This window comes from Tauraco erythrolophus, chromosome 3 (genome assembly GCF_009769465.1).
Source record: "Tauraco erythrolophus isolate bTauEry1 chromosome 3, bTauEry1.pri, whole genome shotgun sequence".
Lineage (NCBI taxonomy): Eukaryota > Metazoa > Chordata > Aves > Musophagiformes > Musophagidae > Tauraco > Tauraco erythrolophus.
This window is the reverse complement of record NC_141467.1, coordinates 96,892,773-97,036,951: the sequence shown is the minus strand read 5'-3', so window position 1 is coordinate 97,036,951 and position 144,179 is coordinate 96,892,773. Positions and strand designations below refer to the sequence as shown.

The 144,179-nt window shown below is 43.5% G+C and overlaps 2 protein-coding genes across 4 annotated transcripts; one reads left to right on the top strand and one right to left on the bottom strand.

Moving 5' to 3' along the window:
* The first annotated feature begins 56,461 nt into the window (after positions 1–56,461).
* Positions 56,462–83,558, top strand: NDRG1 (N-myc downstream regulated 1). 3 transcript variants are annotated; one of them, XM_009979677.2, is made up of 15 exons: positions 56,462–56,524; positions 59,254–59,289; positions 67,771–67,876; positions 69,632–69,752; positions 71,721–71,783; positions 73,760–73,820; positions 74,279–74,365; positions 75,939–75,995; positions 76,949–77,052; positions 77,436–77,492; positions 78,477–78,528; positions 79,301–79,348; positions 81,123–81,158; positions 82,505–82,556; positions 83,293–83,558. In XM_009979677.2, exons 1-15 carry the CDS (start codon positions 56,462–56,464, stop codon positions 83,556–83,558), a joined length of 1,209 nt encoding a protein of 402 aa, XP_009977979.1. The 3 variants fall into 3 exon arrangements, with proteins under 3 accessions (XP_009977979.1, XP_086465697.1, XP_086465698.1); XM_086609571.1 differs by lacking the exons at positions 56,462–56,524; positions 59,254–59,289 and adding an exon at positions 65,130–65,174; XM_086609572.1 differs by lacking the exons at positions 56,462–56,524; positions 59,254–59,289 and having other exon boundaries at positions 74,279–74,379; positions 75,890–75,995.
* A 12,659-nt stretch (positions 83,559–96,217) lies between these two features.
* On the bottom strand, positions 96,218–123,386 carry CCN4 (cellular communication network factor 4). The gene is made up of 5 exons (XM_086609338.1): positions 123,309–123,386; positions 103,544–103,823; positions 99,036–99,293; positions 97,052–97,245; positions 96,218–96,517 (listed from the first exon to the last, which is right to left on the bottom strand). Exons 1-5 carry the CDS (start codon positions 123,384–123,386, stop codon positions 96,218–96,220), a joined length of 1,110 nt encoding a protein of 369 aa, XP_086465464.1.
* Positions 123,387–144,179: the final 20,793 nt, after the last annotated feature.

The window sequence follows — 144,179 nt, the reverse complement described above, 5'->3', positions numbered from 1 at the left end:
CATAATCTTGGCCCAGGATATGAGATTTGTTCATTTTGATGGAGGATGGGAAAGACTTGAGGACCACCAACATGCGAGTGCTTTTACAACGTAGAGCATCTACTGACAAAACTCCATGTGCGCAGTCCTATTTTTACAACGTGTATTTTGCACGGACCCAGACATTTACTAACAAACCACAGCTGCCTTTTTAGACTGACAGTTACTGGTCTGCGGCTCTGGAGAGTCTTTGTTAGGATCTCTGCATTTAAAAATGAAGCAGCCTCAGACCTTTTTCTCCTCTTGGGGAGGAATTGTGGTGAAACTGTGTTGAAAATGCACATTAGCAGGGAGGCCTGCTGGCGTGTTGCCTGTAAATGGAACTATTTTTTTCCAGACTTAGCAGGATCTGCTTTTCTGCTGTGTGCGTGCATTTGTATAGGCGTGTGCAATGTGATCACAATATACATTCAAGATAAGAAACCAAGCCACTGATGTCCAAATGATTAGCTTTGACTGGTTAATAAGTACCTACATGACAAACAGCAAAGTCTGATGAAAAGGACTGTTATATATGAAAAAAATCAAACCAAACAATAAGTACAGGATGAGAATGATAAGGTGCCGAAATGACCTGTAACACTTTCTGCTTCAGCTTCCCAAGTAAAATTAGGCAGCTCGTGTGCTGGGTGGTCAGACCCGGGAGAGCAGGAATTTCCATCAAACTGCATGGAAACAGTGATGGGTTGAGCTGGGAGCACTTCTGTTTTTTTCACGCTGACCCGGCATTTCAGTTCTAAAATCTTCTTTCCAATTACTAGGAACGCTGTTAAATTTCAGGGCATTGGGCTGCAATTTTCCATCTTGGTTCCATGCCTTAAATGAGTCTCAACCTTGAGGTCTGAATCTTAAGATTTTTATTTGTTTTTCTTGTGGTTTTAGGTTCATTTTGAGTTTCTTGTAGAAGTCTTCAGCCAAAATAATTCTCAAAAGGCCTCGAAATGGGAAGGAAGGAAAAGAACAGAAAGAGAACAGGGAAGAATCGGCCCGCCACACACAGGAAGGGAAGAGACCATCAAAAACAAAAATAAGAAAGGTGACCACAGTAGAGCGAAAGACTTACTACAAGAGGAGGCTAAGAACAAAAAATGGAGTGTGATGAGACAGAGGAACTCCTCCATCCTCCAGTTCTGCTGGAGTGAAAGGGAAGATGAGGCTCATAAGAGCAGAAATGGCCTGTCCTATTTCTTTTAAACAAATCAACATGCAGTTGCAACATTCCCTTACAGCAAAGATTGCATTAACATTAGGAAATAAAGCTAATCTACTTAATTTGGAAGGCAAAAGAATGTGTGTCCAGGGCCTACAGCGAGAAGGAGAATGTGGGAATAATAAAACCTCTGTTGTCTGCTCCAGCATGGATGTGTAAGATGATCTTGAGAAAGCCATCTGCAAAAAAAAGAAAACCATAACCAAAAAATTTCAGTATCTCAAAGGAGGGCTGTGAGGCCTTATGGTTGCCAGTTTTCAGTTACTACCATGTTAAACTCTCTAGGATAGCTTAAAGAATCACTTTCTCACATTTGTTCAATACATTTTTTTGCTTAGAGTGCTTTGAAAGCTGCCTGATCCTATGGCCCTCACACTGCAGCAGCTGTAGGATGCTGATTTATATCAGAGGATTGCTTTTGTAAGGGCCGTGGTCTCCTGGTATCTCTGGAGAAGATCTGAAAAGCTGAAGTGGACTCCCTGAAACTCTTACATGGTACCTTTCTTGTACCAGTAAAGCACCCAGTCCTGACCCAGAAAATCTTGCCAGCATGTGGAAACCGCTGATTATTCTGCAGGAATGAAAACTTCTGCAGCAATGCAGGAGACTCTTTTGTTGGCCTGCGTGGCTTCTGACAGTGACCATGGGCCTGAGGCACTTCACAAGCCCCCTTTTCCCTGACTATAAGGGCATCTAGCAAGCAGCTCTACCCAGACCAGAAGGACACAAAGAGGCAGGCTGACCTATTCAGGTCTTCTACAGGTGTCCTTCAGACTTCCCAGCTGCCCAGCAAACCCTGTCCCCAAACAGCACTCCAGCTTGGCCAGGTCACAGGTGCATCATCTTGCAACATGCAAGGTGCTTCATCTTCAGTCATGGTAGACTGCATGTGGGGACATCCTGGGGCAGCCTTGGGATGACACCTGCACCCAGACCTGGTGTTAAGGCACCAGTGATGTAAAAGAACTTCTCAGACGCCCTCTGCATAGGATTTTGCCTCTCCTTCCTCAGAAGACCAGTTTAGTTAAAGCTATTCTGGGATGGCTGCCTATCCCTTCCCTGCCCCATCAGGGCAGAGCCCAACCCTTTCTTGGAAAGGCATCACTGGTGATGAGATTTCCAGCTGAAAGTGGGATTCGTTCCCTTTGTTTAGGAACAGAAACAAAACATGCTTCGTTGCACCTCATGAATTCTTTCAACAGAAGCATCTTCAGTTACACGTCTCTGTAGCTGGACACATGTGTCTGTTACCAGAGTAAGGGAGAAAAGAATTTCCACCCATGTGAAAGCGTAGTTCTCCCTTTTATCCTGATCTCATTGTTAAGCAAATGAGCTGCCTTTAAAAGTACTGCGACATTTCTTTGTGCCTCCAAAAAGGGCTACTTTCACCCTCTTCTCTGTTTACACTTTAAGAAGCAACCTTATTTTTACGGGCTCTGTTAATTAAGGGCGATAATCTTAATTTCAGTTAGTAAAATTGCTTTGTGTGTATGTGGGTGTGTGAAAATAACACAGTATCTTATTTCAAACCTCATGGGTTTTCAGCAATTATACCTTTAACAGAAAATCTCAAAAGTCAACAGCCTTACAACGTCTAACTCCTGGGAACCAGAGTAAGGGGAAATTAAACATCCACCTTTGACATTAATGGTGTAAAAATATGCGTGTAGATAACTGCCATTATGTGCATAATTCCCTCCTGCTGAAATACATATCTCCAAAGGCTCACCTCGCCCAGACGAGGTGAAGCCAGATCCCACAGCCCCTGCTTGCTTGTATCAGCCTGCATGGGAGTATGGCAGGTGGGGAGGAGAACGGGCTGTGCCAGGGCTGTGCCCGGGCAGACCTTCCCAGGTGCAAAGCAGCACGTCCCAGGGGAGGAAAGCTTCACCCACTTCTTAATATGCCTTTCTTCTTCTTGGTTGTTCCCTAATCATCCTGCCCTTCTTCAGCTCCTCGTTCCTTTTTTATTTTTCCTTGATCAAGGATATGCAAATGCTGCTCTGAGTCAGGGCTGCTGCAATAGGAGTTTCCTCTCTTCGGCAACAGCACTGTGTGTGTATCTCTGCTTTACGTGATTGTCTGCACGTCCCTTGGCAGACAGCAAGTATGTCTCCCAAACCACGGCTCACATGTCTAATCACTTCCACTCCAAACTCTTGAGGCTGAGTAAGGGACAATATAATAACCAGTTTCTTGCAGGCAACTGGGCAATGGTCCAGCCAAAAAATTCAGTGAATCTACTGGCTGATATCTAACTCATCTGAAGTTCAGGTCCACAAATAATCTTCTACAGTCGCTTGGCAGAGGTAAGATTCAGAGACACCTGATATTCTCCGGCTTTGCAGGAGATCCTGCCCCAAAATTTAGAGGGAGCAGTTCTGAGAGGGTTGGTTAGGTGGAAGGAAAGGGGATCTGCCCACTTTCAGAGACAGAGGGCTTGTATTTGCAAAACAGACTACCATCACTTGAAATTCAAAATTTGTTGGCAGCAGATAACGTTGCATTCAGGTTGGCAGAGACTTGGAATTCTTCCAGTCCTGAATTGCTGTTTGTAGATGTTTACACAGAGCCTAATAAAATGGGATCTGGTCTCAATTAAGGCCAGTTGTAGTGCACAAGGTAAATAGCATGGGTAAATGGCAGCAAACAGACCTTTTCAGGAGAGTCGCTAAAATGAAACAGTAGTGTGTAGACAAGGTGGACATTGGGACAAAGACTGGTCCCACAATCCTGTCCTTACCCAGTTGGAGGATCACCAAACAGACACGGAAGAGAACTAAAATGAACTGAAAGAGAATCTTTCCTTCCTTCCCCACTCCTCTTTTTCTGGTTTCAGAAGGTTTCAGGTCCATCAGAAGGCTTTAGCAGACATTTGTCTAAATTTGGCACATTGCCTCCAGAAAGAGGGTATTTGAGCAGGTAGTGCAGAAGTGAGCCCAGTGATACACTTTCACATTTTAAGTCTCCTCAGTATTTTAAATTTCCCATTCACTGCCGACCAGGCATATACTTAAAGCAGGGCAGGTGATTCAGGTATGACAGGGTATGTGCCCTGACATCATTTGTGACTTTTAGAGCCACCCATTGCTGAGTGTTTCTAAGGAGAGAGTGTGGGGCATGACACACTCTTCAAGTAGATCAGCAATTTTTCTTTACAGTGCACATAATGAAGCTTCCTCATATTATCCACTACATCAAGTATTACTCTGTCAAACATTATAGTGCGCTCTAGGCTGCACCTCTCAACTAACCTTGAAAGAGAAACTCATCCATCTCATGTGATAAGAGTCCTTAGTGTAATGCCTTTTCATATAAATAACGATTTTGGCCATTTTATAATCTTTCTATTCAGAAGAGGCTCAGTATCATAGAAATCATAGAATCCCTTCCAACCCTAACCATTCTATGATTCTATGATTGAGGGTGTTACTCTTTGATTATCTGCTTGCTTATCCCTTTTCTTGGTTTCCTCATTTAAAAGTTTTTGCTTCTTTAGGAGTGAATCTTGTGACTTTTGCCCAAATAAAGAGAAACAGTCATGCCATAATTCTGCTCTGTTGGTAGTGAGGGGATGGAGGAGGAAAGATTAGGAAAGGAGAATATTTTTTATTTCACTTAGGCCACATACTACAATGGTTTGTGATACTCGTTTACAGGCAGCACTGGCCAGTTTGCTGCTATGTATGAGACATTAGATGCAGACTCTATCCACTCTTACTCAGCGCGTTACCCTGGCAGAGGTGAGAAGAGACAGGAATTGGAAAGTCCTGTTGGGATAAATGTGAGGAACAAGCAAAACTATAATAAAACTCTGTGGGAGTTGTCTATATAGTTGTCCCTATACAGAGGGACCTTGACAGACTGGAGAGGTGGGCCTGTAGGAACCTCACAAAGTTCAACAAGGCCAAGTGCAAGGTCTTGCACATGGGCTGGGGCAATCCCAAGCACAAATATCAGCTGGGTGGAGAATGGATTGAGAGCAGCATGGAGAAAAAGGATTTCGGAGTACTGGTCGATGAGAACCTCAACATGAGCCAGCAATGTGCGCTTGCAGCCCAGAAAGCCAACCGTGTCCTGGGCTGCATCAAAAGAAGCGTGGCCAGCAGATTGAGGGAGGTGGTTCTGCCTCTCTACTCTGTTCTCATGAGACCCCACTGGGAATACTGCGATCAGCCATGGGGCCTCCGACATGAGAAGGACATGGAGCTGTTGGAGCAAGTCCAGAGGAGGGCCACGAATATGATCCGAGGGCTGGAGCACCTCTCCTATGAAGACAGGCTGAGAGAGTTGGGATTGTTCAGCCTGTAGAAGAGAAGGCTCTGGGGAGATCTTATAGCAGTCTTCCAGTACCTAAAGGGGCCTACAAGAAAGCTGCAGAGGGGCTTTTTACAAGGTCCCATAGTGACAGGACAAGGGGTAATGGCTTTAAACTGAAAGAGTGTATGTTTCAATTATATATAAGGAATAAATTTTTCCCTCTGAGGGAAACTCCCTTTCTCTGCAAAGTGAGAAGTTTCTCTCTTCTCACCACCAGGAGTTGGTGCTCCTGTTACATGATGAAGAGTGCAGGTAGGCATCTCCAAGGGGTTTTCAAACCAAGCAGGGAAAACCTAGCATTCAGGCTTAGGCAGCTTTGGAGAACAGACAGGCTGGACTGTTGGCAGGGATTTAATCTCAGACCAGCACCCCAATTTAGACATTCCTTAGCTACTATAACCACCTATTAAGATACCGTTGACCAGTTTACCTCACTACCTTCTTAAAAGAAATCTGTTTTTTGAAACACCTAGTTACAAGGGTGTGTAGTGACAGGACAACGGGCAATGGCTTTAAATTGAAAGAGGGTAGATTTAGATTAGATCCAAGGAAGAATTTTTTTTATGTTGAGGGTGGTGAAGCACTGGATCAGGTTACCCAGAGAAGTTGTGGATGGCCCATCCCTGGAAGTGTTCAAGGCCAGGTTGGATGTAGTGGTGTATCACTGGTGTAGTGGAAGGTATCCCTGCCTGTGACAGAAGGATTGGAACTAGATGATCTTGAAGGTCACTTCCAACCCAAACAGTTCTATAGTTCACCAGGTAGCCCAACACACAACACAAGGCCTTGGGCTAGAGGAACAGTAGGCTGGAAGGGCTACTTGCTCCAACTTCTTCTCTTAAATGGAGGCAAATAGACCCATGTGTAACTAGTGAGCTTGCTGTTGGTACCCAGACAGGGACACTGCAGGTGCAGGCTGGCAGGATAGGATGGATGTGGGTTAGTGGAGAAGTCAACTGATTCACTAGTCATCTACCAGCAAAAGAGGATGAAATAAGTCCAAAGATTCAGCAAAAGATAATTGAAAACTAGTTGTAAAAGCCTGATGCTGCTTCTCTGCACTGGGTAGAGGATGACTATCTGTGGAAGTCATTTTGTTTAAGGAATTACTGAACATCACAGTCAAGGAGGTTACTTTTATAAGACTTATCTTAAAGCATTCTTTAATGATGGAAGCTGGCACGTCTTTTGAGATGGAGCAGAGAGTACAGGTGAACTTGATCTGAGTTACAAACAGTCTTGCTGGAAGAAGAACCAACATTGGTTCGTGGTAGCACATACAGATGTGGGTCTGTGCATGCATCTCGCTCAAGCACCCTGCCTCAGGCAGCCTTGGTTTGCTGTTCTGGCAGAGATGTCTGTTGTTGAACAGATGTTGTCTTGTAAGCTCCCTTAAGCAGCTCCATTTTCCAATCAGAATTGTAACTGGAATTATGTACAGAAGATAATTGCAGTGTTTATAAAAGGGGAGTCTAAAAAACTGGCCTTGCAGCTCAGCGAATTGAGGTCATCCGTCAAGCTGCTGCCCTCCCCTCCTGCTTGTTTCAAAAAAGCCGGATGACTTTATTAGAGTCAGCTGCTGAATAGATACCGTTGGCATTACAAGCCAGGAAAGACAGCTAGGATACTCTTTTGTCACTAACTTATTTTTTGACCAGAGAACAAACCAATGCTTGCTGTATCGTCAAACAGGTAACAGTCTGTTGTGTAATTATAGCAAATTATTATAATAGTTATTATAATAATTTATAGCTATTTGTCCCTTAAGCCAGCTCCTTCGTCCTGTTTTTCACTGTCTGCTCTGTGACTGTCTTGTTGAGATCATAAGCATTTTGGGCAGGGACTGTCTGTGTCATATGCAGCGCTGGTCACCCTACTCATGCCTAAAGAGTGAGGTTCTGCTTTTGGTAATGATATCGTATCACTGAAATGAGCTATTGGTAAGAGAAGAAAAAATTCTAGCATCTGGAACAGTATATAATAACTGTAAGGAATCACAATATTATTTTAATTGTAAAGAATCACAATGCTATTTTCCCTGCCCTTGCTTTCAAGACCTGTGAGAACATATAAATACATCAGGACTGGATTGTCTATGCAGTTGTCTAATGAGACATTGACAATTAGTTTAGGCCTCAGCTTGTTAAACATGATGGCCCTGCTAGTCAGCAGGTGTAAATCAATATAAAATAGCTGTTGAAAATCTGACCCATAGATTAAAGAGAGCTATATCTGAAGCCAAGAAATAATCTTTGGGTATAGCACTGCCTGAAAAAAATAAATATGTAGTCTGGATTAAATCTTCAGTCTGCAATGTTAATATAATTATAACTTCAGAAAAAGAAAGCATCAGCCTTGTTAAATAAACATCTCCGTGGCAGAGAGAACAGAACTTTTAAATAAAACAAAATAAATCTGTGAGCCAAACAAAAATCTCTTAAAAGGCAATCCAGAGTACTTTTCTCCAAACAGCTTAGAAGTTTCTCCGCATTTCCCCTTTTCTTCCATGTTCTATTAATAACAGGGAAATGATTGTCTAATACCAATATCAGCGCATGGCAGATAGATGTGATGTTACACTTTAGACATGCTTGTGGTTTGGCTAAGATCCACTGTTTTTGTGAGAGCTTCAGCTCCGTGCCTTCTAGTGTATAGGCTTGATTGCAAAATGTCTGAAGATGCAAAAGTTTGTGTATAAAATTCAATGTTAAGCTCTAAAAGGGGCACCATAGACCCTTGGAAAACGGGCCATGGAACTAAAATGTGCAAGCGGAGACTTTCCTTCAGTCTCAGCTGTTCAAAGATCCTGCAGTGGCAAAAATTGCGTCCACCTAAAGTTCACTGCAGAAATCAGATCCATGCCAACACAGAATGACAGCAATGCTTCCCGTTCAAGAAATAGATTTTGTTGTTGAACACTATACAGTGCAAGTTACACATGGATATATTTATGTGTAGTTATTTATGTGTATTTATTTACATGCATGTATAATATACAAACACGCACACATAGAATAGATATATATATAATTGTAAGGAACAAAATGTATACTTTGAGAAACGATGTCTTCATCATTTTGGTACATTTTCAATTTCTATTAACTGTAATTTCAATGTAAATACTTTTGACACTTTTGACCTCATAAGCAGTCAGACCAATTGAGGTTAAAACAGCTGGTCTTTGCTGCTCACTTCACACAAGCTGAGTAAATGATGATACTGGTAAAAGGGTAAGTGGTATTCCAAAATACTGGAAAGCCAGCGGGATGGTGGATGAGTTGTGAAAGCCCAACACTCCCAGCAGAAGCAGGTGGACTGGCAGGTGAGCAGGAGTCTGTCAAGATAGATCTCTACAGCTTTGTGTGTGTTCATGGAATATTTGGGTTGATGCTATACAACTCTGTGTATCCCACTGCGACACAGATGTAAGGGATGAACATCCTTAAAATCCTTGTTAAACCCTCTAAGATCTACAGGTAACATGAGGAATCTTTTTCTCCTAAGGTCAGAAGGAGCTGGGACTGGGATTTCACCCATGCCTGTTGCTGTTGCTACAGACAGCAAGCATTTAAACTATTCAAACAGAGTCAAAAATGTGAAGTAAGAGAGATAACAAAAACTGTTGAAAAAAGGAGGCTGTGTTTGTGATGTACAGTAAATTTGGAAGCACCAGGTGTTTCAGTTCTGCGGTGATTCCAGCAGTTTCAAAGCTGGCAAGGCTTCCCCTTGGTCAGCATGGTGGTCGTCTCTCAGCTCAACAGAGGAGACAAAGCAAGAACCTGCCCTGCCGTGTCTGCCCCAGGGCCAGGGCTGGGGCAGGCTGGCTGTCCTTGCAGGGCTGGTTTCCTTCCCCTGTGGTGTCCTGGGGAGCAAAATGACTTTAGGGAAGGGAGAAAGAAGGTCAGTCCTCCTGCTTGAAACAGAAGAGAAACCTTCCCTCCCCATGCATGTGGTCAGCCAAGCTAACTTCTAGAGATGTTGGCCAACTTCCGTTTCCTGAATCAGTGAGGCTGTTGTGGTGGCCATCACTGAATGAAGCTCTGCGCTTCATTCCGTTTCCCTCCCTTGGGGGATGCTTCAGTGCGATGTTGTGTTGTGGGAAACCCCTCGGAGTGCATATGGCTCTGCAAGCCAGCCCTATGAGATGAGGGGTGGCTCAGCAGCAGGCAAGAAGCAAGAAATCAGAAAAGAATCAGTCCCAGGCTAGCCAACCATGGTCAGAGAGAAAGCCCTTTCCTCTGCTCACAGCCTGTCAAAGCCTCCTTTTGCTGGCCTAAAGAGGCCTGGGAATTATAGATCCATGGCCGGGGGATTTGCTGCCCTCCACAAGAACCCTGGACACAATAAAAGCAGCCTCCTTGCCAGAGCAGCCAAGGCAATTGAGAAGGGCGAAGGAAGCTCTTAAACATTTGCTTTCTGGATTTTGACTGCCAGATCTCTCGGGAGAGTTTGGACTCCTCACAAAAATGCTTGACGGGAAGAAGCTCCCTAGAAAGGGATTGTTCTGTTTTGTTTTGAAATTGAAGGCCTCCAGTTGACTTGGGACACTGCCACCGGCCACCTAAAGAAAGCTTGAAGCCTTCCTACACGGGGTGGGGTAAAGTCCTACTGCGGGTGGACAAAAGGCCTTCAGAGGCATGACTTTCCCTGGGACATAATCTTCTTGCCACACTATATTTTGTGGTTAAACTTAAACTGGGTGGTTTAGTGCTTTTAATGACAAAATTTTACTGAGGTTTCTCTTTCCTCTCTCATCTCTCTGTGGTTTTACTCCATGTTAACACGAGGTTTTCCCTGGAAATCACTCTCTATGGGTTCTACGTGCCTGCTATCACTCTTTTTTTTTTGTCCAATGACTCCTTTGGGAAAAAAAAAAGTATAAACAATCCAAAAAGGAAATGAAAAACTACTCAGGGATAGGAGACCTCCTTACTGGCTTGAGCATCTCACTTTCTCTCACATTCTCTGTTACTCCCTGAACCTTGCATTTTAGGCAGTACATCCTTAAGAAGAGGAGAGAGACTGTTTTTCTCCCATTCTTCATTTCCCCTGGTCCCAGCTGTAATGTCCCCTCCCATGAGTATGCTCTCCCCATCAGGAACACTGGAGTCCTCTCAGGCTAGAGGAGCAGCGATGCCCACCAGTCCCTCTGCACACACGCTGACGTGGGGATGTTGGGCAAAACGTGGGCTTGTACACATCCAGCTTGGTGCTGAGGGCTCGTGGCTGTGGTGGTCACAGCGGGGGGCTCAGGAGTGCTGGTGTAGGAGCAGTGTGCTGGGATGGCTCCAGTGCATGCTGCCTGCTGTAGACACTTTCAGCGCAGCAATCTGTGGGTTTGAAGGTAATTTCATGGAAATTCTGAGCTCCAAAGTATCAAAGTTACGTAGTGGCTATTTTGTGGATGTCTCCTTGTGTTTATCACCCAATTTCTGTCTAAATTCTCTTTTGGGGAGCTAAGTGCTATTTTGGAATATTGCTGCTAGATTGTCTTTGCCTCAGTTTCCTTAAGTATATAATGGAGGTTACAATATTTTCCACCCTCATGAGTTTATTGAGGTGATGTATATGTTTAAGTCACTCAGCTTAAAATGAGGTGAAAAGAATCTTCTACGCACTTGTGATAAATAACCAGCACCCTGGTTGTTTTGGTGGTTTACTAAAAGATATTTCTGATTGAAACCCTACAGTCTGGAGCAGCATCTGTAGGAGTCTGCAGATGTATTTTGTATGAAGCGCAGTAAACCAGAACAGGTACAGTGCTGAGACTGCTAAAGCTATGGTCTAAATGCCAGTTTCTTCAAAGACATCTTCATTAAAGACCAAATCTGTGACAATGTGTGAGATTGCAATATGCTATGATGAAAATTTCCCCTCTCTATGGAAGGAATACGGTTGATTTGATTTATTAACCCAGAGAAACAGACTAAACAAAGACTCCATTGTCTACTGTTTGCAACTCCTACAACTCCCAAGGCCACAGCATGAATTGTCCTTAAATTTGACTAGCGCTACAAAATGCAAACACAGAAACAGGCAGAAAAGTGTACGCAGAGCTTGCCCTTTTTTTTGCTTAGTGAGGTGGCAATGGGAAACCACCTGTAAGATGCACCCCAGCAATTCGGCTTCAGTGTAGGGCTGGGAGCTTGACCTCTCCAGGTCATGGTGTATGAACTGTGCCCATGTCCTATTTAATTGATGTTTGGCTTACCACTCTGTTAAGCAGCAGATTTGGAAAGTCTCCAGCTGGTGTGGAGGAAAGAACGGAGACTATTTGCCCCTATTCGTTCCTCCACTGCTGTGCAGAAGAAGGTAGGATTTGGCTCTCTGTTGGGATTTTAATCATCACTCTTCAAAATTAGTACAGAGCATTTATGATTTTCTTCCTGCCTGTCACATGTTAAGTGACATTAGGACTGAACTGTGAATGCAGTGAGCAGTGGTGAACTGCTCCGCTTGCAGCCCTGGAGTCAGAAACTAACTCATTTCTTGTTCAGCAATGCTAACCCATAGTGCACACACTGGTGACAAATTTTTAAATAATATGTCAATGAAAGGATTTGGTTCGCTCCATGATAAGCACATCCTCTATTTCAATTATGTCTTTTTTTTTCTTTTTTTTTCTGCAGTATGTCAAAGAGAGATTAGCTTTATATTCTTTAACTACAGAAAAAATTGGACTAGTGAGTCAGACTAGTTCTGGTTATCACTGTTTCAGTTTTAGATAACAAATACTGTGGTTGTAACCAGCACATGTAAAGAAATGTATTGACCAGTGATGATTCACATACAGAATCAAGCTGCTCATGGACAGCTTGTGAATGGAAGGAAACGCTAAGTTTGTTTAACATATTAGTGTGCAGATGTTATCTTTATTTACAGATAGACAAGCTGAAACTCATAAAGACTGAATTGCTTGCCGAGAAAAGACAGAAAAAGGCAATGGTAGGTCTGGGGAAAGACTCTGGATCTGCTGTCTCCAAATCATCAGCTCTACCAAACAACAGCACCTCCCTTTCATTCCCCTTTAATTCATTATTCACTGTTAAGTGTTTGGAAACAGCTCAGCAACAAGCACATTACACTAAAAGATATCTCATTGGCATCTTTTTGGCCATGAAGGACGTGACTTGAAATTCCTTTTTTGGCACTGAGAGAGCCTGTATACGGTAAAGAGTAGCTGTGTCTGGTCTTCATGAGTGATTAAAGGCGAACAATTGATTTATTATTTTTGCTACAGGTCTTGCTGGCAATCATGCAAGATGTGAATTGCCTAGTTGTTTTTGCCTCCATAAATGTAGTGTTTTCAGCATGATAAATATCTTTATTCACGTACTTATCTCTTGAGGACCTCTTCCTCTGCCTTAGCTCTGTTATGCTAAACCATCACCTCTCTTTTCAACCTTGTATTTCACAGGGGAAAGTTTCAGACTCTCTTTTCATCATAAAAGAGAGAAGAGGAAAAAAGCCTTTGATTGTTTTCCATCTGTATAGATCTTCACACCACTGAAAAAACCCACCTGTTGGACTGTGTCATTAACCATTTCCTTTATGCTAGTAAAGACTGTACCTCCTACTTCTTGGTATTTGACTTTAGCATTGTATGTTTGGACCTTCTCAGGCCAGCTCCTGTAAGTCATGGTCTCAGCTGTGTGTGTCCATCTGATCCTGGCTGTTTCTCTGGGTACACCAGGTGCCTTCAATGGGGACACTGCAGCCATCCAGTGCGTAAATGCAGAAGTGCTTCCCCAGCAGGAGCTAGAGGTCATCTTCATTGGGGTCTTTAAACTCATCCAAGTGAGGAGAGGAAGGCTTCACATGGCTTCAGGCAGCCTGAATGCTGCTAAGGGTTCAAACAGCTCACGTCTTACAAGCTTCTGCTTTTATGTCTGGTTTATTTGTGTCCATCTTACACACAAACACTGAACAAACTGCATCTGCCCACGAGACCTTATTGGTTGTGCCTTTGCTTACACAGCAGTCTTGCTATGTGTATTTTGAGCATTTATTCAGTCTAAGTATTGTTTTCCATCTGTTCTGAAATCACTGTCCATGAGTCCAATTCCTCTCAGCCCTTCCAAAGTCCAGTTATCAAACCCACTTTGCCAGCACAGAAAACATGTCCCTGTGTTGCCCACTGGTGTCAGCTGCTCAGATTCTGCATGTGTAAAAGATCTCTAGCGATGCGCTCCCAGATACACAGATAAATGACATGCACCCTCAAATAATGCCAATGGACGAAGTCCAAAGGTTTCCTTCTTTTTCACCCTCCTTCTGCCCCCATGCTCAAAGCCCTTACTCCAACTTCAATGACCTTGCCAAAGCCTTTCCTGCATTTCTACTGTCGCTCAGCTCATGCTTACCTTCTTTTTCTCCCTGTCCCACCCTTTGCCTTCCAACACCAGAGTCTCACTGCTCTAGGGCCCTTCTGGGAAGCTCCATCTTGTAGGACACTGGCCAGTACTATGTTATGTCAGCATTGTTTTCAGGTTGCCATCAAACCTGCCTTCCTTCTGTACCTGGGCTTCTTCACCTAGCTGAGCTTCTTCACCTAGGTTTCATCCTTGGCAACTGCAGACAATATTTTATGCTATAGTTGGTGGCAAAGGGCATGGATGTTCCCTTGCTGGAGCAAATCAGGAGTAACTAAATCTGGTGTGTTGCTGTCCAAGTGCAAAAAAAAAAAAAACAGGCCTGTGCACAAAATACTGCAGAGCATGAAAGTTTAGTGTGCTGTGCCACTGTGAAAACCATGACCTGTGCTCCTCATGTGACAGCGTTGCTAAATGAGCTTTGAAAAGAGAACATTTTTCTAGTGGCCTTTTCAAGAATGTGAGTGGCAAAACAGCGACAGTAATCAGCAATGTTAATTGCAGTCACACATCAGTTGTCTTTGGTGTTTACCAACTTTCCATATAAAAGCTGAGGTCAAGTTAGCTAATCATTCATGGCGTCTAGCAGGAATTGTACCTTATGTTTTAAAGCTGTTCAAAGCAAAGAGGCTAGAGTGAAAATTTTTAATTGATTTAAAGATCTTCATAGCTGACCTCCAACCAAAGTGATTCAAATAACTGGCTGATGTGCTGTCTGGTGAATTAGGCTCGGTTCTGCATTACACCGATTGATATGTGGAGTACCTCTGAGGAACTGATCTGCTTTTTTCCAAAACGTTGGTTTCAGTGAAATGGTGTTACTACATATTTAAAACCATCCACTATGTCTGTTGCTAAAAATCATGGGACTGTGAGTCAGTCGTCTTGGATGATTTAAGGTTCTGTCACTGATTCACTGAAAATGAATGTCCATACTGCACCCAGCATGAACCGAACGAAAGCTCAGACACAAAAACCAAGCTAACCAAAGGGCCAGAGGGTTTGTCACTGGCTAATTAGGGTAAATTATAAGGCTATATTTTTATAAAGCTGTTTTATAAGGTTATAGTGTTTCCACTTACCATACGTCCTCGTTCAGAATGGACTAGTTCCTTTATAATCCTTTGCCCAAGGATATTTAACCGTACAATGGGTGAATAATATATTTTCCCAACTGAGAAATGCACAGGCATGGTAAAGGATTTTGAAAGTAGTATTTTAGTCATTGCATCACAGTGAGGTTATTTCTTCAAGTTAAGGAATATGATTTTAACAGGTAAATGGGGGAAATTAGTCACGAGATATCTGCTTATAGGCCAAATATAGAATGGACTAAAAAACAAACAAACAACAATAATTTGTATTTAACTATATGAGCTGGTACAAGACTCTGTAGTGAAGACAAATGATTCAGCTTTGTCAGTAAATTATACTTTTTCCAGCCTCATTAATGACCCAGACTATTTAATGCCACCTTCTGCAGACAAAGGTAACCTTGTCCCAGATTTATCATCTAGTCATTAACAGTCATTGAAGGCTGGAGAACCTCTACCCCCTTGGACACTTCCAGGAGCTCAGCACCAAACCTGGCTGCTGCCCCTGCAGAGGGGAGAGCTTTAGCTCAGACCACCATTGCTGCTGGGTCTCCCTTCATGGTCTGCTCTGGCTCCTGCTTGCCATCCATCTCTCAAATGCTTGGTGCTGCCTCCTGGCACACCACAGCCTAGGGCAGGATGGGCTCTGCCCACCCAGGGCAGGGTGGGGAGCAGTGGGCAGCTGTAACAGCAGCAGCACGGAGGCAGCTCTGCGAAGCGGTGGGCAGCGAACTGGTGCCATGGAGCTCCTTCGACTGCCCCTGCAGCTCCTCTGTGTCTGGGGCATGTGGTTCTGGCTTTCTGCAGCCAATTCATTATTATTACTTTTTTTTTTTAATGCACTGGTGCATGACTTAGCCTCATACACCCAGCAAAATGAAATCCCTAGGATTTGCCTCACTTTAATCTCCATGTAACTTGCCCTTAGGTAAGTGTTTGGTTGGTCCCCTCCGTACCTCATCATGCAACATCACGGTTACAAGTCTTCACAGATGGAGAACAGGGGCAGAATTTCCGTCATAGTTTGTAGAACTGACTCTTGCAAGGACCCAAATAAGGACAACCTTTCTCATTCCTTCAGGAGTTCTTGACACATGTTGTATCTTTGCTTGCTCCTGTGGTGATAACTACCTGTGACTGTGCTCTCATCTTTTACATACATCCTGTGCAGACCACCGTGATCAATAGAGCATGTAGTCCCCATCATAGAGGAGCAGGGGGGTCTCTGGTAGAGGTTCTTTATATTCGGTCCCAAATGCAAAGGGAACCACCTTTGAGTTTGGCTGGGATCCAGGGCAGGTTGGAAGGACTGGCTTCAAGACAAAGTGCCAGGCAACCAAAGGGGTACAGCTCAAACTTCACGTGCTTTCTTACTCAGTATTGTGATAAGAGCCTTCCTTACGTGTTCACGTTCGACCTTCACTGATTGCCATTGCCACTCTCGAGTTCTCCCGAGACCACGTGCATGTTGCTGTTGATACCACTGCAGCGCTGATAGAGGGCTGGTTATTTACAGCCTCTGTGCTCACCTGCTATTTCGCAAGCGTCAGGCACTGAACAACTTCCGTGGCCAGGCTGATTCAGGAAGCAAAACATTGCTGCTACATGCATCTATTTGTGTCTGTGTTAGCTACAGCCTTGAGTCAACTCTGCCTCTCTGATCTTCATTTCCCTGTATCTTATTTTTAATGCATTTTTCTCCTCCTGTCCTGCCCTCTCCCTCCCAAACCTCTGTTTCTTCATTTCCAGAGAAAAGCAATCACTCGCATCTTGAATTAAAAAGATACATTTCTAATTCCAGTATAGTCACCTTGCTCATTGCCAAAAGTCATTATGCAAATCATGGAGACGTTGGAGCTTCAGAGGGAAAACCAAAACACAATTTTGATGTTACAGGAATCCTTTGTCACAGGAAGGGGAAGGAAACCTACAGTGCTACCAGCTCTTCAGACTGGTAGAGAAAATGACATGAACGTTCATCTCTGTTCTCAGATATTCCCTCAGGAATGCTCTGAAGAGCAAATTATACAGGACAGTGCCATGCAATTGTCCCTTGTGTTCACACTGGGCTTGGAAATGGACTCAAAATTGCAATGGAAGAGGAGCTGGGGGCTCTTTATGCCTTGTGGTTCCCCTTCTTGAATCATTTTGGCCACAAAGATACAAAAGGCTTTGTTTTGCTCAAAAGAGGCAGGGGAAGTTTCTGAAAATGGCAAGTTTAAGCCAACTGTGCTAGTTTTAGTACCCAGTGCACCACTGTGCAGACTCCAAGAACAACACATGTGTGTGTTTAAATGGGAACTGGAAAATGCTCTGTCAACTGACTAGGAGCTGGGAAGTTTAGGGATCAGTCTCCTAAGTGAGTGTAATGGCATGAGAGTGCTTAGGAGACAATTCAGATCAACACGCAGAGCAAAGCTCTCTGGAAGAGAGGCTTGCCCTGGGCATATGATCTGTAAAGTAGATCTCAACTGAAACAGATCTCTTTGTGAAGTTGGTTTGGACAACACAAGCAGGAAAGGATCTCTCTTAGGTTTTGGTTCTCCTGGAGACACTCCCTCACAGGCAGAGGAAAGGTTGATAGGGACCCAAATAGAGATGTCCATCTAGTTAGATATCCGCCTGGGATGCAGTTGTATCAGTAGTTACCCCTTCCAGCTGGTTGTCACTGCTAATCTACTGGATTGACACTTGTTCAACAGGTTTATTTTACTCTTGGAAAACCAGCTGGATTACTTTCATTGTTCAGCTACTTGGTCTGAGCTGATTTTCATCAGCAGCTGAATGAAGAGTGCTCCCATAAATCGCTCTGCCTGTAGGGTGATTGTCAGTCACTAATAGCCGGGATATCAAGGGAAAGAAGGTGGAGACAGCAGGGTCCAGCAAGAAGAGCTCAAAAAGATATAAAACTACCAGCCAAAGCCTAGAAACCCTATATCCCCTCATTTCAATCAACTGCTATGGCTCCCTAGAACCTGGTGCCCCAAGCTGTGAACTGTGTGCCCTGATAGCTACCACAGTGAGGGAAGAGTAAGAAGGACACTCGAATTTCAGCTTGGGACACAGTGGAAAGAAAGATGGGATACGCAGTCAGAAACTGTCTTCTACAGTTTCATAACTCTTGCACAATTCTTGCTTGCACCAGCAGCACTGATATATCATGAATAAAGGCAGGCATCTTTTATACGGGAACACCTTTTGTGAAGCACATACCCTGCCTGTCTGGAAAGCACCCTAAAAGAAGTGACCAGGCAATTCTGCATGGGCTACCGCTCCAGTCATCTTCAAGCTGGGTGACAATACAGCCAAGAGCAGAAAGAAGATGCCTCAGTCCAGCAGCCCATACAAAGCAGTCATCTGGCTCTCAGAAGACTCTTCGTCCCCAGCAGATAGTGATAGCTCCATTTCTCTTCTGCTTCAGGCATATGAATCCAGAGCAGCACAGCAGTTCAGCAGACCCATGCATCTCATGTTTCTCTTTGGGTAGGCAGTCCTTGTTCTGCACATTCACACCATTTTTATGCACTGTTTAGGGAATCTGTCTCTGGATTTCATTGTGAGGACGTGTATGTAAGGCCTAGGGCTTGGCATTCCTGAAGGCAGGCCAATGTCTGGCCATAGGTCCCCTGAGAGTGGTTTGTTTTGCTGCAGGGTCACTTCTCACTTCATGATGAAACATGCTTTTGCTGCCTTGTGTTCAACAATGGAGTTTTTAGACACTGGTCCTACCACGGAGCATCATGTTTTTAACGGGGAAAACAAGGGGATTCAACTGAAAGTAGAGCATGTCTCAGCAGGTGATTGCAGTCAGTTACTTTCCACAACATTTCTGCTGTGAATAGAGCCGTCCTTGTCCCTGTGCAGCTGAAATATCAGAGAGGCTAATGAGCCACGCTGGGCCTTCCCTTACATGTAGACACTCCTGCCCACCACCTTTCCCATCATCAGGGAAGACTGACTCCTTCACAGACAGCCCACCAGAAGGGAGGTCAATCTCTTCCCAGCACGGCAGAATGAAGGAACCTGCTCCTTATCCTCTTCATAGCAGCAGAGTATGTGCATATCAAAAAGACATAAACTAAGCTGGTAGAAACTGTTTTTCACAATTTCCTAACTCTCCCAAGCAATTCAGCTGGCTTGCAGCCATCATCACATTAGTGATGTCACTGGATTGCTACAGGAGCAGAACAAGACCAACGTCTCCTTCCATCTGCTGTCTACCTCAGGAATGGGCTTGGCTCCCTTGCGTTGCATGGAGCAGTGACTCTCTCAGTGGAAGGAAAGCAACAAGACCACTGATCCACCTGATTGCCACTAGTATCCCCCACTTGTCTTTACACCTACAAAGGCTGAGTCCTCTGGGCCACAGCACTACTTACCTACTCAGTAGCTACACCACCAGCTAAGGTATTTATGGGAAAGGGTATTTTTAAACCCTCTGTCAGCTGCTCCTCATTCCCAGGCTAACATGTTGACAATTAAAGAGTCTTGAAGCAAAGCTAACAAAAACATGTGTTCTGCATATGTATCTAGCAAATAAGTTAAAAAAAAATCTAGTCTGTTCCGTCTTCTCCCCTGTGCCTTTGGAAATCTGCCTCTGATTTCCATTAATTTTCTCAAAAACATTTGGAAATCAGAAGGTCAGTTCTCTGAGGTTTGGTGATCACTTGGTTTGAGTAACCTGAGGAGCTAACGTCCGATCTGTAGACCTTGCTAACCTAGCACATAAGGAAGGCCCTTATGAGGTTAACTCTCAAATTTGTGCTTAGATGCTTTCCATAATTTTGAATGTATGCTTGAATGGAAATTTTAGGCTGTTCTTACAAGGCCATGCACCTCAAAGGTGTGTACACACCAAGCCCACACTACCTGTCTGCTCTTGCTTGAGTTTTAGAGAACCTTCTTCCTCACATCCCTCTTAGACAACCTTCTATGGCTGACAGCAGATGGACAAGCTGATTTGATAGGCTTCATTTTCTGCCCTTAAAATGCTACAGTTTCACCGAAAAGAAGCCCAGGTAGCAGACAACCAGCCGTGTCACCCCATGGGGCTGTATTTACACCAGTAAACACTTACCCACTCTGGCAAGTGATCCTTGGCTCCATTCACAAGGTCCACCAGGGTGGTGATATTATAATATGAAGCCAAGGGCACATTCCCAGGGGAAAGCACAAGAGCCTGTGTGTTTGGAGACAGCAGGGATGATGATAAAGGTTCGGTTTCACCTCCATTGCCAGTGAGGAAGTCTATCTGGGGAGGGGTCACTCACACCATGTCGGGGTTTTGTCTTGGGCATAGCTGACTATATCGGTCCATAGCTGACCCTGGGAGAGAAGAAGTGTTTTTGTAGTGTGGGCAGTGAGAGGTTCATTGCCTCAGTTTCTTTCCTGGACGGTTTTTATTTAACAGGACAGACATAATCCCAGAGCACAGGTGGGAGATCAAACCATGCAGAGCCTGTTCTACAGTCCTCTCTCTCAGGAACAGAGAAGACACAGTCTCTGGTTTTGAAAGTGGCTTCTTGCTTAAAGTGATCATCTCTCATGGTTTTATGCAGAAACCAAGCACAAAGAATGGGGCTTTTAGGCTACAAAAAAAGCCCGCCCTGCATGTTGAAGATGACTTTCACCAAAAGCTTTTTCTTTCCTCTCTCTTCTGCAGCTGGTTGACAGAAGGCCTTAGAGATTAGCTGCGTTCCTGTGAGCTATTTATACTGAAATATTTTGTGTTGAAAGATGTAAGCCCTTTGTTTCCTTTGTATGTACACAGTGATCCCTGAGGGCAGGCAAATCCTGCTTTGTTTTGGATCAGATACATCGTGAATTACTGTTGTAAAATGGCCCCGAGTGCACTTTTATGAGTCAGTCTCACCTTTACGCTTTCACATGTCACCAGGCACTCTCGGATGTCTGTGCAGCTTTCCAATTCCAGATTACCCTAGTTAAAACAAGTCTAATCCCCACTTGGGACGATGCTTCCAAAACATTATCTCCTAAACGATATTTCTTGATAATTTTTCCAGGCAGAGAAAGCATTTAGCTTTGAATAGCTGAACAAAATAAGAAAACCCTTCAGTAACATGGTTGGCTAATTTGGCTGACTGATCCGTTGGATTAGGCAATCCTCATATGGAATGTAACCCTCATATCCTAAAATAAAATGCATGAGGCCGTACAGTATTCTCTGTTTCTGTGAATGGACTATGCTTCCACACATCCGAGGTGAGCAGATCTAAAAAGGAAACATGGAGATGAGAATGGTACAAAAACCCAGGCAGGGTTAGATTTCCCTTAGACGTCCCTCCCCTTCCCCTCTGACCGCAGCAGAATAGCTCGTCTGCTGGAGCGTGTGCTCAGGCTTGAGTGAGAAGAGCAGGCTCAGAGATGCAACCTCACAGAGAGACCCCCACGCAAGTGCCAAGGTGGGGTTTTTCTCGATGTCTCTGCATTGTGGAGAGCACCTGTACAGACAGGGATCTGTACAACCAGCCAGCTCCATACCAAGCCAGCTTGATGGGACTGGAGACCCTCTGACCAAAACTCCCACGGGCTTTCCAGCCTCACAAGCGAGCACTTTGTCATATGGAAAAAGACTCCATACCTCTGGATTTATTACTGGGTTTGGAAGAGAAGTCAGCTGGCAATACAACATGGCCTTTCTTGTCTCCAATCCAGAATATTTCTCATCCTCTCCCCAGCTCTGCAGTGAATCTGACAAGACCAGAGTTGATGGGCACAAACAGAAAGATAGGAGAATTCAGCTGAGCATCAGGAAACACTTTTTTACTGTGAAGGTGACTGAGCACTGGCACAGGCTGCCCAGGGAGGTTGTGGAGTCTTCCTCCTTAAAGATATAAAAAAACCCCACCCTAGACATTGCCCTGGGCAACTAGCTGTAGGTGGCTCTGCTTGAGCAGGGTGGTTGGACTAGATGACCTCCAGAGATCCCTTCCAGCCTCCACCATTATCTGTGATTCTGTGAATCCACTGGAAAGGTCCCTTCCCCTGATGCCTCCTGCATGCTGTGTGGTAGAAGGGAAGGTCAACATCAGCAGCAGCCCTCTGTTACAGTCTCTGACAGGGAAACAGTTTTATGTGACCCAGTATGAGTCATTGGACTTGCAGATCACTGGCCAAATTCTTCCTTTTGTTACACCCATCTAGTCCTGTGGGCTTCAGTGAGTGGGAGGGTGATGGAACCAGTCCAGATACATTTTATTAAGCAAAAATGCATTTTGGTCCAAGCTGTTTCAAAAGTGCTCAATAAACAAAGGACACTTGAATAAGATGCCCTGAAAAGGTCACTCAAACCTCATCCCTTTGAGAAGAGAATTAATTTAAACAAGACTTGATTAAGGAAAAATACCATCCTAAAGGGGATTTTGCTTTTTCTTGGACAGTATAGGTGGCCATCAGTTGCTGAGTCCTTCCTTGGTTGCACAATACAGTGACATAAACACAAAATGTTGCTACATACTGGGCACTATTTACACTGCTAATTCCCCTGAAATGAAATTTTATACTAAGTGCGTCCACACTTCACTGGAACTCTGTTTTCAAGAATTTAAATGTGAAGACCTTTCTCTTCACCTTAGGTTTGGTTTGAGGATTTTATCTTCCCTTACTTGTAAATTATCAGTACCACACTCATTAGGCATGCTGCAACCTTAAAAGGCTTCTTCAGATCAACTGAACATTTTTCCAATTTTTTATGATATCCTTTGGAGAACCTATGATGATTATTTTCTGAATTGAGACAGCAATTCAGACCAAACGCCTCCATCCCTCCCAAATCAAAATCCTAACCAAAGAAAAAACCTGCCAGTAAATGAAGTTTCGTTATATGGTCTTTATGAAACTTTTCTAAGTTATGAAGAAGGACAGCAGATGAATCTAGTCTGCAGTGTAGTTTTATTCTGCTCTGTGAAGCAGGTGCTGTAGGAAGAAATGTCACTATTGTTACAAATGTTGCTGAAAATTAACAAAAGTTGATTCTAACCAATAGGTTTGTCATGATTGATTCTTTTTACACTAAACTATTCTAGGGTATTGCTGATTTTTTTAAACAAAACATATTTATGGAGAATAAAACAAAATATATTTATTACTGGTGATTTTTATTTTACTAAGTGGAATGTTCACACTCACTAGATTTCTGATTTCTATTACCAAAGGGAAATCCTCCAATTTTAAAGATAATAAAAAACAGAGCTGTCTTTATACAGAACCTAGACAACAACTCCACATATTTTCTCTGTTTCTTCCTACCTCATAGACTGCGTAGTCTCCTCAGTCTAACAGCCCTGATTGCTGGGATTGTGCCTGACATTGAACATCCAACAGAGACCTTTTGTTGTGAACGGCATGGTTATGACAAATGGCAGATTGTTAAAACAGGAGCTGTGTTATCAAAAGTCTACCAAGAGAGTGCCAAAACCTCTGGCTCCTAGTGCAGAATTCAAATGTGGAATAGCCATCATCTAGATTGGAGAAAGAGTTAACTCATAAACACTGGCCAAATAAAAAACTTAGGAAGAAAGAGGAACACAGAGGTGTGTGACTGGAACCAGCAAGTGTGTCATCAAGTGTGTTCTTGTTTACTTGCTTTTGCTAGAAAAAATCCTTTAAAGAGGGAACATTTAAAAGTTGACCGCAGTGAGGTGAGCCCTGATGACTTACGGAGGGTGAGTGTCCTATCTGCCTTTAAGGAGGCAGAAGCAAAAAAGAGGAACAAATCCAAGGAACTCAGCTGAACGTGGAAAGCTACTGGAACAAATTCTGAAATAGCCTGCAAGCACTTAGAAGATAATACAGTGCTAAGAAATGGCCAGCACAGTTTTGTCAAGAATAAAGCATGTTAAGGGAATTTAGTTTCTTCTCTGACATGGTAACTCATTGTTCAGGGTTCACATGGCAAGGTTTTGGTAGCGGGGCGGCTGCAGGAGTGGCTTCTATGAGAAGATGTCAGAAGCTGCCCCCGTGTCAGACAGAGCCAGGACCAGCCGTCTCCAAGACAGACCTGCTGCTGGCCAAAGCTGAGCCCATCATTGACAGTGGTAGCACCTTTGTGATAACACATTTAAGAAAGGGGAAAAACTGAGTGCTGCACAACAGGAGTCAGGAGAGAGGAGGGAGAATGTGTGAGAGAAACAACTCGGCAGACACCAAGGTCAGTGAAGAAGGAGGGGGAGGAGGTGCTCTAGACATCAGAGCAGAGATTCCCCTGTAGCACATGGTGAAGACCACGGTGACGCAGGCTGTTCCCCTGCAGCCCATGGAGGTCCATGGTAGAGCAGAGCTCCATCTGCAGCTTATGGAGAGCCCCACACTGGAGCAAGTGGATGTGCCCTGAAGGAAACTGTAGCCCGTGAAGAGCCCATGTTGGAGCTGGCTCCTGGTAGAAGCTGTGGCTCATGGAGAGGAGCCCACATAGACCAGGTTTTCTGGCAGGACCTGTGGCCTATGGAGGACCTATGCTGGAGCAGTCCATTCCTGAAGGACTGGAGCCCATGGAAAGAGCCCACGCTAGAGCAGTTCATGAAGGACTGTGTCCCGTGGATAGAACCCTCACTGGAGCAGGGGAAGAGCGTAAGGAGGAAGGAGTGGCAGAAACAACCTGTGATGAACTGACCACAACCCTTTTTCCCCTGCACTGCCCGAGGGGGAGGAGGTAGAGTCAGGAGTAAAGTTGATCCTGGGGAGAAAGAAGGATGGGAGAAGGTGTTTTTAGTTTTGCTTTTATTTCTCACTGTCCTACTCTGTTACTAATTGGCAATAAATTAATCTTTCCTAAGTCGAGTCTGTTTTGCCCATGAGGGTGAGTGATCTCCCTGTTCTTATCTCAACTCACAAGCTTTTCATCTTATTTTCTCCCCCTGCCCTGATAAGAAGGGGGAGTGAAAGAGGAGCTTGATGGGCACCTGGTGGCCAGCCAGGGTCAATCCACCACATCCATCCAGCAGATGACAGAGAAGCAACTGACATAACATCTATTTGTAATAAAACTTTGGGTAAGACTTCACTATAACATTCTCACAGGGAAAGTAGGGAAAACTACTATAAAGTAACCACAAAATTCAGTGGTATGACTCAGAGTCAGGGGAATAATTGCTACCCAACAGGGATGGCACATCAAATAATGCCTTTCATTTTGTGATTTATATCACTGTAAAATAGAATTCCAATTTACATGAGCAACTGTCACCGACCTGTGCAGGCAGGTTCAACTCTTAAAATGATCTCATTAAACAGAAGAAATGGCCTAAATTAATTAAACTATTAAAAACGTGGAAATGAGAAATCACAGATCAAATAGGAAAAGAAGAGATGCTCACAAGGCAGCAATAGCACAGAATAGGATCTACGAACTGAGTATGAAAAAATACGATACACCGGTAACTAAGCAAATGTCACCCTGGGACATATATCATAGAATTGCAGAATGGTTTGGATTGGAAAGGACCTCAAAGATCATCTAGTTCCAACCCCCCTGCCATGGGCAGGGGCACCTTCCTCTAGATAAGCTTGCTCAAAGCCCCATATTAGCAGGACTGTTGTAAGTTAAACACAGGAGTTAAACTGCCATTCATTTAGCCCCCCTTGAGTATATAGAGAGACCCTTCAGCACCTCTCGCTTCCAGATTTCAGTGCCAGCTTTGGATATTGCACGTTAAAAAAGATGTAAAGAAAACAGATACACTTCAGTGAAGAACTGTGAACCTGGAAAGCACTTTAGGAAACAAGATTAGTGAGGAAATGTTTTTTAAAAAAGTTGTTTTTTCTTTTCAAAAGACGAAAAGGGGAAGACAACCAGTAGAAATGCCACAGAAACACACAGAGAAGTAAAGCCCTGAAACGGCTAGTCTTCCTTGACCTTCAAGGTTCCTTCCAACCCAAACCATTCTATGGTTCTATGTTTCCTGTACATGGAAATGTTATCAAGAGCGTTACATATAGAAGAAAATTTTGCCTCCAAATGCTCTCAGACTATGATAAGAAAGAACTAACAGGAAAAAAAAAAAACACAACAACTGAAAAGAATGTCTTAAAGTAATGCATTTTAGAAGACATTACCTAGAGAATCCCTAAGCACTGTTGCTAGAGGTTAAAAAAAACTTGATAAGGGATAGTTACGTTTACTTGATACTTTTTCCAAAGAGGCAGACAGATTCCCATTTCAAGTCCCCTTCAACTTTAATTTTCTGTAATTTCATATGAAAATACACATTCTGTTCTTTCCACTAGAAGCAGCTTGGCAGCCTTCTCACTTTAAGGGTAAAAAAAAAAAAAAAAAAGTAATATTTGGAAAATGCTGTGAATTTCTTTCCAACTCTGGTTTCCTGTCAATAGAGCAAAGCCTTGATTCTTACTCAAAGCCCTGAGGCTAGTAGCCTGTATTTTCAAATGTATACAGTAAGTCAGTACTTCCAGTAGTATTTTCATCGAGTATCTTTTTTTAATCCCTTTTTATGCAGCAGTGCAGTGCTTTAGGTACGTGTTTTTTGAAGTTTTGTGCTGTTTTATTGGTGACAAATACAAGAAACTGCCTGAACTTCACTAATCCTCTTTCTATAGGAAGCTGGCTCAAAAACTTTCTTCTAGTCTCTTGCAGGGTGACATCCTCTGTTTTCCAGACAGTCTGTGCCTCCCTCCTCCATGTGCTCCTATGACTTTTATGCTGTTTTTTTTCTCCAAATATTTACATCATCAGTAGATTGAGCACAAAGCAATAAACAGAAAAGGGCATTGTTCAGTTTCCAGAGTCGCTCGGTTTGTGTCTACTTTGTACTTTGAGCAATATATGCTCATCTTGAGCACAAAGCCCTCATCATCTTGGCTACCTTGTTCCTCAGCAGTTTCCTAGACTTAAAACCATCTCAAATGCAGCTAAACCTTCTCAAAAACAGCAGCTATCCTTTGCATTTCTCTCTTAAGTGAGAAACAGTCTGAAAAACAAGAAGTTGACTTTTATGTCAGCTACCAGATACACACATCTCTCTTTATATTTTTTGTTTCTTCTTGCTAACATGTCCCTCCCTCTCATGATGAGGAAAACAGGGATCTTTCCTATCCAAAATAAAATTGTACCTGATACGAAGTTTAGTTTTTCCTCCTAACTGTAAGCACCTCAAATCTTTGTTCAATCATTCTGGCTAGGATAGATATGTCATTCCATTTCCACTTTTATAAGCAAACCACCTATATTAAGGAACTGATTTAAGTTTAAATATTTAAAGAGAAACACATAAAAATGACAACAATGAATCATTATTATTATTTAACTCTGGGAAGGACTTCGAGTGTCACATCAACGAATGTTTATCAGAAAAAAAGGTGTTTTAAACTAGTGGCTAATCCTAACCTTAAATATTTACCCCATCTGCAGACTCAGTATCACACCTCTGTGCCCTGGCTCAACGTTTCTGCAGTACCAGGGAACGTATTAACTGAGGCCCCTAAGATTATTCCAGGGAGGTTTGATACTTCGCCAGGAAAACTCTGGAGTACATAGCTGCTGGATGTTGGCAGTGGGCACGCAGACGATGTGGCTCTAAAAATGTCTAGTTCAGTTCTCTGCAGCTGCTGAAAAAAAAAGGACATTTCCCCTTTTGGTGCAGAAAGTTCTGTTTTGAGAAACTTCTAAGAAGAGGCACTGGCAGCTGCTGAACCCGGGACACTTTTGGTACCAGCAGTTATCATGAGTCAGTTTGGTCTTTTTTTTTTTCCCCTTGGGCTTTTAGTGTGCTGCTGGCTGTGTGATCATCCGGACAGGGAGGACAAGTTACTTTGCAAAGCTGACAGTGGCTGTTTCCCAACAGCCAGACGCTCCTTTGAAGCCATCTGGATACAGCTGAGGATCCATTTTTTGCAGCACCTTCCCTACACTAGTAACTCTGATAAGCTGCTCTTGCAAATTTGTGTGAAGGAGAGTCCAAGCCAAGGCTGTGGATTCTCCCATCCAGAAAAAGCCCTGGAGGATTTAACTTCACCACGAGGCTGGTTTCCAGCAACTGAAGTTACAAATCTTGTCTTTCAGGGGTAGAATCCACCAGATTCCTCCATCACCGGATTGATTAGCACAGAAGTTTGTTATTACACAAGCTCTTGCCTCAGCTTATGAAGAGGTGCAGGTAGCCCAGATCCCTGGGACCCTTCCTGGAATATCATCACACCCTAGAAGGAAGGGTTCGTGTCTTCAACTAGAGCTTTCAGCTTGACAGAGACTGGGGTTAAGCTAAAATCACTGACTTGATGAAAGGTCAATAAATAACAGGTCTCAGCCAGCTCAAGTCTGCTTTCAGCCTTTGTCTTGGATTTGTAACAGTGACAGACAGAAAGGACCTAGAAAAACTCCTTTCACCACTGCAAATTAACTGCCCCCACAGACGCCCAAGGGGGCAAGATCTGCCCCTTCTCCCAGCCTGCATCAAGTGCTGCAGATAGAATATGAGATTAAATTTGGCTCCTGTGGGCTTTTGTGTCTTGGAACTAAAGACAGTGATAACCCAGTAGGCTTTGTAGACAAAGAATCCGCTTAATGGTTTTTTATTTTGTCCATGCTACATAATACCAGTTTTTAAAGCCTGTTCTCCATTTTACTGTAATTCACAGTTTTAAATACTGCTGTGAATAGAGTTTAATGGTTTTTGCAATGTGTTAACTAGTTATGATCAAGGCTTCCTTTCTGAGTTAAAAAACTTTTTCAGGACTTATTTAAGATTCTAACAGAATGGCTTTGAAGTTCTATCCAAATATAGCTTGAGATACCATGTTTGAAGATTGACCACAAAAACTGCAACAAAATTTTGTCCTTTTTAGAATTCTGATAATTTAAAAAAAAAAAAAAAAAGCTGAGAGGAAAACAACCTACAATGTGTGGAACAAACAAAGCAATAAATGCATTTCAGCAGGGAAAGCACGCTAAACAGGAAATCTTACATTCAGTAACAAATGTTCTTCATGTCATCCCTTATCAGTTTGCTCAGGGTCTTTCTGAGCTGAAGGGACACAGCGTTGTACAGGCAATCTTTTCAGATACGGGACCTCAGAGCTCAAAATGTTTTGTTTCAATACGTTCATACTATTCTCCCAGGGTGAAGTCGGTATTAATCATCCTGCTCAAATCCTTGATCTCGTGGCTCAGATGTGTTCATCACCAAAGTCGAGGGAATCCAGTGAAAGCTTCATGACACAGGGTCCTGTTTTCTGGTGGTTAGATTCTTCTGTTTTGCAAGGCTCCTGGTACCACAGACCATGCGTAGGTGGACTACTACATTCAGCCCTTTCTATAAAATATCTATATGCTCTAAAAATCTACTCATCCCACAATACTGATATCTGTGTTAGCTCCAATACTTGTAATTACTAATACCCTTGAAGTATTCAAGACATAAACTCTGGCCTTGGTCCCCTATCTAGAAGCTGATAGGGAATGTCTTCGTCATTTCAATAACGAGCATTTTTGCCATAAACTGTCTCTTGAGATTCATTTCTAGTAAACCATAGCAAAGCAGGGTTCCTAACCTTAGCTCCACCTAGAGATGTAATACCAATGGTAATGAATAATAATCAGCCACGTTTGTAAAGCTTTGCTACACGCTATTAAACACTTGTGGACTTGCATTCATAGATGTTGTATCTCAGTGCTGGGTGATGAAAAGCTGAATTAAATCCTCAGTTATGCTGGCAGGCACTTACAGAGTTCAATCAGGTAACAGGGCTAAACACAACTTTGCTGCCCAGCCCTTCTGAAAAGCTGCATTTTCAGTTTGACACCTTTGGTAATCAGCCCACTGTACTGAGGATACGGGATGCAGCAGCAGCAGCATGTGTACACATGGATTTCACTACAGACTGTGGGAGCTCATGCCTGCAGAGCTGTGATCGCTGCTGGGCATTAGCAGCTAGGTAGTAAAGAGAAATGTGATATAACTGGGTACTGTGTCTTCTACCAAGGTTATCTTAGGATAGAAACCAGAAGGACTTGTGCATCCTAGCTAATAAACAGAACTAAGCACTTAAGACACATTATTTCCAGTGCTACTGTTAACAGTGGTTTCGGTTGTGACTTCTTACTCTGCTTGTCCTGTACTTTTCACAAAAGTGGCAAGCCTTAGGACTTTTTGCTATCTCTATTCATTGGATACCCTCCCAAGACAGACCTGAGAGTCTTCAACGGTTGTGACGTTCCTGTCCTTCCCTGTATATTCACCTGAATTCCTTCCTTCTCCAACTGGTGGTCCCCAGTTCGGTGCCTCTGAAACAAGTTCTATTCACCAGTGAGTTCTTCCCTTTCCAGTGACAACTGGAGCTGGAAATAGGCTATGCAGCCACACTTCACCAATAACCTTCATCAATGTTTTCCGATCGAAAGCCCACCCGGTTGGAGCTCTGTCAATGTTCATCCCGCATTTGTTCAAAATACAATGTTTGCAGGTTTTAAGTGAAGTTGACCTGCTCATATTAAACCTGAGGTGTTTGCTCTATTAGATACTTATTCTTACCATGAAGACGTGGGTTTTCAAAGACCAATGTTCTTCCAAAATTGCCAATGATTTTTAACTGAAAATTTTTCTATGATTTTTTTTGGTAGGGGCCAGTTTGTTCAGTCTAGCAATGACATTAAATGTCTTACATATCAGTTTTCTGTAGACAAGATCCTGGAATTTTCCACACCCAGACCTAACCCAGATCACTCCTCTCTTACTACCAAAGCTCTATTTATTCTTGCAAGATATATCTTTGATCTTTTTTTCAGAAGAGTACTAAGTCCATCTGCCCTTTGGGCATGGGATAACTCCATTTACTGCTAACTGACATAATATCTCAGACCTTCGTAGAATCATAGAATGGTTTGGGTTGGAAGGGACCTTCAAGATCACTTAGTTCCAATCCCCTTGCCATGGGCAGGGACACCTGCCATTAGATCAGGTTGCTCAAAGCCCCATCCAAGCTGGCCTTGAATGCTACCAGGGATGAGGCATTCCCAGCTTCTCTGGGAAACCTGTCCCTATGCTTCACGACCCTCAGAGTGAAGAATTTCTTCCTTAGATCAGATTTAAATCTGCCCTCTTTCAGTTTAAAGACATTACTCCTTGTCTTATCACTGTATGCCCTTGCCTTTCTGTCTCTTTAATTTCTGTCTTGGATTTTTAAAACTCTTAGCCTGCATCCCATATCCAGAGGACAGGCTGCACTGCAGCATTTCAGACAAGCAATTGGTTATTTTGGTTAGTTAGATGAAGCCTCCAGAGCTCGCCTTTCTAAGCAATTTTGGCACCCTTCAGTGTTCGCTCTGTTTTATGGTGGTAATCCCAATGTTGCTGTGATCTACCCTACGCCTTTCATAGATTCATAGATTTCTAGGTTGGAAAAGACCTTAGAGATCATCCAGTCCAACTGTCCCTAATCCCCCATTAAACCATATACCTAACTAGTTCATCCACCGCTTTCTTAAACACATTCAGGGATGGGGACTCAACCACCTCCCTGGGCAGCCTATTCCAGTGGCTGACAACCTTTTCAGAGAAGAAATACTTCCTAACATCCAACCTGAATCTCCCCTGACTAAGCTTATACCCATTTCCTCTTGTTCTATCACCCAACACTAATGTAAAGAGCCCTTCCCCCACCTCCCCACCATCCCTTCTCAAGTATTTGTAGGCTGTAATCAGGTCTCCCCTCAGCCTCCTCTTCTCCAGGCTAAACAGCCCTAACTCCCTCAGCCACTCCTCATAAGTTTTATTTTCCAGCCCCTTGACCAGTTTAGTCGCCCTTCTTTGGACTCGCTCCAGGAGCTCAATATCTCTCTTAAAGCGAGGGGCCCAAAACTGGACACAATATTCCAGGTGCGGCCTCACCAGTGCCGAGTACAGGGGCAGGATCACTTCCCTGCTCCTGCTGGTCACACTATTCTTGATACACGCCAGTATCCCATTGGCCTTTTTGGCCACCTGGGCACACTGCTGGCTCATATCAAGCCGGTAGTCAACCAACACCCCCAGGTCCTTCTCCGCCAGGCAGCTCTCCAGCCACTCTTCCCCAAGCCTATAGTGATGCTTGGGGTTTTTATACCCCGAGTGAAGGACTCTGCACTTGGCCTTATTAAAGCTCATGCCATTGGCCTCAGCCCAACGATCCAGTCTGTTCAAATCCCTCTGAAGGGCCTCCCTACCCTCGAGCAGATCGACACAGCCTCCCACCTTGGTGTCGTCCGCAAACTTAGGGTACATTCAATCCCCTCATCCAAGTCATTGATAAAGATGTTAAACAGAACTGGACCCAGCACTGAGCCCTGGGGAACCCCACTGGTGACCGGTCTCCAGCCGGATTTAGCCCCATTTACCACCACTCTTTAGGCCCGGCCATCCAGCCAGTTTTTAACCCAAATATGGCAGTACAGCCATTTTTCAAGTCACACTCATCCATCTTATGCTTTCCCGACTTGAAAATAAGAGTACTGTGGGTGATGGTGTCAAAAATGTGACCAGGCAATGTATATTATATTCACCACTCTCTCTTCATTCACATAGCCAGTATTTTAATCAGCAGACCTTTTCCAGTTGTCAGGAACCTCCACTAATTGACATGATGTTTTGCAGATCATAGACTCAACCTGGCAATCACTCATCTCTGCCAGTTTCATTAGCTGGATGATTCCTAGACCAAAGAGCCTGTCCTTTTTGCCTTAGGCAGAGGAAAGCTTTCTCGGAGGTGTGATTTGGATTGCAGCTGCTCTCTCCACTCTATTCTGTGGTATCTTGAGAACTCTTTCATTTTCCTTTTGCTTTTTCTTTCTGATAAAAATACAATAGTTATGTTTTCTTTATGGGAGTGTCTGCATATTTGTGAAAAAAAGCTTCCAGAGTTGCTCTTGAGTTAACTGAAAGCTGTTTAACACATCAAAAATTTCAGCTGCTGTGAGAAATAAGGTTCCTGTCTTCTTTTCAGCATCCAATTTCAGGCAGCTAGAAGCTGAAATGCTGCTGAAATTTCCCAGCCTTTGCCACCTATGCATAGGCTGCCAGAGGAGATAGTTTTTCACCTGCTGCAATTCTTTACTGAGAAATTTTCAAGGAGCATTCAGGGCTTGAGATGTTTGCAGGGCCTGTCCTTTGTTCAGTGTCTAACTCCCGTTGGATGCATGTGGTGACAAAACCTACAGAGGAGCCTGCTCAGTTCCTCTAAATATGTGTAGGTTAAAAGAGGATAGGGTGTGAGCTCAACACCCAGACCCTTGACTGCCCACACACTTAATTGCTATTTGCTCCCAGGCTCTAGTCTGGCCTCTTCTCAGGAACTGCTACCAGGCAGTATGGAGAAGACCATGCTCCAGCCTACGCAGTCCCCCAAGGCTGTCCCATCAGGCTCTGCATCCTCCTGTACATTCGTATGTCCCCATGCACACCCCGGGGTAGGCAACACGTCCCGTCAGCTCCATGCCATAAAAACATCACTCTTGTGGGTTGCAACACTGCCCTTAGATTATTTCAGAGCCTTTGAACTCAAAAACACATTAAAACAATAATGATTGTGTCTTAGGACCACAGAAGAGAGCCAGGGCCCAGTGCCATACAACGTGTGTGGGGTCGGTCTGCCGCAGAGGGTTGGTCCTAAGACACGAAGCCACTTAGTGTCGGGGCCAGATACTGGCATTTGGCCCTTTTATATTTAGCAGTATGGACACAGCATCTGTGTCAGATGCAGCTCGTACAGGCCAAAACTTTACACCAAAGCAGGATTTTTTTGTGACTCATTTGATTTGCTAATCTGAAACAGATTTACCGTGTCTTTTTTAATGGGGAACAGCCTTTAAAGCTATTAAATGAATAAATTGCTGATTTAGCACTGGCTGTTTGATTCTGAGCAACTGTTTTGAAACGGCTGACTGGCAAAAGAGCACGTCCAGTTTTGCTGCAAGAGCTGCGATCAGCTTACCTGTTGCTCTCTTCCCTACTCCCTCCATTACTTCGTCTTAGGACTACACACCCGGTCTTTGTCAAGTGATGCCTAAAGCGACTCCTTAAACAGACTGTGATCAAAAACTGCTGTTTGTATCCTATCTATCTCCTCTATGGCACACTCTTCTTTAAAACTCCTGTAAGAAGTAAACCAACCTCCATCTTCTCTGCCTGAACACAAGATGAGAAGAAACCTGAGTTATTTGTTTCTTAGGTGTTTATATTTTATGATGCGGAGCTCAAGCCCATGAACATGTTGCCAATGTAAAGTACGTGGTCCCAGGACTATTGGTGTGGTCAGCTCTGAGTACATGGTGCCAACCAGCAAAATCACTTTGTGCTTCCTTGACTGTGGGTTCAAAGCTGTAAGAGCAGCCTTTATAGCCCAAAACTTCAGAAAACAGCTGTAGTCATCTAACTGATCACAAGTGATACATTCATTTAAGGTCTTGCAGAACCAGATTTTCTTTTAGTTAATTGCTTGGCTGTGTTATTGCTATGTAAATGTGTGCTCAGGGCGAAAGGACATATACTTTTAAGTGCATTTTCAAACAGAGGGCACATGTCACTACTATGTTAGGAAGATTAGACAACGATCAGGCTTTTTACCAGCTCTTCCTTATCAGACCAAAGTAAGGACAGAGTTCTGACTTGTACTTGCTTAGGCACTTCTCAAACCCATAGGCACCGGCCAGCTTGTTTTCCTTCAATTCAAGCCATCTCAGCCCTGGCGGGTTCAAAAGTTCAGCTGAGATGTGAGTTGGATGTTCCTTCAGAAAGGCTGTGAAAAAGGGAGTGGGAAGGATTCTGGTGCACACACACGTATTTGTGCCTATGTATTCGTGTGTATAGCAATGCCTCAGCCAGAATGAGTGGGAGGAAGAGGTGAGGATGCGGGAACTACTTTCAAGATTCCTAGCTAGTAGAGGAACTTCTTTAAAAATACAATAACTAAAGATGGAGACTAAAGGGAGGGAGGGAGGGGAGCATTTGTAGCTCAGTTTTGGAGCAATTTTGCTCAGCCAAATGATGATAACAGAAAATTAGAAAGACATCAAATTGCATTTGGTGTCTTCTGTCCTGGTCAGCACAGTAGTTGTAGACTGCCTGTAAAGGGGGCTAATAAGAAAGATGGGGACAGAATTTTTAGCAGGCCCTGTTGGAATAGGAGAAGGGGTAATGGCTTTAAACCAAAAGAGGGTAGATTTAGACTAGATGCAAGGAAGAAATTTTTTACAATGAGGGTGGTGAAACACCAGAACATGTTGCCCAGAGAGGTGGCAGATGCCTCATCCTTACAAACATCCAAGGTCAGGTTGGACGAGGCTCTGAGAAACCTGATCTAGTTGTAGATGTCCCTGCTCGCTGCAGGTGGGGTTGGACTAGATGACCTTTAAAGGTCCTTTCCAACCCAAACTATTGTATTGGTTCTATGATTCTATGATGTGACCCACACCAAAGTGTATGGAATCAGGAGGATTTCTGGTTGCTTCCAAATCCTGTGATTTCTTGCTCCAAGCAGCCTAACTTATCAGAGCACACACTCATACCTGGCACCTCCTTGGTCACACATCTCTGCAAAGTCTGTTTTACAGAAATGACTTGAAGTCTCCCAACTGGCCACGTGTTGCTTGTGCAGCCCTCAAATGAGTTCAGTTTGAATGTCCCCAATGCTATGCCTCTAGGGTGGATGTGTGCAGGTCTGCCCTCATAATGCTCAAGTATATAGAATCCTCATCTCCTAGTATGTGAAGGCAGCTTTTATGAAATGACATGTACAAATTAAAAGTGCATCTTTGAACTTTGCATTGAATCTGCAGCAGAGGACAGCAGTTGCAATTGATGTTCAGGTTCTCCCAACTCAGTGAGTGGGGATGGAAAGTCCTGACACCTGAAGACATTGGGCAGGCGGACTGAGGGAGGATTACAGCTGCAAGAAGTTGCAGATGATCAACTGTGGGCATCAGTCGAGCTCTGTTAAATTCTCTACCCATCCAATGCTTCAGAAATTGAATTAGTGACCTGTGTACCTTGTCTTCTTGGAGGTAATTTTGGTACAAAAAGTAAAGATGCTACTTCAAGAAGGAGAAATGGCAAAGGGTAGTTCTTAATGCTGAAGGCAGTATTTTCTAACTGGTCTCCCTTAGACAGAGTAAACCTTTTCTGATAAATGCAAAGATTTTTGTTTAGAATGGGATGGAGAAGGCCTCCTACCTCTGAGAGAATTCAGGAAAATCCCCCTTCATTTACGATCTTGCAGCTTTTAATTTTTCCTACCTCTGACTGCTGTGTAAGATTACAGCACTGCTTTTATTTTACCGTTAAAACAGGTCTCTGTACTTTCTTGCCTGCTCATAATTGGTCATGAAAAGAATCAATATGAATAAAAAAGAATAATATGACATCACAGCTCAGTAAAGCTACATCTGTAAGGGAGCTTACTGCATTTATCTGTATGTTTAGCATATATTCCTAAAGAAACAAACTCTATATGATTGTACATACCAGTGTATACAGGCGTGTTTAACAGGTGGACTGGTCTGAAGAGTGCAATATTGTTCCAGCAGGACCAAATATCCTTATGCAAGAGGTTACCAGCTACCCATAAAACCAATTTTTTGATCTACCAGCAGCCCCAAATAGCTTTCTGTTTAACCCATTGGACAAACAAGAGGGCAGGTAACTGGCCACCACACATATCTCACTGGGGCCATCAGCAAGTACAGGGATCCTCATGGGCCACGGTGCTGTACTGCTTCCTCTGCCAGTGGCAAGCAGGTGACAAAGAAGAGAAACACAAAGAACCCATCTGAGCAGACAACCTGAGACTACATCAGGACAGATAATTAGCAGCAGTGCATCACACTGACTGTGGTGAACGTGCAAGCCGAACTCACTTGAATCTCTTTAATCCAGAACGCAGATACCACTGAGACCTTTAAAACCTCTGTTGGGCTGCCAAATCAGGAAGCACTTTTCTTTACTACTTGATGTGTGTGCAAACCACTGCCATCCTGGGAAAAGGAGTTGCTCTAAATCCTAACTGAAACCCCAGTTGGAGTTTCTTCCCTTTTATCTTGTGCAAGTTTCAGACAGTCCCTGCTGGCTTCATCTTTGCACAAAAGACAGCTTTGAAAATGCAGGCTCTCTTCATGAGTCCTTGGTGTGAGACACAGGTTTTAATCTAGATACTGCCATTTGAGCCTTTTTTTTCCTTTGGAGGAGGAGTAGAAGTATGCAGCACGTCTCAATTCCCCTTCTAACTGTAGTGAGAATATGAAACTATCTCCTTGCCTTTGCAATAACATCTGTGAGCTGCAGAACCAAATTCTTCCTTTTTCTTGTCTGGCTTGATGAATTTTCATTGTTTTTACAAAATGCATTAGCTCCAACAGGAGAAACTGTAAGGAAAATATTGTGCAATAGGTATATATCCACCCAGTAGACTGTGGTTGAGACTTCTTCCTGGTAAGCGGAAGAGCTGTTCTTAAACACAACTGATTAAGTATGGTATCTGAAACCAAGTCCCTCAGATGCCTGCAATGTCTGTGAATTATGGACTGTGAGGCAGCACTAGAGAAAGCACTCACTGACCATAGGCATTCATCTCTCCAAGAGAACTCACAGTCGAAAACCAAATGGGGAAATAAACATAACATCTATTTTAGACCTTGTCTCTCTTGGCTTTTTCTCTTGGCTAGCTTTAATATTTACCACTCATCATGTTGACTTCTCACAAACCCAATTCTTAGGCACTAAGTTGTCTGCATGCATTGGACTGAAAGCGTTGAGTGTCGAACGCGGGGCCGGGCAGCGCTGTCACTAGGCAGCTGAGTCCTGCTGGCAGTTTAGCTCATAGATTCCACCTCAATTTACAGAACTTCCTGCAAAAATGTTCCCTTTGGTAAAACACTACACTGAAAACCTCCTGAAGGGACATATCTATTCAAAGTAAAACAATAAAAACCACAAACCCATCCCCTCCATTGATTGAATGAACTTACAGATAAACCCTGGTCTTCTAAAATATATTAAAAAAAAATCTACTTCCTTCACAAATGGCAGGAAGTTCATATCGCAGGATCAACTAAATGACTCACCTCACATCTATGCTTTTGCTGAACCAAATAAATCTGCCAAAAGCAGTTTCCAAACTGGAAATAAGTACTTACATGAGGATATGAATAACATCAGGCAAATCTCTAACAAGGGCATGTGAATCTGCAAGCTATGGTGTTATTTATTTATATTTTTTATTGAGGTCAGTGCCCTTGGTTCAAAGCTGCGTTGGATAATTTTTGGAAGGACAACCAATCCGTATGGCTACATGTCAGCATCATCAAGAGATCCAAAGGCAACAACAAAAGGCTATAGTAGAATAAAATTCCCAGTGGATGGGGTGTGATATTTGATGGGTCACACAGGGAATTCTTTTGACATGAACCAGCAAACATCAAGTATACTTTTCATAAAACATGTAGCTTAATCCAGAATTATCCCTGATGTATTGTTAGCAAGAACAAGGGAACACCCAGTTACTTACGCAGTGACTAATAATATTACCATTGCTTAAATGTAAACAGTGTGCAGAGATCTTTCTAAAGAAATGCATGATATTTTTTCCAAAAAGTAATTCTGTACTCTTGCTTCATTCAACAATTTTTCCTCCTTTGCTGCTGCAGCACAACCACTGAAATTTCCTGTGTTAATGCTGGCACGGCAAGAAATCTTATGTCAAAGGAAAGAAGAACAGTCTCATAATTAAAATCTGTTTCCATAGCATTGAAATAGATGGAATTGCTACCCTTCAGCGGACTTTGGATCAGGTCTCTAGTCCAGTCTCTAGTTCTTCATTTGCACCACCCTCTTTCCCCTGGAGCCTTGTAAGCATTGATTAGTTAATGGCTTTAAAGTGCTATTTAAATGCTGAAATATTGTTACTGCCAGGTACTGGAACACATAGGCAGGTTTCTGCTCAGCACATATGATTAGTTGTTCTCTAGAATGGAAGTAGGCCATTTCCCTTCTTTGTGCAAACATGCCTTTGTGTGTGCGTATACCTACAACAACCCAGTTTGGTAAAACAAAATAAAACTGTAAATCAAGGACTTGTTTACTTTACTCTTAAAAATCTGGGAGATGAGTGCTGTCATCTCAAGTGAAAGCCACAGACAGCACTGGAGAGGGGTCGTGCTTTCAGGTTAGTTTGAACAGCCCATTCGCTGGTACAGGAATGGACAACCACGACTGAGCAGCCATCCCCTATAGAGATGCTCTTCTGAAAAGGACAAGTGCATGCCAGCTGCATAAAGTTGGTTTATTTAATAAAATAATATTTACGGTAGAAGCACTCATTAGGTTTTCAGCGGGCTCATGTGGGTGGCAGCTTGTCTTGTCTCCCTAGCACACTGGTTCCTAAAGTACACACGTCCGTACACGTACAGATACTGGTGCATGAGCCACTCAGATGCTATGGGAATGTGGTGTGAGCAGTCGTGCAGCCCTGCACGGGGTGAAAGCTCACGGAGGCAGCGGCTGTCACACTGTCAGCAATGCCACTCTGGCAAATTAAGTCTTGAAATTCCTGTTTTCCCCATCTGTCTTCTAAGGACACTTTTTCAAGCAGAGGCGAATTATGTTCCCCAAGCCTTTCAGCTGTGCTCCTTTCTGGCACAAGGCAGGATTTGGCTCTCTGAGTACAAACTTTAGCAATTACATCTTCACATAGTAAAAATACTTCCTAACTTGGATTTTTGGAATGACTTCATTTTCTTTTGCAATCCACCAATCACTCTCAAAAAACACTGTAAATCACCATGTTATTATCAGTCATAACTAGCAAAATAGCTGGGAAGAGTGCTTGAGCTAGTGAAGGCTCAGTTTGGATGCACACATTCCCAGGCTTTCCGACTCACATGGCCTAGCAACTACTGACTATTGGGGGCTTCTACCTGCCTGTCTCCAACATTTTTGAGGGTCTAACAATAGAAGAAAACTGAAGAGGGACTCTTTCCAAGGGTGTGTAGTGACAGGACAAGAGGCAATGTCTTTAAACTGAAAGAGAGTAGATTGAGATTAAACAATAAGGAAGAAATTTTTCACGTTGAGGGTGGTAAGGCACTGGAACAGGTTGCCCAGGGAAGTTGTGGATGCCCCATCCCTGGAAGTGTTCAAGGCCAAGTTGGATGAGGCTTTGAGCAATCTGATGTAGTGGAAGGTGTCCCTGCCCACGGCAGCAGGATTGGAACTAGATGATCTTGAAGGTCCCTTCCAACCCAAACCATTCTATGATTCTATGATTCTATGATGCTATGATTCTATGTGATCTAAATAACAAACAAACTGCAAAGGTCAAAGCAAAAGAAAACACTTTATTCCAGTTCTCCAATTTGTTCCAGCCTCAGTACTTGTTTTTACTGCAAAAGTCTGCATTTAGTGCACAGGGAACAGTTCATTCCATTTGAATCTCTGGAGCTTTCAGCCCCTTCCCCAAAAAGCAGCCAAGCACAGCAGACTGAAAAACTGCTTGAGGATAGGCCAAAACACACAATTCAGACACTGACCCAGATCTGTTTTCTGAAGGACTGAATGTTTCTGAGCTAGGATTCTGTTTCATGATCAGATGAAGGAAGGATTAATCTGTTGGAAAATTAGTTGAGTCCATCTTCTTGTTCTAGCATTTGCACTTGTTCCATAACTTTAGGAGCCACTGAGCTAGATAGATCTTCCATAACAAACATAACAAGCCAGTGATTTGATGACATAATTTTAATGATATGACTTCAATATAGGCTCAGTTGCAAATTAAATTATTTGTGATGGTTTCATTGGTTTCCTGGCCTTACAGTTTAAAATTAGTATGAGAAAGGTTAGACCTTTTACTATTCAAAAAACAATGAAAGCACACACAGAGCAGTTCTGTCTTAGAATGACAAATGCTTTTCTTATGTTGTTTTAGAAAAACTTTTCAGCCTTGCAGACATTAGCTAATCAAAGGTAAGAAATCATGGTAAGAAATTTCCTTTATTCTACACTTAGTAATACTTCAGAGTTACCGCTGTACAACATCATCTCCTGTCATTTCGTGGTGAAAAAAGAATCAGACTTTCAGGGTTCTTTTTCCTAAGGCAGCACTTTTTGACTCAGGTGCAGAAGCTGGGTTAGTAGGAGAAAAGCTAATATGCATTTGAACAGCAGCAAGCTTTTATAGACTGGACTTATTGTATAGCTGAGAAAACAGAGGTGCAGAGTTTAACAGTTTCAGGAATTTCTGATTTCCTCTTCAGGCCACTGCATGAGGGAGCATGACAACATACTGTGGATTTCATCAGTTTGGGTCACAGCAACCTGCCATAAAAGTGAGGTTGCTAAGCGAAATCACACACATGGAGTAAGTGTGCTTTACAGAAAAGCCACAGAAAAAGCAGCGCAGGCTGTCAGAGTTTAACCCGCCCCTTAGCGGGTGGCTACACGCAGAACTGTGTATATAGGGATATTCTTTACTCAGCAGACTAGGGCCTCTTTTTGGAATAAACAATTAGTTGCGCTTCTTGCCAAAGAGCTGTTCGCTGGGAAACTCACACAGCGCTCACAGCACCCACTGCACCCTCTGAACTTCATCACAAATGTGTGAGGGCACTATTTTCTTTCTTCTGCAATTAGAGTTCCTTCCTAGTGGTCACATTACTGTATGAGCATAAGATTTTGCGATTCAGGATTTGGTAAAAAGACTTATTTTTATATAGCCGTACATAGGTCTGCATGATTTTGACCACTTGTGCCAGGACCCCGCTGTCGTAGTCCTTTGCTCAGCCTTTTCCAAGACTGCTACTCTTTCGGTCCTTGGGCAAACCCCTTGCACGCACTCACCTCTCGTCACCAAATTGTGTGAAACCCCTTCTTCCCGGCACGGTAACCTGCGAGGCGGCAGGTCACAGCCGTTAAGTGCTCCCAAGTCTTGCCCGGGAAGGGAATGTCAGAGGTGAACTTTCCTCCGGCTGGGCTGCGCGCCTGGAGGAAGGGGAGACCCGGGCTTGCGGGTGTGCCCCGGAGGTTCCCCGCTGATATTTAGGGACTCTGTGCAGACCGGGAACCCGCGGTGCAGCCGCCACAAACGTTTGCGGTCGACGGGGGCAGCCCTGGGGTGCACGGACGGGCGGGCGGAGCCCCAGAACGGGTGGCGGCCCGCCCCGTGCTTCCGTCGGGGAGGCGGTGGCGGCGGCGGCGGTGGGCAGCGCCGCCCGGCGGGCGGGGCGCGGGCTATAAATCCGCCCCGCGGCGGCGGGCGGGTGGCGGTCGGAGCGCGGCGGCGGCGGCAGCGGCAGCGCAGGGAGAGCGGTACCGCAGCAGGTAAAGGAGGGTCCCTCCGTCCACCTATCCATCCTTCTGTCTACCTACCCACCCATCTGTCTGTCTACCTATCCATCCATCCATCAAACGACCTACCCATCCATCCATCCCTCCACCCACCCACTCCCGCGGGCCTCGCAGCCCCTTCGAGGGCACATCATTGCATCACACTGCTTCTTTTTCTTACCAGTAAATCTCTGTTCTCCCCGTCCCCCGTCCCCCTCCCCTTTCGAAGCAGGGGTTTCCCTGCTGCCGGCGGGGCAGGGGCTGGCTTTTGGCGGAGTGGTGGCTGTGCACTGGTGGGAGGGAGCAGTGGACGGAGTGCCCCGAACCGCACCCCGGCCCTTCTCGGTGGTGGGGGCAGCCGCTGGATGCTGCTGCCACGGTGCAGGCTCCCCTGGCAGCAGCGAACTGGGCTGGGCTGGAAAACAGCTGTGAGACGAAGGCACATACTTTTCCTACGGAGGTTGACTACTGGCGCCTGTTGCTTGTGTCTCTCCGCTCTCGCAGCTCTGTGTTGGATTTGGAGCAGAGGACAGACTTGACTGGTGTCCAGCCTTTACTAGTCAGTTGTTTCAGTGGAGTTATTGTCTTCTTATGCGATGATGGGTGCAGTTTGCCGTCCGTGCTTCCAGGCACTGCTCAGGTTCAGAGCACTTCATGATGTTGTTTGCAATGGAGACACAGCCGCGTCCGGGGTCTGATGAAATAGGTGATTTCACTTCTGCTAGGGAGGATGTTTTGGTTAACGCTTTCCACTTTGTTACGATTTTCCTATTAAATGCTTGCAAACTGGCGTTGCTCACTGTTTTATAAAGACCACAGTGCCCGATTTTGCACCCCATCCCCAGAACAGGACTCCCTTTAGGCTTCAAATAGAAGTGTTTACCAACTATGTTATTTGAATGTTTTTCTCTTCAACTGTCTGTTTACATAGGAACTTTATTTTGAACCTAGAAAATGCAGTTGTAGTGGCATGGAAGAGGTCAAAGACAACCTGAAGCTTTCTGTCCAGACTCTCTGCAAGGTGTTGCACTGTTTTGACTTCTGGCTTTTTGTCAACTTTTTTTTTGAGTGTGTGTCCAAGTGTGTCAAAGATACACAGCTGCTGAAAAACTCACCATTCAGGGCAAGCAATGGAAATAGCATGTAAACAGGAGCTATCAAGTGCTTCAGGTACACATGTGAGAAGCCTGCCTGTCTGGTTTTAGTCTTGGCTGTTACAGGTGTAACATACATCAAAGCTTCAGCCAGTGGCATTAAGCTGGTGCACTTTGAACTTGGCTCTGGAAACATGTTTTTTAAAATTTTGTGCTCTTTTAACCAGAGTCTAACGTAGTTTGACACAGAATGACTGTGTTTTTATCACAAGTACTTGAGTAAACAGCAGGCAGCTAATGCTGTACAATGTCCTGTGCACAGCAAGAATTTAATGACTGTGAATGAAATGGTAAAACTCAGGAGTAGGTGCAGCAAAAATAAAGTGTTTCTTAAAGGTTTGTACAGTCCCCTGAGTACTAATAAGCTCTGTGCCCTTTGAGAAGAATAATGCATGAATGTGTTCAGGAGGAACTGGTGTGTGTTTTGACATGGATGATACAGACACAGTGGAAACAGGTTTTAATGCAGTAATGAGAGACTACTTAGAGTTTCTGTACCTAATAGTTTTCAGTATAAACTGAACAGATGCCATGGCATAACGGTTTGGGGAACTGGAGACCACAACTTCTGAATATGAGTTCCTTGCACTGCAATTCAGCAGATACCTGAACGGGCTGAATTTCAACTTTGAAAACTTTGAACCAAAATTTCTACTGTCACACTAAAGTGAGAGGTGAACTCATCTCCTTGAGAATGGGTGCTCTGCAAAAGTGGCTGGCCTTGAGAGGCAGTGAGAGAGGGGTCCAGAGGTCTGGACAAGCTGGGGTTTTCATTTGTTTCCCTTAGGAAAAAGGATTTGTGTACTGATTCCTACGTTCATTGGCCACTTTACCCAAGGTGACAGCAGGATAGAGATGTCAGTGTCAGGTGTCTACAGAATTTGGCAGCAGCCAAAGAAGTTACACCACTGCTGAGGGTGCACTGCCACATGCGCCTGCCTGTGTTTGGGAGCCAGCATCTGCACCACCAAAAAACAGACTCTCTAAGTTTTTCTGTTTCTCCCCTGCACAATGACTTTTTTGTTCTTGCCAAAAGAAAAAGGAATGCTAAAACCGTGACAGATCATCTGGGAAGATTGTGTGAATGCTCGGTAAAAACAGCAGGATTCCCCAATTTCCTTTACTCCAGTGGCAGATATTCTGCTCCTTGACTATTCCTTTTTTGCACTATGACAGTTACATGGGGAGATCACGGTGCATCTTGGGAAGCTCTTTGGCCTGGGATTCTGCTCCGTAAAACTACTTACAAGGCAATTGAGTAATTTGCTCATGTAATTCAGGTGGGATTAGCGGTGAACTGTTGTGAGAAAAGTTCTTTGATTCAGATTTTTAAACCTAAGTGATTAATTTGTTTGACTGAAATGCAACATACATCTTCTCATGACCAGCTTAAGGGATTTTGGCAAACTTCTAACTTCCCATAGAAAATACTGTTTCTTCACTTAACCTCATTAGAGCCTGTGAATCTGTTGCATGAAACATGGAGCATGTATGTAACGAGACATTTCCTGCTTTTATTGTCTCGACATAGACAAAGAGTGAAAGAAAAGATACAGAAGGAGTGAAACTGGCTTGAATAAGACAATTTTTCAGAATAAAGACAACTAGAAACTGTGAAACTCTCAAAAATAATACAGATTGTAATTGTGGTGGATCAGCAATGTTTACATCATGTGTACAGCTGGAAGCTTAAGGCAGCAAAAGCCTGTTTGCTGTCAGGGGAGAGTATAGCCTGGGAAGCCCATGGCCTGACTCTGTTCAGTCCCAGCAGCATGCAGCAAGAGTGACTTTCTGTAGTTGATCTGGCTTGACTGCTTGCAAGGAAAACCTTCTGAAACCCAGGAGATGCAACTGCTTGATATTAATAGTGATAAAATACTGGTTCTTGAGCCCAAGTACGATTTCCAGCTGACAGTTTATTTACACGTTGTGTAAAACATCTTTCACACTGTATCACAGCACCCAGAAATCTCAGGCAGACGTACAGAAGAGCCTACTTTGTCCTGTTGCTGTTTCGCTAGGGAAATAATATTGTATGTAGACTGCCCTTCAGCTTCAGCTTTTAATTATAAATTTGTGAGTTTACCTAATGTGCGTTGGTGCTGCCCCTGCAGCCTTCTCAGTGAAGAACTGTTGTGTGGGGAGCGGATCTGCAGCTGTCCGCAGGTCAAGGAAGCAATAGTTACCCCTCTGCCATCTGTTAAAAGCTCTGTCTTAAAAGTTGCAAGTAAATTACTTTCTAGTACAGGAAAGTCAGGGGAAACGTTTTGAAACTGTTAAAAAGGCTGTGAGTAAGGCAATCCCATTTTCAGGATTGGTGGTGTGCGTAGCCTCGGGTGACTAAAATCTGGGTTAGGGCCCTTGGAAATCAATGCTGTGAATATAATGGCTATTGAACTTGGTGTTTCTCTCAAATGGTGGTGGTTTTTTTCCGATCTGTGTCACGTCCAGAGCCCTGGGTAACTTCAGCGGGGCCAGTCAGCAGGAGGTAATCCCTATTGTTAATTCCCTTTGGCTGTGGAGTTGGAGCAGCAGTGAGCAACCATTCAGAGCTTCTCCTGAATATGTGATCATATATCGTTAAAGTGTTATTATTACATAATTAAACTCGGTACTGAGTGTCTGTGAGAATCAGTACCATTATTCACTGTTCAATCCAGCACAGCAAGTGCTCGGAGAGCAGAGCCTGCAAATATCTGAGTTTCAGACTCAAGTGTGTGAGCTCATATGTTGGACGATAAGGGAGATGAGTTTAGTTTTACTTTTAGCTAAGGGCTGCCGCAGGATCAGGCCTGTTTTGTTTCCCAGCTGGCATGAGAGTGTTGTCTTTGGATAACGCCCAGCAGTTTGTTGTCAAAGGGGATGTTCTCCATGCAGAGGTGCTCAGCAATGTCCTTGCTGATGCACAACTGGAATGCCGGTGCTAGTGAAATTTTCCACAGCTGTATCTGTCTGAACAAAGCAGGATGTATGTCAATTTACTGCTCTTATTTTGTGTGGCTGATCACATTTCCTATGTTTCTTTTGGGTTTTGCACTACTTCCTTTCAGTTAATTGTCACAATTTTAATATCTCTTTTTCATCTGTCAGTCAGTTTTTTTCTCTTTCTAGCTGGAAGTTGGTCAATGCAGATCTTCCTTTTCAAGCCCTGTTTTTAAAACTTGATATTCACTACTTTTCAAAGCCTTTAGCTGGCTGCTTCCTGTCTGAACTAAGTATAACTTCAAAAGTATAGCTCTTTTAGCTTGTTTTCTACCATGGATCTGTAAGGCCAGTCTGCTAGTACTGTAGGGCTGATGTAAAAATTAATAGAAAGAGAAAACCTTCTGAGCTAGTGCAGCATGAAAACCTAACTAACTATAAACCACATCTTTCCATGTACTTTCAACCATTCTTCTGTTGTTTTGTTTTTTTTGTGTGTGAGTTGTTTTTTTCAGTCCTTGCCATTTCACTGCTTTTTCAACTTGACTTCTGTAAGAAATTCTGATTTTTTTTCAGAAGCAAAAAGTAAATGGTAAGTATCTTAGTTTGTAATGTCCCTGACAAAGACACTGATGTTCAAAGCAAAAGAGTTGTAATATATTTTATTTCTCTACGTGAGTGTTTATTGGTAAGCATAAGGTGAAATGTAGAAGTAATCAGCAAAGTAGAATGCAACTTTTAAAGGAGCCTTTATTTGTGAACACAGTAAGCAGACATCCAGACAGGAAATGCACTGTTAGAGGAAGGAAGAATTGCTCTTGCTGTAGGTTTTTCGTTTGCTTCCTTCAGGAAGATTATGTGCACCTTGTCAAACTGATGATGTCATTTTTCTACCACTGTAGTTCTAGAGTGCTCTAAACATAGTTTGTATGTATTGTATCTAACATATCTCTGCTAAATTTTGAGATGCATTTGTGTTCTTGGACAAAGTTGTGATATAGTGGGTTATGTGACTATTTTATGAAATAGAGTGCAGAGTTTTATGATGACCCTCTATATTTTGACAAGTTCAAAATACTATTTTTTTCCTAGACGATATAACTTAAGAACATTGCATTTTTTTTCCATGTGAAGCATACTGAATTTTATGAAGTTGTGTAAAAAAATCCTACTCTTACATGAAAACTTGGACATGCATAACTCCAACCCTTCTTGTAAACAAAGCCTGGAAAGTGGTAACTCTAAGTTCTCTGCCTGACGTAATAGATGCTAACCTGGAGCATGGATGGGTAAGGTTTTAAAAAGGTCAGCTAAGGAGGAAGAATTGCTTTTTGCCCACTTTGGAAGATTTTGAAGGGCCTTATTTTGAGAAGCAAGGAGCATTCTGGCACTGGATGGTGCTGACTTAGACACTCTCTCACCAGTCCCATCTGTTGTGATACAGGCAGGAGGATGCTCAGCCCTTAGGAAGGTTATATTGTACTTCTGGGTGCTGAGGCTTGCAGGCAACGGAAGACAGTTACCCAAACCTAGTCCCGAGTAGTTCAGCATGTGCAAATGCTTAAATTTGGGTAATTTTATAATGACACATTCTTGGGAAGAATGAAAGATGTGTCTGTAAACAATGGCCATTTGTGCAAAGTTTCAGTCCAGATTAAGAGCTAGAATGCTAAAGTTCATCCTAGAAAAGGGGACTGGGAGCTCACAGGAACAAAATAATATCCATAAATTATACTTTCCCTCCTCAAAACCGAAAAAAACCTCTCTGACACTTGTCATGGAAAACTTCGGCCCAGACGTTTTGGCAAGAGTTATAAAGAGAACTTGTAACAGCAATGAGCAAGCAATTATGATAGGTGGTAGGACAAGTTGTATGTGTACTTAGAAGCTGTAACCCATATGTTATGGATAATGAATAAATGTGAACATTTATGCAACACCAACTTAAAAATGCAAAGCGTATAAAAAGAAACCACTTTATACTTGCAAAGGTGCAACCTAGAGAGCCAGGTAACATTCCTCATCTCTGAGTATACTATGGGCCTGTCCCTTCTGCAATAATCACGGTATGTTTTTGCCCCTAAATTGCACAGAACCACCCACTTTTTGAAGCAGTTGCAGCTGGGCAGAAGCTATGAACTGTTAAAGCATGGCAAATTGAGAACAGGAGGGGGTGGGGAGCATGGCCTGACACTGGTGAGCTACAGGAACAATAGATTGTTTCTTGTCTATTTAGACTGCAATCTTTGTGGCAGAAGCCATCTCTTCCATGTTATGAAATGCCTAATGCATCTCTGCAGTATTCATCATTTAATCTGCCCCCAAAGCCCAGCCTAGCACCCAGGTGCAAGGCAGGTGTCAGGATCTGAACAAATGCACCCCCTTTAATCTGTGCTTAAGACCTTTGTGTTTGCAGTCAGTTGAAGGAGAAGTGAGACGGATGCAGAGAAGGATGTTGGGAGGATGCTAGGAGGGTGCTGGGGCAGTGGAAGGAGATAGCCTGGCTTGGTGGGGTAAGAAAACAAAGCCTGGGAGGGCATCTGATGGCTCTTCACTCTTTCCGCCCTGCAGTGCTGCCACCCACAGCCTGGAGTCGTTTAAAGCTAAAGGACAATATTGGCACCGGTACAAATGGGCACCATGTGTTTCCAAATAAACTTAGGCTGCCACTCAGATATCGGATTTCTTATGACAGCCTTGGGTTTCCCTACCTCCACCCTTTACCGTCGTGCTCTGCAAGGGCTGTTTGCAGCCAGGTCAGCCATGAGTGGTGGCACTTGAGGAGGCAGGTTGGGATGGCAGCAGTCTTCGTAGCTAAAAAGTCATGGAAATCACTAGTATTTTTAATCTCTCTAAAGAAACTCCACATTTTTACAAGGCCATGTAGTCACAGGACAAGGGGTAATGGCTTTAAATTGAAAGAGGGCAGATTTTGATTAGATCTGACAAAGAAATTCTTCTTTCTGAGGGTGGTGAGGCACTGGAACAGGTTGCCCAGAATAGTTGTGGATGCCCCCTCCCTGGAAGTGTTCAAGGCCAGGTTGCATGAGGTTTTGGGCAACTTGATGTAGTGGAAGGTGTCCCTGCCTGTGGCAGAGGGATTGGAACTAGATGATCTTGAAGGTCCCTTCCAACTCAAATCATTCTGTGATTCTTATGATTATAAGAGATAACCACTTTTTACAAAGGTATGACCAGAAGCAGTTTCAGATGCCAGATATAAAGAAGCCTGAATTTTGGAGAACTTCATTAGGGTTCGTAATCTGTTAATCATGGAGTTGTGATTTTATAGTGTAAGTAGTATTAGGGATTGCTACAATAGGGAAAAAGCCCTAAGACATTGCAAGCTCTCCATTTCCCTGCCAGCTATGAACAGAACAGCTGCTCATTATATTGGGGGGACAACAGGGGTGTCCAGCACCGGGGAGATGGGAACCGCAGGCATGTCCTTTGGCTAGCACACCAACCCTTCCCACAGCCGGTTGCTGCTCCTGTGAAGCATGGGAGGATCCTGAGCTTTCCAAGGAACATTCTTCATTGCATCCCACAGCGAGAAGATTGCGCAACCTGCGTTGCAACAGCTTTTCTTGCTCAACATCTATGGAGTAGACAGAAGGGTTGCTTCCAGCTCGCTCTTTTTTTGATGCTACTACCGATGCGCAGCTGCCGGAGCGTACCACGCGTGTGAAGAATAACCAGTCCCTGCTCTGAGGAGTCGGTGGTTCGAAGGCTGTGTCCAATACCAGAGCGGCTGCAGCTGAACAGCTCTACGCCCAAACGGGCACCGGCAAAATACAGCCAGAAGAAAAGGGCTGGTGGCAGCCCTGGAGACCTGGTATTTCCAAGCGCAGGGGTTGGCTGGAGCCGTGGGTGGGCGTAGCTGCGGGAGGCGCCGCGGACCTGCACCTGCACGTTGCTTGCGGGAGGCTGGTGGGATCGGCTGCCGGCTCGGTCCTCGCAGCCGGCTGCGTGTGGCTTCACCCAGCTGTGACTTGGCACGGGGCTCAGGTTCTCAGCTAAAACGTTTCAGTTTCCTAATCAGATTGATTAGCACGTAGTATAAGCCTAAACTTAAAAATGGCTAAAACTTTAAGCCCTTCTTGTTTTTTGGCTTTGAAAATCACTATTATGCTACATTGTGCTCCTAAAAATCCCACTCTTTTTTGTCTTTTTCCCAATGCCAGCTCTTATTTTCAACTAGAGCCTTCGCTAAAGCATGCCGGTGGAGTAGGTCACAAAGGGGTTTGAAAGGAAATAAAACCAAATCGGTTAGAAACAAACAAAAAATTATTAAATTGAGTATCTGCAGTGTGCTGTGCCTGAAGAGGGCTGAGTGACGGTGATTGACGGGACGTCTGAACCACGGGCCACCAGGCAGCGTGGTTGTTTCAGTTCCCCAACATTATTTAGTTTAATGCTTTGGTTCCTGACCTTTTCTGACTTGAAACTTTAGATTATTTAAGCGTTATGCTTCCAAGATTCCTTTGTGTCAGGTTATTATCTTTTAGTTACAAATTGAAATAATCGTGTATGACCAGAGGTTAAGGAAACTGAGAGAGTCCCAAGTAGTTGAGTGTCTTCAGCTTTTGACACCTGCTGCTCAAACTGTGTAGTCTGATGCTACTTAACTGTCAAAAGTCATCTGTTTTTTTTTAAAGGGGAGGAACTGCTATAACACCTCTTTCGTGATTTATTGTGTGGAGCTATGTCAGAGAAAATCAGTACACAAAGGACCTCGTGATACCAGTGCCTGCAACAAAGAGTAGCTTAAACAGGGCATAATGTGGGCAGATGCTTATGCATGAGCTGTTTTGGATGCTTGCAAAATTAATAATTTTCAAATGAATCACAATCAGGAAGATTAGATTTGTCAAGTTTATTGTAAAATATCTGAAATGTAAACTGCACTTAGTGAGGCCACGCGTTGCGGACCATAACCATACATGGGTGCTATTAACTGAAGTCCACTTGTCTCTGTTTAGTGGAGACAAGTTTTTTCAAGCTGCTCTCCAGTTTACAGTAACCATCATTTTTTATTCCAGGGCCAGTCAGTCTAGTTTACAGCATTTACTGTTAATGACTAGAAGAGGGCTAATTGACCATACGTAAGGCTCAACTGCTGTTTGAGAACCACAGTAAATTTCCTTGCTTCGTTGTCAGAGGCTGGAGCTGCTTGGTTGTTTTTCTGACCTGGAACTGATGAGGATCTTTGCTAATCAACTTCTGCAACGCTCTGGAGACATCTTAGCTCTCTCCATCCTTGCCTCAACCTGGTTTCTTTAATAGTGCTTTGAGCTACTGCAGATGCCCAAAGCCTCAAATTGCCACCCCTGTCCTTCCAGTTTGCTTCAGTGCCTCAGCGCTGAAGACACTGGCTTTCAAGGGATAAAGTGCAGAGTGATGTGGCTGGCTTGGAAACACCTGGGGCCAAGTCTCACATGGTCCCTCTCTCTCCAAAGAGAGCAACCGCAGTGCTTGGGAGCTGTGGCCATCAGTGCCCATGGACTTCTCCCTCCTCTCTTTGCCATGAGATGCTCACGAGTATTTAATCCCATGTGTAAAGTGATTGCTGTCCCTCCTGCTTGCTCAGCCTGCAAAGATGGAGGTGCCATCATGCTGCTCTGGTGAGGTTACCCTTCTGCATATCAATGCTCAAATGGAGAATAATCTCTGCTGCCAGTGTTTAAACAAGCTGTTTTGAGGAAACTGCTGCCTTTATGAAATGCTCAGGCAGGAGTCTTTTCCTGTTCTTTGTTTTCCATGATAGTATGTAAATAAAAAACATTTGGATATGAGGGCAGAGGTAAATCCTGTAGTGCTGGTAGCAGTTCCCCCAGCCCTTCATGGACGTGAGACCATCACACTTGATGCACCCCGTGGCGCAAACTTGGATCACCATATGTGTGTCTTTAGCAGAATAAAGTTTGAAGCGAGGGATCTTTGAACCTGTTTTGCTTTTGTGCTTGGAATGAATTTGGTCACGTATATTAGAATTACTTAATGTATGATACTTGCGATTGCAATGTTGCTGGTGTCTGATGATGGATGGCCTGATGGGTGACTTCTTAGCTCCTTTGTTGAGGGCCTTGTTGCGCAAAGCCAGGCTGCCCATCCGTCCTGTGTTCCCTGCTGCCAAAACAAGGCCCCAGCAGAGACAGTCCCTCCAGCGATGATGCTCTGAACCTTTAAGAGCAAAATAATCAGGCTCAGTAAAATGATTCCTGAGCTACTAGCCTTGATTGTGACGCTTGCTCCAGTGGGTTTGGAGCAGTGGGTTTGGGCTGGAATGGGTACAGAAAAGCCTTTTTGAATGAAAGTAGTGAACGCAGCATTGCACGGATGACTTCACTGTTCTCACACCCTCCCACCCCCCCAATTCCTTGAGGCTGATTTGGTACCTTTCCTGCTTGTTGGCAAAGGTAGATATGTGATCAGTTTTAAAGCACTTTGCCAGCTGCAAAGGTGACTTAAACCTTTAATTTTTTTCTTAGTTAGAAGCTTGATTGTTTTAAAACTTTATCCTCTGAGCAGCAATTGTAACTGATACCTGGGTGCAGGGTGGTGGGTGTCTACTGGGTGGAGCTGGCTTGTCCCAGAGAGGAGAACTTGGGACCTCTTAGCAGGCTGAATAGGCCAAGTGGAGTGAAAAAAAGTTGTTTTTCTCCAAGTTGGCAACTTTACACTACTGCTTGCAGATATAAATGAACTTTGTCTTTTGAAGACTTCTGTGAGGCAAGTGCCTTGAAATGTGTATAAAGGAATGCTTGTACACTTATCTATTTAGGGGAGTTATGCGGTTACATGAGCTTCGAGCTACCCTGTCACATAATGGTGGGGGGGAACACAAAGCACCTATTTAGAGATTACAAAATTTGTGCTGAACATGGGTGGTACAAAACCTCTTCCCCAGCATCTTTCTCTTTGGAAAATAAGATGTTTTTTACAGTGCTGTCAGATAGCGGGGCTTTGTTTTCCAGCTCTCGTGAACAAATAGCGTGTTGTTGTGCCGCCTTATCATCACAAGGCTGTTTCTTGGTAGGAATGTTTCAGGTATTCCTGATGCAGAGAAGGAAAACCTGGAGCTTGGAAATGCCTGATCTGAAAACATGATGTGGCTTCAAGAGCTGGTATCTTTCCAAAAGCGAGGACTTGGTACACGTTGGGCTTTTGTTCAGTGGACTCTATGGCAGTCGTGTAATCTGCTGGTCAGCACTTCCTAGTGCTGGTTCTTTCGGAAACGTAGAGCAACAACTTTGAACTATTGTGAAAACAGGATTGTTTTTTAAGGCTATAAAAGGCATCCATCTTGTTCTTTTTGGCACAGGTTTTTTGATCATTTGTAGTCAATGCTCTGAGTCCCTGAAAATCTGAAACTATCCCGTGTAAACAACTTTATTCCACAAACACTAGCTGTGGCTTTGTTCCCTGGGCCACTTTTTACTGGAAAACTGCAGGGGACCTGGCTTCTCACTTTCCTCTTCTATAGGCAAAACATGGAAATGTCTTTTGCACTTCTAGTGCTTATTGCAGAATTAGGTGCAACATTAAGGTGCTATTTCTGTCTTAACAGAATTTGCTGAATTAGAAAAAAAAAGGCCATTTGAGGTAGTTGGAATTGCATGTGAGTGTTTTCAACCTCCAAATATTGCAACAGCGTTCCTTTTCTCTCTCTGCCACGTACAATTGCTCACTGTGTAGAATGGCAGATTACATAGATGGGCTGTAATTATGAAAATATGTAACACTATTTCTAAAATGTCACTTGCAGTTGCTTGAAACTTTGGCAAACTTGTTTTTCGCTTGTTCTTTGCAATTAAAATCTGTAAGGGGCAAAACTTACTGGAAAGCCTGGAGAAAAAGGGTGAATCAGAGTGACTGCCAGGGAATTAACTCTGTCTTGACTCTTCTGACTATTTCAGTATCTTGGGTGCCTTGTTGTAAATTTGAATTAGAAATTACTGTCAACGAGGTCAGTTTTGTTCCTGTCCCTATGGCTCAAGTGATGTGGTTAAATATTTGTGAAGCATTTCTCTAAGCTTAAAATCTCCAGCCTAATTCTTTACCAAAAAAACACCCAATTGCAGAGCTAGCAAGAAAGGTTCCTAAAATCTGAAGCTGTTTGCATGTGCATGGACACCAGCGTTTTTTCAGTATTAACTTTCTTAATCTGCCTGTACCACTTCATAGCTTCCTGCAACATCCGACCATCTTGCAAGCTCTCCCACTAGAGCATCTTTGCCCAAGGAAAAGCACTTTGAGTTAACTCATGGGGCAGAGTAAAAATGATACTGCTGCTGCCACTGCCAGCTCCTGAATACTCCCGTGGGCTTCACAGCCCTTCTTGAGCATCAAGTCATTTATGTAGACAGGGTTGATTGGCTTAAATCAGATTTAAGTCAGGAGATGGGAAGTGATAGTTTAAAGAATTGATTTAAATTTTATTCTGTAGTTTTAGGCTTATCTTCAGGAAAATAGTTTATAATTAAAACGTTTGCAGTTGCACTTAGTCAATAATTCCTAAACATGTTTCAGCCTTTTGGCTTGCTTTATGAGTATACTTACTCATTTGCTTCACTTGAGACAGTTCTAAACTTTTCTTAAAGAGTAAATAATTGATTTGGTTTATAGTTGTGTAGTTAATAAATTTCCAATTTTATCCAAAGATGCCCAAAACGAACATGATATGCATTTCTCCAGCAGGCCAGAGGATATGTAACAAACATACTTCAACTCTTGTATTTGTCATCTTGCTGTTAAAGCAGTTTGTGAGAACTGTTTCTGGTCATTCATCAGAGCTTCACGGGGAACAGCCCTCTGCCTCTGGCACCTTATCTCTGCTGAGAGAATGAAAACATGCCGTTCTTCTTTTTAACTCCCTGTTTGGAGCGATGTGGTCACTGAACTGAGATGCCTCTTGGCCCAAATGCAGAAGCTGCCCTGCACCAGCAGCACAACCCGCTGCCCCATCTGCCGCGGCAGTCACCTCTCCTGGGCTCGTAGCGGGTGCTTCGGCACGCCAGCATAAAACTTCCTCAGCATTGAAGTTAAACGCCAACCTTGGTAAAGATTGTTATAACACCAGTTTAGTTTAAATAGTTCAGTTTTAAGATGAAACAAGTGTCTGGTCAAACTGAAGAAGGAGTGGGAACCTGAGGTCTGCGCATTTGAGATGGTGTGACCCCACTGGGGCTGGGGTTGCTGCTTAGCCAACGGATTTCTGTGGGCAAGATACATTGGGCATCTTACATCTGGCTGTAAAAAATCAATTTACTCAGCTTTGCAGTCCTTTAGGTTTGGCTGCATTCATGTTCCCATGGATGAGGGCTGGGTATCGCGATGCTGGTCCTTTCCTAGAACAGGATAGAGCAATCTTGTTCCTTGCTTTGGTGGTGTTGAAGATACCATTATTGTATACACCTTGTTGGTGTCCACTTAGAGAACTACTGGTTTTACTTGGTAGTGTTTGTTTGTTCAGGTCAAGGAAGGTGTTTCTGTTGCAAAGAATGGAGCACATTGGTCTGAGAGTAAAAGGGTGCTAAAAACTGTCTGGTTTTCTTATAGTAAAGATCTAGGTGATGGGGAGGGAGCCTGCATTAAAAAAGAAAAAGAAAAAGGAAGAAGAAGAAAAAAAAAATTTTAGAGACCAGTATTCAGGCTAATTTCAGGAAAAGGTGGTTGTGCAGGTTTGGCTATGCCTCCTTCCACCTGTGAAATCACAGTGTCCATGGGTCTCTGTGCCGGTCCCTGCCCTGTTTCCTTCAGCATTCTCCATTTTGAAGCTGCCAAACTTTTGTTTGATCTTGCAGCCTTAAAGTTTCTTTAATCTCGTATTGTGCAGGAGTGTGTCTATAAATAAACCAGAGAGGCATTTTACAAGACATTGATGACCTTCTTGCAAAGGTCTTTTAAACTATAACCTGAGACAGTGGGTCACAGTGGGTGGGTGGAGCAGGATCTTTCTTTGTTCCTGTATTGAATCTTTGATGCAAGCTGAGAACAAATCTTTGTTCGTCTTTGCAGATATCAGCTACTGACCATGTCCACAGAGTTCCAGGATGCTCACCTTGCAGAGGTGAAACCTCTGGTGGAGAAGGAGGAGGTAAATATTTTAAAGCTTTTTAGAGCTTACATGTTTTATTTCAGGGCTGCTGTTGGAACTGCACATGTGTTCTTAGATTAGTTCTAATATATTGTTTGGGAGGAACAAGTATGGGAAAATGGAGATAGAATAAGAGGGTGGGGTTTTTTTAGTAATGCAAAACTGAGCCATAATTATTTGCTCTTTCTTAATCTTTGGCTTTACTCTTCTCTAGAGCTAATCTGGTGGTGACGTTTTTTTTTTCAGAGTGACGATTGCTCAGGGTGTCTTTAGCTCTTTTGAATTATCTTAATTAGGCAATCTCAAGTAGACCCATCTATATCTATAGATTTCTCAATGTAGAGATACAAACTTTGTTCTGTCATCTGCCTTTCAAGGAGGCACAGAGAGAGCCTTTACTTTTCCCCTGGGCACATCTGAGTCTGGAGGTGTCACTGTGCCCCACCTAGTCCTCTCCAGCTGCACTGAGCCATGAGTTACAGCCAAACTGCTTCCAGGTCTGCAGCTGGCTGAGTGTGCACAAGCTGCAGCCATTCCGCTGGGGTTGCACTGTACAAACACCTTCAGCCTTTTTTTGCTTGACCCTGTTGTACTTTGCATTTGTTTTAGCACCATTTTTCTCCAAAAATCTGCCTGCAACATCTGGGTTCAGTGGCTGTCTGACTCTTCAATGGTAGCAATACTCTGTGCTTCGGTACGCTCATGGCAAATAATTCACTGTAATACATGAAGGAACCTCTCAGATTTTTTCTTGAATCAAAACTAAGATTTTTCTTTTGTTCCCAGCGATTGTAACTCTTGATAATGATGTATATAAGTGTATTGTGTTTTTTTCTGGTCTTCTGCACCAGAACTATTCCTTGCTCTATCTGCTACTTTCTTTTTATTCCCTAACTCTTTCGCCTAAACACTTCAGAAAATCATTTCCACTTGCAACTGTAGTGAAATGGCTAGAGAAACTTTAAACACAGCTCCCTTGCCAAGGACATTGCATGAAAGCAGAGCTTGTTTGGATACCAGTGAATGCAGCACTCAAACTTCTCAGAAGCTAAGATCCCTTTTTAATGCCAGTATTGTTCAATAGTAGCAAAGCAAAGCAGATACTAAGCAAAAGTCCTATGGGTACTGAAATGACTTTGCTTCAACATTCAGAACTATCTTAAAACACTGATTAACTTCCTGGGTTTCTGTAGCACATAGTTCAAAAGTTGATGTCTTGGCAATGAACCCTATATACTTTTGTTCGCAATATTACCTGAAGTTTTGTCTGCGTGGGGAAACTAGCAGAAAGTTTGATTTTCTCCATGGCCGTTCTCAACAGAGTGAAAGAAGTTATTTAATATATTTTGAGAAAGTGGAGAAGATTGCTCTGAAGGGCACTCAGCATATACTGATGTTAACAGTCACATCCTGGCTTAGTGTGCCTGGATTTCTTCTACAGTTGTTCCCTGACAGTGATGGAGCCTTATTTTGTATGCTGACTAGACAGGCACTATATCTACTTATTTCTTTTAAGTCTAGACCCCACTGGAACACCAGTGTATGAAACTAGCAATGCTTAAAAGGTCATGATACCAACAGTACAGAAAGATTAAAACCCAGCATATTACCTAAATCTAAGGCTGTGTAAAATGCCTTCCACATTCTCAGCCTGCTCTTTAGATACCTGTTTGTATATACAAGACACTGCCTACTTACCTAAAAATCACAGCTGTCATAATTGCAGGTTGGACTGCAATGCTTTGAGGGCCACCATCTGAGATGATATTGCCCAAGACAGCAACCGTACTGCTTCTGATGTCTTCTATTTTTAATTTACCTGCACTTCTGAGACTGTGTGACCTCCTTGCCAGCATCCTAAGCCTTGCTTTTTATCTCTGTTCTTCTTTTTCAAGCTTGAGATTCTCTGTAGAATAACAAGTGTTCTTCTGTGGCATAACAAGTGCGTATTTGGCTACTCTTTGGCTGTTAACTCTGCAGCATAACAAGTGTTGGTTTGGATGCTCTTCACTCTCTTTTCAGCCCTCCAGTGGAAATATGAGCTTGACTTCTTCCTTGTCTTTTAATAGAAGAAGATGACTTTAAGATACTTCTTCCTTTGAAGTTACAAACCTTTTAGACTATTGGAGATGGATAGGATGTCACTTTACTCCTTTTCTGAGGGACATCCTTAACATAGGAGCTTGTCAGTATTAGCAATGGCTGGTCACAGGTTCAAATGGACCTCTCCGTGTCCAGCCAGCCTCCTAAACATAACAAGGCCTGGATAAAACCCTTCCCACCTCCCACGTCATGTAACCAAATCCCAGTAATGGCTGCTTAACTGAGTTGTGAGTGCTCAGTGCATGCTTGAACAACGGCTTTCCATCGTAGGTAGGATGGAGGAGGGCTGTTGGCTGGCCCACAGTGACAATAACCAATGGAGAAAAGTTCAGTGTTTTACTGCTCTGACTTCTCCAGTCATTTAACAATAACTGAAGATGCACTGGCTTTTGTGCTTTATTTTGCTGGTCTGTAATCTGGCATTTTACTGCTTTCATGTTCTCCATGAGGATTAGTGGGCAAAAGCTCTTGGGTGAATTTTGGTGTTCAGCAAGAGAGCTTTCATTGAGTAAAGGGACGGGAGAGAGCTCAGCTGCAGAACTGATGGGTTAGAGCACACATGTCCCAGCACAGATTTCTGTATCTGAAAAAGTTACGTGCATTAATGCTTTAAAATCTCTTCACAGGCTATCACTCGCCTCCTTCCAGACTTTGATGTTCAGGCAAGTAAAGCTCTTTTCTTGGTTTCTTTTTTTTGGGGGGTTGTTTTTGTTTTTTTTTTTTTTTTTTTGTAAAAGGGGAAACTGAATTGACATTTGAGAAAATGGCAAAACGCAATCAGGAATGACTGACTGCTCGCCAGAAATACTGTTACTGTGGGAGAGGGGTCTGAATGGGGCTCTGACTCAGCGATATGAAAGGGACTGCAGGAGGTCTTTTCGGACAAGCTGAGAAAGTTTCATCCAAAAAGGGTGGCTGGGTTGCAAGCAGCTCTATTCTTGCTAAGAGAATGAGATTCTTCAGCTGTGCCAGTGAAAGCAAAATATTCCCCGCCCTCATGGACACACGCTTTCCTCAATTAATTTGCTCTCTTTAGCAGTGTGTGTGCATTTCCTTGGAGGAAATGTCCCTCTCAATGTATCCCATTATGTCATTGAAAGTTTCCAAAAGATTCCTGAAGCCTGCTTAGTGGTGGAAGGTGCTAAGCAATCAGTTTTGTCTATAACAGGAGTGGCAGTAGTTTCCATATGGGGCTGGAGCACCTCTTCTACGAGGACAGGTTGCGGGAGCTGGGATCGTTCAGCCTTGAAAAGAGAAGACTTCGGGGAGACCTAATAGCTGCCTTCCAATACCTGAAGGGAACCTACAGGAAGGCTGGGGAGGGACTTTTTACAAGAGTGTCCACTGATAGGACAAGGGGAAATGGGTTTAAGTTGAAGGAGAACAGATTTAGATTAGATCTTAGGAAGAAACTCTTCAGTATGAGGGTGGTAAGACTTTGGAATAAATTGCCCAGAGAAGTTGTGGATGCCCCCTCCCTGGAGGTGGTCAAGGCCAGGTTGGACGGAGCCTTGAGTAGCCTGATCTAGTTGAGAGGCTTCCCTGCCCATGACAGGGAGGTTGGATTAGATGATCTCTAAGGTCCCTTCCGGCCTATGCCATTCTATGATTTACAGCCAGAACATAAGAGTTCATAAAGCATACCACTAGGTCAAATGGTGACTTTCCACTTTCCCTGTGTGTCATGTTTTTAAGAGGGCACTTTGTAACTCTCTTAGATCTTCTTGTATATTATTTTATCACCATTTTGGCTTCTGACTGAGGAGGTTATCCTCACTGGCTCTTAAGCTGAGACTGAGGAAACGCACTGCTGTCGGAGTCAGTCTGAGTTCAACTAGGAGGAAGACCAGGGAGCTTGTACCTCCCTCGACAAAAGGAGTGAGTGGGGAATTCCCATCGCTGAGGACAAGAAGGAATATATGTTGGGAAAAGAGGCTTGATGGCTGTCTTATTTTTATCAAGGGGGTGTAGGGACGTAGGTAGATTGTGCAGGAATAAGGAAAGCTATTAAATTGTTCTAGTCTCTTGAATGTGCAGATGGAGGTCCTTGGAGGAAATAACTTTGTACTTTCTTGCATGTTGCACTTTATTTGCACCTGTCTATATTTATATTGAATGTTGTGCAACTTGGTTAAAAATGCAGCACAAACTCAGCAGTCTTTTCCCTGGAAATGAAGGGAGACAGTTATCGCAAACATCTTTGCTATCTTTTAATGTCTCTTACTTCTGTAGTAAAACTGTAGTTTACTTTAAACCTGTATCTTCTCACTCATCCTTTCTAAGGATGAAATACTGCCTGGAGTCTTGATATCTGTAAGTTAAAGTTAAAGTTGTCACCATGCGACTTCCTGCAGGACTGTGCACAGCAGGGGAGAAGCTTTCTGTTTGAGTGCAGATTGATCACTTGGTCTAAATAAATCCGAATCCCAGATTAAGTCTGCTAACAGGAATACTGCAGTATTTTGATTAAGAATCTAGGAGTGACCCATATTTCATTTCTATTCTTGGAACAAATTTGCTTGCTTTGTAAACCATGTGTATATATAGATGTTTTTAACTTGCAAGATCAAATTCTCTAAGCCTTTTGGGTTTTTTTCCATGTTTTGGATTAACTGTCGCTAATCCAGACCAGTGGTTCTTGTCATTTAGCCCTGTTTTGCCAGCTCTTGCTTTTTTAATGATCTCTCTTTCTTCAAGTTTAATCTTGGGTTGTTCTAGTTCAGGAGGGAAAAATGTTGAAGAAAAGTCTCAATCCGTTATGTTAAGAACTGCCATTGGAAAGGAGGCTTAGCTTTTGGTCTTTAAAACCACAAGTACCCTACCTATGTGTTTTTAAGTTCTTCTGTGGTTGATTTATGAAAGAGGTAGCTTGAAGCTGTTGTGAGAGACTTGATTGCTTATTTCATTAGAGAAGTTCATGTGTAGCCCTGGAGGACTCAGGTCACTCGGGGCTGACACTGAAGCTGATGTGTGCTCTTAGTGAGCAACCTCTGCCATGAGCCACACTGAGGAGGAGGATGGACCTGGCCAGGGAAGGAGGCAATCAGCACTTGGCAGGATGGAGCTCCTTATTTAGTGCCTGTGAATTCTCTGGAGGAAAGCTTTCATGGAGTTACTAGGAGGGGGCCAAGAAAAGAGATGGAAGAACTGACAGCTCTGAACTACCTGTAGTCAGTACTGTGTGTCTGTCTGTGGCACCCACCTGAAAATTTAAGTGAAGATCCCCTGTCTCCCGAGAAGGGCAGTGTTCCTGACCAAACCTGTTTTAGCACGATTACTGATAAACTGGTGCAGGGCAGCGTGCCCTGTGCTGCTTTAGGTTGGCTTAATGCCAAACACATTTTAATTGTATTTACGGTTTGCCGTATTTGCCTATTCTCTGAGCTTGGTAGCGCTGGAGCCGATGGAGACCTGGCTCCTCATCACTGTATGTATTCTCTTAGCTTTGTGCTTCAGAAGTGAGCAGTCCATCAGGAGACTGCTTTCTCAATAGCAAAGCAAAACTTCCCAAGCTGAGCAGCAGCTGTAGGTGGCAGAGATGAGTTTGTCCCTTGGGATTCATGGCTCGTGGCCGTCTGTATCCACCGGCACGCAAGAGGCATTTCTGCTTTCCCTCCTCCTCCTCCTGCCTGGAAGGGGAGAAGGATATAGCTGCCTTGTAACAGGAGACAAATCCGCTGGTCCTCATGTCATGTTGGGGTGGGCTTCCCACTCGCATCGGTGGATGCAGTTTGGGGCTTTGCAGCTTGTCACATGGATTTCCTTATCCTTGTAGGTTTCTGAAGGAAAGGGATGGAAGGTGGTTGTATTTTTACAGAGCGGTGTGACCCAGTGCTAATGGGACTAGGAAGAATCCCTGGGCAGAACTTTTGCAATAATCTGCTTCAATTCTTGTACTAAAGTTTTTATGACTGGCTTCCACCTTAGCTTCCTTCCTTCTGCCTTTGGCTTCACCGAATCACTTCCATTTACATCTGATGTCCTCATGCTTACCAATGTACCCAACTCACAAACTGAATTGGGGAACCTTTTCCTTAATATTGCTAATTTAAAATAGAAGTCTTAAAAACAAAAAAAAAAAAAAGAGAAAAATACCTCTAAAGGCAGGCATTGGGGTTTTAGGAGAACGTAAGATGAATAGAAATAACTATTTTAGAGTATAACAAACTTGGGGAAAAATGCTAAATAACTTCAGAGCGAAGGGGATTTGAAACCCAACATTGCAATACTACATTAAAAGCTCAAATATTTTTGATCTTCAAGTTGTTGAAAAAAAAGGAAGTGAAAAATAGCATCTGCAGGTATTAGTATATTAAATTTCTTAAGTAATATGAACTGAAAATATACTGTATCATAACAATGTAAAAGTGATTTAAATCCTTTTTGAGAGCTCTGAAGCTTTTCCCGCAGTTCTGAGGCAAGAGAAGGGAGGTATATTTAACAGGCATAATATTATAAATCGAAATAAAAGCATGAGATAGTAATTGAGGATTAAGCATATTCGAAAGTTTTAAAATAATCTTGATGGAATGTAGTGTTTTACTGAAAATGTAAAATACGGCGTTTTTAGCAAAATGTGCAATGTGTCTGTGCGGTTTTGGTGGCATATCCTATACTTCAGAAACCAACCTGTTCATAAACATGTTCCTCAATCCATGTCTTCCTTAGCCAGTGTAGAGAGAGGAAGGAATAAATGAGCTCTCCTGTGTTATCGACTTACAAATCACCTCCCCCTCCTAACGTCATGATAAAATGTCAAAAAACGTCACTTGACCCAAAAAAAAAATCTACTTTGGAATGGATCGGCTTCTTCGAACTAAGATAGCCTCTCTTAAATTGCTCGTATCAAAAGTATTTGTGTGTGTGGTTTTAGGGCACTGAGATAAGACTGCACCTCTGCTAAAGTGAGAGATGTGAACAGATGGTGCGTTTGTCTTTATCCTTCTATCGGATTAGTGTACCTTGGGCTTTTTTTCCAAGACAGTGTTTTAATACAAATCAGTTGAAGAGCCTCTTACTATAATGTTGACGTTGATTGGGATGTGTTGCCATCTGTTTTCAGTGCTCTGCATTTTGAAAACATCCATCCCTACATCACATAGACAAATCTCTTGATCTTTAATAGGCTCAATAAGGATGTGAAGTTGGTGGTTTGATGTCACCGAAGAAACTGGTTTGAATTGTTTGGTTTTTAGGAGAATGTGTCGGGCATTCGCTGTTAAGAGTTCGTGCTAATGGAAAATAGCACAACTGTCTTGAATTAGGGGAGTCTTACTGTGAAGATAATGAGGAATTAAACCAAGTGTTAAACTGACTGTGATTTATGCCAGTAATTAGGAATACGGTCGCCTGTCGCCTCTGAACTATTTTTAGTTGACACTGAGTTTGAACTAGTCTCAGACTTCTAGTTCCAGACGAATTAGCGGTGGAGGTCAGTGGGATGTGCAAGTTCAAGGGTTTGGCTTTATCTACCATGAACAGATTTTTTTTCTTTCATGCACAAAGAAGGAAGGTCCAAAATCTTGAAAGATGGTCCCTCCTAAGAAAACACATTCTAGATTTTCAGTGCCATTACTGGAAGGATCTAGTGATAAAAATCTGATGATAGAAAAAATACTTATTAGTCTCTAACTGAGGAGGAAATAATTTCTATGTTCCACACTCAGCAGGAGATGTGTTACACAATATAATTTACTTTTATTACTGGTGTTAAGGTTGCCAAACTATCAATTTTTATGCTTCGGATTGAAAATTATCTAATTATATAAAGAAGGTAGAACGTGGAAAATATTAATTGTGGTTGTTATTAATTGCTATCTACTGCTACTGCAAATCTCTTCTGGAGTATTATATAATAAATATACCTATAATACCCTATTTTCTACCACAAATTAAACTTACAGTGACATTAGTATGACTGATGTAGGAATACTTTAGACTAAATGTTGCTTATCTGCTTTGGATAATACTAGACTTCAAACATTTAATGTGCTTGTTTTTGTTGTGGAGAATCATTCTGACTTACACTGAGACTTCAAAGTCCTTTGTGTTCTTACTGTCAACTTTTCTCCTGGCTTTTAGGAAAGAACTTACTTCTGATTTAATTTAGAATGAATTTGGAATGTTCTGGAATTTAAGATAACAAAACCTGAAATTAAGCTAAATTTGTCAAAACCTGATGGAAGCAGCCACAGGAAAGACTGTACTAATTTCTAGGTTTGAAGTTTGGCACTTCTGTATATTGTGCAACAGATACTTAGTTCATCTTTGATGTCTGAGCTCTATTAAGTACTTCTGGTCAAACCTGACTTGAATCCTATTTAATAATGACGTCATCATGAATTAGTCTGTTTTGGCTTTTCAAGCTGGGTATTATGGGAGTCATAAGCCTGTGCAGGATAGCTACGTGTCTGTATAAACCAGTTTCCTACTTGGAGAAAGTAGAAACCAGCTACTATCCTCTGTCTGACTAGCTGGATTTATCGCCTTGTTTTGCCTAAAGATGGTGCTGGATATGGAAGATACAGTTTACCTGCTAAATAATGCAGTGAGTATGCAGAGGGCTGACTCTCTAAGGAGACATAAAAGCTGAACATTAGTGTTTCAATGGAGTATAGTTCAGATGATAGATAACAGCAATATTCAGGTCGTCCAGTGTACAAGTGTGGGGGGATATTGATTCATTGCTGTAATAGTACCTTGAAACTGATGCAAATGTTTAATTGCAAGTAAAATAGGTGAAATGTGAAATGATGTTGCCTAGCATCCTTATTTTCAACAAAATGTGTGGTGTATTTCACGTATAAAATTATCAAGCTGAGACGTAGATCTAATTAATACCTCAGATCTCCGAAGAGCTTTTGGGTTTTGCTCTGTAAAGGTTTTCACAGAGGCTGTATGCACCTGATTTCTACAGCATGATTCGTAATAGATTTGAATTTAATTCGGACTTTGTCTCTGGGCATTGCTGCAAGGAGCAAGTAAAGCAAGCCCGGCAGCAGCAGATAGTACCCTGTACTGAATGGCGTGGAAATCCATGTGCTGTACAGGAAATTAAATACTCTGATGAAATGCTAAGATTGGTTACTGTCACGTTTTGAAGTTAAAACGACCAGTCTGTATAGTAAGGTCAAAAGTTGCTGGGACCTTTGTGTACATCTTTGGCGAGTACACCAGTTCGGTAATACTATAGCCCAACCTCCTTATATAAGGGCAAAAGTTCCTAGAACTTTTGAATATATAACTTTGGCGAGTACACCGGGTCGGTAGTACTATAGCCCGACCTCCTTATAATAAGGGCAAAAGCCTCCAGAACTTTTGTATGTATAAGATTTTATTTGTGACAGGATATAGATTCTTAGGTAGCCGGTGATAGTGACTGACTACAAAAACAACTTTAACTGAAATACTGCAGTGAGAATATAAAACTATTACTGATCAGTGATAATACCAAATAGCTAGTAAGATGTTAGAAAATAAATGCGCATAACACAGAGTTCTTACCCAATAGACGTCCCTGGGGAGGGGAGAAGAGAGGTTCAGCCCGTCGACTGATCCCAGATGTTTCGATGGAGGGGCTTCTCCCTAACATCCCCTTTGTCTTTTGCCATTTTATACCTTTTCTTTACTTTCAGGTGGAGCTTGAGTGACTCTAGTCATACATACCTTTATTAGGATTGGTGTAAACTTTTCTCGCTTCGATTTAAAGGTATAGGCAAGAAGAAATTCAGGGCACCTGCTCAGTGAGGGGTGGTCGCAGCCCAGAGGCGGGTAGCTTTTGAGGTGGAGGTGTGTTTTGGTATTATAATGACATTATAATGAGCAAAGTTCAACTAAAGGACAAGATTTCCTGGGGCAACAGTTGCAAGCTGTCTTCCTGATGGCAATTAGACGGTTATCTTCACCAGATGTTCTTTGCCCCTGATAACAGGGATGAGCCATGGTACCTCCGCACCACTGTAATCCCCACTTCAAAGACATTGCTCATTTCATCTGACCAGCAGGCCGTGTCTGTCCTGGGAGCAGCAACTGTGTCTCACCTCAAAGCTGCTCCAATATTGCAGCCTTTGAGTTGAACTTTGCAAAGCCGTATTTCTCCATTTTCCCCAATTTTGGTTATTTTCCCACAGTTACTCACTAAATACTGCCTCCATAATACCATATGTGAGCATCATGGTACTGTAAATACGTGTCATAAATAACTATTTTTCTGTGGTTCTCTTTATATATCTCAACGAACTAACAAATTGTTTATACTCATCTGAAGCTCAAACGCAAAAGAAACAAAAACTGTTCATGAAGTTGTGAATGCTGGTACAATTCAAGTCACATCCTACTTACACAGGCTTCCAATAAATAAAAGATGGAACTCGAGGCCTTTGATTTGCTAACAAAGGTGTCCTTAGCTTTAAGATCATTAAGTAGTACAAACTCCAGTTATGTCAAATAATAACAGTAGGCTTCTTAAGGTTGTTTCTCTGATAATCACCACGACAATATTGTGGGTATGCTATTCTATAGCAAACTTCAAGCAGTTGGGTGTACGCTCAGGTCTATGCATAACAAGCCATAAAGCTAATACATGTGGCCATCATGTTTATTGGGGAAGACTACTATAATCACAAGGCCCCATAGTGTGCTGGGGAGTACAGGCTGCTTAATACTGCATTCTTTGGGGAATAGTAATTTGCTGAGTTAAAGTCCACCTCCTAGAAAACAGAAGTACTTTATCTTGACAACTTGCATTTTTGAAAATGTCGACAGTCATAGTTCTAAACTGTTGTTATTTTAGGTGTCATTGCACCAAACTGCTTTTTTTTTTTTTCCCTTATGCTGCCTTTTAATGAGGTTAAAAATGATTTAACTATTCCCTTAATATCTTGTTAGAGCTAGCAGCTTAAGTGCTTCTGTAGTTGTCTGTGGACTGGAGTAGGTGACAGCCAAATGTAAAACGTTAGCAGAGAGCCCTCACTGTAGGGAAGAATGGGATGTGTTTTCATGGGAATTACAGAGACCTCCGGGGCTGTGGGCAGACCCTGGGATGGGGCAGAGCCTGTGGTCCTGGTCAGGCAGAGGTCTGCTGCAGTGGGTGTTTAGCGAAGCACTGGGACAAGCCCCTGAAGATTCCTCCTCTTCTTTGCCAGGAGCAAGATGTGGAGACTGTACATGGCTCGGTCCATGTCACCATGTGTGGGACTCCCCGAGGTAACCGACCAGCTATCCTCACCTACCACGACATTGGTCTGAATCGTAAGTAGACCTTTCCTTTAATAGCACAGGTATAGCCTGATTCCTTAACACTACTGCCATACTCAAAGGTGTGGAAGTGGTGATGGTTAAGAAACCTTTCCCAGGTCCTTGCTCGTTTATGTGCATTGCAACCAGTGTAATGGTACCTAATGCCTCTCTTACAGCAAGTTTAATTATCAGGTTATTTTTTTATCTTCTCAAAGTAAATAATTGGAATATTTCATTTAAAGATGCGAAAGATCTCTGGAAGCTCATAGGGACTGTGTATAAACGCTATAAAAACATCTGTCAGTGACTGTGTATAAATGCTATAAAAACATCTGTCGTAGTGACTGTGTATGAACATCTGTAGGGGGTGGCGGGGGGTGTATTGCCAGCACGGGTGAAAGCAACATTGCTGGTGCTTTGGCTGAGGTTCCTGTCTGATAACTAGTCTTACGCTGCTGTGGGTTTATGTGAATTACATGTCAAATCAGGATGATGAAGTGAGTGCTGGGATGGTGTCCTTATCCAGCGTGTAGAAAATAACTTTGATAAGTGTCTTTTATTTTATCTGTCAGATCCAATAATATAATGACCAGATCTGCTCTAATTTATTCTTTTTACAGTAGTTTGTTTCACACAAGTTCCTGTTTCTGAACTAATATTTACATTTAAAAACACCCACAGATCTTTAAAGTCTGGCTATTGCTGAAGGGCAGATATTACTCATAAGAAAAAAGTCTGTTTTCTTGCCTGTTTTTTTTGTGGAGCTGCCTTACTTTATTTTTGATTTTCAGTGGATCAGGGCAGAGCTTAATCTGGGATCTATCTTTGAGTAAGACTTTTTTCTTTCTAGAGTTACAAAATCTATCTGTATGGTGAATAAACTTTCTCTCCCTTTGAAAGGGGAGGAACCTCTTCCTAAACTTACATATTCTCCTAAAGCTGATTTTAGCCTAAGATGTTTTATATTCTGCAATGATTTTGCTTGTATGTTGTAGTGTGAGGACATTCAGAAACACGTACAGAATACTGAACTGTTTTCTAGGCATCTCAAAGATGGTGCTACAGAATTCATGCTTTCCACCCCAGGAGGAAAATATGCTAACCCTTTCCTCACGTTAACATTGCTTAAATATCAGAAATCAAATCACCTCAAAGTTGGGAGCCTACAGCACTGGATATCCCAGAAGGACACTTCGTCTTGAGCTGCCAGCAGCAGCCACTCATGTAATGTTTATCTTGTAATATTTGGGCAGAAGCACAAGTCATGATTCCAGCCTTGGATACTTTTTTCCTCCATCTGTTTTGACACAATCCAAAGAAAAATGACTGGACAAGTAAATGGATAATTTAATCTAAGCCAGCACCAGGGATGAAGACTCCTGACTGCACTTTATTAGTGTTTTAACTTTACATAAAGAATAATTTTTTGAGATTTTGGAGTACCAAGCAAATACTTCTGACTGGTAGCAAAATAACATGGATAAAACTTAGCTGGCCGTGAGGAAGAAGTTGTTAAGGTTTTTTGCTTCAAGGAATTAAAGCAAGTTGGCACAGATTTCTTTGTAGCAGGGCTTTACTGGTCTTTCCTCCTTAGAAGTAAAGGTCTGCCACTTTTTCCAGGCTATAAAATAGTTCACCTGATTGAATCAACTTTTCATTAACCTGCAGGTTGATGTTATTAACAGGTTAATAAATTATATTATTATAGCTGCAAACTTACTATTTCCTCTCAGCATAATTATTCCATATTTTCTTTTCCTTCTCAAGATAAAACTTGCTTCAATCCTCTCTTCAACTTTGAGGATATGCAGGAAATCACCCAGCACTTTGCAGTCTGCCATGTGGATGCACCTGGTCAGCAGGATGGAGCACCCTCCTTCCAAGCTGGGTGAGTTGTCAGGGAAACAGCCCATGCTTTTAGAGTTATCCTCTTTCTGGACAGAGAGTCTTGATCTGCAGTTAATTAAAAAGCACTTGCAGCAAACACAGTAGTTGACTTTTGATCTTAAATCCTGACGCTCTATTTCTAAGTTACTGGAGCTCTTGGAGCTCTGTTGTGTTGTGCCGGTGGAATTTGGGGCTGTGATTTTGTGTTTTAGCTCTGATAACTAGACTTCTTGTAAAGCAATTCCTTGACAGATGATTACGTCTGTCGATATAAATACCGAGTTACCTTGTTTTGTAATGACATCCTGAATACAATTACAAAATTAAATTGTTACTTTAAACAAGATAGGTGTTAGCCACTGTGCAATGTCTTTGCTAACCCCACGCTTTTTATGAAATGACAACATAGTAGATGTTGATAAATAGACTTGATAACCTACTGGGAAAATCCAGGTCTTTGGACAGTAGAAAAGTGATGTACCCCCTAAAGTATCATAGATAGCTGCATACTCCTGACTGTATTATCATGTATGATACTGTAACTCTTGGAAACCTTGTGTGCCATGAGCACTTTCTTCAGCAAAATGCTTGTCCCATTTAGTTCAAACAAGACAGATTTGCCTTAAGATGCCCCTTGGTTATGAATCAGCTTGGTTGAGGAAGAGAGCAGCCAACATGCCAAGGGGAGGGTACAAGGCAAGGAACAGTTGTTCTGTAAGAGCTAGGTATTAAGGAGCTTATATGTACCCTTATTGCATGAGCCAGTCTATTTCCCTTCTTAACTTTTAAGCTGGTCTGATGCTGAGGAGGTCACGATGGGCCAGGTTCTCAGCTAGTGTTAACTGCAATGGCCCAATTGTCTACCAGAACAGCCTACAAAGCTCTTTCAGTTGCTCTCCTTTGTATTTGTTTGAATCACGAGCTTTTAAGTGTCTTAACCCTCATGTCCTGAACAAGCGTTAACACTTCTGAGTTGTCAGCTGCATAGGGCAGCCATCATGATCTGTGCTAGTAAAGACCACTGCTTAATGACATTGTGATGGCAGCACAAGAAGCTGGGTTGCCTATTCCAGACCTCCAACTGGGAGACCAGCAGGCTTGAGTTAAAAGTCATAGCTGTTGCAGTGACACTAGCTTTGTCATGACAAAGTTTAGTTTCCCAACAAGAAAGTCTAAGAAAATAACTTAAAGTAGTTTTGCACTATTTTATTTTTGTTTGGTGTTATTTCGGAGACTAAACTAGAGAATCATTAGGTGTAGCCCTGATGGGAAGTAGAGATTGGAATACATACTAGGCAGATGTTCTCCAGCTACTTTGGGTGGATTTTTTTCCATGTGCTGCTCAGCTGAGATTTTCCGCAGAATTTCCTTCCCTCAAAACTTTGTTTCTGCTCTGCAGAAGACCAGGAGCATTAACTGGCAGCTGTTTTGATTGAACTTCCTCAGCAACTTTGTAACCCTTACTATGCCTTTGTCTTCTCCATCAGTATTAATAGAAAGCTATCCTCATTTATCCTATGGGAATTTGTGTGTCCCTGAAAACATGCATGCAAATTATTTGCCAAAGATCTAGATCTCATTGCTGTAGTCTGTGATTCTGCAATACCGGGAAACTTTTTTTGTGGTGGACCAGAAATACAAGTGTGGTGAATGTGGTTGGGAAATCACCTCTCAAGCTCAAACATTTTCGTAAGTTTTAAATGAAGAGATTCATTATGGGCTGTTTTGCTCTCAGCCAAACTAGACATCTATTTTCCTGTAACTCACATAAAGTACCATATAGATTATGCTCATATTTCTGCTAAATTAATTACTTGTACTTGCTCCTGATTTGATTTCAGCTCATACTGTCAATGATCTTGTAATGAGCACATTTGATGTTACATCTACAGTGACTGCTGTGTGTCTAAATGCACCAGCCTACTCTACTGAAAGTGGTGTAGTAACTCCACAAACACATTTGTTGCAGGTACGTGTATCCCTCCATGGATCAGCTGGCTGAAATGCTTCCTGGAATCCTGAAACAGTTTGGGTGAGTGCAGAATTATTTACTTGTTTTCCTCATTCTTGTCTCTACGTGGCACTCCGAAAGAGCAGGGCAGGGCAGGTATTCGCCTGTGCAGCCCCTGAAGCTTTGGTCTGGCTTTCTGGCATTTTGTTTGTTAGAATAATGGTTGCAGTTGTTTTTTAAGTCTTCCATTATAGATGGATCACTTTTGCCTTTGTTTCCAAAAGGGCTTATTTTTTTGCCCTTTTTTGAAATGTCTGCTTATTTTTAAACAGGAAGCAACTTCAAGTGAAATCCCATGTGCCTAATTTAGGGGCTTCCTCCAGTATTTTCTATGCGTAGCCCTGACAGGGGCAGGGCACAGACAATCTGTTCTTCCCAATGTAACAACCCACGATTTCCTGTGTGATTAGCAGAAGAAAAATATGTGGTCCCATCTGAAGACACTTACTGTTTTGTTTCTGTGGCTTGAGTGTCTTAGGTGGTCAGTCTGACCTCCTTAAGCCTCTTCTGCTACCAGATGCAGATGCCAGATTGCCATTGTCCAAGGACCCGGTGGCAGAGTTCCTCTGTTGTCTACTCGCAACAAGTTCAGGCGTGTGTCCTTCCTTAAAGCTTAGCTTTGGCAGGAGCTGTAGCTGAGAAAGGTACCTTCTCTGCAGAGTTGGTGCTCCTGGTACATGATGAAGAGTGCAGGTAGGCATCTCCAAGGGGTTTTCAGACCAAGCAGGGAAAACCTGTCACTCAGTGTCAGGCAGCCTTGGAGAACAGACAGGCTGGACTGCTGGCAGGGATTTAGTCTCAGACCAGCACCCCAATTTAGATGTTGCTTAGCTGTTGTAACCACCTGTTACAACACCATTGACTAGTGTACCTCACTACCTTCTTAAAAGCAATTGTTTTTTTGAAACACCTAATTACAAGGGAGTGTAGTGATAGGACAAGAGGCAATGGCTTTAAAATGAAAAAGGGCAGATTTACATGAGACATAAGAAAGAATTTTTCTCCAATGAGGGTGGTGAGGCACTGGGAGAGGTTGTCCAGAAAAGCTGTGGCTGCCCCATCCCTGGAAGTGTTCAAGGCCAGGTTGCATGAGGCTTTGAGCAACCTGGTGTAGTGGAGGGTGTCCCTGTGCATGGCAGGGGGGATGGAACTAGATGATCTTAAAGGTTCTTTCCAACCCTAACCATTCTATTATTGTAATATAAGGCACAATGTTGCCAGTTCTGCTCTTGCACTGGAAAAAATGCTTATGTACCTTAAAAATAAATTAAACTGGAGTGTACTTACAAAGCCTTGATTTAATATTGCTAATGAGAATGAAAACTACCCTCAGATATTTTCCTAAAAGCATTTTATAACCTGTTTTTCTGAGTGGCTTTGTCTAGTCTTCCTTTCCATGTATTTTCTCAGACCTTGAAGGTGCCGCTTTAAAACTGATTTCAGTTAATGCAAATATTTAGTTTGTCTCTGCCCTGTTTCGTTATGAAGTTTAAACTTAATCACCACAGTGGCTGGATAGCATGAGAGGTTTCCCTGCCAGCCCCCTGTTAGAGAGGAATCGGCGTCCCAGTTGGATAGTTGTACTGGGGAGGGCAGGGGGAGCCTGGGGAGGAGAATGCGGGGGGGGGGCTGTATTTAGGCTGCAGATGTCAAGACTCTATCTTATAAGCTTTTCTGGCAGAGAGTAACCATTTTCTTCCAGGATCTGAACAATGCTATGGTTGCTCAGTGTATTTACTTAAAGATAAGTGAGAATTGCTGCTGCCCTGCAATGCACGAGGACCAGCATCCTGCAAACCTGCCAAAAACAAACCAGCTGCTACATCGAGCTCTGTACCGGGGCCAGTGGTATTGCTGAGGGTCCACGGTTTGCCCAAGCTGCAACCCACCCTTCCACAGATACCCGCTGGCATGTGAAAGAGGAAGGCTGCTGATGCCGTTTATTTATTTTTGGTGCTGTTTTACTCATTTGTCTCTTCCGTTTCATTGCTGTGCAGGCTGAAGAGCATTATAGGAATGGGAACTGGAGCTGGTGCCTACATCTTAACCAGATTTGCGGTGAGTTTCGTGGAGCTTCCCTAAAGCCTCATACCCGATTTCCCTGACGTGTCGTCGCCCCTGTAGCGTGTGCAGAGAATTCCTGCTCTGCCGTGCCCGTTTAAGTAAGCAGCTAGACTTTTAAGTGAAATACCACGATCTGCGGGATAGCTAATACAGAAGACCTAGATTTTCCATTTTAAGGCCTGGGCTCTACCCAGTTAATTTGCAGAAGGTTTTTTTAGTGGGAGTTCTCTATTTAAACTGAGGGTGGAGAAGAAGTTAAATCTTAATGTTCTCCAGCTGCTCAGTTGAATTGCTGTAATGAAAATTTTTTTTCCATACATACGCTTGTTTTGTGCAAGATAAAACTAGACCTACCGCCTTCCTCCCCAGGAGATAATTTGCTGATTGAAATTTTATACTGACTGTCAAGTTGCAAAGGATATGCAATGAATCTAAAATCTTTTCTTTTGCAGTTAAACCATGCGGAAATGGTGGAGGGATTAGTTCTCATTAATGTAAACCCTTGTGCTGAAGGTTGGATGGACTGGGCAGCAACTAAGGTAAACATTTTTAAGTTCAAAAAATAAGCATGTCAAGCATGAGGAGCTAGGCAAGCTTGTGTGTCAAAGCATGGCTGCAGGCACAAAATATCCCAGGCTAATTCCTTTGAGGTTTATTCTTCAATTTGCAAGCATACCTCCTGTAGAGCTAGTGATAAAAATAAGTATTTCAACGAAACAGATACCCAAGGTATAGTGGAGCTACTGGGTATGAATGATTCTTAAGAGCTGGTCACTGCTGGGAAAAACCTGGTTTAACCTGGACACAGGGTAGTTTTGGAAACAACTTTTTTTCAAGAAGACTTCAAGTATAGTGAAACATTCAGTTCTTTCTTGTCCATGGCTTTGTTTACCAGCACAGTCCAAAATGTGAACTAGAGCACAGAAAAATGTTCAGAGCAACATCTTCCAGGTTTCAGTCATCTAGCTGAGTCTTAGATGCCAAAAAGACTCAGAAAATGACATTAGCTACGGTAACTGTGGACAGATTGTCCACACAAGACAGACTTTTATGTGCAAAATGTTCACGTACAAAGAAGCTCCTGTTAACGGCATTCTTTTGTAGTTGCAAGAAAGATTGCAATGTGGAAAAACAGGCGCTGAGAGATGGTTTCAAAAATCTTCCTGGAACCAGTATATATAAATAAGTATAAATGTTATATTACATGTCACTCAGCTTTAACCCGTTAGAACATTTTTCAGGATAAACTAATGGAAGGCACTTAGTATCATTCAGGATCATGTTTAAGTGAATGGCAGTTGTTTTAAACACTCTGAAAAGTGCAAAAATTAATGCGTCATGTTTTAACCACCCATGGAGTCAACCCACTGTAAGTGTCTAGGGTGATATTAAATGTAATGACAGCCTTATAATACTAGGAGAAACTTTCCAGAGCTGGGATGTAACATTATTTCAAGGCTTAGTTACTAATTTTTTTAAGTAATTTTGCATACCAGTTTATTTTGCTAAGTTAGATCTGGAAGTATATTTAGTAACTCCTCTACATTGAGATGTACCAGTTTACTCATTTTGATTATCTCACCCAGTGTCTCTGTAATTAAATTCTTCCATATCTGTGTCTCTGCCTTCCACCTCTCTTAAGTATTGCTGACCTTAGGAGTACAGTGAGTGCCCTGTACCCTTCTGTCCTTCCAAAGCAAGAGCACCTACTCTGGGACATGAACTTTAGGTACCAGCTCCAACGTATTGTCAGTGTGAGTTGTCAGGGAGGAGATAGGCAGTGAGGTTAAACGCCACCCATCTGGCTGGTTTGCTTGGTGTGCTTGCAGGGAGTGATTCCATATATACCTATGCCACTAGTGGTGTGTTCCCTGTATAACTGCATTAGTAAAGACATCTTATGAGAATGACTCAAACATAAACAACCTCTAATGGTGTTTTAGTTGGACTGAGGGGAAAAAATATTGATGGATATTGTACATGTATCAGGTTACATATCGAGATATTGTACGTATAAGGACAGCAGAGAAACATCCATTGATCTACTTTTGGGTAATTGAAAGGTTCAAGGGTTATTTTAATATCAGATACTTAGATAATCTTGCTTTTCAGATTTCAGGTTGGACAAATGCTCTGCCAGACATGGTCATTTCACATCTCTTTGGAAAGGTAAGGATGTTCAAAAGATTCATCTGATGCATTCAGTCATCTGTATTTATCTCCTGGGACTGAGAGGAGGAAAGAAACTTTAACTGAAACTGCAAAGTGCAAAGTTAAACTGTGAGATAGGATTCATACGTGTGTTCCCAGTATTTTGGAGGTGGTATGCTGCCATGGGAGTTGCTCTGTCCCCACAACTCAAGTGCATCTCAGTCCTGAAAACTGTAGTAGAGGCAGCTCCTGGTTTAGACAGCCAACACTTAAACAGGACTGTAAGCATCATATGTGCTCATCTTCTGAGCAGAATAACCTCATAGACTTTTTTATGCCATAATATACTTGTAACTCTGGGAAAGCTGGTTATTAGTACTAATAGTGCTCTTCAGTGCAAGCCTACTTTAATGGAAAGTGCTGTGCTGTTTTCTGAGGCTACTTTGGTGTGTTTGAACTTGTCATTAAATGCAATAGAAAGCTCCATTCCAGCAGAACAAGGAACTAATCTATAAAGACTGTAGAACCAAACTGTTTGAAAATGTTATTGACTGAAGTCCTTGAAGCTTACTTATTTACTGTTGTGAAATTCAGTTCCACATTACATATGTTTGTACGCTTTCAACATCTGCTTTACCCTGGAAACATTTACTGAGCTTCTTATCCTGAATCTTTTCTTGTTTTCAAACTTCACACTTGTCTGACTGTAACCATCTGCACTACAGCTACATGTTTTGCAATCATAAGATCTTGACATTACAACATACTGAAGTCTTAAAGTGAAAAATGTGGTACTGCAATCGGATGCTGATGTTAATTCTGGGTGACACCACTGGGTACTAAAAGTTGTCCCTTCTCTAAATGTGCACTCCTGTTGTGTAGATATGAGTCTGATGCACAACTGCTGTGCTATGCCTTCAGATCCTTTTAGAAAATAGCCCCTATTCTGAACGATTCTGTCTCCACTGTAGGAAGAGATTCACAGCAACCATGACCTGATCCATACTTACCGTCAGCATATTATTAACGATATGAATCAAACCAACCTTCATCTCTTTGTCAACTCTTACAACAGGTAAATACATTTACCTGATTTCTAACTGGAAACTGTTTTAAGAGGCTGTCCAGCTCTTAGAGCCAGTATTACTTGTGTGGTGGAGTTACTTGTGTTCCTCCAGTATAAAGTCTTGTTTGACAGTGCCTTTAGAGATCTCAGATGGTTTGCTTATGGGAGAAGGACCTTGTGCATCTGTGGGGAGAAAGGTGGTACACAGGGACTGAACTAAGACATTGATACTTCAGTCTAAGAGCGGTTCTTCATCAGTTGTGGAGCCTACAACATGTATCAGATTAGATTAACATATGTGAATGTCTGTGCTTTCTCTAAACTAGAAGAATATGGAAGTATCTGTAAAATTTCAGCGTATCAAGAGCCTTTGTCCTCTCCATTTTTTTCAGTCGACGAGACCTAGAGATTGAGCGCCCTGTTCCTGGAATAAATGTTGTCACCCTTCAGTAAGTATTTCATTTCCTACCAGTTCACCTGTGCATGATGCGAGCTAAGAGGTATGATCAGTGCGTGCGTTGCAGAGCTGTAGCTGAATGTGTTTATGTGCTAGAAAAGGATCTTGTCAGAGACAAGAGGTTGCTGCAAGTCAGGGAAAGCCATTAGGAAGACTTCCTCTCTTCAAACTTCACAATCATTTCAGCTGAAATGGAAAGTTAAGTAGTTCCTGTCACTGTGTATCTGCAAACTGGGGCTTACAGAGTAAGTACTTGAAAAGTAGATGTACTTAACTTCATCCAGAAATATGTTGTAGTTAATTGGAACTACAGCTCTGAATGCACTTGAGCCGTGCCTATGCAACCAAAAAAACTCAACACAAAACCATTAAAGAAAAAAAAACACAAACAAAAAACGTTCAGGAAGATGGAGCAGGTGTGAGGATAACTATCTGCCAGATCTTCTGATAACAGCTTTTCACTTATGCTGCAACTTGTGCAACGTAACCGTTGTCAAGTCTTTCTCTGAACAGCTGCTGATGTTTACACACAGGAGACTTTGAGACTGCTCCTCTGCCAATCTGGTTGAAATTGGATGGACAGGTCCAAAAGTTGGAGCTCAGGGGCCTGAGGGGGTGGGAGTGAGAGTTCAATGCTGATACCCACATTCAATCTCTTATAAAACAAGGAATAAGAGCACTGGGAGGGGCTGATTGCTGTGAGGTAGGGAAAAGGACAGGTTCTTGGGTGAGGTATCGGAGCATGTCAGTAGATCTGCAGCTAATCCAGTGGATTTGATGTGTATTTAAGGTGTCTGGAATACAAAACAACTCATTTTCACACTCTTAACTGTCTCATCCTTAGATGATCTCTAAGGTCCCTTCCAGCCTATGCCATTCTGTGGTTCTATGATCCTTCCAGCAACACAAAATGCAGCTTAGGGCAAGCCTGGGCTGGCTCACAGAGCTAATTCCTCTTCTGTGTGCTTCCTTACAGGTGCCCCGTCCTGCTGGTGGTTGGCGACAGCTCGCCGGCGGTGGACGCCGTGGTGCGTATACCGAGCCGTCTGTGCTGCCGCGCTTACGGGCAAGGCCAGCTGGGAAGCTGTGCGAGGGTGGCAGAGCTCGCAGCCACTCGGCACCCTTGCTGGCTATCGATCCAGCCCAGCTGGCTCTCCTCTTTCAGGCCACAGGAGAGCTGCCATTAATTCCTCGCTTGTTTGTCCCCTCTGTCTGTGCACCATTATTTAATAGCTACTGCGTTCGGAACAATCGCCACAGCAGTTCCAGTGAACCGCAAATATTTTCCTTTAGAGAGGAATCTGCTGCTGGTATTTTAGCTTGTTCTGTGGTGTTGGAGCTCTGCCCTGGGTCACTATGGGAGCGAAGAGCTTCTTTTTGACCATTATAACTCTCCCCAGATGACTGGGTGACTTCAAATGTTGTGCCTTAACGGGCATGCCCAGTCTGCTGGCCTGTGGCCATGTTGCTGCTCACCACTTGGGACGCTACCAGATGACCCCAAATCACAAGATAAACAACATTTGTTGCCACTGGAGTCCTAGAAACAGATTAAAAAAAATCTCAAATTCCCAACTAATAGATTTATTTGTACATGGAAAAGAATAGACTCAGAAACGTGAACTGACCTACTTGGGCTTAAAGATGTATATATGTGTAAAGAGAGTCTTTGTGCAGAAGCCTAAGATACCCAATTTAGTCTGTATTAAGCCAGAAACAAGATATTTAATTTGTTTTCATCCAGCAGTTGATAATTAAAAACTTCCATATAATGCCTTATTCTGCTGTTCTTTAATACAGGTTGAATGCAACGCAAAGCTGGACCCAACAAGGACCACGCTTCTGAAGGTAATAAGAAAAACTGTTTTTTTAAAACAAGCATTTCCCTCATTTAAAATCAGCTGGATTAACTAAAAAAGCAGAATCACTCCATTGTCCTGCAGTACAGAAAACACAGTGAGAATCCAGTTCTGATGTGGGAGGGCAGTTCCTTCAGAGTGAGAGTATTTCAATGGGATATACCAGACTAGGGGCTTCTTGTCAAGGTTAAAAACAGGGAATTTCTCAGCTCCTCCATTTTAAAACTCTAGGGGTGAGACTTGAAAAGCTCAGTATTTCACACACCCATAATGAATTTGACTAGAGCTGGCAAAGTTGATCTCAAGGTATTTGGAAAGGTTTGAAAGAAGCCATCAGCAGAGTGGAAGTGCAAACCAACTCGTTCTGTTCCTATGCTTGCCTGTCCCGCAACAGCAGTGTCAGATGAATAGACAACGGATCTATCAGCCAGTTTTGTCATCCTGCCTTTTATGTGGACACAGTCCAGGACATCTTACTGTTGGAAATGACTCTTATTTCCAAAAACTTGATAAAACTTTCTTCTCTGAAAGGGTTGTCAGCCACTGGAATAGGCTGCCCAGGGAGGTGGTTGAGTCCCCATCCCTGGATGTGTTTAAGAATAGGGTGGATGAGCTACTTGAGGATATGGTTTAATGGGGATTAGGGGTGGTTGGACTCGATGATCTCTAAGGTCTTTTCCAACCTAGAAATCTATGAAATCTATGAAAATGCACTTCAAAACAACAAAGCATTGTGCAAATGCTTTGGCTGATACTTGGCATTCAGAGTATGGGTGCAATCTTCAGCTCGTTACTGATGAAGTAAAATGCAATGAGTGTAATAGTATGCAAATGGTGAAACAAGTTTGGTCATGCTTCCACTGGGAACTTTTACTGTATCTCTCTGTATTGAGCAGGCCAGTGAAAATAATCATAAACAAGGATTTAAAAAAAAAAAAAAAAGCTTTTTCCTTCCTAATGTTGAGGAGTTACTCTGCTGACCTACCACATGGGAATGGCAGACTCACCCTAAGAAAAAGCCTGACCCTATGTCAGATCCTCTATCAGTGGTCAGCCTCTGCCCAGTCCAGGGATATGGCTGATGCCAGGTCCTGCTACAGGACTGTTTTGCTGCTAACTAATCCTAGATAGGGTTTGGGGTTTCCTGTAATTCACAACTCAACTGTTTTCAGCTTGTGGTGTTCCTTGGAACAGATCTGTTTTTGTTGGGTTTTGCTTTGAGGGGTGGAGTGGCAGGAAAAATGGAGTGCTTCAAAAATACTGCATGCACTCAAGATAGCTTTTCTAATTTGGCTTTCCCTGCTTCCCTTGGCAAGTCAAGCCGATGCTTGCCATCCGCAATCTCAGCAGATCGTTCTTCGCTCTCACCTCTGAGGTTTAGGTGTTTGTTCTCTCTCCCCTGTTTGTCATTCAGGTCAATACGGAGTCACGTTATTGTAATTCAGAGCTGAACTTCTAATCAGGACTAATAGCCTAATTTCTAAGAAATTGGTAATCACTGCCTAGCAAAAACCCATTTATTTTTAGCTCCAGCCAATGTTTTGCCTGACGGTCAAGACACTTTGGGGTGTTCTGGGGTGCGGTGGTGGCTTTTATAAATATTTAACTGCTCACTTTGATGCCTTCATCTATGCATATGTTACTCACGCAACAAAAGGAAATGGTTTTCTGCCAGATAGCTAAAAAGGTCATTTTAATATATCCTGAGCATAAATGAGTTCCTCTGGCATTACACTAACTGACTGTTCTCGTCCACGTTTCAGATGGCTGACTGTGGTGGGCTCCCTCAAGTTTCCCAGGTAGGATTTGGCTGGTGGAAATCCTACTAATCCTGTTCTACAACGTGTCAGACTGCAACAAATGGGTGTTTTCCTCTAGGGTACTTGCTGTTCCCAAATGTCAGCCAAAAGGATGGTTATGATTTCATGAATAATGATGTCAGTCGGTCATCTGAGCTGTCTTTTTTCGTTAAAGACCAATGGAGCGCAAAATTAAGGTTGGGAGGGGATATTATTTCCACTGATTAAGTCTTAACCAAGTAAAGGTCTGAGGTGGGAACGTGGAGGTATTATTTTATGCCTCTCTACTAAGCTAACATGGATTAAGGCTTGAGCACTAGTGTTTTGAAAACATATTCTTATTTGGACTATTTATAGTATAGATCAGGAAAGTGGGAGGCAGGAAATAACAACGCTATGTTCTTGCATACACTGACCCGGCTTGACTGAGAATGAACTGGAGTTTCTGAAATATATTTAGGCATAAATTCCAAGGCTGCTAGTAAAACCAGGCTGGGAAAGTTAAAATTTACCTATGCTCTAGTGTTACTTCACTGAAACAGCTGACCTGTAAATCAGCTTTAGGATGTGATGTTTTCTAAACAGATTTCTGAGCAATACAATGTGGTATTCTCGAACTTAAGGAAAAATCTGAATTTGTAATTACCTGCAGCTGGGAAGTCCCTGTGCAGGCAGTGTGTTCTCTTACAGTGGGAGGGGGGAAAAAGGCTTTTTAAAGCCACAAAAGAGTATGTGCAATGCACCTCTCTGATAGTCTATTCCCTGAATGGATTCAGATAAAATTATGACAAGAATATAGGCAATATCTGCAAGGTCAGTAATAGAGGTTGAGACGTCTCTGGTCTCTGTGTCAGCAGCAGAGAAAAATAGTGAGTGCCTCGTTGCAAGAATGTCAGTCATATGCAGTCGTGCTTGTGTATTCCTGCTGAGCTTTTTTTCTCTATCAACATAACTATCTGCTCTGACTAGCTAAATTTGTTCTCTGCTGATCCGGAGATGCTGAATTACCAATGCTGTATGAACTGCCTCGTGTATTTTGTGAGGCCGGTTGTTTTAGTTGGGCTCATCTGCCTCAGGAACTGCATGAGCAAAGTTTGAGCCAGGCTTAGACCACTTGTAGTCACTTCTCTGGAAATCCCATTCTCAAATGGAGGTGTCCGTTTAGTAAAATAATGGGGCAAGGGAACAGACTAGGGAGGGGAATGGTGGAATTTCTCATGTAAGTGAAAATTTCAGGCATTTAGTAGAAGCCAGAGAATATTTAAGATGTCCCTATTCAGATAGGGCATTTGTTATCTGTAACATTGCTGAGCACAGCGTACAATAATAGTCTCTTTCTTTTGCAGCCTGCCAAGCTTGCAGAAGCTTTCAAGTACTTTGTTCAGGGAATGGGATACAGTAAGTATCAATTTTTATGGAATGGTTCACTTGGCTACCAAAGTTTTTGCATCTAAGCAGCCAGAGAGTCTTCTGATCCCAGATATGTGATCTTTTCCTGTTGGATATGCACCTGCAAGGGAAAGGAAAAACACCTGTAGTGTCTGGGCAAAGGGATTTCAGACCAAATTATGTTGCTAAATAATAGAGAGTTTTGTAGGCGGCTTATACTTGCAAATACCTGCTTTACTTTGTCTTGATATCTTTAAGGTGGATATTTGTAATAGTGTCACCTCATTGCATCATAGGAGATGATTCGTATGCTGCACACAACATTTAACCTCGTTAGTTCAGAGTCTTCTTTAATTCGTAGCTGTTTTGTCCTTCATGTACGTGCTTCTGACAACTGCTGTTTTGTTGATGCATTGCTAGGCTGGGCTGCCAGCGAAGGTTAAACATCAGAGAGTAATGGGAGGTCTGATGAGTCTCTTTAGTTTTCCTCTGGCTTGTTGCAGCCACAGCGACATGCCATAAAGCTCTGTCTTTAATCCCTCAGCCCTGTCTTTAATCCCTCAGCCCTGGCCACCAATTTTGCCTTAATAATTTGGATTCCTTAACTGTATGCCTGGAGCAGTGATACTTAACGTATACATTCAACCCTGGAGGCTTCTCCAAGGGTGGTTAGGGCAGGAGAGGAAGGCAAGGGTTTCCTTCCAAGCCCATGAACCAAGGCATTAACAGAAGACTCTTCTTCCAGTCCCCTCTGCTAGCATGACCAGGCTGATGAGGTCCCGCACCGCTTCTGGCTCCAGCGTAACCTCTTTGGAAGGACAGAGGAGCCGGTCTCACACCGGGGAAGGCACGAGAAGCCGGTCTCACACCGGGGAGGGAACGAGGAGCCGATCCCACACCGGGGACGGTGGCAGGAACCGCTCCCACACAGACACGCGCATCGAGCTGACACCGAACTCGGCGAGCAACGCTGAACAATCAAGCCCCAAGTCCATGGAAGTGTCCTGTTAGATGGCTGTGGGAGGTTTAAACTGGTCACAGTGTGAAAAAGTAATGGATGCCCCCTGTGTATCACAAAAGCATAGCTGGTATTAATCTCAAGCTATTCCGTAGGATGAACTCTGTTCACCAGGGTCTGACAGGGACCAAAGAAAAGAAGCATCTCATTTGCTCTGTCGTTATTCTTGTAACTCAGACAGTCGCTGCTATTGTGCCCTCCTTCAATGGATGCCAAATTCTAAAGGATACTTGCCAAAAGTTGATGTGGTTGTAAACACTTCAGAGTCGAACCAGACTTGCTTAATATCCTCCTTTAAAATCAAAGCTGTTACATGCCCCTTTATCTCTTATTCTTTTGAAGTAAACTGGCACAATTTGAGATGAGTTTCAAAGAGGGGGAGAAAAAAAATCGCTACTATGGATGGCTTTTAAAGAAGGAAATGAAACAAATGTGTTATGGCCTCATGTTGAAGCTGGAGTCGAATTCATTGTATATAGCTTGACTTCAAATGATAGAGAAGTTAATGTATCGTGCATTTATAGGCCTTCTAATTCATTAGTATTCAAGCCTGTTTTTCCTATGTACAATAATATACTACTAAAATAGGCGATTTTAATGTGACTTTGAGACGAACTAAATCTTTAAGCTTTTTTATTTCACTTTTTTGAGATTTAGTTCCAGTCTTCCTTTCCTTCCCCCCTCCTAGACCTTAAAACCCGCTTATCCAAATGAGGACAGGATTTAAATTTAATAAGCATGGTAGAGATTCCTCTTTGGTACCTTGGGCCAAAGGGTTTATCATACCCCAAAAGTTGGTGTAACTGTAACAAGTAGGGTAGCCGTACATGCCAGCAAAGCAGAAACAGCTTGATTTTTCCTTCAGACAGTATCTTATCTTTGCAGCTCAAGTTTTTGTGTCCAGCACAATTGTGATAAATTCAGAATTCTGTAAGCAAAGCCAGATCCAGCTGTTCTTTGTCAGGAGAGATGAATAACTGTGGGATGTCATGTAATTAGATACTGTACATTCAACTGCCACTAATTACTAGATTTGAAACTCTGATGAGATCTCACTGGTGCTGAGAAGTGTATTCCACAAAGTGGTGGAGCAGCAGCACTGTATCTGTGAAATACAGTGTTAAATGACTGCAAAATGTAATGATCTGCTGGTTCTGCATCTTTACATAGCCTCCTGATACTTTGGGTTACTTTCTTTGAGGCTAGTGGCTTGATATCTTTCTGCCAGTCAGATTTTCAGTTGGGTGTTCTCAAGTTTGTCTTTCCATAGGTAGTGGGACAGGATTCCCGAGCTCCAGTGCATACCTGCTGCATTGCAGTCCTCACACAAACAAGAAAACTCAAATGCCGAGCAGTTAAATAGCAAATGTTAATACTTCGGGATTGCTTGTTCAGAAGAACACCATCTAGGTTACTTTATATTGACTAACTTCAGCTCTTGTGTAGAATATCCATAACAGTTTGTGAGAAGAAAAGACAATTTCCAGAAAGAATAAAGCTATTGTGTAAAGTCTATCAAGAAAAGTTTCTTAATGAAGTATTTGTATTTATTTCAAAACAAATAAATTTGTAACTTTGCAATGTCTGGTGTCTTAATGTCTTACCAGGAGTACAATAGTCTTTCTCAGTGGGAGCTTTCCCCTCCCCGCCCCCTACTCCAACCTACTAGTTATGCTAAGAGAGCACAACACACTTCAGTATTAGGTGTGACTGGCTATTCAAAGTACTAATTTTTCTCTAACAAATGCGTCACAAAATTAAGGGCTTGGCATAGAGTACTATTTATTTGCTGTTCGAAGTTTTCTTTTTCTCCCTCAATACAGAACTGTCTAGCACATAGATCTGTGATCTGTACCCTGACTTTCTTCCTGGAGTTGGTACCATGCTCATTGCATCTTTTCTGTTCCCAGTCTGATCTGTAAATCCATTGATGTGCGACATGTTGCTCACCAATCTCTGGAGGTTGGACTCAGACTGAAATTGCATGTGTCTCTGAGTTTCTAAAAGCTGTTCTTCTTGGATCTCTTGCAAGAATCTAAACTTCAGAGGAGAGAAAAGATTAACCCCTCACAAATAAGCTTTAAAAGGACTCCCCAAATACAAGAGGGAGAGAAATCTAAAGGTGCAGGAAATAATTAAAAAATTGCTTTATTTCTGTCCTTGAAGCAGAAGTACAGTTGTCCTTTTTCACCTTAAGCTTCTATTTATCTCTAAGGTTAGTAGCTTCTAAGGAAACTGTTTCCTGTTAAAAGATTGGGGCTTTTTGGAACTTGAGCAGTACCTACAGTACCTTCCCCTTTGCAGGGGAGCACCTCTCTACGGGTTTGGAGGCTCGAGGCTCCCTTCTGTGTGTTACAGGGGAGCTGGAAGCACTGATGCTGCTCAGCATGGGGTGATGGGTAGGAAACAACAGAGCCCAGTCACCAAAATGGCTTTGCCATGCTTTCTGCATCAGGACCTTAGTGAGAATGTTGTGCTCTTACCTAGTGACTGATGTTTTCAGGGACAGGTGAGTTTGTGGCTTTGCTGGAATTGTTTTGGGCTGCTCCTTCTTCCATCCTGCCATAGGATGAGGCAAAAGCAAATATTTGGTGTGTCTGAGCCAAAGCTCTGCTAGATGTGATGATTCAGCAGTCATGATGGGACTGATGCCAGCAAAGGGCTTGATTTGGTTAACCACAGCCTGTGCCAGTGCCAGTGAAAATGGGAAGAACTTGTGCCAACTCATCTTACAAAAGAAGGGCAAAGTTGTGTTCTTCGCTGAGCTTTTCTGGGAATGGCTGATCATTCCTTCCACAAGGACACCATGGTGTGCCTGTCAAGCCTGGGCAGTTTATTTGTGTTTAACGGGGAGGAATGCATCCAAGCATTCTGGCAGCACAAAGGGATCTGCAAGCACTTCTGAGCAGCGGGGAGTTGCTAGGATCACTATAAATGTCAGCTTTACAACAAAAAGTATTCATTTGGCAAGGAACAGTGTGTACCTGTTCAGAAAAGCTGGAGGACAGTACAGAGGAGTGGTGTCTTATGGTTTATAGGGAGTTATGACTCCTTTTTCCCTGCAGTACTGGTCTAGCATCCTTCACGTGTGCTGTAACTAAAGAGACACAAGTGCCTTGTAGTTTTGTTAGATATTTTTATAAAATCCCTTCCTAGAGCTAGCAAATGCTGAGTTCTGCGTTATTCTTGGAGACAGCATTAGCCTGGATACTGTAGTGTCATTAAACTGGAAAAGATGAGGTAAGGTTTCACCTTTTTCTCAAGGGATGAATGGCCACCACAGAGCAAGGAGCTCCTGTGGCACAGAGGAAATTCAGATTGGGTAACGGGAGGTTTCCAGAAAACAAACAGTTCACCCTTCACAGTTCTTTTGGGATTATGAAGGGTTGGAGAGGAGAATGGGCTCTCAGGGACCAACAGGCTTCCTGGTTGCATTAGTATATCTTAATAGCAAATCTTTGCTGTAGTGGTGCTCTTCAAACCCCCTAGTGGAAAGGATGTCATTGCTGAAATATGAGTTCTTTCCATCTCTGCCTGGGCCTTGATATCTACTGTACAAAAATCTGGCTAAACGTCAAGATGGCTTTCCCCGTCCCTGTCCTTGCAGAGAAGGAGTGGGAGAGGATGTGCCAATACCGTGTCATTGTGGCAGGACCTTTGTGCTGAAGGATGCTGCTTTCCTCTTTAAAAGTCTCTAGAGACTAAACAGCTGGAAACTTTAGCCTAGATGTGTTTTTGGGGGTTTATGATTAATGTCATGTGTTGCAAGCAATGGACTGAGCTGGAGACAAAACAGTTTATAGCAAAGCTGCTTATTTTTTCTCTCCAGTGCTGGAATCCTCTTCCTGCCTGCTTTTGCATCTTGGGCAGAGTATCCGTGACAATCCTCAACATGCCGGTGATGCAGTCTGTAGTTTCTACCAACACAACACATTGAGCAGTGTCTCGCAAGTGTTGTTGTGGCTTGGTCCTCCCCCTTCCCACACGCTGTCTGCTTTTTTTTTTTTTTTTTTTTTTTTTTTTTTTCACTATTTTACACTATTTCACATTCACTGGAGCTGAAAGTCTCTCCGGGTCTGTATATATGAACAGCTGTTTTGATGTGTGGATTTAGTGTTTCCACCGAGCCAAATATAGGCTTTATGTTGATAGCTGATTGCTGCTACGCCTAATGTTTAAATAACTGAGAGAAAGGATGTCAGGGTATTTTAAGAGATCAGCCCTTCCCCCTCGGCCCTTTGTAACAGACAGACACAGGCTCTCACTGTTTCTATCTGTTGCTTCATTAAGGGCTCCATTCATTTTATAAACAACACAGCTGCTGACCAGCGCAGGGGAAAAAAAAGAAAGACAAAAAAAAACGCTTCTGCTTGCAACTGCCAAACAGTTCAATGTCTGTTCCCTGCAACCCAGCGGGGGGATCGTTTGCTCACCCAGCACCTCCCGGGTGCTGGAGGAGAGTTGTTATTGGGATGTAATTAAAGAGGAAGCCCCCCACTCCACCTGGCATATTTTTGGCACTGGTGGCTGTGGGATGTACATCGGACACTGGATGCAGGTATAACTAGGCATCTCCAGAAGAGCCCAAGGGTTGGGAAAAGGGATAGCAGGCAGCTCTTCCTTCCCAAGCAGCACCACCACGGTGAGCTGTGACCTGCAACAGAGCTGGAAAAACTATCCCTGGGTGACCCGCCACTCTCCGCGATTGCTTATGGCTGAAGTGGATTATGGTATTCAGGTCAAGGTCAGTGCGCGCAGGGGGCTGGGGGAGGGATGGGCTGTTTGCTGGGCGGTCGCACTCAGGGAGGGCTTGGGCAGCCTCAGGCGAAGCCTACATGAAAGACAGCACTCAGAAAAGGGCAAGAGCCTCCACCAGCACGGACTTTGCAGCCCCTGGCTCTGTGTGTGAGTGTACATGTGTGCACGCAGGTCCCAGGTAGTCTCAGCACCCTGCATGCAGCAAGAGGGCAGGGAAGATAGAATCATAGAATCATAGAATGGTTTGGGTTGGAAGGGACCTCAAAGATCATCTAGTTCCAACCCCCCTGCCATGGACAGGGACACCCTCCACTACACCAGGTTGCCCGAAAACTCATCCAGCCTGGCCTTGAACACTTCCAGGGATGGGGCATCTACAGCTTCTCTGGACAACCTGTTCCAGTGAGAGGAAGATGAGGCTGCTGAGCTGGGCTTTCGTCCCATGTGGTGGACCTGGCATCAGCATAGGCCATGGCCAGCCTGCTTGTAGGGCTTGGTGAGCCTGCCCTGAGCAAAGGTGTCACTCAGCCCCTTGCACACCAGTGAGGGGCACACAGTCAGACCTCGCCCTTGCCTTACCTCAGGTCTGTGTTCGCATCTTTCCAGCTGGGAAATTGTCATTTATTCCACTGTAGTAGAAGGTGTCCCTGCCCATGGCAGAGGGGTTGGAATTAGATGATTTTTAAGGTCTCTTCTAATCAAAACCATTCTATGATATGATTCTATGATTGACTGATTGCAATGTGGTTTTGTTTATTTTTAATAACCAGTGACTAAATAAAAAAAAAAACACGACCCTTAGTTCTTTACCACCAGCTACCAATGTTAAACTTTGATCCTGCAGTGATTCCCTCCCTGCTGCTCATGCAAGCTTGGGGCAGGGGAGATCCTACAGAAGCAGAGCCTAGCACAGGGTCAGCCCTTCATCCAGAAAGTGCAAAGCACTTCAGAGATGATGGCTTTCCCAGACTTATTCAAATGCAGTGGCTGAGAAAGCAGCCAGGAAGCCCTTCACGCATGATCGTGTACTTGGAAGCTGCCACATGTGCAAGCAGAAGACACCGAGGCCAGATGGGGCTTCTGGTGCCTGTAGAGGCAGTAGAGAAATGTGCTACCCCTGCTGACAGCTGTCGTCAGAGGCACAGTTGTCTGCAAAGTGCTTAAAAATGCAGAGGACTTCCCATTCCATACAAAAAAAAAAAAAGCACACGGAAGGAGAAGGCTGGGGAGTGGGTGCTTTCTCACTTAATGTCCCAGTAGCCATAAGCAAGCCCAAGACAGACGTGTCACTGTGCAGGACAGGAAGCCACTCGAAGTGTTTCAATTCCTACTGAGGCAGGTAACCTACTTTAGGTTGGAAGGCAAACTTGATTTGTGGGAAAACTCTACAAGTATTTTTTTCTGGAATTAGCTGGCATTAGCTCTTAGAATATGTACATGCAGGGATATAGAATAACATACTTAAATGCTTTTCCCCATGTTGTGGTTTTTGGACTGAGGGTCGAGACAAGAACCGAGAGGGAGCACCCACCAAACACGGTCTCGGGCAAAACCTGACTCAGGATTTCTTCTTAAAACAAAACAATTTATTAACAGTTACTTAACAGGAGAACGAAACCGGTTACTTGAGAAAGAGAAAAACAAGGCCAGATCTTAAAGCAACACCTCCCCACGCCCTATTTCCTTTCGTTCCTGGCTCTACCTCCCCCCCGGCGGCGCAGGGGGACAGGGAATGGGGGAGTGCAGGTCAGTTCATCCATGTTGTTACTGCCGCTCCTTTCTTAAAGGAGAAGGAGTCCTTACACCATTTTTCCCTTGCTTCGGTGGATCACCTACTCACGAGGAAAAAATCCCCAAACTTTTCCAGCGTAAGTCCTGCCCATAGGGTTGCAATCCTTCCCCATGGATTGCACCAGTTCGGGCTTTACCAGTCTCGGCCTCTTAGGGAGCTGCTGCCACTCGTGTCGGCGTGGGCCGTCCCACGGACTCCAGATGCCTCCACGACCTCGTCGTGCATTCCATGCCCATGATTAACAGTACCTGGTCGCGCATCCCCTGCTCCACGACCTTTCCTGGGCTCAGGCATCTCTTCCCCGACATGGGTTTCTTCACGGGCTGCGAGTGGGTCTCTGCTCCGCCGAGTACACCCTGGCTGCAGGGGGGCCGCCTGCCATCTCACACCGATTGCAAGGGAAACCTCAGCTCCAGCACACCTCCTCCTGCTCCATCTTGACTGACCTGGTCGTTGTGGTTGTTTTCTCTTAGATCTTAATCCTCTCTGGGGGAGCTCGGCCCGGCGGGCACTCCGGGAGAGAGGCGCTTCCCGACTTTCCCATGCGGCTCCCCCAGCGCCATCTTGAGCACGTGGCGCCGGCCCAGGCCCAGGCGGCCGCCAGGCCGGGAGCCGGGAGCGAGGGCAGCGCCCTCCTGCTCTCTCCTCGCTCCTGGGTGAAAGACCGCCAAAAGACCGCACCTTTGTCTCAACTTAAATAGGGCAATTTGCAGAGACGCCAATTTGGCTCAACTCCCCGAGGGGGATGGGACTCAGATCTGGTGGCACAGGGAGCAAATCCCCTCTCCTGCCACCAGGTACCCCCCCCCCCCCATCAAACTATCACAGCCAGTTTCTTTAATAACCTTGTTTGAACAATTTCTTTCTGTATGGCTGATGCAAACAGGTCACTCCTGCAACCTCTCAAGAGAGCTGATAAAGAAGAAATGCTTATGCAGGTTGAGTAACACACTCTGCTTTTCTCAAAGACTCTAGACAGGCACTCCCAAGCCCAGGAAGAGTGCTGGAGGAAAAATACCAAACCCTAGAGCCAGAAACAGGCCAGAGAACAAGGACATGCAAGTTGGGGAACACCTGGATTTCCGAAGCTGCCAAAATATTCACACTTCAGGAAATGCTCTCAGAGCATCCTTTTTTACCACATTGCTGGCTCTTGATTTTTATTTTTATGCGTCCTTCAGTTCAGGGCTTTGTCACACATTGCAAACACACACTTGGACATGGGCCAGGCGAGGAGTTTGGAAAAGGAAAAGAAATGTCAGCGGCAAACATATTTCACCTTCTTTTGCTTGCCTAAACTTCTAAATGAGGTGTCAGTCATAGATTCATTAATCATTTACCATTTATGAGGTTATTTAATATCTTTACACCATAGTAGCAGCATGCCACCTATAAAACCTCGCCACCATTCTGTATGAACAAGTTATACGTGTTACGTAGTTGGTGTAACTCAGACTGACGCTACCAAACCAATCTGTTTTTCCCATTAATTTTTCATATATTTCAGCATATGAAGCTTACAGAAATAACTCTGCAGAACTGTTTAAATTGGAAAGTCAGTTTGAAAAGGTATGTGTATGGCTATGTGCCTATGGTTAATGAGAGCACTCTGTCTCCATCAGTTTAATAAACTGCTTGTCTTAAAACTCCTTCAAAAAACTGGGAGAAAAAAAAACCTCACGGTTTAAGTTACAAAATGACACAGTGTGTCCGAATATTTTGTTCTTCCAGGATTATTACGTGTACACAGAACAATCCCAGTGAGCACATCAAAATAAAGCAACTGCACTGCATCCTGTTTCCAGTTGCATGCACGTTGAAATGATGTTCTAAACACTGTCAATACTCAATGTAAAGGCATCTTTATAAGCCACATTCTTACTTCTTTTCATCCTGCAGTGAGTGGTTATCCTGCTTTCTGGGGCTCTCAAACAAGGCAGCTTGTGTCACTGTACGGACTCTGCTAAAGTCCCTGTGGGAGGCTAACAGCTATGGACACTGGAGCTAGCTGGAGTCTTGCCATTCATATCAGCGTGAGCTGACCCTCAAAATCCCATCCTCCATCCTTGGCCCAGCCTACAAGGCCAACAGGATGATTGATGTGAGCATAATGTGTGTCAAACCGTCTTGGTTTAGCCTGGAGTGCAAAACCACAGAATCGTAGAATCATAGATTGGTTAGAATGGTTTGGGTTGGAAGGGACCTTAAAGATCATCTAGTTCCAACCCCTTGTGACTCTCGTATTTTCTCAAGCTTTTCCCTGCACCACTGCACCAGAAGGGTCTAGCACGGATCCTGGTATCTCCTGAATGCTATTATTGTTGCTTTCTTGGATGATAGTACCACTTTCAGCTCCCAGCAGAAACCTGGGCCCATTGTACAAGGCACTGTACAAACGTACAGTGAGCATCAGTTCCTGCCGGAGGAGTTTTCGCTCTCCACAAAGGCATTGAACAGTAGGGCTTTGTTGTTCTGGCTCTGAAGAACTGAGGAAAAGCAAAGCAAAAGGGCTGGATCCATGAAAGCCTTTGAGGATCTAACTCCTCAGTGTATTTAAACAGTAACCACAAAAGTACTTTTGTAAAGATACAGGATTTGCCCAAGCTCACAAGGAGCCAAGGACTGAATCTAAAGGCTACTCTGTCGCCTTAGTCCTAGGGCTAATCTTCTTGTAAACATCCCTTAAAACAAAGGATCTCTAATGCACCACAAACTGAGGTCAGGTCCACTGGCTACAAGTGTTGCTCTTCCCCGTTCAGTGTCACCGAGCAAACAAGCAGTTGCACAAGCAGAGCTGATGAGGCTTGGTTTGCTGCAGATTTGTGTCCAACGTCCCCAGAAACTCCTTTACAGCAGTGTAAGAACCACTGTTCCCCATCCGTGATGCCTTCAGCTCTCCCTCCTCTGTGGCTGCTTCTTTCCAGCTGGCGCATCTGTTCAAAGTCCTTTAATACTGCTCTTGTGGTTGAGCCACGCTGCAGACGTGTTGGCTGCCTGGCAGATGTGCATGGGCTTGGTAGGAGCAATGTGGTGGGCCTCTCCCCTGTCCTGCGATTTAATTTCATTTTCTATTTCAGTAATCACAATGTTTCTGAGATCTTTACTCTTCTGCCTACTTTGTTTGATGTTTCCCATGAAGGCACTAACTGACAAACAAACAACTGGGCAGTGTGGTTGCACACTTCTTGTTCCCTTAGGGAACCAGGCTAGAAACAGAAACATCTTGGGTGCGTTGGACGAGATCCGCGGTTTCCAGGCATTCGCTTCACTACAAAGCGACACGCACTGGAGCTGCTGGTCATGCATTAGCTCACAATAGCTTCTTTTATCTCACAATGAAAGCTGTGTGTTTCAGTCACGGCAGCATTTGATTACAGTGGTTACAGCCTTAGCTAATTGCGACTCAAGCCTATTAAGTGCCGCAGTGTTGGGTATGTCTTTTGATCCTGTTTTCTTGTTTCCTTATGTGTACACGTACAACAGTGAAAGACTGTCTATACATATAAACCTAAATTATATATGCACTGTATTTTATGCACCACAGACTGCACCATAGGAATGCACCATGGCAGGGGGGTTGGAAACAGATGATCTTTGAGGTCCCTTCCAACCCTAACCATTCTATGGTTCTATGATTCTAATATGTATATGTAAATATACACATACATGTTCATGGACATGTACATATATGGTTTTATATATAATGTTATATACAACATTATATAAAGGCAAGTATATAATATTTTATGTGGTTATACACATATGTATATGTAGATATGTAGATATTTGTAGATATGCATAAGTATATACACACAGATATATATGATATTTTAAGATGGGTAAGAACTAGAACAGTTTTCCAAGTCATATTTAAGGGATTTGATTGAGAAACAGATCTTAGTATAGCTTCCCTACCAAGCGTCTCAATACAAACCGTTTTCCTTTTTGGAAAACATTGTCAACTTCTTAGCCAAGATCTCTTTTCTTATGTTCCCATGGACCCTTTTTTACCAAGTGATGGAGTTTAGCAAGTGAGAAGAGAGAAGTCTTGCAAGTGCTGATCTCTCATTTGGGTGGAGGTGAATATGTCAGACGTGACCTCTCCTGTCACATCATCCAGGCCACAGGCAGTCATGAGGCCGAATCTTGCAAGTGCTGGTGTCCTCAGGTTCTTTATCCCCAGAGGAACAAACAGGCGAGGTGCTTTACACCTGCACTGGAACATGTGGACAGGGATCACTCTTCTTTTCTGCTACTGAGGGTTTCATGGAACCTTCAAAAAAGAAATAGGAAAAGCTTTGAATTAAGGAATGACCTAACTCTATGAAAAATTTGTGGGCCAAATCCTTATATATAAAGAAAGATGCTATTGAAGTTAACAGCTTTGGAATATATACAGCATTTCTCCTAGATGTTTTTACGTAGGGATTATGCTATTTTCAGCCTGCTCATGAGAAGCTTTAATTTATCATAGCCAGAAAGATTTATGTCTCCTGGGAACTAATCTAGCTTCCTCTGGGTTATCAAGATGAAGACAGACAACTTGCCAACTGGAATAAAGGAAAATAAGTGACTGATTTAAAACAATTGCGTCATCCAAATTTCAGCCCTGTACTGGTCCAGTCTCCAGACCATGTGTCACTCGACAGTTCTGCTGTGCCACCAGGGCTTTTGGAAGCAGATACTACAGTTCCCCTTGCAGAAACACATTTCTACTCTCCCAAGTGAAGCAACAGCAAATGTGCCATGGTGCATGGGTGCTGTGCTAACAATTTATTGAAGAAAAAACTGGCTCCATCATCCCTCTGTGATGATAAATTTATTGCCTGGAAAGGTAATGACAGGTGTTTTTTTTTCTTCTCTTAGCTCACATGGGCATGTAAAACCACTTCTGTAGAAAATCTCTACATTGATGTTTCTCTAAGCAGTAGCCCAGTTGCAACTGATGCACCAGGAGCTATGCCAAGGATTGTCTTTTCCTTTTGCATCCACTCATCCACAGAGCTGATGGGAAGCCTAGCACCTGTTCTCTCATGTAGCAAACGTCTCCCTTCCTCTACCCCAGCCATGTAAAACAAAGGTATGTGTTGCCAGCAAGGTGGCAGTGGGAGGCAGGACTCGTGTGCTGGTAACACCACAGGAGGAGGAGGAGGAGGTGGTAGTCCCCAGGCATAGACTACACCATTTCTATGTGAATAAATGGGCACATGAGGTATCGTCCTTCATCCCTCATCTGACTCTCTACATTTCTTTCTTCAGCTCTGCAGAGCTAAGCTAGGAGCAATATGTTATCTATGGACAAAGAGGATCTATTCTGAAAATATGAGCTCTGGGTGGCCGGTTTGGATTCAGAGTATTTAGGCTGCACAAGATCAGAGGTGGTAGAGAAACTATGAAAATGTCCCCAGCTCAAGATACTCCAAGAGATTGAGGTGAGTCCAAGGAGAGCAGGACACAGAGGATCTTTGACCCAGCCTAGCACAGTGAGACAGGGACTCCTTAAACAAAGATTTCAAGAGAAAACCTTGGTTCTTTCCATGAATTTCATCATGGGGTGTGATCTAACTGAGAATGACAGAGGGGAAATTTCTAGGACTGATGTCAGCGTGACAGAGACCCGAGTCTAGTCCCAAGGGTCACCAATATCAAAGACTGAAGTCTGATGTTGAAAATAAAATATATAGGCCAAAGCTTATTTTCCAGCTTAGACCACATTATTCAAGAAATGGTAGTAACAATGTCTGAAGCTCATGTCTAAGCTACTGACAGCCATACTTCTGCTGTCATACTGGTGTGCTAGTCTTTCCTTTGGGCAATTAAACTGCTGGCCTAATAAATGGCAGTGCCAACAGGACTGCCATTTAAGTGCTGGAACCTGTGCATAGAGGAATTTCTGGCTGTCGTTAATGGATGGAAGTCTATTAGAGTCGAAAACCCTGTTTGTTCAAGGCCTCTCCAAAAATAGTGTGGCAAAATAAGGATATTTAAAATCCTAACTTAGGAAAAAACAAATTGTGCATTGGCAGATGATGAAAGATTCTCCTTTTATTTTAAAACCTCTGTAAAATCAGAGCAATGGGTCAATTCCAGCATTCAGCCAATTTAATTAGCGATCTCAGAGTAATCGTGGTAATGAGCCAAGTCAGCAAAGATGTCATTGGGGTTCTTGCAGTTCAAGTTGCAAAAACAAGCATTGATCCACATGATTTTCCAGGAAAACTCAGTTCCATCTGGGCACTCGAACCTCACTTCAATAGTCTTCGACTTGTAGGGTGTGCAGCACCTGTTGTCTGTGCAGATACCGCAATATTTGGGTCTATATGGATTTTTGCTCACACATCCTGAGATGGTGTAGTTCATTGGTTCATTTGCCCTGTAGACAGCCAAGCACTTCTTCCCAGGCTAAATCAGAGAAGAACAGAAAAAGAGATGGGTTAATATTCATCGCTGACACGGGTAGGACATGCACGTCACCTTCCTGACATGGTTTTGAAGCCATTAGGAAGAATTTTACAGCCTTGGTGCAGGGAGTGTGACAGATTTACATGTTTAGACACACGAACTCAGAAGCTACAATTAGGGTACTTGCAAAATACGGTTCACGGCCATGACAGTAGTGCACCATCGCTTCCGCACCCGCTGAGTCACAGGTCTGCCCAAACAAGCAAGCAAGCCAGCCCAGTGGACTTGGCTTGCCTTTCCTTGCAAGGACATTTTGACTGGAATTGAAGCTCTCAGGGGAGGGTTTTCATACTAGCATGTGGAAGCACAGGGAGGATATATTTTTGACCTCTCTGGAGCACAGCGAGTCCACAAGTACTCTTTAACCATCTCCAAGATCAGAAGTGCAGCCGTCAGAAGACTGAGCACTGCCAAACAAAGGCTGATCCCGTGTCCAGGCAAAGCTGAAGGGGCACGTGGAAAAACGGTCCCCACCTTAATGTGTTTTGTTATATCCACCTCGCAGGGCCGCATGTTGCACAGGCGACTTTCCTTCAGGAGCCGGCACTGGTCGTTGTCGTTGGAAATCCTGGTGGAGATGCCCAGCCCGCAGGTCTTCGAGCAGGGACTCCAGGATGAGGTGTGAACGATGCAGTTCTTCTGCCAGGCTTCCTCCTCTCCCTCATACGCTGCAGGGACCAGATTAACCCCACATTATTCAGCCGGGGCAGCTTTTCATATTAAACACCCTCTCCTCAGCTCATTACACATTCAGGCCACTAACCCAAATAATTAAATCACAGCAAAGTGGCTCAGCGTTCCTCATCCCACCCCCTTTGCCGCTGACCTACTTGTGTCAGACCCTCCAGTGCTGCGATCGCTTGGGGCCGGGCCTCATTTCTTTATTTCCCTTTGCAGCTTTGCACAAGGGGGTCCTTGTCTGGGACCCCCAGGTGCTGCTGCAATACAAACACTTAATTACAGAAGCTTGTGCCAACCGGTGCAGAAAAGGGATGAGATCTGATCTCACCACGAAGGTTCATTTCTGAGCCCATTCAATTGATTCTCTGCAGCAGAAAGAGGTCGGTGGGATGGCCCAGGGGCTTGGGAAGCAGCCACAGCCTTTCACTGGGAGGAAGAGCAGCTTGAATAGCTCTCAGGGAGCTTGGCAGCCACTTGGAGAAAGGGCAGGCTCTGTTCTGCAAGCAGTGGACAAACTCAGTTCAGTTTCCTTCACAACTGCAGCCAAAGTCTCTGCTGGTCTGCAACTCACAGTACAGACCACGGACAAAACTCTGATGGTAACTCTGCTGCATTGAGGTTGCTCACTATTACATTTATTATTATATTATCTTAAACATAACAAATGCTAGTCTCACTTCTGTAAGGCTTCTACTTATAAGAGAAAATATCAAGCAAGGAAAGCTGAGTTATGCCCATTTTGGGACACAGGCCGTGAAGGCATAAAGCCAGTTTCAGTAGTAGATGTTTTGAATTTGAACATACCTCACAGTTCAAAACTGCCAGGGACAGAAGTGAGGGCTAAACTCTGGTGGTTTTAATGCACAAAACAAAGACCAAGGTTTTGTTTTGTTCAACAAAAATACAGACCAAGCATTGAGAAAGAAATCCTTACATAGAGGAACAAAAATCCTGGTTTACAACAAGAATCCTATGTCTCCTTGAGCTCTACACATAGGCTAAAACATGGAGCTAATGTGGATAATGTCACGACCTTTCATCACAGGGTATTATGAGGATAAATTTAAGACATATAGCAAGGTAAGCCCATCTTAAGCATTTGGGACTGTGTTGGAGGCAAATGGTACCACCTCTTCTGATGTTTGTCTTCCTCTGTGCAGTGGGCTATATGGTCCTCGCTATGAATGTGAGTGTGGGGAAAGAAGATACCTTATGTGGTACATAAAATAGCTCAATAATGTCATCAGTTCAGAATTGCAAAAAAGCTATACTAACACAAAGACAATTTAGCCCAATTGGCAGTAAAACTTCCACCACAATAACTGTTTTTGAGGTGTCATGCAAGTTTGGGACTACTAAGATACAGGAGCTTCAAAATCATACTACTAAAGCGATATAACCCAGACAGAAAGCCTCAGTCTCAAATTAAACTAAACCCATTCTGTTTTCTAGAGGACCCAGACTGGGAAAAAAAAAAAAAAGGTGAAGTAAAAAGGACTTGTGATGTCTTCAACCTGTCAGCAGATGTGTGCTTCAAAGACAGCTTTGTCACACCAGCATGTTTGATGAATCTCATAGCACTGCTAAGGAGTTCAAGCACACCAATGGTGTTTGCATGTCCTGTCCTTTGCTACATGCTGTATAGGAGACTCTGTGCCTTTTTCACATAAAGACTAGACACCTGCCAGGTCTGGAAGTACAAGTAGATACTTTGGTTGTAGGCTCTGACTTCAGTTGCCCGATGACAAAGGACAGATCCACCTCACTCTCACCATACCTGCAGAGGAGATGTGGCGTGGAGATGTCTTCCTGATTTTCTTGGAGTCATCACAAATCCACTGCTCACAGCACTTCCCTGCCATCTTAATCAGCTTTGGGTTTGGGCACCAGACAAGAGGAGGACGTGAGTTTGTGCACATGGGAATACAGCCCACAGCCCCATTAATGCACGTGCAGTTGTATTTGCAGTTGGGCTGAAATGTGTCCCCATTGTTATACCTGACTCCATTGAGGACACATCCTACACCGACAATCTCTGAAAGGAAAGAAAAAGAGAGAAAGACACACAGAGCACCATTAAAATAATGCTGGCAGCAAACATCTCTGATGTGTTTCTTTACCAAGCTGCTCCCTGGGCTAATGGAGCCAACGCGGAAACACGGCGGTGTTGCGGGGTGATGTGTTCAGCGTGATGTTGAGCCAAATGTGGTCACACTGTCTAGGAAACTGTTTTCATTCTGAATCACAGTGAAAAAAATGAATCTTTTTATGTGTCACAGAAAAAAAGATGTTAGAAAATAAAACAAGGTTTATGCACAAACGTTCACTTAAAATATCGTTTCACAGCATGCTAGCAAAAGATATTCACAGCAGGAGCAATACAAGTAATTAAAACAGATATTGAGTGGAATTTCAGGTTTTCAAGGATACATGAGAGGACTATATGGAGCTGCAATTACGACACAGCTCTGCATAACACCTGTACCTTCTGAAGCAGAAGCAGCATGATGGCCAAGCTAGCAAAGGAGCCCCTGAAACGGCACTGGATTTCTATATTTAGGCAATTAGATCCCACTTAGTTTGTCATAGAGGAAAATGGAATTTTTCTTGGAAAATGAACTAACACATTGTAAAGCCATGAAAATTCGTATTTGATGTATATTTTTAAATAAAAACACAAAATAGCAAGCTTTTTGATTACTCATGAACACGAATCATATTGATTCAGGAAACAAAACACAAGTTGTATAAAACAGCAAGTTTTTTGTTTCAAAGTTATGGGCAGTTACTTGGAACCAGTGGCAGAAATCTTCTAATGGAAAATTCAGATGTCAGTTTCTTGTCTGGGCACACGGAGGCAGTGTGCGCCCACCGACCAGGTTGCTCAAGTTTTAAGTCTAGTTGGAAATGGAGCTGCAATGCGGCTGCTTCAAGGCCAACACAAACTGAAATGCTGGACTAAAATTCTGCAAAGGCTCCCTATTTTTAGAACGAGCTGAATGAAAACATCAAATGCAAATCCCTTCTTCTGCACAAAAATGAGACTTGTTGGAATTTGAAGCACAGATCCAGATCTCCAGTTCATGCTCAGCTCCGATTTTGATAATGCTTCAGCCTTTCTACTGAAGAGACATCACTCAGTGCTGGATCCAGAGCTGAGAATTCAGTTAAGCTTCTAGGTGTGCACATGGATTATCGCAGTTTAAGATAAGGCTGTATTTCCTGGTGGTTTGCTACTGGTATGTCTCTCTTGGACTGTGTTAACTCAGCCTCCTGCAGGTCTCATACCTCAAGAGGTTCATCATAAGAACACCCCCAAACACAGACAAAGGGGCTGTTGAATGCCTCCATGTAGAACCGTGCTGGATCTGCATCTAAGTCAGGCAATTTGGGAGCACTTCATAGATCCTAGCCCCACGTGCACAACATCTGCCTCCCCACTGGGGCACGTGCCCAGCACCCTACTGTCTCTGCTTCGGTGTGGAGAAAAGCCTACAACAAAAGAAAAGCAGTCGTGACTCCCAGCAAACTCCTATCTGATGTCCGGGTCACCAGATCCTGGGACATACCTCAGCATGCCAGTCCAGATACAGCCTGAATTTCCCACAGTTTCATGCCATTCCCTTTCCCAGCACCAGTTCCTGGCTCTTTCAGGATCTTTGTTTTCCACAAATCATATTGTTTCTGTAGCCCTGCATACACTGGGTTCTCTAGACTTAGTTTTTGGCAACCACCTGCAAAGCAAATTCCTCACAGCAGTTAGTATCCAGCACCCAGTACAGGAGTCCTGCTCTTGCCTTCACCCACACTGAGGCCAGGGTAACAGCTGATGTGTACTCAAAGTGGAGTGATGCAGCCTATATATGACCCAATATAGGAGAAAGAACATGTCAGCAGATCCTGTTGTGTGCATCTGCCTGGATGGTGAAAACACGGGGAAGACCACAGCTTTCTACCACTTCACTCCTGATCATGGGAAGACCTACTTCTCATGTCCCTCAGCTGTGCACACCACAATGCCCCTCATCATACAGCTACAAATGTCACATAATAGGGGATATATTGTCCTGGCAGTAGGCATGTGGAAGTGCATTGGATTGGGAATCCTTCCAGACCTCACTGGGGAAGCTGGAGATCAATCTTCCCACATCACAGTGCTGTTGCCACAGGCATGCTGCATGCCTGTGATGTACGGGAGGACTACAAAACCAAAAAATTTTCAACTAAGAAAGCAAGCGTTTAAGTAAATAAACGTGAAGCAACGTGGAGATCTTTAAAGAGGCCTAGGAACGCTGAGATAGCTCTGAGACAACATCCACATTGTTTTCCTCCCCCAACATAGGGCCAGCTGTAACAATGTCACTCTTGACAGATGTTTGTCTAACCTGTTCTTGCAGATCTCCATGAATGCTCCATACACACTCCAGACAATACATTTGAATGATCTCATATCCTCTTTTCTTAACCTTGTATCTTTTCTAATCTTGAAAATCACTGGTTAAGCTCACAGCTTCTTGTACATACCTTCTCTTGTTGTTATTTTGCCCGTATTCTACAAAAATATGGTTAAACTGCACTTTCTGCATGCTTGGGTTTTGTGACTGAGCTAATGTAAAGACAAGTTCATTTCTTACTGCACTTCCCATCCTTCTTCTGCTGAGAAACAGCAACCTCTAGTATCATTTCTATAAGAAACTTCCAGCTACTCTGAACCTCTTTACTCCTCAAACTTGCCCCTTGTGAAATCTCTGCTGATTTTCTAAGTTTATTGAACCCCACTGTTTACAATCTTTTTTTTTTCTCTTTCCTGTGGATCAGATATTCTATTTATTCATCTTGCAATCAGCTCTCCTCCAGGTTTCCTTTCACATGTACATTTTCTATTACTACCTTATTCGTGGTTATATTTCAGCCTAGAAGACCCTCCCTCTAAATGCCTTTTTCCTATTTATGAATCTAAAACCATAACCAATATGATCTAATACCTTTCTAAACAGTCAGCATCCTTTCTGATCAGCTATCTATGTGATTGCACTCCTGATCTTTTCCTTTTAAGCATTCCCAGAGTAATGATTTTCAATCATTTATGAGCAGATCAGATTCTCCTCGTGTTCTGTGTTTCAGAACAAGTGAATATATCCTTGACATGCACACACACAAAAATATCATAGAATCATAGAATCGTTTGGGTTGGAAGGTACCTTAAAGATTGCCCAGTTCCAACCCCACTGCCATGGGCAGGGACACCTTCAACTACATTAGGTTGCTCAAAGCCCCATCCAATCTGACCTTGAACACCTCCAGGGATGGGGCAGTCACAACTTCTCTGAGCAACCTTTTCCAGTGCTTCACCACTCTCAGAGTGAAGAATTTCTTCCTTAGATCTACTATAATTCTACCCTCTTTCAGTTTAAAGCCACTGTCCCTTCTCCTATCACTGATGCCCTTTCAAAAAGTCCCCCTCCAGCTTTCTTGTAGGCCCCCTTTAAGTACTGTAAGACTGCTAGAAGGTGTCCCTGGAGATTTTTTTTCTCCGGGCTCAAAAACCCCAACTCTCTCAGCCTGTCTTCATAGAAGAGGTGCTTCAGCCCTCTGATCATCTTCATGGCCCTCCTCTGAACCGGCTCCAACAGTTTCATGTCCTCATTTCTTTTTACACTTCTTGAGTAAAAACATTCCAGACACACGAATTAGCCCACCAAGAGTTTGTTATGAGAGGCAGAAACAAATCTTTCTGCTTTATGGCAGCTAATGTGACTAAAACCATTCTAAGATTAAGGCTCAGACCTCAATTTGTCACCGAGAAACTTTGCTAGGAGATATTTCATCCCTGACACTCTCGACAGGATGCCATGTGCTGTCCTTCCTAGGGATCCACCACTGGGAATAAGCCAAAAAACTTCTCCTTAATGTCATGGTTTTCATGTAGACACTCATATTGCTTGTCTTTAAAGCCAGTTGCATACCTATTCTTCCTTCATCCCCAACCCACTACAGCTTCTCCCGTTATGGGGATTAGGGAGTCATCTATTTGCAAATCAGAAGACCTTCAAATGCTGGTTGCTTCTTGCTCATGGCTGCATCCAACTCAAAGAATTCAGATGTCATTTCTCATCCAGCCTACTGCCCTGAGAATGAAGACAGCTATAAGGAAATGGAAGATGATGAATAGAGGAGCTGAGGAGCATACAGCCAGGTTTCTAATGAGATAAATCTTAGCCATTGCTCAGACCAAGGTGAGCTGCCAACGTGTATCTAAGTCAAAAATATATGTACATCACTTACGTGCACATACTCCTATTTCGTACCTAGGTCTGTCTCCACTGTAGTCACAGTACAAGCCCCTGTGGAAATCACAGGTGTCGGCCTCAGTGCAACTTTCTCCACGTTGCTTGGCACACGTCTTGCAGCAGTCGCAGCCGTCCGTGACCAGGCTGACACCTACTGAGCACCGAGGTGGGGACTTCGGACACTCGCACGGCCACTTACAGTACTGAGTCCGTGTGTAGACCTCTGTCGCAGCAGGGATGGTGACAGTCATGGTGGTGGAGGTCTGGGCAATGGCCTGCAAACAGAGAAACACAGCTTGGAGAGCGTTCCAGAGAAAAGGGGGCTATGAACCCTGTGATGATTAGTCCTCAGTAAGAATCCCCTCGGGTCTGAAGAGACTGCAAGGAAGTCAAAGAATAAATGTCAAAGAGCCATGGAAAGGGAGTGATCTCTGCTGTCTTGTAAACCCCTTCAGATATCAGCCAAGGGCAAATGCACTCCACTACGGACCTCCTGAGGATGTCTTGGCCGTCATCTCTTCTTGAATACCACTGATACCACAACAGCTGCTGCCTTACAGTGTCCCAACCCTCTGACTTGAATAGAGCTGACGTTAGAGGCAGGACAAGATAACCTCTGAAACCAAATCTGCCTAACTGTCTGTGAATGTCTTAGTGCACAAGTTCAACCACCTCTGTTAGCAAAATGTTTTGCTTGTGTCTACGCCTATAACACAGAACACACACAGTTCAGCTGTCTGACAGAGTCCCAGTTCTAAGCAATGAAGCTACACTATGGCTATAACATTTAAAAGTATTAAAAATAATAAAAATTAAAAAAAATAAAAGTAAAGAAGTAATGTATTTCCTCTAAGCGCTCTGACAAACACCCCTATCTATCCTTCGCAGTGTCCAGACTACCATACTCAGTAGAAATTCTCTCTGTGAATCCTAAAGCAGTTCCGAGGCTCTTAGTTCTGTCTGTGACTGGCTCTTCCAGCTCTCACACTGTAGTTCCGACGATGTTGCCCTGGCCCACGCAGTCACACAATTGGGATATTTCCGCGGCAATTTTCCACCTACACCTTTTGGCACGTGATTTTGTCCTACATGGAGTCACTGTGGGACCTGTAAATCAGATGAGTGTAAGTGAAGCTTCATCATGTTAGTGTTTCTTGCATTAGCCGTGCAGAAATATTTGCCAGCATGGTGAGCAAGGAAGGAAAACTTTTTTGGGGAGATTACAGCCAAGTTTCCATTTCCTGATCTCCATTTCCTTGGCAAATAAGAGAAAACAAAACTGAAAATTAATTAAAAATCTTATAATCAGATAAAAAATCTGATCAAGGTAGAAAAGGAATTTGATGTAATGCAGTGACGCTACTTCAGTAGACGCATTCGGGTCACTATTACTGAGATAATGGAGTGCTGGGGTACCTTAGCTCATAGCAAAACCCCACAGGAGGCAGAGGTTCGTTGCCTTCTGTACTGGCCAGTCCCTGCAGAGCAAACTCTGGATGACATTTAACTGCACCAGCCATGCTTGTGGTGCAGGAAGGGTGCAAATCAGCCCAGTGACAGGACCACTGTACAGAAAACCTGAGCTGCACATGGGAGTTAAGCAGGGCACAGTAGCTCAGGCACAGAAACAAATATTATTTACAGGCTATCCACAACAACTGGAACATGACTCTGCCTGGGTACATATGGTCCAGAAGCCCTTTCTGGTGACAAGATGTAAGGGCTGCAGAGAATAAGCGTATGACCCTACAAAGTTCAGACAAAGAAACAAGGTCTAGAAATTAAGGCAATCCCATCCATTCCTGGATACCTTGTGCTGTACTATATATTCCCCAGTGTTTTATCCTCTTTACAGTTTCAGATGTCTCAAAAAAAAAAGGCTTTGCATCACCTCTCCATGGAGAAAATGCCTCAACCCAAGGCTTTGTGGGAAAAAGCATCCTCAAGAGTTGTGAACTCACAGCCAATGAGCTCTCCATCAGGATACCTCTGCAAAACCCTTTTACTGTCTTCTACAGCTGCCTTGCTAGTAGATTCAAATTTTTCTAAAGTATATTTCTAAAACTCCTACTGCTGTATCTGAAGGTGCATTTAAGTATCTTAGTAATTAGTTACCCCGTATCTAGAACACTAAATTGTTAACACATTGCTAATCACTGCCAAATAGGCAATGTGTTTGCTCTGGGCATAATTCCCAATTCCATTAAGGCCCCCTTTACAAACAGTTGGCCTTAAAGTTGGCTTAAAATCCCATTTAAGCTCATGTTTAAACTAAAACATACTAATATAATTTACTCCCACTTTAAGGCTCTTTGATGCTGCCAAAGTTGTTAAAAGAGGAACATACAGATCAATGAAAAGCCATGGCCTTTTAATAGTAGTATTTTTCATTCCACTCACAATAATTTGAGTAGGTACAATAATCTGTCACTTGAGAAGAGAGGCCTCTTCAAGTGCAATAAACCTATTTACTTTGTTGCTGATCGTTAAAAAAGTGCTTAATAATTAAATCCAGATACTCAGACAAAAGTCACACAGCTATTTAAAGAGCCCGTTGCCATGGTCCAACCCTATAAGTAAATCCCTCCACAGTCCCTTGATTCTATTGTCAATGGGAGCAAGTTTCTAACCTGTGTAGATATGAAAGCATCTGGGAATCAACACACATAGCAAAGAAGAATCAATAAGCCCTGCTCCTGTGGTTTTAGTTAATATGTGAAGGACTGAGGCTGAATTCTTGTAAAGGACTGGTTAGCTGGGAGCCATTTGGTAGCTTGTGATACCAAGGAAGTGTTTCAAGTGTCCTTACAGTGACTAGATGTTGTAGTTCATGGACGTGCTGGCTGAAACGTGTAGTGGTATGGCCAAGTAAGCCATAGGAAGGACACTTAGTATGGGTTACATGAGCATCTTCGAATAATGAGGGTGGACAGGCATCAAAACACTATGACTCACATGATTTACAAATAGGGAAGGCAGGGAGAGATAGAAGCTGCATTCTGTTCTAGGCTCCATCATCACTCAGACTTCTTCGGAAACTACCGTTCACTGAGCACTGGAACAAATGCACAACCTGTATAGCTTCCAGGTGCTCCTCCTTTGCCCTCCTAAGCCCCTCAGAGCTTTGCTATGGAAGAAACTATTCTGTAGATTTACAAAATTCTTGTCTTTTCCTTTTTCATGGTTGTCGTGGTTTAGCCCCGCTGACAGCTAAGTGTCACACAGCTGCTCGTCTACCCTCTTCCACCCCCAGGGGATGGGGAAGGGAGTTAAAGGGGAAAAGGGAAAGAGACTCGTGGGTTGAGATAAGAACAATTTAATAATAATATATGAATATGTGTGTGTATGTGTATAATGATAATAATACATACAAACAAGTGATGTACGATGTAATTGTTCATCACCCAATGACCATGGCCTGGCCTGGCCTGACTAGTGATCCCAAAACAGATAAGTCCTGACACAGCAATCCCGGATGGGCGAGAGGCCCAAAAGAGAGAGAGAGAGAGCACTCCGAGAGTCTGAGAGTGAGAGCCTCTGGAAGAGCAAAAGCCATTCTTTCTGGTCAACTCGCATCTCTATACTGGACATGATATTGTATGATATGGAATACTTCATTGGCCAATTTATCCTTCAATCCTAAGTCTAAATTCAAATCATAGGGGGAATTGTGGACCCTTGGCTCAGCCATGCTCCCCGCCCAACCTGCCATGCACCTGCACACTGGCAAACACACAGCAAATTGAAAAGTCCTTGAGGTCTCAGTGCCAACTATAAATGTCAGTGCGCTATCAGTGTTCTTCTTCTCATAACAAGTTTTGGACTAAAACCAAAACACAGAGCTCTTCTAGCTGCTGAAAAGAAGAACTAACTCTGTCCCAGTCAAAACCAGGACCATGGTCACTGGAATATCTAAATCTCTTTGCAAAAGTCATTCAGCCCCACTTCTTCAATGTCCCAGAACATTTTGAGATATAGAAACTTTCTTATCAGTAAGTATGATGGTTAAGACATCATGAATAATAATGCTTTATAAGTATCACAATTAAACAGCTATTTCCACAGGTGCTATCAACAAGAAACCACACTGTAATGGCCTTCATCGATGGCCATCCTTAACCAGAAAAAAGCAAGCAAGCAAGCAAGCAATCAACCAAAACAATAACCCCCTCATGTACATTAAGGTTTCAGAAATCATGCCTTTAGGGTCCATATAATGTATAGGAGGACAACAGTTTTGTAAGAAATTCAAAATGAGAGAGAAGAGAAACTTAATACCAAAAAGCACAGTGCTGAGGATTTGCTAAGTTTATTTTGAAATGTCAGAAAAATAAAAGAATGTGCCTGCTAGAAAATTATTTTTTCCAGGTATGTGTAATTAACTTGTTTTGTATAATTACTCTTCAAACTTGGGGTCTGCAGATTTGTCATCTTGGACAGTAAGGAGAAAATGTTCCACCACAAGTTATTCATGAGCTCTAATTTTGCTGCTTTTAAGGTATAAGCCCATTCTCATTAAATCAAGATGAAGCCTTTCTCACCCTGCCATGGCTGATAACTCTTTATTAAAGTCACTCCTGATTTATGCTTGGCAAGCTCCAAAATTACTTTCTTTTTGCATCTGCAGAAAATAATATTTCTCTAGCAACAATTTCCAGCAAATTTCTATGTTGACATTCAAGAGGAGAGAAGGAGAAAATAAAAAATGACTCCCTGCCTGCCATGGCCACAAACTTAACATTTTTAACAGCCGTGAGTTTTACTGTCCAAGTCCCAAAGACACGAAACGGATACCAGCATTTTAGCAACATCTTCTATCTACTGCAAAATATATTTTCAATTTGTTAGAAAGTACTGTAATTCTAAGTTTGGTTTAGTTTTGAAAACTAGAAACACCAAGCTGCAGTGCTGAAGTTAGTGTACATAGTCCAAATTGCAAGCCAGCCAAATATATAGCAGCACTTTTACATAATGCATGAGAAAACCTCCAGCTTTGCTTTTAAACAGCAAAGGCCTAGATGTATTGCAGTATATTCCTTTGCCTCCAGTTTTTACAGGTGCATAAAATATATTCATGTGTATTTATTTCACTGTTTCAGTGCTGCAAGATCTTACTCTTAAAGCTTTTTTATTTCAAATATTTTTCATCACAACTAGCTGGGACAAGGTAGGGAGAAGTTATGCATGTTTTTCTCCTCCACTTTATTGATGTGAAAAAGTCCAGAAAGGACAGTGATTTTTAAATTCAATTTCCCTGGCTATTGATAGAGCTGGGGAACTGGTTGCGAGAAGTTGGCAGATAGACATCTGCTCAAACTATAGTACCTTATCACCTCCTACTGTTTTTTCCTTAGTGGTAATTCGCTCTGAAAGAAGGACTTTTGAGGTCACTCTTAGCTGCATAAGCTGTGTTTTGCAGGGACTCCTTTTAATTTCCTGTAGTAGAACATTTTAAGGGAATATTTTTAACCTACATTTCTGATACTGCCTTTCTGAGCAAATGCCAGATGTCATTGGCGGAGGGATGCGACGTGATCCGGATTATCCCTGGTCCTCCATCTCTGACACATTCGCAAGACAAAATGGTCAGTGAGAAAATCTTTATTAAAATGTCTTCCTTACTACGTGATCAAATTTGCAGATTTGCAGATTTGCAGACTGACCCAAACACCCTTACTGGTGGGAGTTCATGCACAGAGGACTGACAGTATCAGCCTGTCGCTGTTTAGAAATAACTCCAGCTTTTGCAGTTTGGCTGTCCTAAATGGGGACACTGAAGTTAAAACCACAATTTTAAGTGGACACCTAGGGATGCATCTCCCAGGAAATCATTGAGCATTTGCACTGTCCCTTTGCCAGACGACACATCTGCTTTCTCCTGGTTCCATCTACTGGCTGAACTATTTAGACAGCACAAGCAGAAATGCCTGTAGAACCAACTCCAACACCATGTACTGCCTTAAATGTTCTCACAAACTAAAATAATTTTTAGAAGCACCCCAGGAGACTCACGTTCACAGAGTTGCAAACATCCTAATCCCTAGTTGATGTAGCACTGTTCCCAGAGGAACAAAAAAGACAAAATGAAATATAAATAATCTATTAAATAAAGCCACATATCCCTCCATCCCTCAGTTGCATTTCTGGGCAAGCACAGAGGTTACTTAGTTTCATCCCAGAACAGTGGGAGGTTAACAACTCATAGTGCATGTCAGAGAGATGGGCACATTAGCAATGAAAAATGACCTGGTTTATATCAGTGGGCTTATACCAGGCCCTCAAGGTAGAAGTTTGTTTCTTGATCTTGCTCAGTTGGAGCTTCTGAGATGAATATTGCTGAATATTTGCGTTATTATTACACCCAAAACCTATGGGTCAACAAAGAGCCAGTTCTTAGAGCAAGATCAGCAGTAATCACAGTACCATCAGGACTCCTCACTATTACAGTCTTGCTACAAATCCCTAAGCCCCCATGAATGCTCATAAACTATCACAAGGTAATGCTAGCGACAAGTGAGCTAACATCAATACAGAGATATAAACCAGATTTCACAGGACACGTAATGGTAAGAGGGAAATATTCAGGGCTCAGCTTCCCCACAGCACACATGAGCTTCTAGATACCTCATTAAAATTGATCCCAGACATGAAATCTCCAAGACTTATTGTAAAATAACAGAATCTGAACCCAGAAAATATAAGACAGTTTTATAGATGTCAGGTGCCAGCTGGATTTATTCTTGCTGTGCACTGTAGGCTAAGCAGAAAGGAACGTTCTGCATGAAGCATAACACTCAACAGCCTAAGAAAATAAAATACCCACAGTGAGTTAACCATTAGTATTTCTGCAGATCTGTGAGTGATAAACAATCAACTTCCCATAACATTATTTTGGGAAATAAATCTGTGGGAAGAATATAGGCAGATGTTTGGAATAGTCTTTTCTAGCTCAGTTTAGACAACTACAGAGTAAAGATTACATACGTTCATGTCTTTGCCATAATATTGCTTATACTGGCAAACTCAGCACAGCCTCACATTTTCTTCACATTTTTCCATGGAGTGTTCAGAGGAAAAGAACTTCCCTGTTAGAAAGCAACCCAACGTTTCCTAAGTGTTGTCCCAGTAAGAGTAGCACTGGCTTAGAATAAGATGACCCAAACCTGTTTGGACATCAGTACAAAATTGTCAGTGCCACCACAGATGCCACTAATCGGGGCATTAAAACCAGCATAGTTTCTGTGCTCTAAGAATATTCTAATGTCTTGCACTGCACATGTTCGATTTGTGCAGCTAATGAGCTCATCTAGTGAAACCAGCTTGAACTAGAGTTTGAAAAGTAACAGGGAACATCTGGAGGAGCAATGGAGAAAAGTCTCCAGAATCATAGAACCATAGAATGATTAGGGCTGGAAGGGACCTTCAAAGGTCATCTAGTCCAACCCCCCTGCAAGGAACAGGGATATCTCCAACTAGATCAGGTTGGTCGGACAAATTAACAGATTTTAGGCTAAGGAGAATGGAGAGCAGAACAAATGAGAGTGCATTTGGGCCATCCCAGGTCATAGGGTTACAAACTATCCTAAAACTGTACAGAACAAGATGTCAACATATGAGCTGGGTGACAAAATCAGTATCACAGTTCCAGCTCCCAGACAAGAGCAGACTGCTTTGGCAGAGGTTTTACTTTGCAATTAGCCATGTTCTGCCTTTCCTTATCTCCTATTTTTCAGCCATAGCCTTGAAATCAAAAGGAATTTCAAAATGTCCCTCTTACTCCTTTAGGGATACTCTGTCCAAAACTGGGCAAAAAAGTAAAGTAAGTAAAATTAAGAAGCTCCACTTATTTCTTTTTTTTCCCATGGCAAGAATAGCACATATTTCATGGCATTTTTTCAAATCATCTTGCTTTTCATGATTTTTCTAATAAAAATAAAATCCTTATTTTCAAGTATCAACAATTTTCTATTTCTCTTCCAGTGCAGAGCATTTTGCACTTAAAACAACTTTTCATTTTAAAATTTCATTGTTATTTAAATTCTCAAATCTGGAACAGTTTTCTTGACCTAATATCTGTACTTCCTTAGAGTTGCTGCTGAACTGATAAAGTTATGCATCCTATTTGCTTTAAATAGCAATTTTCTTCCCACGTCAAGTTTCCACTGCTATTTCCCCCTAGCTTTGCCTTTCTGAGTTAATCACTGTATTTTCCAACTGTCAAAGTGTGTTTCTCCCTGAAATCCATACTAAGGGTTAGTTACTTGCTCTCATTTTGCCAGTGTTTGATAGTTTGTTTATATGAAATAAGGAAAAGAATCTGGTCTTGGTGAAATCTTAATAGATCAATTCACTGCCTGCACTACAGTTTTGAGTCCTCACTTTAAATGAAATATCAAGGAATTGGCAGTCCAGAGGACAGCAACCAAGATGGTCAGAGACCTAAAGATCAGGCCAGCAGGTCAGGGGAGGTGATTCTGCCCCTCTGCTCTGCTCTCATGAGACTCCACCTGCAGTACTGAGTTCAGTTCTGGGGCGCCCAACATAAGGACATGGAGCTGTTGGAGTGAGTCCACAGGAGGGCCACGAAGATGATCCGAGGGCTGGAGCACCTCTCCTATGAAGACAGGCTGAGAGAGTTGGGGCTGTTCAGCCTGGAGAAGAGAAGGCTCTTATAGCAGTCTTGCAGTACCTAAAGGGGAACTACAAAAAAGATGGAGAAGGACTTTTTGCAAGGGCATATAGTGATAGGGCTTTGAACTGAAAGAGTGTAGATTTCGATTAGATCTAAAGAAGAAATTATTCACTGTGAGGGTGTGTCGTGGTTTTTGGACTGAGGGTCGAGACAAGAACCGAGAGGGAGCACCCACCAACCATGGTCCCGGGCAAAACATGACTCAGGCTTTCTTCTTAAAACAAAACAATTTATTAACAGTCACTTAACAGGAGACATAAGGGAACGAAACCGGTTACTTGAGAGGAGAAAAGAGAAAACAAGGCCAGATCTTAAAACAACACCTCCCCACCCCGTTTCCTTTCGTTCCCGGCTCAACCTCCCCCCTGGCGGCGCAGGGGAACAGGGAATGGGGGAGTGCAGGTCAGTTCATCCATGTTGTTACTGCTGCTCCTTTCTTAAAGGAGGAGGAGTCTTTACACCATTTTTCCCTTGCTTCGGTGGATCCCCTACTCATGAAGAAAAAAAGTCCCCAAACTTTTCCAACGTGAGTCCTGCCCGCAGGATTGCAATCCTTCCCCATGGATTGTACCAGTTCGGGCTTTACCAGTCTCGGCCTCTTAGGGAGCTGCTGCCACTCGCGTCGGCGTGGGCCGTCCCACGGACTCCAGATGCCTCCACGACCTCGTCATGCATTCCATGCCCCGTTATTAACAGTACCTGGTTGTGCATCCCCTGCTCCACGACCTCTCCTGGGCTCAGGCATCTCTTCCCTGACGTGGGTTTCTTCACGGGCCACGAGTGGGTCTCTGCTCCGCCAAGTACACCCTGGCTGCAGGGGGCCGCCTGCCATCTTCACACCGATTTGCAAGGGAAACCTCAGCTCCAGCACACCTCCTCCTGCTCCATCTTGACTGACCCGGTCGTTGTGGTTGTTTTCTCTTAGATCTTAATCTCCTCTAGAGGAGCTCGGCCCGGCGGGCACCCCGGGAGCGAGGTGCTTCCCGAGCCCCCCATGCGGCTCCCCCGGCGCCATCTTGAGCACATGGCTCCGGCCCGGGCCCGAGCGGCCGCCTGGCCGGGAGCCGGGAGCGAGGGCAGCGCCCTCCTGCTCTCTCCTCGCTCCTGAGCAAAAAAGCTCCTTCCCGCCCCTTTGTCCCAACTTAAATAGGGCAATTCGCAGAGGCGCCAATTTGGCTCAACCTCCCCCGGGGGGGGATGGGACTCAGATCTGGTGGCACAGGGAGCAAATCCCCTCCCCTGCCACCAGAACACCCCCCCCATCAAACTATCACAGGGTGGAGAGGCACTGAACAGGTTTCCCAGAGAAGCTGTGGCTGCCCCATCCCTGGAGGTGTTCAATGCCAGGCTGGATGAGGCTTTGAGCAACCTGATCTAGTGGCAAGTGTCCTTGTTCATGGAACTAGATGATCTTTAAGTTCCCTCCGAACCCAAATCATTCTATGATTCTATGATCCTGACCCATGACAAGGCGCTGAGGTAATCCGGCAAATAGGTTAACAGGTGATCTAGTATCAGCTCATTCTTCTCAGCGCTACCAGAGAGCTTACTAATGGGCAGCAGCCACAAACTGTAGTTGGTGAGGTTTAGTCTGAACACCAGGAAGGCAACTTCTTCACTAAGACAGAGGTGCAGCACTGGAATGGGTTACGTGGGGAGGCTCCGAATTCTCCATCCTCAGCCCTTGGATTAAAGACCTCTAGAGGGCACTGACAACCAGCGTTTCTGGCAGCCTGTGATCGCACACCGTGCCAAAACCACACGTGGAGTATGCCCATAAACCTAAACGACCAACAAGATGCCTTCATCACTTCAGTCCTGCGTTGTGCCACCTAAAGTCTGGTTCTGGCACAAAGAAATAAAACCTAGTATTTTTGTTAAATGATGCATTTAATACAGATGAAAGAATTCTGTTTTGCAGGTACATCCCCTCTCTTATCATGACCACAGCCAAAACCGTGTTTTTGGCAGCTAGTTATTATTTTATCTGATAACAGGAAATGTACCAGAAGTCTGGTTTTGTAGCTGGAAGAGTTCAAGATAATAGAATGAAAGAGAAGCTGCGGCTACTGCTCCTTTAATGGCTCCTTTGGAACACATGGCACGTATGGATTTGTATTGGGTTTGTGTGGCAAGGTTTTGGTAGCGAGGGGGCTATAGGGATGGCTTCTGTGAGAAGCTGCTAGAACTTTCCCCTGTGTCCCATAGATCCAGTGCCAGCCGCCTCCTAGACAGATCCATCGCTGGCAAGGCTGAGCCCATCAGTGACAGTGGTAACACCTCTGGGATAAGATATTTAAGAAAGGGAAAAAAACTGCTGCACGACAACAGCAGTCAGGAGAGAGAAGTGAGAATACGCAAAAGAAACGACTCTGCATACACCAAGGTCAGTGAAGAAGGAGGGGGAGGTGGTGCTCCAGGCGCTGGAGCAGAGATTCTCCTGGTTAAGACCATGGTGAGATTAACTGTCCCCCTGCAGCCCATGGAGGTCCATGGTGGAGCAGAGATCCACCTGCAGGCCTTGGAGGACCCTATACCAGAGCAGGCATATGCCCAAAGGAGGCTGTGACCCCATGGGAAGCCCATGCTGGATCAGGCTTTTGGCAGGATCCGTGGACCCGTGGACAGAGGAGCCCACGCTGGAGCAGGTTTGCTGGCAGAACTTGTGACCCCATGGGGGACCAACAGTGAAGCAGTCTGTTCCTGAAGGACTATACCCTGTGGAAGGGACGCATGCTGGAGCAGTTTGTGAAGAACTGCAGCCCATGGGAAGGACCCTACACTGGAGCGGTCTGTTCCTGAATGGCGGCACTCCATGGAAGGGACCCATGTTGGTGCAGTTTGGGAGGAACTGCAGCCCATAGGAAGGACTCACACTGGAGAAGGTTGTGGAGGACTGTCTCCCCTGAGTGGGACCTCACACTGGAGCAGGGAAAGCGGGAGGAGTCTTCCCCCTGAGGAGAAAGGAGTAGCAGAAACAACATGTGATGAACGGACCACAACCCTATTCCTTCCCCATTCCCCTGCACCACTGCGGGGAGGAGGTAGAGAAAATTGGGAGTGAAGTTGAGCCTGGGAAGAAGGGAGGGGTGGGGGGAAGGTGTTTTGAGATTTAGTTTGTATTTCTCATTATCCTACTCTGATTTGATTGGTAATAAAATAAATTTCCCCAAGTCGAGTCTGATTTGTCCATGATGGTAATTGCTGAGTGATCTCCTGTCCTTATCTCAACCCATCAGCATTTTGTTATATTTTCTCTCCACTGTCCATCTGAGGGGGGGAATGATAGAACGGCTTTCATCGGCACTGGTGTCCAGCCACGGTCAACCCATGACAGGATTAATCAAAAAAAACCCCATAACTTCCATTTAATATAGTGTTGTATTGTTATATCAAAGTCACCTCAAGACTCTCAATGAAAGGTGAGCAATAACACTGCATTGCTACATCCCTCTGTTAAGTAAAAACAGATGGAACCTCCAACTTGTCTGAATAAACAACAGCATTTCCAGGTAAAGAGTCCCATCATGAAAGGACATTTTTGCTCTAAGCATGGTATACTTTCGAAACTGCAGTTTATAGTATTTGATGAGATCTGCTATACAGAGAGTACAGGTGGAAAACATATAGGTCACCAACATCCTTAGGACCAACAGAAAACTCTAGGAGGACCTGAAGTTAATTCAGAGTCTGATTGCAGAACATTAGAACCCAGCTTGAAATTATATATGTTATCTCACCTTTTGCCAGGCAAAATCATAGCAAAAGTCTCTTACAGCATCTGAAGTGAGTCAGCTCTGTGTGTACAGGAGAGATGAGTAAAGAAGCATTTGTATGTTTGAAGTAAAAGCATCCACACCAGGCCACAGCCTGGTCATCTGATCTGGGTTCAGTCTGGCCATACTTCTGTAAGGAATGCATCTTTTCTTCACAGAATCATGGAATTCAAATGTTCAGCCGGAGTCTGACTACTGCCTGAGGTTGTTGCTAGAAAACCAAATCAGGAATCCACTGAAACCCAGGGTGGGAGAGGGGTGTCATCAGATTGGATCTTACACTGAGCGGTGGCAAAGAATAATGGTAATACTGCTATTCTAAGTACCAGCAGTGCCAAACCCCACCCATGTGATTGCTGTGGTGTGATTTCAAGGGCAAGTCTTGCACCTTGATCTCCACCACTCTGCATGGCCTAGCTTAGCTCTACTGCACTTCTGGCTCCATCCTCTTGATTCCCACTATAGAGACAGGCTGAGGGCATGGGGACAGCTTCTCTGCTTCAGTAGTGAGGATGTGGAGCAATCAAATGTGACCCGTTCTTTCTTTCTCCTGGACTGCAATGCTTACTCGTCTTCCCAGCCAAGTGCCAAAACAGAGCTGCAGTATACTAAGTTTACAAATGATCAGAGCACATTAGAGGAGATCTTTTGATCCAAAAGAGGAGAAAGTAGTGCCAGGAAAGTGGGAAGAAGAAGAAGCCGCAGGATTCACCGCTGGCTAAAATTTCCCTTGACCAAGATCCAGTCCTATTCACACCAAAGAGAATAGGAACTAGAGATTAATTGAAGGATGAGAGATGCAGAACCTTCCTCATAGCCTCCAGAAAATCCACTGACCTTTGTCAAACACATGTTATAATATGACTATACTCAGAGGCTTTGTGATACTTTCACATCTGTATTGTAAAAAATTCAGCTGATATCACCCACCATGAGATTCCCTGAGAAAAAACAGACAAACTTCCAAAGATCACGGACTGATGTTATCGCACTGAACTTTCCATACCCAGGAACCTCTGTGCAAGAGAGTCTGCTAAATCATCAGTGCTCACTGCACGCAGGTAGAAATGAGTACACGATGTTCCAGACAGTGGAAAACAAGTTCCCGTGATTGGTACAAATGACATGGAGTTACTGATAACGTTATGGCCAATACAGAAAGCTTAGTTTTCTTTTATAAGGCCATGGCAGTGCACTCTATATATGAAAATCAGGATCTTCTTAAAAAAATCTGGGGATTATTGGGTAAATGGTTTTGATTACAGCAATTTGGACAGATATAGAGAAGACTAAAGAGATGGTAAGAGCTGCACCCCTCCTCGTCGGTGACTGTGCACAGCATGCAAAATCTGACAGGAGAAAACTCAAGGGGATAAAGAAATTATTTACAGTGTTAAAAAAATATTGAGCTAGGAACAGTAGTATTTAAATTAAGGAAAGGAAATAGGAGTTAAAGATGATGGGATGAATCCAGACAGTAAGAGGTTAGACTCATGTTCTGAATAAGTGCAGGGAGTCTTGAAGTCTGAAAAGACTTGAAGTCTGAAAAAAAGGACTGTAGGGGTGCTAAGATATATGGGAAGTGAATGAGTATTGTTATCACACTGAGGGCGAAGAGGCAAAAGACACTCATGTAGTCAGGAGACAAACCACAAAGCCTCCCTGCAAGTTAAAGTCGTATGAAACGGTTAAGGCAGGGTGGGGAGAACCACAAACATGAAATACCAGAGTACCCATGTTGTCAGAAAGAGGAAAAGGGAACAGAACACCTTCTACTTCCTCCCCCATCAAACTCTACTGATAGCTTGTCACATCGGCAGCTGGACAGAAACAGTGCCATAGCCTATGCTACTCCCAATAGTTGAGTTTTCTGTCTTCACTATACATGTGAGTCCCTTCTGCCTCTTTCAAAATCCTGGAAAATATTCCCATTACATTTCCCTGAGTGCTAGAAACTGATTCACACAAACAGACGCATATCCACATAATCCACTTCAGCTTCAGGGATCTGAAGGAAAGTATAAAACAATACACAGCACAGAGCAGATGCTGCTTTAAATCACTTCCTCAAGGCATTGAAGTATTGAATAGCCTGGGGGCACATTATCTTCCTAATCTGTTTTCTTCCTAAAGCTGATATTAAGCTTTTAGCCATATCACAGGGTACCAATATCAAACAACTGCCTCTTAAAATCCCCCTCAATGGATTAAATTAGACGTTTTGTCACTGTGTTTTAGAATTGCTGAAAAAGAACTGTAAAAGGAAAACTGAAGTCCTTTGCAACAGTGTTATCAGATGTTCAAAAAGAAGAGCAAGTAGCTGAATGCTAAGCACAAACTTCTGAGCAGTTTTTTCCAGACTCAAAAAGCAAAAATCCCCAGAGCAAGAACTCACACATAAAAAAAAAAAAAAACAAACCTAAAGATTTTTAAATAAAACCAGTACATTCAATAGAAAAGTAACTGCAAGTTCTGGATGAGTTCAGATGCACAGAACCACCCAGAACGTGACTGGAAGGGAATCTGCCCATGCACACCAGGTAGACAAGAAGCCAGAAACCCGGTGACCCATGAACTAGAGAGATGATGAATGGCTGTAAGCTCATATTAGAAGTTAAAGTGAGATCAGCACAGACGACCTTGCCAAATTTACGGTGAAATCGCTCAGTAGGAGTGTGGTGATTAGCTAGAGGCCTCCTTTTCCCAAGCTTTGTTGAGCTTATCTGCCCCAATTCCCTGGCACAAGGCCAGCCTAACTGAAGGAGTTTACTAGCTCAACATGTGGAACAGAGACTTTACTTGTCAAAACATGAATACAAAGACCCTTCACACAGATGATATTGGAAATCATGAGGGTTAAAACTATGAGGACAGAAGAAACCAGTAAACAAATCTGGAATTTGTTAACTTTTTGAGATGACAGTCAAGACCCTGAAGCGGATTGGAGTACAGCCTTTGTAAGTGGAAAGCAGGAGACTGTAAATTAAGTACACTCAATGTACTCATCATCAGATGTACCAGATCCAGGACACTCCTGTGCTGAGTTTTTTATGACCATAGAATGATAGAATCATAGAAAAGTTTGGGTTGGAAGGGGCCTTAAAGATCATCTAGTTCCAATCCCTCTGCCATGGGCATAATTTGTTCCAAGAGACGGGCCTGAACAAATAGTTTATAGTCCACCAAAAAGAGACTGATAGAATGAAGCATCCTCTTGCTTTGACATCTGGGAAATCGAGATCTAGTGATCATCTTACCCAGCTTCTCATCTCAATCTCAGTGGTAGTCAGGTGCACAGGTCTGTACAGTACCTGAGCCTAAAGGGATATGCAAAAGGACATCAGAAGTCCACAAACTGAATGCCATCTAGTATGAAACTAATCCATTAAAGCTGATACCACTCTGAGATAAAAGAGCTCTTCATAAGAGACTCTAACTTATCTGGGGATGTCATGGTTTGATGTAGGGAGGGGTGGGGGTTCTGGTGGCAGGAGAGGGGCTTTGCTCCCTGTGACCTCCCTGGTTTTGGAACCAGGTTAGACTTGATTCTGGCCACCAGATCAGACTGCCATCCCCCTCAGGCTTGAGCCAATCGGCGCCTCTGCGAATTGCCCTATTTAAGTCGGGACAAAGGAACCAGAAAAGGTGCTTTGCCCAGGAGCGAGCAGAGAAGGGAGGAGGCCACTGCCCCCGCTCCCTGGCTTCCGGCCAGGTGGCTGCCTGCGTCGGGCCAGCGCCGCCCACTGAGGATGGTGGTGGCGGAGCCGGCTGGGGAACTTGGGGAGCACCCCACTCCCAGGGTGCCCACTGGGCTGAGTTCACCTGGAGAGGACCGAGATCTGAGAGAAACAGCTGCATCGACACCAGGTCAGTGAGGATGGAGCGGGAGGAGGTGTGCCGGAGCCGAGTTTCCCCTGCAGCTGGTGGTGAGATGGCAGACGGCCCCCCTGCAACCAGGACGGCCTCGGTGGAGTAGAGACCCACTCGCAGCCCGTGGAGAGGAGATGCCTGAGCCTGAGGATGGTCGTGTTGGGACACACGACAAGGCAGAGAGGCATCTGGAGTCTGCGTGACGACCCACGCTGGAGCGAGTGTCTACAACTTCCTAAGAATCCGAGACTGTGGTAAAGCCCACATTGGGGCAAATCCAATGGGAAAGGATTGTTTCCTGTGGGCTGGACTCACGCTGGAGAAGTTTGTGGATTTTTCCTCATGAGTAGGGGATCCACTGGAGCAGGGGACCTCCTTTAAGAAAGAAACAGCAGTAACAGCACGGAATGAACTGACCTGCACCCCCCAGTCCCTGCCCCCTGTGCTGCTGGGGGGAGGAGGTAGAGATGGGAGGAAAAAGAAAGGCGGGGGGGGGGAAGGTGTCGGTTTTAAGATCTGGCTTTGTTTCTTTTTATCCTCTCAAGTAACCGGTTTTGTTTCCCTTTGTCCTTTTAAGTAACCATTAATAAATTGTTTTGCTTTAAGAAAGCCAAGTCTGTTTTACCCAGGACCATGGTTGGTGGGTGCTTCCTCTGTTCTCGTCTCATCCCTCAGTCCCTTTATTATATTTTTCTCCTCTCCACTTTACTGGAGAAGGAGCGACTGTGTGAGTTTAGTTGCTGGATCGGCCTAAAGCCACGACAGGGGATCATGTTAGAAGTCAACACCATCACAGCTTTTAATCAAATGAAAAAATAATACAGTAATTCCAAAGAGAGCATCTAATAAGATATGGAAAAACATGAAGTGTTTTTATATATTATTAATTCTCTGAATGCTGTAATTAACTTTATCTGAGCTACAGGCTCAACCAACCAACAAACCAACCAACCTCCACTTCTTTCTTAAGAAAAGAAAAAAAAATGCTGTTTTCAAGACAAGTCCATCAGGAAGGCAAAGTTTTGGAGTACGCAGTCATTTGAGGGTCAATTCATCCCATTAAAGGTAGAAAACAAACTTTTTTTCTTCTCAGTGAATGTAGGAGCTACTCTGTTCTTCTTACACAACCAAGAGGGTATCCGATCAGCTTTCCCCCAGAAAACAAAAGAAAGAAAAAAGCCTCTCATAAGACATAATCGGTTTTGTTTATCTAGGAACACAGCTGGAGAGAGGAGAGTGGGAGGAAATCAGTGTTGATTGGGACCTGAAGGCGCCAATGCAGTAAGGCATAGTTACAAATGAGGCCATTAAAACGAGCCAATGTAAGCAGCTTGTTTTTGACAGCAATTGCTCAAGAGAAGGGAAGTTCCTTTCTAATGTGGACCACAGAGCCACAGTGTTAGTGCACATGGAGGCATCTTGTTCGTTTCTCATAGTCACTGCAAAGGATAAATGGCTGCCAGCACAGCGTGACTAAAATACAAATGCCTTAAAAGAATATTTATGATAATCAAAGTCAGATGATGTGCACAGTCAAATTAATTTAGAGCTGGTCAACAAATAAAAAACACTGACAATCAAATGCATATGCACAATGGCTCCAAAAGTCTCCAAATAGCAAATCATCAGCTCAACGTCCAGTATTGTAGATCTTCAAGACACTCAGTAGGTCAGTGGGACCTTTTGCACTGGTGAGATTAAGTGTAAAAGACTCCACTCTCCTCAGCTTCTCCATGCAACTAGCTGTGCTCCAAGCTGCTGGAGTGAACCTCTCTGGTGACAGCAGAGGAGGACATCATTGCACTGACTGCACAAGAGACTCGATAACTACTCTAGATAAAATGCCTAACTTTAGGGCTGCTAAAGGTGGAGAAGGTAAACTGCAGATTGAAGAACTAAGGCAAGACTTCGCTATTCAAACTCAGCTTTTAGCCTCTCTGTGTCTGCGGAACAGGGGTGGTAACACTTCCTTTGCTACAAGAAAGAAACCCTGAAGATTGTGATCTGCCCAGACCGTGGAGGAACATACAGCTGCCATCAAGGGAGATGGCAGCCAGATAATAGGGGTAAGGGAGATCCCAAGAGAAATACTCTATGAAGATATGGTTTAATGAGGATTAGGGACGGTTGGACTGGATGATCTCTAAGGTCTTTTCCAACCTAGAAATCTATGAAATCTATGAAATCAGTATGGATAGGGAGAGGTAGGAAAGCCAGAGCTGCAAAAAGGCTATAGGCCCGTGGCTCTGCTGGTGATGTGCCTGGGAAGAACAAATTTCTATTCACTCATCCATAGAAAAATCAGCATTCAGCTTGTAGCATATGAATTTTGCTGAATATGACATTCAGAGTTGTCTGGAGGACTTCAAATGCAGGGGGACATCACAGCTGAGCAACTTCAACCCATCTACTTTAGCAAAAATACGAGGTTTCTCCATTTTGTTCACATAAGAGGAACAATTATCTGAAAGCCAGCATATTCCTCAGCCTGGATATACTTACAGCTCCACACCAGTAGCAGAGATGTTTCACTCAGGATGTCACAGCCAGATGTAGCCAGGTCCCCACCAATGGGTATGATACTACCAATGCCATCAATTAAATAGCCATACCACATCAGGATGAAAATAGACACAGATATGATGAAGATTTCACTCTGGTATGAAGGGCTGAAATACCCTTGACATGTAGTTTATCTCAAGTTGCAGTCCAGTAGACACTCTCATTTCATGCAATAAAAATTCTGTTTACAGAATTATGGTACATTGGTCTTCTGCTGATGCCCTTGCCAGGGAATGTATTGATTTTATTTTAATTACTATGAATTAAACTTAGAAGGTATAATTACTTTCTTCTCCACGAACACAACACCAGAAAGTGGGGGTTGCAAAGGAGAGAAGTGTTTTCACCGAAAGCAAGAGGAAATTCTGTTCTTTTTGAATAAAGTGTAAACCACAAGAGGATGTGAAATGTGTGGGGATGTGCAAAAAAAAGGAGAAAAAAAAGGCTGCTCTGGACAGAGACAAGAGGGGAAACTTGCTTTAAGGAGAAAAAACAGTGATGCTGAAGCAACACAACTGCAAGATTTGAAGGGTTAAACTGTCTATTTACTGAGCCATGCAGTAGGAAACACACAGCTGTATCAACAGGAAAGTTGAATCTGGAGTTGAAAGTGCATTTTTTAACTTGTCCTTCTCTTCCTCACATCTACCAAGGAGATGAATAGTTGAAGTTTAATGCAAAATAGAAAGACCTCAACTGTGCAAGTTCTGCAGCAATGAAGTACAGAGAGAGGAGAGATCGGACTCCAGTGTGCTGGCAGCTGAACAGCACTTATCAGCAATAGCATCCACTTTCCAGGCCACCATGAAGAAATAAAGCCTATTCAAGGTTCAGGCAAGTCTCACACAATGGGAATTTACTGGCTTGAGGATGACTGCCAGGTCCCAAGGTCGAGCTGGGCCAGAAGCAGCCAAAGCGCTGTGGATCAGACCTCCCATGACTGTCCATCTCTCAACATATACCCCTATATTCTGTCTGCTCTCCAGGTCACTTTTCTACTCTCTCCTCTGCATTCCTTGGCTGATTAACCTTATGAAGTTACAATTTCAATTTCCTACTTCTACGTTTTTTCAGCCAAGCTCACAGCCACAGGAGTGTTCAGGTCTCATTGGTTTCAATTTGGATTCAGGTACAAGTAGAGAAAAATCGAGATATTAGAACACATGTGTGGATCTGGTCTCAAGATCCTGACCCTACAAAGAACTTCCATTAGCTTTCCAAGGAAACAGTTGAATTCATCATTTTAATTCTAACACACAGCAGCGCTTCCCCCTCCCATCCCCCCCCCCCCTCCCCGTTTCTGTTACAGAAAGTATCTGTTAAAGTGCTGTGTAAGCCTGGGAAAAATGTTCATTGTCTGAAACCCCTCTAGCTCACCAGAATAACAAAAAAAGGTAAGAAATACATTCATTTTGTAACCCAACTAATAATTCCAAGCCTGCTACAAACTGCACTGTGGTTGAGGGGAGTTTAGTGCTGACCCTTGGGGTCCAGGGTCTCACACCCCATATTCAGAGTCCACAACTACTAACTCCTCAAACTAGAAGGCAACAGATACTGCCTGCTTTTTTGGTGGCTTTTCAGAAGAGGATGCCAGGGGTTTACATTCACTCTGCTATGTTTTTGTCTTATTTTTCATCTTTAAGAGTGATTTAGATCCATATTCTGTTTTTTTTTTTTTCAGGTGATTACCCAATTCGGCGTAAATGTTGATCTATCATTTCATACAGTAGATCTTACCAGCATCAGATAAAGCTGGTTCGGCAAAAAATGAGTGAAAATTATGTACACCACTTAAGCTTCAACAGCATTAAAAGGAAATAAGATGACCACAAAAAAATATGAGATCAAAAGACACAAAAAAGCACTGGGGCTTTGCACAGGCAGAGGCTGAAAAGCCAGGGCAACTCTTAGGAGGCAGCAGGCATATTCATAACATTAAGATCATTTGGAACGTGTAGTATTCAAATAGCTCGGGTAGATTTATTCAACATTAGTGAGAAGGTTATCAAAGAACTGTTGTGTTCCAAAACAGTGTTTTCTCAGCACAGAGCTGGGATTCAGATGCTCTGAGATCTTCTCTGAAGCTTTGAATTTAAGAGAAGTTTCTTTTTAATAGTTTGGCTATTTGATAGTATTTTTTAAAGAAAACCTTGAATTCAGATTCAAAATATTCACCCTGCTGTTCCCTAACAATTGTCAAATTTCCTTACCTTGTCACAGACAATTTCTCTACATCTTGTCTGTGCTGGTCTGGATTTCCACGTAGTGCCACATTTAAAATGCTATGGACCTGGCGTGGGAAGAATCCTTTTTTTGGCTGCTAGAACATGGCTAGGAACATAATTCTTTCCCTTTCTGAAAATCTGCAGGGCTTGGCCCAGAATATTTGGCTTTCAAGACTTGGATAAAGTTGGTTAAGCTCTCATGTAAGTTCACACGGCCGTTGCACTGCAACATAGTTTTGGAGCAGGCATTTGTCCATCTCCTACTCTGGAGTCCCTTATGAAGAGGAGGCCACCTGAGACTGTGGGTGCATGGACAGCTAGGTCACTAGTCTAGGCTTAACTGCCTTGGCCAACCCCACGCTGTAGCCCCATGAAACAGTGTGCCCTTGATTCTTACAGGATAGTAACATGGGGTCCTCTCATCCATGTTTTGGTTGCCCATAGTAGTAGCTGAGTAGAGCATCAAGGATGAGGAGCCAGCAGGAGCACAGGGAGAGACAACCAAGGGGAGCCTGGAGAAAAGACCACCCATGTAAGCCTCCCATACGAGGCTCGAGAGATGCCCTTATCCACAAATTTTCTAAGGGGCATTTTCTTTGTCAGCAAGAACTGCTACAGGGCAACAGTCAGCAAAGCATCTTGTCCCATGTGCTACGAAAAAGGAGGAGGGGGTGGTGATGAGGGGGAACGGGCTGTTCCTGAAGAGCTGGCCAAGAAATAGCAAAAAGAGCAAACTCAGGCGATGGGAAGAAGGGGACTCAAAAGAGGTCAGAGCCAGCTCTCAAGCCACCCTGGGCTTCGCACTACAAACATTATTCCAGACATGCTTGAAGCTCAGATCCTGCTTTAACATGCAACAGAAAGCCCCAAAAACCATCTGTACTTTTCCTCCCACTCCCAACAAAAGCTGACACACTGCAAATGGGGAAGGAAGAAAAAAAGAGAGAGGCCAGTAGATTTGCCTTTGACTTTTACAAGACTTTGGGGACAAACCCATTGCTTTCAAATTAAATACAGTGGAAACTACAAGCAAGGAAAGGAGAACACCTCCTGGCACAAATTCATGACAAAAAAAATGAAAAGGAGTGGTGAAGCTATTAGTATAGGGAAATTTTGTACTGTGCTGGAGAATGAATCCTCCTGCCCTTGAAATCAGTGGAAACAGAACTGAAATTCAGGGCTTTGGTAAAAAAAATGTTAGAGAATGAACCTAAAATAACTTGTGCAAGCAGTAAATGTGAACTCGGAGGTATTAGCTCTCTGGATGGGAATGCACACATGGCACTTGCACGAGCAAGCAAAGCATGTCATGTTCTGCTTCTAGGAGGGATTGCTCGTGGTGGAAAGCAGCACCTTTCATGGATGAAATTATTGAATTACTCTGTTTTAATCTGAGGCCCAAGAGATGAATTGACTGTTCCAAAGGCAGACAGGATGTCTGTGGCAGAGCCAAAAATAGCAGTTAGATTTCTTGTTCCTACACTGTAACCATACCATGATCCCTCCTCCTACACACAGCTAATAAACTGAGTTGTTTACTTCTTACTGGATGCAAAAAAGAAATCGTTCCACTGAGCCAACTCTCAGATGCTGTCAGTTCAGCAAAGTCAATTGCGTGGTGTTTTCTCGTTCAACTATCACATGCACCTGGTGCCTGCAAAAGGTCAAGACTTCCACCTCTCTATCACCTTCAAATCCAATAGATCAGTGGTGATCAGCAGTTTATAACTTGATGCATCTGTGCAAAGTGATGAAATGGGTGCTTCACACATTATTCACTCTTGCTTGCATGCAGCTATGATACCTTGTGGGGCTCAGGTCTAAACCAACCAAGTGACAAAATTCCCATTTCTGATCGAGACCTGCTGACACCATGAACGGCATAAAACAAAATAAAATAAAATAATAAAATAAAATAAAATAAAATAATAAAATAAAATAAAATAAAATAAAATAAAATAAAATAAAATAAAATAAAATAAAATAAAATAAAATAAAATAAAATAAAATAAAATAAAATAAAATAAAATAAAATAAAATAAACAACAAAAATCCAAACTTCCTTGCTCAGGCCAGGGTATTGCTGCAGCTCTACCACAACCCACTGACATGGGTAGTTCTGCACCCTGGCACTGAAGTGCTTTGGCAGGTCATAAGGAGAAAGTTGTTTAGCTTTCATGCCCATCAGCACCCATATGCCTCCCAAAAAACACACCATGCAGATGCTACCACTTCCCCATCCTAAACCATCCCAAACTGGAACACGGCAACATCTCAACCCATAAACAGTTAACACTGCTGCTCTCATACACCGAGAAGGACACCAGCTACATGTTTTGCCTGCAGGAGGAGAAAGATAAATTTCTAGTTATATGGATACTGACATTTTAGCTTGTTTCTGAATAGCTGGTGTTGGCTGCCTGTAGCCCACAGCAAGCCAAGCAGGAGTGGGAACTGAGCAGAGCCTCCACGCAGGCACAGGTCTGGTCTCCGAAATCCCCGACACGCGAGGGCAGTGTTGGTGCACAAATGAGAAGGCTGCGGTGCTCCCCAGCAGCCCTGCACAGCACCCCGCTTCTTCCGAGCATCCCCCTGGGTCAAGGCTGCTCCACAGACACGATTTGTGCCAGAAAAAACACGTTTGGGAAGCGTATGGGGAGGGAGGTGTTAAACTAAAATATTTATATCAGCACAGCTCCTGCCGTAGAGGCGTTTTTTCTAAGAAAGCTTCCCCTGTACGTTACAAGGTGAACAATAAAACCAGGATCAACACCTTTACGGTCATATAGTCACATGGGAGTGAGATAAATGCAATTCTTTAATTGTTCCTCTATAAAATGGTACAATCATTGAGGATGCAGAGGTTTTAAAGGGATCTCAGCTTTGCTGCTGTAATATCCATTTATTCCTCTAATCAAATACTCCAGCCTCCCAGATGATACTCTGGAAAGTATTTTAATATTACTGAAGTGAGAGAGGAAACAGTCAAAAATACAGGCCAAACATCTCCTCAAGTGCAAACAGACTGCCTATATGACACGTGTGGAAAAACTGACACAAATCATAAAAATACAGGGGGCGGGGCATGGTATATGCATATGTGTATTATACATATGTACAGGTAAATCACACATAATTAAGCATACCACCTAAAAGAAGCAGAAGCATTGTATCTGAGCCTGAAACCAGGCACGTACTGCATTGTTCCACTATAAACTCAGGAGCTCACCCACACCTGGGCAGCTTTGGCTGGCGAGGAATTCACCAGCCTACACAAACACAATCACACCACCTCTTCGGGGATCCCCAGTGCACTAAGGAAGCTTAATCATAGAATCATAGAATGGCATAAGTTTTGATGTAAAATATGACAAAACAAGTCAAGTGACCCCAGAAATCTACTACCTCATAGATGTCAACTTGCAGCTTCTCTGACCCCTGTGTCTCAAAGAAATGTTCCATTAAATGTAATTTTAAAAATGTGCACTTGACACTCTAGTAAAACGGTGAAAATTAATAGTGAATTATCTCCATAAATGAACTGCAGTGTTAAATAGAAGGGATGTTGTTATACATTTAACTACAGTAACTGCAAATGCAGTAACTGCAAATTTGACTGGAGTCAAATGTGGAAGAAAAACTCACAGAAAGCAGCCAACTGAATTTGCCCTCACTCTGTTACATCAATGTATATCAGCCCACACACAGATGCTGTGGGTATGACCTAGTCCTCTACGACGAAGATCCAGCAGGAAATATTGCCAGCAGTGCTTATAAATAAATCACCTACTGAATGGCCAAACCAGTTAATGGAACCTGGATATTTTCCTAATTAATTTTCCACCCTTTTTTTCTCATAAAAATGTAACCAAAGAGTTTTATAGTGTAATCCACTTGCAGATTCTCAGCACTGGCTGCAGTTTTTGTGGTTTGGTCCTTCTTTGCTAAATAGCTAAAATGACCCAACTGTTACTCTAAAACTAGGGAATTGGTAGCCTACGGGCAGCCAAGTACATGTGCCAGTCGTTCGGAGAAGCGCTTAATTCCCCCCATATGGATTTCGCTGTCTCTGCCTTCTTATCAGCCCAGATACAGAGAGTTCCCTTTGTCACAGCAGATACAAGCTGGTGATCATAAATGTGACCTATAGCCTGTTTGGTTATCATACACATCCAGGAATGTATTGGTGGACTTCAGAAACCAGAGAGGAGGATCCACAAGTCCAAAAAACAGAGATGCAGAGTGACCTCTTGCACCACAAATAGGAGAATGCCAAGGACACCATTTAACAGGCACGGCAGTGACAATGACACAAGTTCAGAGCACAGTCAGGAGATGCTTTAGGATAGTGATGGCACTTTCTGGGGAAGTTACCAGTCTCGCTGCAGAGCTTTGGTACATTAATTGTCTGCCCAGTGCTGGCCCCTCCATGGAGAAAAGCAAGTTCACCAGAGTCACTACTTCAGGTGATTAGTGTTGTCCTCAAAATGCATCAAACTGTGTTTCAGCAAAGCTATGCTCCTTTCTTTTCTCTGTAATGTTCCTTTCACAGGCCAGACATACATATACAGAGACGAGGAAACTTCAGCAAGAGAAAGAAACAACCCCCTCTCATCTTGCTGTCTCTTGTTGCTCAAAAAGCTTCAGTAAGAAACCATCAAAAAGGAAGGCAGAATGGTGGTCTGGAAAGTTGGTAGAGCATGGAAAAGAATTGAAACTTTTAAACCACTCAGAAATTAAAGTTTGTGTTGCATTCATAAATTCTAGAAAGGAGAAAATGCAACTGTTCACATGCAGCTAAAAAATGACTACCTTCTAATATAAAAACAAAAATTAAAAAAAAAAAATCTCTGAGTCATCCAGAGCAATTTTGGTCAAAGTTGTGAAGTCTACGTGGGTTGCACTGTTCCTGGTGGCACTGTTCCTGGTGGCACGTAGCAAGTTTTGCATCAGGTATCGTAAGAATTACAAGGTTGCTTACTACTACTGACCTTACTGTGTTCTTTCCATTATATACAGACACTACATACAATATTTCCATGTTTCTAAACCTAATGTAGCTACTAACTCAGTCAAGCTAGACAGTTGCTCGCTGTAATAATAAACCCAATGCTTCATATCCACCTGGAAGCCTTTCACTGGAGATGATTTCAGTATGCCAGAAAGGGAAAGGACAGGTTTACCTTAAGCAAGAGGGAGTTTGGTTCAGCTCTAAGCAAAAGGTACAAAAACAGTTAAAGCATTAACAGTATTGCGAGTTCTGTTCATCTGAGTGTCAATGAAATGCTGGACCAAGTGACCATGCTATGCTGTCCCATCACCAAGCAAGAGACATTTTTTATTTTAACTTCTGACTCTGTAAGAGAAGCTCTTAGAAGAAGGTCTTTTTGCAGGGCTGGAATTGCTCCATGACAGCAAAGACCTAACTGCACACATGTCCAGCAACATCAGGATCCAGGTGACTCACAACCCTCCACGGATGATTCATGAGCCCACAATTATTTCTGCAAATACCTCTCAGGTTTCCCTTTGGGGTCATTGCACTCCATCCTGGAGTTCATGAGACTTGGCCTTCCAACTTGCTCATCTCTCATTTTCTTTATAGGTTAAGTAGAATGACAGACCCAGACTAATAAAACAGAAGAACAACATGGGAGCTGTTGAGAAAGAGAAGAGGAACACAGAGATGACCACACAGTCCTGGAATGTATTACCAACCCAAGTATTAGAAATTCATTATTCAAGTTGTGCTGCAAAGCTCAGCTTAAGCGTTATCTTCTTCCACAGCTGTTTCAGCCTAAAGGCTCTCCTTTCCTTCTCTATCCACAAGAAAAATTACTTGTAGAGCAGAGCCAGCTGTTGGCATCCACAGAGGTAAAAGTGCCTTTCCTCTCGTCTACTTTCCCACACCTAGCCCAGATGCAAGGATTATAAGTCAAAGCCCAGCAGCGGTCTATTAGACAGCACAAGGGATTAAGAGTACTCCAGAAGCTTCACCCAGGATGCCAGAATAAGCAGCAGTCAAGAGGGAAACACATAAGATTTCAGTATGGATGCCATAAATAACAGAGGCACCAGGGGAGGTACCTCCCAGAGCTGTGAGACCACCAGGGTGCAGGAGAATCAGTGATCCTCACGAACAGCTAGGAAACCCAGAGCAGCTCTGGAGAACATCTGCACAGAGCTGCTAAAGCAGCTGAGTTGGAGTCCCTTGACCCAGGAACACATCTGTAAAAATAAATCCCTGCGATCTCCCTGCCAACCTGCAGCAACAGGAGGCTGAAGGTAACTCATCTCAGGGTGCAGCAAACCCTGGCTGGGACAAAACTCAGAAGAGGGAGTGATGGGGAAATTGGGTGCTGTAAGCCCAGTCCAAGAAACTGGATCCGAATTTTTTGTGGATATCAGAACACGAAAAGGAAACAAATGGGTAGACTTTGTTTGGGCCCATCACTGCCAAGCTGACAGCTGTCAGTCAAAGTTGCTATTTAATAGAAACAGAAGCTTCTACTTTTAACATAAGCACCCTAAGAATAAAGATGATTGAGTTATATTATAAGAAAGAAAAGGAGGAATTGGGAGGAACATCTTAATCCAGGGTGCCTACCCGCACCTCCCGGTGGCAAACTTAAATTTGAAAGAGTGAGGAAACCTTTCCCTGCTTTCTGGTCTACAACACGAGACATTGTCAGGCTTGATACTCAAATGTATCTTCAGCTGAAGCTGTGGGTGTTCAGCTTTTGCCAGGCCACAGCTGCCAATGTTCACATGCATGATATTATTTAAAAAAAAAAAAAACAAACAAAAAACCAGCTTCATTTCCACTTGTGCATGAGAGCCAGGGCTGTCCAGACAGGAATGCTCAAGATCCCTCTGGGACACTGAGGCCATCCAAAAAGAGCTGTTCTCAGTAAGCTGAGCACTGGTAAGATGCTAAAGCGACTCAACATCCCAACGTGGGAGCCCAGAGCTTCTGAAAAAATAAGTCAAATGTCTCACGTGGGTGTGGAGGACTTCCGAAATTTTTGACCAGTTCCTTTGCCTAGCACCTGGGGAAGGCAGGAGAAGCTAAACATGCACAACTCTTTCAAAGGACAAACGCCAGCATAATCATGTAAATCTCATGCTTTTGCTAAAACCCACAGTGGTCATTTTTAACTAATGCCTCTCCCTGGAGAAGCTCCACTAGCAGAGCACTCACGGCAGGCAGGACTGCTGCAGCGTGAAATGGGGACAGGACCTGCCCGAGGGGACACGAACAGGCAGTGGCACTACTGCGAGGGGGGTGAGGAAGCCAAGTCCTGTCCCGGCTCTGTCTTGGTTAATGCTGGCAAAGAGATTGTTGCACACTGGCAGCTGATGGCTGTCGAAGTGTGTATGTGTGTATTTAGGGGGCATCTTCACTTCATCGGAAACAGACTTGGGTCCGGACCTCTGATGCACCTGAAGCACCATTCAGTGCTACCTTCTGGATGTTGCCTTAACCATGATTTCACTCTGCAAGTGGATTTGTGAGAGAGGGGTGCCAAATAAAAGATCAGCTTTGGGAAATCCCCGCATATCATGCAGCCATACCCACGGAGATTATGTCTACCAACTTCAAGCCACAAGATACTCATTTGCATAGATGAATCTTCAGCTTCTACAACCAGAGTAATTTTAATTGATACCCACAATTTATGGAAGTGCAGGATAGGAGCCCCTTTAAAGAGAAGTGTATCGACTCTGTCTCTCATAACCAGATGGTGTCAAGCAACAGGGAATGGTGGGAAGGTTAGAGGGACAAGACACATCAACTTTGAATCTATGCTGCCTAAGACTATCTATGCAACACTATCCACGTTGCAAGCCTGTAGCCTTCCATCACGATGCACTCAATAGACAAACCTCAGCTCCCCTCTCCTGGAGAGCCACAGGATTTTTGAAGACAAGAATAAATATGTCTGGAATCTTTAGCATTAGACTATATATGAGCTGCTAGCAAAGAAAATAGATGAATGAATAAATCAATCTGTAGCCTTCTCTTTTTTTTTTTTTTTTTTTTTTTTTTTTTTTTGGTTCAAGTTTACTCAGAATGTGGTTTCACCTGGAAAAGCCCGAAGTAATGTAACCATTTTTCCTGCCACCAAATCCAAACATTTTACGAATTAAATTATTGTTAAATTATTGGCTTCACATCTATGCCAATAAATCTTATTAAAAAGGGAAGGAAAAACTGTACCACTTTCCACACAGCCTGAGGCAGCCCTGAACTTGGGTCATTATCAGTGACTATCTAGTGAAATCAACATTCACAAAGGAGTGAAATATAAAATTATCTTCAAACATCTCTCTGCTTCCTCCCTCTCACTAAAGTCAAAAGCCTGATACCTACCTACTAATTGATGTTATTTGCTCATTGACCTCTTGCTTACCAGCATCATTTAAGGTTTGAATTCACCTCTTACCCATACGCCACCCATTCCTCCAACTCAAATGTTTTAGAAACCTCCAGTGCTGTTCTTCTTCTATATAATCCCCTTTACTAATTTTCTACAAAGTGCAGAATTGCTTTTCTAATCATCACCCTGGTTTGAGACATTTTGTCCCATTGGAATAAGGGGTTTCATATCTACTGAGTCATCAGGACTAGAGGCTGAAGATCCTGGCTCTGATTCCTCAATGTGCAGCACTGAAAGGGGCCAGCGCATCTAGCCTTAAAGTCTTTGCTGCAGAAATGACTCAGGCACTGAGGAATCTCAGTCTAGTTGATGGTACTTGGGCTCTCATGGTCTCTGCCCTTATATCTATGAACAAAAAAACATTTTAAGCAATGTTTGAAAACTTATGCCTGAAATTCCAACTATGCTCAGCTATTTTTCTCTTCCCAAGCCCATCGCCTGTACAGTTATGCCCTAATAAAAGACCCTGTCGATAAAACTGTTTAAGAACTCAGTAATTGCCTGTAGCTGAATACAGCACTGACGCACGGGAGACATTCCTGCAGAACAACCTACCTGGCCTTCCCATATTAAATCCTCTGCCTTTCTCCCTGGAACAAGTATATATATTCTGGATAGTCAATCCTCCACTTTCCCAGTGGAACATAGTTTTCTGTCCATATTTCTTCATATATGTGGAATGACAAGTCTCCAGGGAGACTACAGGGCTTTGCCTGTACACAATGACCTGCCTGATGCTACCACTCCATGGGTGCTTCTGCAGTGTTGGAAAGATCTTTATTACTATTGTGAAGATGCCGTTAAAGATGCAACACAACAGACAACGAGGTCGGGCAGTGTCAGAGCTTTATCTGCACTTATCTGTTCTGACCCGTGTGACTTAGCTATCTCTCATGAACAGGGTGTCCATGCCAGTTAAATATTCGTAATATCCCACATCAATTGCAATATCCCTTGCTCTTTCAGACATCTTCCCCCTAAGCAAATCAAAATAAGCCGTCTCTTCTCCCAAAAGTCCTTTAAGTATTACATAAGCTGATACTGCCTCCCAGCTGCTCTCCCCAGCCCCTCTCATCCCTCCATGCTATACACTCTTTTCATCCCCTTTCCCTCACACCCGTATGTACGCCAGACAGAAATCTGCCCTTCATCAGCCTATCAACCCCCCATCCCACCCTACTTTAGGTGTGGAGAAGACCTACAGAACGCTAGTTCATTACTGGAGAGAAATCGTCCCTACTCAATGGTTTCTAAGCTCAACCTTTTAAGGTCCAACTCCACAGGTGTGTTCAGGAAGTGACAGTGCCCCTGAGATGCTCCACAGAGACACGGCATCACCTGCTCTGTTCAACGCAGAGCTTGAACTGAAACAGTTGAGACTCAGGACTCTTTTTAGGCTATTTTTCATACTCTTTCAAACACTTTTTTAGATACTCTCTAGACCAAACATGCTGCCAGCAATATTTGGGTTGCACTCACTTACTCACCCCCACAGCAGGCGCATGTGTCTGCATGCACTCACACATACTTTCATGATACAGCAGCTTTTTTTACAAACATCTTTGATTTCAAGGGAACACAGGACAACCACTGTAAAATTTACAAGGCTCACACAGATCTCCTGTAGTAACATAGTTGGGAAGGGGGAGGGGGACCTCCCTCTGCGTGACTTTTTACTTGCTCAACAAAAATCAACTGAATTAAGAACCAGTTTACCTCAGAGAGACCAAGAGGTGCATTTTGTTTGTTTGTTGTCAGTTTTATGTTTTGTTTTGTGCTATTTTTTTTCCTAGAAGAGGCACCGTTATCAGTCCATCTCCACATTCACGCAGGACTTATCGCTTTGCCATCTGCTTTCACACAGGTGCGTCTGGGGTACCACACCACGCGTGCTGCCTTCTTGCTTTAAAGCCCCATTTCATCTCACTGCACAGAAGTCAACGCCTGATGCCAACAGCCCTGCAAAGCAAAATCCCCGCCGTGTGCCAAGCGGTTGCTGTTACCTCCCTCCGAGCAGAAGCGATGCTCAGACACAGCTTCACACGTGTCTGGCTCCAAGAACACCACAGCCTCAAGCTGGGCAGCCCGAGCGGGTCCCTAAGATCCACCCTCTCCATCTCTCTTTCGGGGTCCCCAGGGCTCCCCCAGCCCTGAGTCCAGCCTTGCCCCCGGGGACGGGGATGGGGATGGGGATGAGGAGGGACACGGCGCGTCCCGCTCAGTCGCTCTCCCGCTGGGGACAGACACTCCCGCACCCGCTGCCTCCCTGCCGCGACCGTCACCTTCCGAAACTCAACAGCTCCCACCAGCCAGGTCTCTCCCCGGGGATTTCACACCAGCAGCAAACACGTACCGGGAAAGGAAAAGCAAAACGCGAACACCTTTTGAAACGAGTGGCTTTCCCGTACGGGTTTTTCCAAAGAGGAAGGGAAGGAAAGCAGCTGCAGCCTGCGTGGATCGGGCAGCTCCAGAGATCGGGAGAGGGGGAAGCAAAATCCTCCTCTGCCGGCCCCGGGGCAGCTCCGGCAGCGGCACACCTGCGGCGAGCGGCCGGCGGCACGGCCCGGCTCCGCTCCCGCTCCCGCTCCCGGTCCCTGCTACAGCACGGAACAGCTCCAGCCCCGCACCAGTACCGGCACCGGGACCGCAGCGCTCCCGGCCCCCTCTGGGCACCGCCGCCCGTCGGGGACCTGCCCCCTCCCCTCCAGCCCGCTCCCCCGACAGCCTCGCGCTGGCTGCTTCGGGCAGGAAAGGGTGACTTTTTTCCTCTTTCTTTTGCTCCACAATACAAATAGTAGCAATGAAAGCAAAAGCAAACAAACAAACAAACAAACAAACCGAAAAAAAAACCACTCCACGTTACAGATTTCTGTGTAGATCCACCTGGATGCTAAGCAGAGATAGACTCAACTCAGAGATACTTCTACACCCTTCGCTTTCCCCTTTCCCTCTCCTTTCCCTTTTCTTTCGCTTTTCCTTCTCTTTCCCCTTTTCTGTCTCCTCTCCTTTCCTCTCCTTTCCTCTCCTTTCCTCTCCTTTCCTCTCCTTTCCTCTCCTTTCCTCTCCTTCCTCTCCTTTCCTCTCCTTTCCTCTCCTTTCCTCTCCTTTCCCTCTCCTTTCCTCTCCTTTCCTCTCCTTTCCTCTCCTTTCCTCTCCTTTCCTCTCCTTTCCTTTCCTTTCCTTTCCTTTCCTTTCCTTTCCTTTCCTTTCCTTTCCTTTCCTTTCCTTTCCTTTCCTTTCCTTTCCTTTCCTTTCCTTCCTTTCCTCCTCCTTTCCTCTCCTTTCCTCTCCTTTCCTCTCCTTTCCTCTCCTTTCCTCTCCTTTCCTTTCCCCTTTCCTCTTTCCCTTTCCCTCCCTGCTCACCTTTCCCTCCCCTCTGTCTCATCTCCCACCTCCCCAGAGCCTTCCGGTGCCCACCTTTCCGCACGCACCGCACTTGGCTCTGCCAGCCCACCATGCATTAAATCCAAGTGCGTTTGCAGAAGATGAGCCTCTCCTGCAGTTTCCAAACTCACCTGCAAAATGCTGCTTGTTGCTAGAATCCAGGGCAAAAGCCACCTCATCCCTGGAAGCCGGGATTAAATACATTGATTGAACCCAGATTTAGAGCCGTTTCGAACAAAAACACCACTTTGGGGAATGCAGAGCAATCCTGAACTGGCAACTTAGCCTAGGCACTCTGCCTTTTTCTCTTGGCTCTTTAGGGATTTTATTAAAGACAGATCTGACGTCAGGGTGAAGGACAAGCCCTGCATTTTTCCTCTGGAGAAACTTTTCCTGCCTTCACTTCTTCATTTTTGTGTGTGGTGTTGTCCCACCTCCTGCATTTCAGTGCATCACTGTGAGCCAAAGGGCTCTTAAAGGGAAAGCTGCCGCGCCGTGGTCCACCGTATCGTGATTTTGGCACCGCACCGAGACGCTCAGGGCTCACCTCTCACATTGCTCGTGGCACTCGGACTCTCGTAACTCAGCTAGTACGGCAAGAAATGTTTGATCTGGCTTCACTGATTGTGATTAACGACCCGATACGTATGCAAACATGCACAGATGTTTGATTTATTTAATCTTTAAAAAAGAGTGGCTTCATTTGGAGTGCAGAGGGACGTTTGTCCTGCAAGCGCACTCCGCGGGAGGCAGTCTGCAGGCTCCTTGGGATCCTCCTCTTCACAAAGCAACCCATATAGGAAATGAAAGGAAGGGCACGTTATCCCCTGCCCTGCTACGCATCCCTCCCATGATTTTGATGGAGTGTATCAGAACATGCATCAGCTCCTGGACCCTGTTATATTTCTATCCTGTGCCAGCAGTGAGCATTACAAATATTGCCCATATACATGGGAGTGGAAACCCCATCCTGAACAGAGCTAACCTCTGATCACCTGTATCCCTGTTAATGTATACCCTGATTTTAGTCAGGTCATCTTTAATATGTTTTTCTCCTTTTACCTAGGCACAGGCACAGTGTTTTCCCTCACCCCTCTGAATCTGAATTTGAAAGAATTTAAAGTCTCTTTCATCCTTAAACTGAAATGGAGTACTATAAGGAAAATAAGTGTTTGCAAAGGGAAGAAAAATCACATTACATGGCTTTACAGATCTTAAACTCAAGAAAGAGTCAAGAAATGAGCTAAAAGAGATGTCAAGGTAAATTTAAAAGTAAGCAAACCTTCCTGCTCGGTATGGCAGGCTGGGCAGTGACGGGTAGATAAACACTCTGATGGCCAAACTAGAACTGAGATGGTTCCTTAACCTCTGCTCAGTCTTGGCTATCTCCTGTAACTCAGGTGTTCCAGGTTGGGGTGAGTCACCCCTGCGCTCCCCCCAGCATCCATTCCATCCCTCAAGGGGATGGTGCTGTGGTGGGCTTTGCTCCCCAGACCCAGCATGGCTGAACCCTCAAGGCTGCAGCTGATGGTGGGTGGGGAGGGGAGACTGAGGAAGCTGTGCTCCAGTAACATGTATTCTCACAGTGACTTTCATCCCTTCATGCTGTGTGAGGTGACATGGGCAGTTTAATGGTTTTACACCAGCTGGACTGGGGAGCTCTAAAAAGACCAGATTTTTTGTGTGATGGTCTGGACACATGTCTGCCCTGGGAAACGATTCAGCCAGAGCTTGGCTGCAAACTGGAGGAAGTGCCACCTTTTGTGTTCCTTCTCCAGCACCTTCACCCCTACCACAGCCCCTTCCCAGGACATATCACCCTGAAGACCAGGTTGGGGATTGTATTTTCTGCAAGGTTCTTCCAGAGCTGTTTCTGTTGTGCTTCTTCTATATCCTTCCATCTCTTTCCTCACTTCCTCCTCTGTCCACTAATTCCACCTCTCTCCATTTCAATATTTCTCTCTCTTCCCTCTTTGTCACCAGCTCACATCCTTCCTCGGACACCAGCAATGCCATAGTCACAGAGACTCTTTTTCTGCTGAGGTATCTAGAAAGAAACCCACTATCTTCATGACACCTGGGTCACGTTCATCTGCACGTGGCTACCACTCAGTGCCTGGCTTTGGGGTCCAAATCCCTGAATACTCTGTGAAGTGAAAGGAGCATTTTGAGAGTGCAAATCCTCTGACCTAGGTGAGATGGACTCTTAAAAGAAGAGGTGAAACCAGATGGATCAGCCCAGGGTAACAGGCTGAGATGTAAAGTAGGTGGCTAATACCTTGTGCAAGTCGTGCTTGGTGGCTTGGAGCTGAAGGGGCCATGCTAGCAGTCCTAGCAAAAGTAGCTTTGCAAATGAAAGAGGAACAAGAGTTCAAAGCTCCTGAGTTACGAAACTATAAAATTGAGAGAAAGAACACTTTATAAATGACATCAGAAATAGCAGTGTGTTGGTTTTGGGTTTTTTTCCCCAAAAACATTTGGTTATCTAACTCTCTTTCGACTATTTCCCCTGCATATTTCATTCCCCTCAGAGAATTCCTTAGCTAATGCTGTGGTCAAGTATGTCAGCAAGGACGGAGTCTATGAGATGTGGACATCTGGCTGCTTGCAGCTCCACAGCTCATCTTATGTTGGTCGTGGAAGTTTGTCATGTGGCGATCATAAACCAGACACTCTGACTTAGCTTGGATGAGACAGGGATCAAGCAGTGGGCCTGCAGCTCCAGGGCAGGGGTGCTGAGACATCCAGCTGCCTCAGCAGCCTTTCTGATAGCGATTCCTGTGTGGATATGCCACATCGGTGCACTTACAAATGTGACTGGGTGTGAGGTTGTTTCATTAATTCTCAAATGACAGGGACATTTAGGCTCTTGCTGGACTCAGTGATGGCAGCAGCACATACTTTGGCTTCTGCTTCTGGAGTCTCTCAGTTCCCTCTAAGGAAGACAACACCAAAAAGACGTTATTGTAATCCTGTCTCACTGTAGTCTGGGGAGTCTTGTATCAACCCTGGTAAATGGAGGTTCTGAAGACACTCGTCTGTCTAGTTCAAAGATTTAAACTCAATTTAAAATCTTCAAATGATGGAAAATCCACTTCATGTTTTGGTGAGTTCAGTTAGATTCACTATTAAAAGTTTGTGTCGTATTTTCAGTCTGAGTTTGCTGGTTTCATCTTTTTGCCAATGTCTACTTGGCTGATGAGAATTCAGTACCTTCTTCCAGCATATAAACATGCAAGGGTTCAGTAAATCACCGCTGACTCTTCAATAAAATAGGGAAGCCACATTGTTTTTAAGTCTCGATTGTCTAATTGGTTTTTTGGACCTTGAAGCAATTTTATAGTTTTAATGGCTTTTCTCTCTTTACCTTTCACTTTCCATGGACATTGCATCTGCGAATGCAACTATCCATCACTCTGCAGTCACACCATCCACAGTGAACTGGAAACAGGTAGCACGCCCCAGTGCATACCAGCCCTGATTCTGTTAGCCTAACACTTTAATATTGCTTCTTCCTCAATACGTCCCTTAGGCCTCTCGGCCACATAAACAGGTTTCTCAATTTGACTCCATTTTACAGTCTTTTTAGACTAAATAAACTGAGAAATGGATTGATTTATTTTATGCTGTTTGATGTGCCTGACACTTTTACTGAGGGTTGTAGCTGGCCAAAGAACACAGGGACTGCTAAGAACAGAAAGAGAGTTCAGGGAGGATGGATGCTGCTCTTGCCTGCAAATGTGTGGCAGGAATAGCTCCTTGCCTGTAGTGGATTTACCCTGTAACAAGTGAGATCAGAGTCTGACTACAAGTCCAAGGGAAAAAGAAGAGCACCTTGGAATTTCCTGACTCATAAAAGGTAAAGGCTGAGTCATTAATTTGGCTTTTAAACAAGCCAAACAAGTAGCTGTGTTAGTTTCCTACCAGGGTACCCTTGTTTCTACCTTTCTCCATGCCAGGGTAATGGAGATCTCTTTTCTGTGCAGGATCTGCCTGCTGAATAGTGGAAGCCTGACTGGGGCTGGAATCAGCAACAAGGCTGGGAACCTCACCTGCTACAACAGACACATACTGGAACGGGAAGGGAGGTGGGGGAGCCAAACTCCACTATCTATTATTATTGTTGTTGTCGTCACTATTACTACTTAGGTGATGGGAAGGAGAGTTACATCAGCCTGGGCCTTTGAAATATCAAAGCAGCTTTAGAAACAAGAGTATAAAAACATCTGGTTTAGCTGACTTGATAACATCAAGCATCTGAGCACTCAGTCAGCCTCACTTCAACATAGCGAATATCTCATTTTCACAGAGTTATTGGCCTTTGCAGATGAGACTTGACGCCACAACGTGCAAGAAGCTGCAATAAAGCAGGAGGACTCACTGTTTTTCTTTCTAAACAGTCTTGCCAAAGAAGAAGATGGATGGGAAACACAATACAGATAGACAGCCAAAAGTTCCATTGCTCCTGTTCAGCCTTGTATCCTTGGTACCGTGATGCAGAAGGTACCAGCAATGAGCTAATGTGGTAAATCCACCACTGGTTTCCCTCATTCCCTTAAAAAATACCTTGAAATGTTACTCATCCCAGGTTTCCATTACTGAGTGAGTATGAACGGTTCTGTGGAGTTTGCACTCCCTGTGCCGTCATACTTCTAAGGCTGATAATATACCCAAAAGTTAAAAAAAAAAAATAAATAAAAATCCAGGTAGTACAGGTAAACTAGCCTGACTGTCAGCACTCCAGAACTAAATGATTATTTCTCCAAAGAGCTGGTATAAGCCAGATCCACTGATACAGGTGAAGCCACAGCTAAGTCTGAAAAATGGAACCATTAATATTTAATTCACTCATGCAGCCAAAACTATTTATATTGAAGTGAGAATACTGCCTTTAGGGAGACACAACTGTGGTTTCATCCCCCATAAATCCCTCAGATTTATTAGGACAGGTCTTCAGCTGGTGTCAATCTGTGTGACTGTTGATTTCAGCAGTATTAATCTGGTTGACAGCAGCTGAGCTGTTCCACTGTAAGCGAAAACATGAGGGCTTGAACGACAGCAGTAAAAAACCAAGTCATTAAAACACTAGTTTCTGTAAGTTCCCATTTAAAAAACTAGAATTTTATATCAATTTATAAATGTGTGTCATATTAGCTTTTCAATTATTGATGCCAGTAACTTCAGATACTGTATTTTCTTCATTGCCCTTGAAAGCAATGGCCTGACTATTGTGTTTGTCTATTCTTAAATTCTCATAATTTCCTGTTGGACGTTTATGTGGCCATTCTATGGGCAAAAAAGATATTCTGATGGTTTTAAAGCAGTACCAGGCATTCGTGACAGCAGCAACAGTACTCTGGGGTATCCAGTGTTTTTCCTGAGTAATTGTATGTTTCAGTATCTGCTTGCAAAACCCACCAGTTTCTTAATTAAAGCTTTCAAACAGAACTTAGAATAAAATAAAAAAACACCCACAAGAAAAACCCCCAACTAATCACTACACAAATAAAATGTCAAGCTCTGAGAAAAATTAATAACCAAAATAAATAGGCCACAGAGAATCAGGAACCTGCCAGAAATATGAACAAGCTCTGATAAATCCTTGCTGTAGAAAAATAGTCTTTTGGAAACAGAGATTTACATAATATTTGCTAACCAATAAAAGAAGCTGGATTAGTAACACATACTGAGCCTGAGTCTCAGCTGTTATAAAAATGTAGTCATTGGAGTTGTACTGATTTGTGGCATTAATGGGTGCAATGCATTATTCATAAAAATTAGTTCAACTATTTGAACAAATGCGGGAAATGCAGGGGAGGAATTAACCTTTGGGTTTATCTCCTGTAGATGTTTTTCTTGATGCACATGAAAAGAGAGGAAAATATATTGGCGAATAACCTATGAAAGGGTGAAAGGATGAAGAATCCCAAGAAATATAGCACACATTCCTGAAGACGCACAGTTTGCTTCCTTCGTAGGTTGGCCTGCTTTGTATCATGGTCTCCTTGACAAGTAATCTCATGGCACGCTCCAAAAAATGACTTCATCCACTGTGGATAATGTACACACCCTGGTATTTCTATTCTCTCGATCAGTGACCACAGAATTACACAACTATTCATTCATTTGAGCTTTTTTTTCTTCTACTAGTGCAGCAATATTCTCCAGTCTCTGGGATGGAGTTGGGTACACAAGGAAGGAAGTCTCCTCTATTCTGCTGGAAATTCACTGTGGCCAGAGTCAATGCTCCCAGTCAGGTCTAGGTAAGTCTGGAATCAGATTTGACCTTTTCAATCACACACCGAGGGTTCCCAGCACTGTAAGTATGCCAGTGAATTTCCAAGGTTGGGTTGGATTATGCATATCTTTGGTTGGGAAAGAGACCAACCAACAAACCAATGAAACTGCATTAAATGTAAAAGAATGAAGGCTATAAAACATAATCATCTCCTGTCTCAGATGGGCTTGTTTTTCTGCTGGTAAGTAGATCTACCCTTCTAGCTCATGTGTTGTTTTTAAAATATTTTGCTAATAAATGCAGACGAATCATATGATTTTTTTCATATTAAAGAAAATAAGTAAGAAACCTTATGAGATGTTCAGAAAAATTCTGAACAGACCCCCAGGAGATCAAATCTATTTTAAACATCAAATATTCAAGGACCAGTTTTCCCTCTATGGCCTGAGTATCCAGTCTCCATTCTAACTTTGGTAACATTTTATTCAAAGTATTTGTTTAGTAGACATTTCTCTTTCAACAGAGATGCTTTCATTCTCTGCTTCCTGGGGAAACGGAGCTTGCAAATGCTTTGTACGTGTTCATGTCTGCCTGTCTGTGTCCCTTTGCAGAAATTTTTGAGCCTCTTGGCCAAATTCAAACCAAACTTGACAGAAAGAGAGATATCTCACCAACGATCACATTCCTGTGCATTTGGGGAAAGGAGGCAAAGAGGAAGAAGAGAGAGGCCACAGGAGTATCACACCTTTAGGAAAAGCGAAGTGTTTACTCACACACTATTAGACGCCAGGGAAGCCACACAGCTGAGACCTCTCAGACAGCTGACTGCAGGAAAACAACTTCAGCTGGAGTTTGCAGTCAGACACAAATCTGTGGGGAAAGCGGCTTTATTGAAGTAGTGCTCACAAAAATACTGCTACTTCAGGCACACGTAGTGCACATGCTCTCAAGTTCTCATATTTTTATTTTTTTATTTCTTGCAAGCAGCACTTTAAGCTTTCTTTCCTCCCATCCCATGTCAATATTTTTCCTTAATTCAGTCTCTATTATAAAAGCAAAAAAGGTGAAAACAAAGGTATCCACCTTCACACTACCAGCTTAGGAAGTGAAATGTTAAGTCCATCACAAATTCTTCCTTGGAGACTTTCAAAGTACATAGAGTGGTTCTGCCTCACGAAAGTGAATACATTGAGAGCCTCATATGAGCTGTTTTAGAGATCTCAACAGGAGGTCTCAGCTATGGAGAACATTCAGGATATGTGGGGTTTTATTACCACTGATAACTACATCTGAAGCATTTAAAAAAGATTATAATGAAGAAAATAAAGTACTTTTCCATGTCCTGGGTGGTGTTAAACACAACACTTACTCATATTTGTAATCAGTTTTACAAAATTGGGAGCATTATGATTTTGATTCCTGATTTCATTTGGGCAGCGT

Excerpts from the sequence above, each read along its gene's own strand:
- CCN4 (XM_086609338.1), bottom strand. The coding sequence starts at position 123,386 with ATGGGAGGTCTGATCCACAGCGCTTTGGCTGCTTCTGGCCCAGCTCGA. Across the intron at positions 97,246-99,035 it reads ACGCCACATCTCCTCTGCAG|CGTATGAGGGAGAGGAGGAA; the intron begins GTATGGTGAGAG and ends TGGTCCCTGCAG. Across the intron at positions 96,518-97,051 it reads ATATAACAAAACACATTAAG|CCTGGGAAGAAGTGCTTGGC; the intron begins GTGGGGACCGTT and ends TCTCTGATTTAG.
- NDRG1 (XM_009979677.2), top strand. The coding sequence starts at position 56,462 with ATGTCCACAGAGTTCCAGGATGCTCACCTTGCAGAGGTGAAACCTCTG. Across the intron at positions 71,784-73,759 it reads GGAATCCTGAAACAGTTTGG|GCTGAAGAGCATTATAGGAA; the intron begins GTGAGTGCAGAA and ends ATTGCTGTGCAG. Across the intron at positions 81,159-82,504 it reads GGCTCCCTCAAGTTTCCCAG|CCTGCCAAGCTTGCAGAAGC; the intron begins GTAGGATTTGGC and ends TTTCTTTTGCAG.